General features: G+C 41.8%; 3 protein-coding genes across 5 annotated transcripts in view; all 3 read right to left on the reverse strand.

Annotated features, from left to right (window-relative positions):
• Positions 1-4,038: 4,038 nt before the first annotated feature.
• On the reverse strand, positions 4,039-90,745 carry BCL2 (BCL2 apoptosis regulator). Of its 3 annotated transcripts, none has more exons than XM_062569858.1 (2): positions 88,944-90,745; positions 4,039-4,487 (listed from the first exon to the last, which is right to left on the reverse strand). In XM_062569858.1, exons 1-2 carry the CDS (start codon positions 89,523-89,525, stop codon positions 4,353-4,355), a joined length of 717 nt encoding a protein of 238 aa, XP_062425842.1. In that variant the 5' UTR covers positions 89,526-90,745; the 3' UTR covers positions 4,039-4,352. The 3 variants fall into 3 exon arrangements, with proteins under 3 accessions (XP_062425842.1, XP_062425843.1, XP_062425844.1); XM_062569859.1 differs by lacking the exon at positions 4,039-4,487 and adding an exon at positions 25,043-25,228; XM_062569860.1 differs by lacking the exon at positions 4,039-4,487 and adding an exon at positions 62,062-63,165.
• A 7,428-nt stretch (positions 90,746-98,173) lies between these two features.
• KDSR (3-ketodihydrosphingosine reductase) lies at positions 98,174-121,940 on the reverse strand. Its single transcript, XM_062569861.1, has 10 exons — positions 121,708-121,940; positions 114,981-115,070; positions 113,780-113,836; positions 109,744-109,809; positions 109,490-109,585; positions 108,214-108,405; positions 106,834-106,917; positions 103,938-104,021; positions 101,976-102,077; positions 98,174-101,624 (listed from the first exon to the last, which is right to left on the reverse strand). The coding sequence occupies exons 1-10, from the start codon at positions 121,813-121,815 to the stop codon at positions 101,505-101,507; spliced, it is 999 nt and encodes a 332-aa protein (XP_062425845.1). The 5' UTR covers positions 121,816-121,940; the 3' UTR covers positions 98,174-101,504.
• A 13,573-nt stretch (positions 121,941-135,513) lies between these two features.
• The window catches only part of VPS4B (vacuolar protein sorting 4 homolog B), a 16,473-nt gene continuing 7,807 nt past the window's right edge, over positions 135,514-144,179 (reverse strand). Inside the window, exons 7-11 of the mRNA XM_062568015.1 lie at positions 142,708-142,856; positions 142,468-142,549; positions 140,737-140,956; positions 137,597-137,734; positions 135,514-135,733 (exon numbers count right to left, since the gene is read on the reverse strand). Coding sequence (XP_062423999.1) covers positions 135,632-135,733; positions 137,597-137,734; positions 140,737-140,956; positions 142,468-142,549; positions 142,708-142,856 — 691 coding nt within the window. The 3' untranslated portion in view covers positions 135,514-135,631. The remainder of the gene's footprint in view (positions 135,734-137,596; positions 137,735-140,736; positions 140,957-142,467; positions 142,550-142,707; positions 142,857-144,179) is intronic.

Consider the following 144,179-nt stretch of genomic DNA (forward strand, 5'->3'; position numbering starts at 1 on the left):
AAATTGGCTCCTTTGGCTTTTTTTTTGTTTAGCCTTGTTTGAAAGAGATTGAAGTGAGAAACAAAGCTGAGTTTTTGCAATGAGAAAGAATTTTTATACTCATAAATCAAATGCTGCTTAATTTTTCATATAGTACTGAGCCATTATCTCGTAATACAAATGAAACATTTTGCTAGCTTGTCTAAAGAGAGAGAGAGGAAAAAAAAAGAGTAAAGACAGGCTTTAAACATGCTACTTCATTATATTTTTAATCAGTAAAATTTCAGGTTTGTGAACATGAGTGCAGATGCACAGCTAAGCACGGTGTCATGCTGCAGGGTCAAAGCGTGCAGCCCTCACATATATCTGACTCCCACCAACTCAGCTGGGAGACTGTGTGCAAGGACTGGGCATACTGGGTCTGTATTCTCTGAACGGTAGTACCCCAAGCTTTCTTTTGCTCTTTGGTGTTCAAAGATGCATTTTTTTTCCTAACGGTTCTTTATCAGTGCAACTCACTCTAATGAGGCTGTGAAATCCCAAATCACAACAGGAAACCAATGAACTTTTATGCTGATTGATTGGATAATCTTTTAATACTAAAAAAAAAAAAAAACATAATTGAAATTTTTGAATAATGAGAGCCATCTAGTAATGCACAAATTTGCAGCTGGTTATAGTTAGACGTTGTTTTCAGACCCTCTTGGGTGAACTCCTGCATCTTATGAAGCTTGAGATTTTCCTGCATGCCAGTGTCATTCTCCATATCTTCCAGCTCCTTGCCTTATCCGTATGTTATCTGTGACCCCAACGGCCCCATTACTCCACTGTTGGATCCCATACCTGTTCGATTAAGAATCGTCCTCTGTGTCAGCTCTGATTTCAGAATATTCAACTTGAACAACTGGGTTTTGTGTTTTTTTTTCCTATTTACTCGTAAGTTATTATCTATAGTATATATGAGATGATCTAACAGGTTTTTCTTTCAGAAGCAAAATATGTTCCTTCATTGTTTTCTTAATAAATGAAATGAAAAAGAATTAATGACAAATACACTGAATACAGCTAAATCAAGTATTTTTCTTAAATTCGTAAGAATTTTCTGTTTTGTAAATGAATGCTTTTAGAATTAAGGAAGTTTTATAGTAAAGAATAACTGTGTGTATATGTGTGTGTGTGGGGATATAATATTTTATTCTGTGCTCATTGCATCTTTTTCTGGGGAAAGGATGAGAGATATCCCACGTATCAGTTGCCTCTACCACGGGAGATGTTTCCATGATCTCTTTCTTCCCTCCACTTTTTGACCTCCTCCTCTGTGGTCCTCTGGTCTTCCACACCTAACCAGCTTCAGATATGTCTCTCTCGTGTTAGTTTTTGCTTTTTCAGCTTTGATAGCTGGGAGTGGTCAGTTAGGTGTGTGCAGGTAGTGACAGGGAATGGATTTTTGCTGAAGCGTAGTCTGCAAGGCATTTTTTGGAAAAAAATCTATGTGAAAGTATGATGAAGAATAGGAGAGACAGGAATGCAAAAGAAATGAAGGAGTGAAAGGAAAGGTTTTTATTAAAGAAGTCCAAGATTTTATATACATTCAATGTTTCTAAAATGTTTCTTAATAAATGTATTATCAACTATTGTTATAGCTAATGCAGCCACAATACTGTAACTATTCTGCAGTCAGGATGGGAAAAGTCTGTTAGCTCTTTAATAAAATAAAATCAGCAACAGTCATCATGACTCTTCTTTCTGCCTGGTACTAACTAGTACACTGGGAAGTCCAGTGAGTAGACACAACAGAACACAAATTTGTCAATGTTTATTTAAATGTGTCATGCGTCTTCTTCATATTATTTCTAAAGCAGCTTTAAAAATCTTTTGCCATTGGAACGTATTAAAAATAAACCCCATTCAAATTATCCTGGTAGTATAGCAGCACAGGAATTGATAGTTGCTTTTTTAATATTTTTGATAATGTAAACCTTTAATAAAATAAGCAATATTGAAACAATTTGAGGTCTAATAGTTTGTGAACTTTAATGGGCGCACGGGCACCAATTGAAACAAAGACTAGATTGTGAAATGAAATATTAGCTTGATGCCAGCCAATTCCAGTTTTGAAATTGGCTTCAGACAAATTCAGCTTCATGGCTAAAAAAATAAAGCCCACACTATAACCAATCCACAATATTCAGTTCCTCCCACTTCAAATATTTTTCATAAGTATACTACATGAGCGTGCCCATTTTCGACCAAACGCATTGCAGGTGCTTTTTGTTTTATGTTTTTTTTTTCTTTCTTTTTCTTTTTTTTTCTAGCAAGCAAAGTTGAGATCACATTTTCTTGTTCCTCGAAACATTTCCTTTACATATTTCTTTAAAATTTAAAATAATTTCAATTTTGAAATGTAAAGCTCGCTCCATCTTTGCTCATACAAAGTGTAGGTGCCACAACTAAATAGCAGTAAAAATGCTGAGATGTACAACTCTTAAAACAAACAAACAAACAATAAAAGCAGCTTTGAAGACACAACATCAACTACAGCCTTAACATTGAACATATTACATTCCCAAGTTAATGGAGATATTTTGCATATAATGCCACAAAGTTATCCAACTGAAATCTTGAGGTTGCATCTACAGTTTATTCACTACATATTTTTTCACCTTTCTAGCATTTCGGTACTGTACGGTACGTTTTATTCAGAGCTTTTATAACCTTTTCTTTTTTTTTTTTTTCCCCCTCTGCTTGTCCATTTACCCACAAATCGCAGATTTCAACGGTTTCATACCAAAAAAAAAAAAAAAAATTACAGGAGCTTAGGCGTTTGAAGACGGCAGTTTCCCGCGCCACCTGGAGGGCCTGGCCCCCGGAAAGCCCGGCCGCCGTGAGCCGCAGACCGCGGGGCTGCTCGCAGGGCCCCAGGGCGAGCGTGCTGCGTTCGCTTCCTTCGAGTTGCCTTTACCATACGAGCCGATGACTCCCCCCGCCGCCGCGCTCCCCCTTTTCCTCTGCCCTGTTCTCACTTGATACGACAGCCAGCACCCGCGCGGTCCAGGTGCCGGGGAGTCTCTGTCCAGGCAGAGGGGCCGGAGGGTTTCTTCGTGATCTTTTCTTCCTTAGGAGAGTCTGAGGAAATTATTAGCTGAAACAATTTCGAGGGCCAGAGGCAGGAGGATAAAGCTCGCTTTTTTTTTTTTTTTTTTTTTTTTTTTTTATGAAAATGAGCTTGGTTTTGGTGTCCAGTTTGACAAACAAGCATAGCTGGAGCTGATCCGTAACGCAGGCGAGGTCTGCTTCTTGCCAGATAAAACGAGCATCTTGTTCAGCGTTCAGGGGGTCGAGAGCGCGTGGGCTGGGGCTCAGCCCGCCGGAGGGGCTCAGCATGTCGGCAGCAGGCTTCGCCGCGGGCGGGAGCCCGCCGGAGCCGGGCACGGGTCAGGACGCCAGGCTCCGGCTCCGCTCCGTGGAAGGAGGCGCTCAGGGTCTCCTGATGTTTCTGTGTCGGTAGCTGCAAAAACATTTTACTGCTGAGAAGATCACTGGAAGGGCGATTTCCCGCAAGCCCAACAGATTTAATTTCACACTTCTGTGTATATATATATATATGTATATAAAAAAAGAAAATGTACTTGCGTTGCTATGTATCAGGGTGCTGGACGATGCTATTATGAATATAACGTGATGGCACAGCCGGTAACTTGAAAACGCATGTTTGCAAGGCATAGGCAATCGTATTTCAAGTTGTTGTCCTGTCGGGATAGCCAACTGGCCTTCGAGAAGTTGCCATTTTTGACTCAACATATGTACCATGTTGAATCATTTACTCTAGTCAGTTCTTGCCAGCAGGGTAGGGTTCGAACTTTGTTCATGCTGACTTTTTTTTCTTTTTTTTTCAGATCCCTCCATGCCATCCAAAAAATGCAAAGAAACCCAATACAAACTAGATAGCCTTTAGCAGCTCAAATAACTGCCTTCGTAAGTGTGAGCAGATAGGTCTTTGTCAGTATATTTGCTCTTCAGAGAGAAAACAATCCAGTCAGCTGCGTTAATTAAAAAAAAAAAAAAAAAAAAAAAAAAAAAAAAAAAAAAAAAAACTAAATGACTTTGGGGCTCATTAAAGTTAATAACACCATGATGTGATGACGGATACAAGTTGCAGAGTTTCTGAAAATAGCAGGTTAAACTGTAAATATCTTTTAATAAATAATTTTCCTGCGATGTAAAAATAAATGGTATTTCCTTTGGCAGTAATAGCTGATTTAATCTTTAGCCAGGAAGTTGTTCTGCTCATAAAATATCATTGTGCTACAGAAAAAAAAATATTATTTTGCTGTTTTGAAAGACTTTTGTAATCCGTGATAAACTGGGTGACTCTACTTATGTCCGAGATAAGCGCCAAGAGTGATGCAAGCTCCCACCAGAACCAGACTTAGGATAGTCTTCAGAGAGATCCAGGAGAAATCGAACAAAGGCCGCATACTGTTGCCATACAACTCCACGAAGGCATCCTAGAAAGGGAAATGAGGGAATATCAGAATCGCAACAGTAATAGTATACAGGAGGCCACAGAACAGGGTTTGCACTGTAGTACACGGATAGCGACAGACAGACCTTATTTACAGAACCTAAAAAATCATCAAGTGACTTTTAAGAGATGGACTTGCTTTGTGCACAGCGGTCACCCACCAAGACCCCAGCAGAAAAAAAGAAAAAAAACAAAAAAACAAAAGTAGTCAAACAGTGACTCAGAAGCAATGCTTTTGTGCAGTGCCTAGCACAAAGTTCTGCCTATTTCCTTACAGATATTCCTGTAATTGCTTAAGGGCTGACTTCTGCTTTAGGTATGCCCAGCCCAACAGAAATCACAAGCACAGCATTTTTAAATACAAGTGCCTACATTTTGGTTCCTGCATGTACACATACAAACATAGATAAACGAAAGGAGCTAAGTAGAACTTTGTTCTCCAAGCCCTCGGTTTCTGCTGGACTCAGGAGTCCATATTGCAGATCAATGGTCCTGGAAATAAGACAATATTTATTTGGTTCCCTAGGGATGGATTCAGGCACCTAAATGTGCTGCTGAGATGCTTCTTCCATATCGGTTAAGGCTGGTAGGGTGCAGCTCGAGGCACAGGAGGGAAAACACATGCCAGTGGAGGGCCTGCCGCTCCTGGCAGCTGCCCACAAGTCACCAGGCGTGAGGGATAACGGGACTCCTCACCCGTTTCCTCTCCCGTGGGTGGAGAGCTGCTTCTGAGAGAGAAGGTCTGGAGATGCACGCAGGCACCAAACGGAAAGACTCTTTAAGTAAAGATACAGCTTCGGTGACTCGTAAATCCAACGGCAACTGACGAAGCTCACGATGAGATCGGTAATGCTCTGCGCCTACTGCGTTTCCATCGAGAAGCCTGGATTTCCTTAGGAACACAAAGCCCCAAAGTGGTCCTAAGGGACACGTGCATCGTGCTGCGTGGTGTGAAAGCGATAAAGCGGGAAGTTTCCAAAATGTGACTGAACGGATAGCACAGGACGACGCTTTTCTGTTGCAACCAGTTGAGCTCTGCTCCCAAACTATTGAGATAAATCCATGGAACAGCTCCCACTGAATAAGAGCATTCTCATCAGAATAAGAGCATTTGGGCTTTTACCACGAGAGGGCGCGTAAGGTTTTTTATATTTTGCTGTTCTGACTCCTATTCACTAGACACAGAGCAAGACTCAAATAAATAAAATGTGTTTGCTTCCAAAATACGTCTTTAAAAAACTATTGGTGTATTTGGTAGTTAAGAGTGAGTGTCAATAGCAGAACAGTTGTATTTGGCCAAAAGATTAACCATGAAAATACATCTTCCATCTAATATCTATTACTTCTTAATGCTTGTTCCTCCAGGCAATCTTTTTCAAACTTGGGTTTCAAAGGTGTATTCTTAAGTGAAAGCAGCTTAACTTTTTGGGGAATATCATAATGCAAAGTGTTCATTTCTGAGAAAAATCTGGCAACTTTTGCTTAGCTGCCAGGTTTTTGAAATAGACATTTGTAAACTCTGGCCTTAATATTCTGCTGTGCTGTTAGAGAGCTGAGAAGCATATGCCGTTTGCTGTGCAGTTCTTTGGAAAGCTGCTTTTATTTCTCCTTAAGGCTATGGAGTAACACAATATCCTAAAATGTTACAGACTGGGCTAAAGCCCGTTGTCGCCAGTGCAGACTCACTGACTTCGGTGGGAGTTTTATCCGTATAGGCAGTTCGAGATCAGGCTTTATAAAAATACAATGAGGGTAAAGTTCAATACTTATTGATATTATTAGGGATGGAAAAGGGGAGGAAATGAAAAAAAAAAACCCATGAAAATGCAAGTCATGTGGAAACATTTTAATGTTAGATTTTTAAGGGTTTCTTGCTGCAGGCTGGGTCTCACTTCTGTGTATTCGTGACAGCAGATGCATGCAGAGGGTAGGCAGCACGAGCAACATGCTTTCTGCCTCCCTTCTATCCCAGTTCAGCCCAGTTTGTTAGGAAGACCATTTCTCACAGTTCAGGAGGGCTCCTGGGGTTCAGCATGGGGATGGACTGAGGGCTACAGCGACACTTGAATGCAGGGCAAAAGTACAGCGTAACCTATGGCTCAGAAGAGGAATGCTAGCAGAAAATCTGCAGCACGCAGTACTTTTTTTGCCTGAGATTATTACAACAATAACATGAACCCAACCTAATGGTGTCTGCGCTATATATTACAAGTAGCTCTTTATGGTCCTTTCCCCTCCCCTCTTCAAACATCCTGATTAGGCCTATTTCCGAAGCTTGTTTGAACAGCCTGTCACTATTTGTTTAAGTTTCAAACCTGTTTTAAATAAACACATGTCCATTTTATGTACTAAAACAAGGAGAAGGGGGAGGGAGGTATATGACCCATTACCGAAAACTATTTTAGCACAAAGAGAGCCCCAAACAGAGTCTCGACTACTCCATAAGGTTTGTCTCCTTCTGTGAACCCGTGTATTTGTCACCGGATTTCTGTCACCAGAAGCGGTCTGTTTAAAATAAGAGATTCTGGGCTAAAACAAGTAAGATTAGCAAAATTGCTTGAAACATTTGCTGGCCTCTGAAAAGTATCTTTTATAATGAAAGCAAGGGTCACCCTCGCACTGCCCTGGCATGTAGGTTGAGACTAGGTCTGGCATGGTCACCCCTTCTGGAAGTGCTACACAGCTGGAAAGAAAATGGTGATAGGCTTCTATTTTAAGACTGATCTACTGAAAATTTAACGCAAAGTTATATCCTGAATGTAAAACTGTATCAGGGCAGTTAGAAATTATACGGGAAAGAACCCTTCATTCAACTCTAGGGGCTTGTTTCTAAGTAATTTTTTAATAATATAGTTTTCCCTTTTTTTTTTTTTTTTTACAAAAAACAACTTCTGTAGACACGTATATTAAGTCAAATCAGTCCGTTGTTGGTTTACTATCTAAATTTTAATTGAATGTTTGGGTAAAGCAAGAAAGATGGTAGCAGCGAAGGGAAAGCTGCTGAGCCCAAGCTCCTCTTAGCCCCAAAGTACCAAAGCTGCCTGCACCACCTACGTGGGCTTGCTCGGCAGGCCGGGAAGATCGCCCCAAGGGCATCCCGAGCTGCTCCTCTTGCCGGCTGAACTGTGTGCAGCGAAGGCGTACAGCATCACCGACTGGTGTTACTTGGATTGCCAAGGATCCTAGGACTAGAGGGGAGTTTGTCTCCGTGTGAGGATTAACGAGTTCAATAATGCATCGAGCCAGGGCGTTTCTGAAGACAAAGGATCCAGCTTGCCCTGCCCTGCTCCTCTGCTGGCCCAAATTTGGCAGCTCTGATCTGACCAAAAAAAAAAAAAAAAAAGAAAAAAAGAAAAGCAAAAATAAGCCATCTTTAATTATGTGAACATGTGTTACTTACGGAGCGAGCCAAGCTTATTTAGTCTCGGTACTTTTGCAACTCAGCCTTCATCCCTGCTTGAGGGGCAGGGCATAACTTCCAGGCTGCGGCGAACTAAATGCTTCCCATATGCTGAGCCCAGTGATGCGTTCATGATACGAATGCTCCTTATTGCAAAGGCGAATGGAAAAACCAGCTTCAGTGCTGTATTCTGCATTTATTACTGCGGGGGTGGTGGGCAGAGCAAACATGAGGAAGTGAAGACTTCCTTTTTCTACCTGAATCAAACAGCTGGTGAGGAAGTGACTTTATTTCCCTCGTTATCATTGGTTTGGCAGGATATCCTCTTGAGCCACACTGTATTGAATGAAGAGCCTGCGCGACTTCCATTTTGCCGAATGGGAATCGCCTCGCGGTGATTTTACGCTGCCCTCTCCGTGACTCCAAAGCAAACAAGCAAACACCAGCGCGAGGCTTTTGAAGAAGCTCGCGGCGGTCCCCGCGACACAGCCTCCTCATCTGCTGCAGGGCTGGGGGGGGGGAGGAGGACATCCGCACCGATGCCAAGATTTTGCAGCTGAATGACTTTTCACTCACCCCTGCCTCAATATGAGCGGCATAAATTCTCATAAAAGCTTTCTTTTCTGAATAGTAACTCATTTCAGAGACAGTTTGGGGAGGGAGAGAGCTGGTTAAATCGTCCCATGTTCTCTACACTGTGAAACCTCATTAAAATGTCATCTTGCAGCTAAGGAGAAAAGTTCTTGGAACATAAAAAAAATAGACAAGCCTGTAGCTGTTCTTTTCCTGAAAAGTTTATGGATCCTTTATGCAAAGCTAAGTCTATGCAAATAAGCACAGCTCAGACCTCATCGGCGTTGCGCCGAGGTGTGGTGTTTCACGAGGTCGGCATCTTTAGAGCAGCCGATATCTTTTTACACCTGGGAGCGCCGGCAATGCACTCCCAGGTGCAACTTATCAAATTTTCATGTGAAGGAAGAGGACGTGCCACCGCCACGCAAGCTCTGCTGCCCACTGCCGCGGAGCCCACCTGTTGAGTGGCTTCACCTTGGTGTGCTCCTGGACAAAGCCCCATCCCACATGCTGCAGCACTGAGTCAGAGGGTTTTTTGGGCTCATCTTCGCCTGTGGCAGCGATGGATCTATTCCATGCATTTTCACAATGCACTAATCTCAGGTCTGTAGCTGACACTACTGGCTGCACCCTCATTTGTTTCTGCAGTGAAATCTAAGGTTTCCCACTTCGGACAAAATTGCCTCTCGCCGTAGTGGTCTTACCTAATTTCTTTCTTTTTTTCCCTTGTCCTAGTTCTAAATTTGTTTAAATACTGGCACTTATGAGCCTTGTGATCTTGGGAGCATGTCTTGCAGGTCCCATTCTGGCCAGGCTCTCATTAAAATCTGTGTGAACTGAAATCAATGGAAATGTTGTCTGCCTAAGGCTGACTAACCGTGGCACTCAGATGGAGACGTCTAAGGAGCAGGGACTAATCGTGGTTAGATTTATTCATGAAAACTGATGCACATGCTTAGAAATATATAAATCTCCGTGGCTGTAGTAACAAGCATGATTATTTCTGTTCACCCTCCTGGGGACTGAATCTGTTGGCAGACAGATTTCCAAGGGAGTTCGGAAGGACATGAAGAATAAACCTAGACTGTGAAGAATGATCAAGACGGTCTCTTTAAACACATGATTAGAAAGGTATTGATCATTCAACTTGCTTGGAAATCCATAGAGTGTTCAGTCAGACTAGGCTGCATTCTTGTTAAACCAAGTCAGCATGAGAAATGTTTCAGCAATTTAGTCTTGGCGTCTCTAGTTAATTCAGTTAGATGTGGCTCTGCAATATGCAAAAGCCCAGACCTAGTGGAGGCTGCCTTGTTTTCTTATTCCTGGAAAGGCCCACACTAAAATGAGGTTTTTCTGGCATCAGCATGACAGCTGTAATATCTCTGTGGCAACTCATTGGTGGTATTTAATGGATGCCACTTCTGAGAGAGCAATATTATAATTAATAAGAGAAAGAAGGCAGGAGGCCCTTCTGGACAAAATCCTCAATGTTCAAACAATACAGTCAAAGCTGCTTTATTCAATCCTTCACAATTTTCTTTTCATGGACTTTCAGAGCAGCTTGCTTTCGCAGGTTGATAATCCCGTTCAACTAATTTGCTATTTATTTACATCAATGCTTAGGAATCTCAGTCTGAACTTCCCACATTATCCTACTTGGATAAAATGCTATATAATTCATATATAATTCGTGCATGGAAGCAAACACAGCACAATTGTGTGAGTGTCTGTGTGTGTATTTTCAAGAATCTCAGTTCCACCAAGAACCATTCAGTTTCTGGCCACCTTTTTCTTCTCCTGGTCAAGTTTATCAAATCAATTCTAAAGAACTTGCATTGACATACATGGGTAAACCTAGCAAACAAGTATTGCTAACGGAACTCATATGTTGCAATAAATGAAGTAAAATCTTATACAGCTATGTTGCTCTTATAACTGCATCATTTGAAAAGAAGCTAGATGTGTTAGGACTACTTTCAAATCTTTAGAATGACTTTAAAATGAAAATAATGACAAAAATGGATCTGAAAGATGACACAGGTCTCACTTTTTTTCCCCCCCAGAACCTTGCACCTGAATTTTCAGTCTTGCTAGTAATTTACCTTCAATTTGAATGCCCCTACACTGCAAAAAGGCTACCTAATTTAAAAGCCTACATTTAAAAATTTGGCTGCAGCTGGTATTTTGGTAATACAAGAAAATATGAACACATGCAGCACTGCACTCCCTGCACGTTCCAGCTGACAGTGTCTGCCACTTCTGGGCTGCTGCAAAAGAGTTAAATCATGTAACAGTCTGAGAAATGGGAACTGAAAGTAGCCGCTTGTAGAAATGTTCAAAGCACTTTGGCATCACTTTTGTCATCAACATATCGCTTTTGCTGCGGGGGCTTTTATTTAATAAGTACATTCAAGTGTGCTACAAAAGGGCTTGCGAGGCAGGTTGTTGCCTGAGGTAAGCAGGGACAAGGAAGGCAGAAAGCCTATCAGTTTGCTAAAGAAGAACTTGCTCAGAATGACCTCTGCCAGGCAGGGCAGAGCACATGAATGAGTGGGGTGAAATCGAGCTAGTCTGAGCAGGTTGTACCATCAGCTGAACCACGAGGGACCGGTCACGCTGTTTTGTGTTGTGTGCTTTTTTTTTTTTTTTTTTTTTTTTTTTAAAAAAAACTTCTTCTCGTTTTAACATCTCTCAGGGAAATGCTTGATCCCTCTCTTGTTTGTTGTCTAGACATTAAGTCCTGATCCAAATGCCTTTGGCTTGACTGACCTGCACTCGGCCTTGAGCAATAGCAGCAACAGCAAACTGCAATTGTCGGCTGTGCGTTCTGGACTGGCACAAGCCAATTTTGTGCTTTTGCAGCAAACTCTGTTGAAAGTTCATGCAATGCCACTGGCACCTTCTTCAGAAATGCCACACATTCCTCACATGACTTCTTGAAGCAGGCTTTCAGCTTTTTAAAATCTTGTGACAATCAACTGACTTACAAGAGGAATGAAACAACAACTCTAACCTTATGGTAAAGTATCTGCAATTTAATGAGTAAGTACAAAAAGCACTTGAGCTAAAAAAAAGGAAAAAAGAAAAGAAAAAAGAAAGAAAGAAAAAGCTGTAGCTGTTAATGGACAGTTATACTTCTACCAGAGGCCACCTGGAAAATATGTGCACGTTTGCTCTGGTAGCTTCCATTTCATTAGCAACCCAAGCCATTTTTGCTCACCTGTAAAAGCTTTATTTGAGGAAGAGACGTGGTAGCATTTTTTGGTCATTTGTTTGCTGTTTCCTAAATCAGCCCTTGTGTGCTGTACAGCGCGGAGCACAGTGTGTCACTGTTAGCTAGAGAGGAGGCAAGTATACGCTTGCAGGCAGGTAGCCTGATGGAGGAGCAAGTTCCTGCTCCACCACTCCACATGCAAGAGCAGGAAGTTTGCTGGCGTCAATGTACTCAAATACTCTTCTGAATTGCTTTCAGGGTCTACTCCACTTAGTAATGTTCTTGAAGGCCTCTAGGTGGCTTGCTCCATGGTTTCATCTTCTCACGGTAAAGTGATAATGGGAAATTAAAATAAGGGGAAGTTTCTGGTCTTCATCTGCTCCAAAGAGAGGCTTTTTTTGGTCTGGGTGCCTCTCTTCTTCCACTCCCCCTCCTCCTTGTCCTTTCTGGTCTGTGCACAGCTTTCACAAAATCACAAGATGTGGGAGACAAATGAAAGGTGAAAGAGCTGGGAAACGAATTCGGAGAGTCTGTGTAGACTAAGACACTTGGAAATCTAGATAAAATCAACTGTCAAAATAACACAAGTGAAAACTACCTGCTGCTACAATGAATGGACTCATGCTCTTAATGCAAGATAGCTTTATGAGTAGCCTTGTGCCACTGGGACTCACAGGTTGTGTGTGGCTGGTAAATCTTGAATTTTTGTGTTCATCCAGAAAGTCCTTTGGCAAATGTTACCATTGGCAGTCCTTTGGCAGGTAAGAGCCAAAAGGGACCATATGAAAAAACAAGGAAAAGACAGGGTATAAAAATATGATCCAAAAACAGACTGAAGGGCTTTGGTTTGTTATTCAAATCAGTTCTCAAATTCATTTGCATAGGCAAGTACAATCCATTAAGTCTGACTGTTAGATTTATTCAAATGCTGCCATGCAAAAGCAAAATATGAAGACTTAATAAAATGAAATAATCTCTGGCCTCTCCACCCCAAAAACCAACACTAGAACAACCAACAGGCAACATGCATGAGAAAAGCAAGTACCGCTGGGATGTCTGAAAGAAACACACCTCTACCCATATGTATATTTTAATTCCTCAGCATAAAGAAATAATGTATTGCTGATACAAGAAAGGGCATGAATTCTGTGTGCTTCCTATCAGAGAGAAGCTTTAGACCTGAAATATGTTGGAGACTAGTAGCAGGGGAAAAAGGGTTATTCTATGCCAAAGAGGCATTGCTGGTATCACTGTTCTGGCCAGATCCCCTAATGGAGACATGGCTTATAGCAGCTGACAGACTTCTGCCAGCATGGTTGAAGCACCTCCCAAACAATATGCATTATACTGGCAAAAGGACTTTTCCAGTTGGTGTAAGTCTGTATAGTGGGGAGGAGAATCATGCCAAAATAGTTATCTTTGTAGACTAGGGATGTGATTTTTTTTCCCCATGAGATAGTTATGCTGGCCAGACTTTGTCATGTAGACCCTAGGAACTTTTATTTGCAAAATAAGACTGTAATTTATTTTAACCATATGTTCAGCACTGATCTGTGTCTGTACATTTACAGTGCACTCTGAGTAATTTTTACTCTGAAAGAGATACCTTGGCCACCAGTAAGTTTTTAAAAACATAATGCTAAAACTTTAAGGTAGTGGTGAGTTTTTCTTTCCTGTTTTGGTGATCTGTATTCCCAAGCAGGTGTGCTGGTGTTCTGGGTATGGAGTTTTACTCCTATCAATCAGATCCTGTAGGGCAAAAGTCTCCGCTATCCTGAGTATCAGACACTGGCAGCAACTGCTGCAGCAAGTCTTACAGTTCCTTACAACCCAACAGTTGCTGGGAGTTCAGGAAGAGAGCTCAGGTGACCTAGAATCTCTCTTTTTTGGCAAAAAGCAGGTGTTATGAGTGCCAGTCCTCTGAAACGAAGGCTCCCTCTTTGTTTTGTTTAGTGCCCGCTGCTCCTCAGAGGAGGCAGGGGCTGCTTCTGCTCCCAGATGATGACAGTTCGAGTGCAGCCACACAGCTATCACCAGAGCCTCAAGTACCACCATCAACAAGTTAGGCACACATACCCTTAGGAACAGCTGAAATACAGCACAGCCCGCATTCCTCTGGCCAGTCACTCAAAACAGAAACTAAAGGATTTGGTTAACTGATGCTTTTTTTTCTTTCTTTCTTTTTTTTTTTTTTTTTTTCCTCCATAAGCCTGCATGTCCTTGCAGATCATTCACAAAGGGCTGAGCATTTATATTTCCTGTCGACGTCCTTTGAAAGGGAGAATGTCACTGGAAATTGGATCTTTTAATGAACAGTTTCTGTGGGCAGAAAATGAGATGCAAATTCATGAAGTATTTAAATCCGTCATTGTGACCTTGAACTAAGGTTGCTAGGAAGGAGAAGACCATTAACTACAGCAGGAAAGATTGTTAATTACTTGATGTGTTGGCATTTACAAGTAAGCAGAAACTCACTCATGCAAGATTTCAGATTCCCGAAAGAATAAAAAAATGAAATCAGTAATATGAGCCAAGAGAAAACAAATGCAACACTGACAAAATCAGTGCTTGAAAGCTTTCCTGCAGTCTAAAATAAATAAGACTTTACAGATCTGAAACTGCAGATAAAAACTCATACAAGTTAAACATGTAGCCTAAACTTGGTCATTTACTTTAAAAAATTCTACGTGCAGGTGAATCTATAGGGCAGAATGCAGTGAGATGGAGAGAAAGAGGGCTGAGCTTGCACTGCTGTGAAACTAATGCAATTACTGTCTAGACAAAGCCAGCTGCCTCTGTGCAGCACTGCACTGGCCCATGCAGACATGGCTGAGGTACTACCAGAGCAAAAAATGATGGATTTTATTGCACACGGCGAGTCTGAGGGTGCTGTCTTTGCTGCATAACAACTTGTGCAGTGACTCCTGTACCAGCAGCTGCTATGGAAAGGCCAATCTGCCTTACCCCTTCACTTCAAAGTAACCTCAAGAATTTCATTAAAATATTAATCTGCTCTTACTTAAAAGTCAGAGAAAGTGATTCTCAGAAGGGGTGGATTCATGTGCAGTAGACAGAGAGGGACTTTGCACAAACAAGAGGATTAGAGGTTCAAATTAGTTAAAGATGAAATAAATCTATTGATTCATTAAAGGGACTAGAAGTACAGCAGCAATCCAGAGGGATGACCATAAGTAAATTCTGCCTCTCAGTAGATGATGACTGGTGCCCGCCCCGATCCTCTCTGCACCAGAGTCCTGCTGTTGCTGTCATCCTGCTGCTTCTTCTCCCCCAAATCTTCCATCTCTGGTGTCTGTCACTCCCACCCCTGAGGGGGAAGGCACAAGAACTGCTTCTGTCAGCTTGGCATCCACAGCAGCTTCCTGCCACAGCGGTAACGCTCAGCTGGCAATTCATGGCTGGAACCTAACATCTAAGTGATATACAACCCATCCAGGAGCTGCCTTCAGAACCTTCTATAATTAACTATTGCTGCTATAAGTTGAGACAAACTCAGGAAATCACATGCAAAATTCTGTCTGATTTGCTATCTAATCTTCTTCTATCTAGGTTCTCACACCACACACACATGCTGTGGTGACTGAGCATCGTGGTGCCTGGATGCAGTTCAGTTGAACCCTCTGCAAGCTGGCAGTCTGAGCTGCAGTCCTGACACTTCTCCTGGGCACAAACTACTTTGCTGTGAACAAATTGGTGAAGAAGCATCTTCAAAAGCTCCCTGAACTTACCAGCTCCTCTGGTCTTCCTTTCCCAGATAATGTAAGATTGGGAAACTTGTCAAGCATCATGCTAAACCAAAAGAGACATTCAGATTGCTGCAAGTATGAGAGCCAAGGGAGCCCAGTCTGCCAGAATGTTATTGTAGTATTTGCAAGAAGCTCAGAGCATTAAGACTTCATTTTGAACTTGATTCCTTCTGTGTCTGTCTGTCTAGGAGGTTCACCACTGGAGGCCAGAAAGTCATTACTTCCTCAATATTAAATACAAGCGTCTCAGGCAGCTATAAGCCATTTGCTAGCTTCAAACTTTTGAGTCATTTTTCTTTCTTTTCCTTTTAAAATCGGTAGCATTTGATCCTGTGCCTACTCTCAACTGAAATAAAACTTTTGCTTTAAGAGGATTTTAAATATACCCTTTTCTGATGAGCATACAATCAAACTGAGAATGCCGAAGCAGACCAACAGTCAAAAAGGTGATGACAAAAAGCTGTATTATTTCTAGATGAGCGGTACTAGATACAGGTTTGATTTATTGAAGACTAAGCAAGGGAAGAGAAAAGTTCAGCACTTATCTACATTCTATCAGTAAAGAAGCAAGCCTCCCCCCAGGAGGAACCTTTCATACTGATATCAAAGTGTATTCTGACTCATTAACTGAAATATGTTATGCTGCTGGAAGACATTTATATCAGCAAGATTTTGTCTACACAAGGGTTTGCACCAGTAAAAATTACATTGCTAAAAGAAGTCAGATGCCTGACCAACACAAGTATACAGCAGAATGCAAAGCAGCCATTAAAGATGGGGAAAGAGCTGCTGGCTGACGTCTTGGGGTGTTTGTCTGATTTTTACAAATTCGTGCTTTAAAAGTTCTTGCACGTTTATAACAAGAGCAGTTAAAATAAAAACTGGTCTAAAGCAACACAAGCACCAAGAAGCTAAAAGAAAACCAAACCCCCTTCCTTTTTTTGGCTATTTATTCCCACAGCTTTACTCATAGTGTTGTTGGTTGGGGGCAGGGGAAGAAACTGAACTGAGGCTGTGATCACAACACTAAGTTGATTTGCCTATTAGAAAACTTCAATTTAAATGTTCCCCATGGGGTTTCTGGTATGTTTTCCTCATTTACTTCTTGAGCCTATTTAATACTTTGACCTAGAGGAAGAAGACTTTGCACAAACAAGAGGATTAGACGTTCAAATTAGTTAAAGATGAAATAAATCTATTGATTCATTAAAGCCCAGTGTCTTCAATGTCACCAGTGATATTATCATATAACTGTTAATAAGCTTGAAGAACAGAAGAAAGAGAAAGAAATTCTTAGCATAGGCCACAGACAGCACTTAGCTGGAAGAAAACATATTGCTGCTTCATATCCCTTTTTCCCATCCAAATGGGCATCCTGTATATGGAACAAAACCATGAGGTGTTTAATGGGCCTGTTGTCACACCTGCTGGACTGTACATTTTTTTAATTCCAATTTTGTCATCTTTGTCCACTCCAGAATAGTACCTCTTAACTTACACCCCTTTCTTACATTTATTCCTTTTTTCTTTTGCACTCTCTGTTCGCATACTTGCTTTCCTTTTCTTGTATCTTTTTTCAGCTATTCTTTGTATGATTCTTTCTTTCTATAGTTATAAAACATTTGCTCATTCACTATATCTGTTTTTACTTTTCACTTTCCTGCACCCACAGCTACATTGCATAGTTTCTGCAAACCATGAATGCATACACAAGATATGCCTTTTTTTGCTGGTACACTGCCTGCTCCTGCCTATTGCATTGAAGTTAGCATCCACAAATACATGATTGTCCCTGTGCCAGCTAATCGTGCTTAAGCTGTGGTCCCAGCAGGCTTTAACTGCAGCTGGCTGCCACAACGGTGACTGTAACTTAGGCAAATGTAATTGCAAAGTCACTGCGGGCGTCGTGCCAGTGGGACTCCTCCAGGTTTTGTTGTGATACAGGGGTAACTTGCAGTGAAGACAAGCAGAAAGACGTATTTTGTATGTTTTTCAAACAAGATTTGGTGCAAATACCAGTTGTACCTGGCTTGCTGTGAAGCCAGCACAAAAAACCCCGCTGGGAAGGCAGGAATACCAGGACACCCTATAGCTGCAGTTCAGCCTTGCTCAGTGAATCCTAAATATATGGCTGGTGCACAGTGTCGGTATGTTTTATCGAGAAGTCGATAGCAGCTGAGCCACATGAGAAGTCCTCTGAAGGCTTCCAGGCTTCCAGGAAGAGCAGCAGCTCCTAAAGCTGTGTCTAGTACTCTCCTCCAGGCCAACACCTGGCCAATTCTTAAGGCTAGATTTAGAAGAAGAAAGATTAAATTGCTCCTTGCTGACTTTCTTAGATACTAAAGTACATACTTATGTCATAGTTTTTAAAGAAAATAAAATAGTATCACCTCAAAGAGATGAAATTTATGATTGATGAGCATAGAAGCTAATGTATTGAATTAAACTTGTGGTCCATCTAGATGTTAAGACTAATGAGCCAGCGACTATCACTTTGTCATTAATATCTGAGTTAAGCCTAGTTTCCTCCTTTTGGGTGTCACTTTTCCAAGATGCTGTCACCTAAGGTGTCATAAAACCTCTCTTCTAATCTGTGTCCCTCCTGTTCTGTTTGGCCAAGTATATGGAGTAGCCTAAATCCCTATTACTACCATTTTGTTAGCAGTTCTATTGAGTTCAGCATTTCTTACTCAATTTCCTTTTCTTAGGCTGGATATTAGCAGCCAAGTCCTACTAAATATCTTTATTTTCCAAAAGTTGTTAAAATTCTTTGGAATTTCTAGTTTAGCGTTTACTTGATTGTCTTTGGAGATTCAATTGCATGGCCTCTCCCACTTAAAGTTTATCTAATAGCATTTATGCTGTTCTTCTATAGAGCAGTATCTCCTCTGCCCCTATGGACCAGCCTTTCTTTCCTGAACAGCTTGTAGGTAGATATAATGTTGTTCAACAATGTTTCCCTATTGTCTATTATTATTGAAATCATCCTCCATGGCAAAATATTCTGATTGCTTTTCTAAGCTCGTTTCATTTATCTGAATATTTACTGTTAAACTCCTTTATCTGATACCTTCCGGTTTTACTAAATTCCCTTTTGTGCATTTATCTTTTCTCTCTTATGGTTGCAGCTGGCATTATGTTCTCAATACTTGGCAGATGCTGTCACACACACGAATCTGTTTAATAGATACATCCGACTGATGTGTTCCCCAGGTCCTCATAACTTCTGGCTTATTTGCCAGCATCTACTTTGGTTTTGAGCCTCTCTGTTTTCTAGGCTCTCCTTTTCCCAGAAGGTTTCCTCACTGTCTCCTAAGCTACACCACCTTCTTGCAGAGGCTTCTCTGGCAGTGCTCAGAGCTGCAGAGTTCCCACTGCTCCCTCAGCCTTGCCTAGGAAACTGGGAACAGCTGAGAGAAAGCTATTAGCTTTGTCTTGGATACCAGAGTTTTATATCTAGCCAAATCAAATTAGTTCCCAGAAAGTCTCTTACTTACTGATATGAAAAGCTCATCCAGTCTTATGATTTCCATGGTTTTGGCTGAAATTAAAAAGTCTGCTGAGTCTGTGCTCCTCATGACTGCACTCCCCGTGGCGCTGGGGGCCGGAGGGGGGATTTGTCTCGCCTCCCTCGTCCCGCCCTGTGGAGCGATCGTCTTCGGTGCGGAAGAATAGCAGTTTTTGTCAGCGAAAGCTGGCTCATGGAGGTGATCTGACCCTCAGGTCCGTAGCTTGGCTCCTCTTCTATCAGGGGACTGGCTTCTTCGAACGAAAGATTGGCCAAGTTATATCGAAGAGCTGCCTTCCCCTCCCACGTGACCGCTCAGCTTCTGAGCTTCCTCAATTTCTCGTAGGCATTCATGGGACTTCAGCACATTTGAAAGTTTTAGCATATGAAGTAGGAGCATTATAAAATCAAGGGTTCTTAACAACAGGTAAAATATTTTAACTTGTTCCCTAGTCAAAATAAGAGTTACCATCTTTTTCTCTCTTCTCTTTTGATTTTAATAAAGTGGTGATCTTCAAAAAATAAGCCTTTAAGGTAGATTTCTAGACACATGAGTAGGCACCAAAATAGACACTGGTTTTCACACGAGACCTCTTTTTTTGGACGTCTGAAGACAGATGCCATGCTTTGAGAGTCTTGGGCTAAGTAACATATTGCAAAACGACACTCTGAATGAGGAGAGAGGGAGCTAAATTCATAATCTCATTTCTAAAATGCCAATGTTCCAATTTAATAGTCACTGATAATCAGTTAGTTCAAATTTGTTGGGATATTTTAAATCTTTTCTGAAAATTGTGTTTGAAATTTCTGCACTATTTATTTGAGAAGGTTCAGACAGGAGCAATTAGACTATAAGAAAAAGAAAATCTTTTGGGGGAGAGAGAGAGAGAGAGATCACAGGAGTGATCCACATTAGTAAGGAACCAAATAACTGAACAAAAAGTATTGAGTGACAGGGAGAGACACTGTAGATATGGAGATTCTGCGCTCACGGTCCTCATGCAAGAAGGAGAGGGGAAAGACAGGAAATTCAAAGCTGATAAGAGGAAGTACTTTTGCACGAGATCCACAATTTGACCATCAGGTTCATTGCTACAGGATGCTGAGACAATGCGTTCAGCCAGCTTCAAAGAAGAATTGAACATTTCAATGGAAAACAAAAGCTGTGACAGTTAATCCAAATAATAATAATAATAATAACAACAACAAAAATTGGAAGCCTTCTGCTTGAAAGATTAATTCAATCTCTGACTTCTTGGGATTAGTGTGAGGTCTTCATGGGGAGTATGCAGGGTAGGAGGGAGGGCTGGGGGAGAAGATTATCCTGCATCTGCCTCTTGGGGCATTTCTTCACCTTCATCTGAAGCAGGTGGTGCTGAGCACAGGCACATTCTGGACAGGGTAGACTGCTATTTTAGTGAAGAAGGACAGTTTTTAATAATTTTGTATTAGTTGAGCAGGAGAGTTTTGTGTCTTTCAGGCATTTGAGAAAATTGTTTAAATCTTTTAGTGTACGTTTAACTAAAACGGCTATGATTGAGACAAAAATCGTGGCATCCTAAACTAAGATTTATGCAGAAAATTAAAAAATAAGCAACGTATAGTACCTTTAATTTTAAAAAAATAGTATGTTTTATTTTTAGATAAAAAAAATAATGTTACCTTTTAATATTCAAAAAATTGGTAGAAGATAAACATTAGTCATAACAGAAAATTAAAAAGAGAAGTACAAGAAAGATTTTAAAAAAGATTTCCATGGACAAGTTCTTTAATTTTAAAATGAAACACTTTCAAAAGCTGTCTACTGAAAACCCAAAGTAAACAGAAGAACCTTTTGTTTTTGTCCATGTGCTTTGTCCAAATGGATAGTAATTAAACATGTAATGACAGTAACGTAAAAGAATGAGGGTGAATTAAAAAAAGATAGCCACGTTATTTACTTAATCAAAACCAAGGCCACCCCCACCTCCCTGCTAACAATACCTAATCCAAATCTGTGCCAGAGTGTGAAATACTACTGGTCACATACGGCTGCCTTTGCTCTTTTGTCCAAATATACTTGACTGTGTTTTTTTTAAAAAAAATTGAATTCATTACAGTGGGGCGAGCAGGCTCCCAGGCGCTGGCCTGACAGATGTCCTTCGCCACCAGGAGTGGCCTCCCCGTGCCATGTGGGGCTGGCGGAGGCGGCTGCTGGTGGGGAGACCACAACGGTGAAGACCCCCAGCAGCAGGAGCCCCCAGGGCAGCCCTGGCCATGGCAGCAGCTGGTGGCACTGGGGCAAGTAGGGCTCCACCAAGCTCTTGGCCTGACGTGGGTGTCCTCACGGAGATCCACCCATGGGATCAGCGCCTCAGGCTGTCTCACTGCACCCGCTGCTGCTACGACAGATACCAAAGCCACGCTGAAGTCTGCAAGGCTGCATTAGTCTTGTGCTTGCCTCTCCCACGCGGACTCCTCACAGTTTATTTTCCAACCTTCCTTGAATCTCTCTTTCATTTCATCCCCTCTTGAATTATACATCCCTATATTACGCGTTTACATTTTTAATGACATAAAGTGCTTAAAACGGCACTTGCGGAAGAGAATGCAGCGCGCAGAGCGTACGCCTGTAAGGCACCCTGGGCAGCGTCTTTCTCACGGCCGGCCGGGCCTCCCCAAATCCCCTCCCTGCCCCTTCAAGCACTTTCACTCACCTCTCTCCAGACCACTAACCAACCACCGCCAGTCACCTTTCGCACCCCAGCCCACCACTTTCGCTCAGTCGCTGCAGCCCACTGCCGTGTCTCACCGGAGCCACGCAGACGCCCACCCCTGCTTACTCACCTCGCGCGCTCGCTCATGCGGGCAGGAATATTAAACACTCGCTCAGCTTGAGCTGCTGGTATTGTAGCAAACCCAGAAAATTCAAAGGGACAAGGGGCACCAAGTGGGAAAGTCCTTAGTCAGAAGATACGGCAGCTATTTTTATCTCACAGGGCTTGGGGAGTGCACAAAATTCACCTACTTCCAAGCACTTATTCAGCACCTACAACCAGAGGCTGGTCCTCTTAAGTTCACTATATATAATAATTACTATTTATAATAATAATGGAGAGAGAAAAGCCCTTCCAGAAGGTGATTCAGAGAAGAAGATGCCTAACACAGGTTTCCCAAGTTGCCCTCTGGAGAAACCTCTCTCTCCCTCTATTGACTGTATAGGGAAACTCCTCGCTGACATACCCAAGTGCAAATGTCTCATTTAATCTCCATATCTCAGCTCATCATCTGTTGATGCTGGTGGTGAAATGCGTCGCTGGGGACCTGTGGGGGAGTGTTCCTGGCAGGTGAGTGTTACCACAGCTGCGGAGGATTTCCCACACTAGGAATTACTAATTTCTCTGCCTGCGCCCAAGAGCTGGGAAGTCCCATACAAGGAGGTTGTCCCTGCCTGCTCAGACCAGTGGTATACGCTCCTCTCTCTGCTACGCTAGCGAGAAGGGGCATTCTTTTGCAAATTATGTATCACAGCAAATCATTTTTAGCTCAGTTTATCTCAGTGGGTTGTATTATCCCTGCACTAGGTTACTGTAGTAAAATAAAAGCCTCCATTTGTGTTTGTATATCTCCTCAAATTCGACCGTGAAATAATGAAAAGAAATTTCTCAACTATTCTTCAACCGGAACATTGCTCATCTTTCCTTTCAGCCTACTGCTGAATGAAATATCTTTCCAAGCTAGCGGAGGCATTATTTGGCAGAACAATGGGTATCTATCCGCACAAACAATAGATATCTATCAACATCTGTCAAGTTGCAGAGTAACTGGAAGGTACTATATTCCGATCTATTATATTACATAAGTATTATGCAGAATTCAAGTACACTTTTTCTCTATAAATAAATCTAAGGACTAAGCACTGTTTTTTATATATATATATATGTATATATATGTAGGTATATATATTGCTAACAGAGTGAACTACTAAGTGAAAAATCAAGACCTGTGTAACGGAATTAAGTTGGGTTCCCAGCTGCTGGTCTCCCCGCTAATGACCAGCCTCTGAAACGGCCTGGTTCGTTAGGAGAGTCCACCATCCAGTGGCTACAGATGCGTTACGGATGCTGAGTGTTGGAGTCTGCACTTTTGTGCAAGCACCCATTTCACGCACAGCTTTGAGGTCAGCAGAAGGAGTTTCCCCGTTTTCCTTTGACTTTAGCCAGGTCCTCAGCATGCTAAATTGAATCTTTCCACAGATCAGAGACAAATAAATAAATAAATAAATAAATAACTCTCTCGTCTATGTTCAGCTTGTTTTGTTACTGGGAGCATGAGGGCAGCACCAGCGGAGAGAGGGGGCAGAGCGGGCTCCCTGCGCGGCTCTGGGAGAGCACGGTCTGCAACGTGGGCTTCGGGCCCCGGCCACAGCAGCTGCATAACTAACGAGCCCGTGCAGCCTGCTGCAGAGGGCCACAGCTGCTTCTTTGCTCTTCCTCGAGCCATCCTTTCTTTGCAAACATCACAGCGGCAGCATGCATAATACGGGTTTCTTTGAGCTTTCCGCTCGGGACCGTGACCTGACCCCAGACCACTAAAGAGCCGATCTCATCGCAGCCAGAAGTTGCCTGTGTGAGATCTTACAATTCTCGCCTTTGACCAATAATTCTTAAAACTGTCTATTGTCAATTAAATCTCCCTATTGTGGGGCAAAGAATGATAGCAGCATTTTGTGTGTCCACACATTCTCTAGACTGATAAAATGCTCCGTATATATTAAGAATATAAGTGTGCTCAGTCCATTCACAACACACAATAAGTGCACAATTCAATTAACTAATGCAATTCATATTTCATTAGGACAGAAGCTGTTTGTGACCTTAAACGGACAACAATTTGATGACAGCATTGCAGAATTTTAATTAGATAGGAAAATAACAACGAAAAATGAAACAGAGGGAAAAAGAGCTGCCTGGCAGAATTGTTCCAAGGAACTTAAAACAAAAGATGCAATTGTTCTGCTCAGGCCTTCTCCTCCTTCCCCCTTACCAATGCAGCGGACCAAACATTGTTGCCTTTCCATGCCTCTGATTAACCATTTGCAGAGAAGGCTATCTCAGCATTTCTGGTGCACACCTGGTGGGACAGAAAGGCATGGGAAAGAAAGCTCTGTTGGCCTGGTTTACCTTTTGTTTATGGGCATACAAATGAAGAGCATTTCCCCTAAGATAGAATTATTTTCTATCAGTTTTTAAAATCTGTTCTAATCCCCAGAATATTAGGCTAAAATCCTTTGGGAAGGAAGGTGGTAAACCAGCAACAGCAGCAAAATACTTGATAATGTGATTAGTGAACTGCAAAAGAACAGACCAATACACAAACTGCTGTAGTTGAAATAGAAATGGATTCCCACTTGAAAAATGGAGACTATGCTGCTTGCCTGCCAATATTAAGCTGCAATTGCTGTAATCTTTCTTTATCTGATACTTTTAAGGAAATGAGGAGAAATTAATAAGGTTAGCTATTATGGTCCTGTAGTAATTTCACATTTAATCCAAATGTTACCATCTCTGGTGACCCCTGTGCAAGAAAAATGGCTCTCTACAGGCTGTAATTCAGTTTCATTATTTAATTACACATTGCTAAAACTGCCGTGTATTACAGAAACATAAAAGAAAGAGATTCTTGTTTTTTTAAAAAAAAGTACATCATAAAGCAACAACATAAGAATGAAAATACCAGACCAGAGTTTGTGGTCTGTAAAGCATGTTCCTCCCCCTGCCATCCCTCTCTTGGACTATGACTTCTGTTTTTGAGATAAAATCAGTACATTTTACACAAAACTTTCCAGATTTGGCACTATAGCCAAGATGTTGTGTAGGAAGCAACTGCCTATGTAGGAAGATGCATCTGTTTAATCAGGATATGTGTTGATCTGGGTTAGTAACAGGATGGTTATTTGTCCCTGGCCAGTGGGTGGCAATGGCAGCAAATGGCTTACAATAGACAAGGACTGATTTTGATAAACATGTCCAGATGGGTATGAATGATTTAAACCAGTACATACATTGCTTTATATAAAGAGATATTTTAAAATAAATGTTAAACCATTGTTTACAGCAAGTTGTCTACACCTACCTGTCACTGAATGCCACATATAAGCTCTTAAAATAGTATTTAAACCAGGAATATCCTCAGTGAAGAAAAGGGAAAATAGCTTCGTCTTCTTCAGTCCTAACACATCTGATGCATCTCTTCCTTATGACGTATTAGAGCAAAACTCTGTTTTCTGTAGTGGGTAAGTCACAAATACTAGTATTAGTGGTAACTTTTTCAAGCTTACTGTGAGCTGAAGCTAAGTTTACTGGGATAGATTAAGTTACTTTATTGACACTATTGTCAAAGTACTTTTTAATGCAATGAAAGCATCAAAAAGTACAGCTGCTAAATGAAAGAGATCATAAAAAGGGAGTTTCCAGAACCCACTGGTAGTAGCTGCTCACCCATACATTCCCTTCCTCTCAAGTTTCAAGATGAGATTATTACAAAAAAAGACTGATTTGTCAAAAAAAAAAGAAAAAGAAAAAGAAAAAAAGAAAGAAAGAAAGAAAGAAAAAGAAACTGAGCAAATCTGCAAATAAACCAGCTCGGGGAATTCCCACGCCTGTGTCTGACCCCCACGACCAAAATAAGGCATCTTCCACCCGAGAAAGGATTATTCTCTTCTTTAGCCCTTCGCTCTCCAGCCTCGTGCTCGGCACCGCAGGCACTAGCGCTCCGGGAGCCGGCGGCAGCGGGCTACGCTCGGCTCCGGCCGGGCGCCCGGTCCCGAGGGGCTGGGGCCGCGCCGGCCCCTCTCCTTGCCACGACTGGGGTAACGAGAACATGTTGCGCGGCCGTATTGCTCTGTACGGCTGCCTTTTTAAAACTCCTTTTTTTTTTTTTTTTTCCTGTTTTGCTTTTTGGCTTCGTTCAGGGAGGACGGGGAGGAAACCCATCCCTAGGACACCCGCCTCTGGCGCTTGCGGGGGCCTTGCTCCAGTCACTGGTCTGGCCTTGGGCTGACACACGGCGTGCTGGCCTGAGCTGGAGAGGAGTTACTGCTGCCGTACAGTTAGAGGCACAATAATACGAAGTTGCTCCAGCCTTTCTCCTCACTCTTTGTACACAAATTTAATGCCATTTTTTTCCTCTCTCTTACAGTGCTGCTAAAATAGAGTAACTCCAGTGCAACGTTGGGAGTTACTCTGAATCGGCACCGATGCCACTGACAGCTCTCAGATAGAAGGAAACTGAGGTTAAAGAGCACAGAATATTTCTCTTATTGCATTGTTCTTGGAGACTATTTCTGGCACACAGGAAGACCTCACAAAATCATGATCGTACCTATTTTAGTTAATTCCATACGTGACTTGACTATTCCAGAGGTGTGCACCAAGCCTGGGAGAACTTACACTTAGAAGTATGACACTCGAGGGGCTGACTGGAAATGCTTTATTACAAACAGTGGGGGAAAAAGCCTTCAAACAATACACAAGAATATTAGCAGGATTGGGTCCAAAAATTGTATTCTGAAATGAACACTTTGATAATCACAACAATGTGGTTTGAAAAGCATCACTTTAAAAGGTCAGCTATACCACCCTCCGACTGCACATTGAAAGCATAGCGGATATATTGAGTCATACGTATTGTTCATTGTCATTTGCATTTGGTGAAATCCCTGCATTTTGCCCAATTTAGTAAGCCAGCACCGCCTCGGGCTCCCTTGGCAATACTTAACTTCTAAGCGCCGTTACTGTTTGTTGCTCTAAAACAACATCTTATCCCATCCTGCACCAATAAATCACTCTTCGTCCCTTTGATAAATTTTCGTTGTTTAAGGCTTGTGAGTCATGTTGCATTAATGGAAAGAGAGGGAGCGGCAGACTGAGGCCATGTGGGTATTTTGAGATTCACATCTTGGATACTTGGTGCGTGTGTGCCTATTCTGAACAAAACGATCGTCCGTATCGACTTGCAGATAACCACTAGTGCATGACAAGATGTTAATCTAACGTAATATTTGTGTGGATAAAGAACTACTGTATCCTTGCTGCTCTCTTCTACAAACACCATTTGGCATCATGCTACACATCATGAAAAGGCCTTACCAAATTCCAGCAGACTTTTTGTACTCCAGCATTTTTTTAACCTCCTGTCTTCTTCCCTATTTTTTGCATATTTCCACTAATAGGGACTGCTCGACTTTCCAATTACCATGTGAGCGATATTTCCAACCAGAATATGGCGGAAGCTGCCCTCACCCTTCCGGGGGCTACACCTGAAGAGTAAGCAAATTTTGTGGGTATTTAAGCCTTTTTTTATTTTCTATGAGCAATGTAAAAATGACTCATTCGTGCTTCAGCTGGAATACATAGTTGGTAAACATCGATGGGGTGCAATCACATTTCTACATTTGTAAATAAAAACCAGCCCTTACGGCAGAGACTCTTCAGGGCTGTTGCTAAGTTTTCAGTGCGAAAGGCCGGGAAGGCAGGTTGGCGCACGCTGCTGGTCGGGGCTGACGGCCACCCCAGCCCATGGCGGCGGGAGACCAAGGGCTGTTCAGCCGCAGGGAGACGGAGAGGACATGGAGAGCAGGACCAGATGCACCTTCCTACCTGTACTGCTACGTACCTACACTGGTACAGACTTTGAAAACATTTTGAGTGAAAAAAAAAAAAAAAACTCACACGGATGCACGTACATGCAAAGCAACGCGGCGTCTGCTGCAAAGGCCACTGAAGTGCAAGGAAGCTTGCAGCTGAGCACGTCCTGGATTGAGCCCGGCATCGCGGTTAGTCAAAACAGCACCCCAACGCAGACACACGGTGTTGCTGCCCGATTAAGAATTCAGGCTGAATTGTGTAAAAGCACATGCACCTTGAGGAAGCTGCACAACAGAAAAGTCCAAATGGACCTGTTTCTGTAAAAAAAGAATCGTTTCACAGTACCTTGGAAATAATAATGTTGTTGCTCCGATTAAATACTCTCCATCCAACAAGATAGGCAAGTCCTATTCCTTCTCCTTGATACAGACAGAAAGACTGATGCTCAGAGAATTGCATTTAGGTGCCTCATCCAGGCTGCATGAGCAATTCAGAGAGCAAATCTGAAATTGAAACCTGCTGACCGGCTCCATCTCTCCATTAGCCACCAAAAGGAGTACGCAGGAGTCCCACCGGGGCACAACGCTCAATACCATCTGTGGAGCCTTCCCCCTTTTTCCTAGTTTTGTTGGTTCGTGGCTACCCCAGCATCTTGGTGAGGCATGCTGGCCAAAGTCTGTGAGATCCAGCACGTCCCTCAGGTGACGCCCGCCTGGAGTTACCCGCCGATGAGTGACAGTGTGCAAAACCCAGTGACATTCATATTCGTAGTTGCCTGCTACTTAAATGTTCACTATGGTGAAACTTCCCCTATAGGAATGGGCATGGGGCAAACTTTTATCAGCCCCCTCCATTGACTTTCTCTATTTTAAATGTTACCCTGTCACAGGGGAAGAAGTGCCATTGTTAATAGCATTGGAGGCAGCCAGCTGCACTTAATTTAAATTTAGAAGGGAAAGAAAAAGAAAAGAAAAGAAAAGAAAAGAAAAGAAAAGAAAAGAAAAGAAAAGAAAAGAAAAGAAAAGAAAAGAAAAGAAAAGAAAAGGGGGGGGGGGAAGATCTGCCTGACATACTACACTACAACAGGCTATGCTAACTTGCCCCAGAAATATTTTATTGAATCCAGCCCTTCAGCACAGAAGAGTGCCTTAACCACTTCACCATGTAAAGCCTGCAAAGGGCATTGCATGGCTTGGCCAAAGGTAGGCTGCCGCCACATGCCCTAAGCGCAACGTTCACCTATCGGTGTTTATCCACAGCTGCATTTACAAGCAAGTATTACCAAGTCCTACACAGAAATGATGCATCCCTGACCGAGTCTGGCCCAGCTGTGACACAAGCCCAAGCCATGCCCCTGCCTCAGCTCCCGCCACCACCGTCACGAGCAGCAGTGCTCAGCCGGAGCGCACGCAGGCGCAGGCTGGGAGGGTTTTATGCAAAGGTGGCATGTCAAATCGACTGGTGCTGGAGCCCGGGGTGGGGACTGCACAGAAACCGCGGGGCCAACCGCACGCACCAGGCTGGTGCTGCGGGGCTGGGGACATGCCCGGGGGGCAGCCCTGACCCTCACACGGTGTAGCACCCACACCAATCCAGCGTAAAAGCTAGTGGGACCAGATGGTTTCTGCATGGGAAAAATAATCTGACATGAAATAGTATCTCTGTTATGAGGGGGACTTCACCTTGGAAGGTGTTCTTTACTGGGAGTAAAAAGGTTGGGGGCAAGTGAAGCCAGCCTAATTCTGGAAACTGATAGCACCTTCACATTGATTTAAGATTTCCATTCACCATCATAAATTTTCCAGTTTGCACTTCACTGACGCACGTGGTGATGAAAGAGTTGCAATAGCTGATGTTTATTATATTTGTAGACCAGGTGGCCCTACTGCCTGAATTACACTTTCTGCCTTCCATTCCTAATGCTGCCTTCATGAGTAGCAAGGTTTGCGGAGGTCAAACACCTAGCCTTTCACCCTCTTAAAAAAAAAAAAAAAAAAAGGAAAGAAAGAGAGAAATCGGTCATGGTGTCAGTCAGTTTTAAATAGCCCATTGATACACTTCATACTGCAGTCTCCATTCAGCTCCTGACAATCACGGCGTGAAGGAAAACGAGTCATCGCTGAGCAAACAGATAAGAGTTTGGAGGAACTGATCAATATATTTAGATAAGGTGTAACAAGAATACGCAGCAACCCGTATCTTTGCTGGTGCCTGGCAGAGTAAAGATTACAGGAGAGGAAAACAAAAATCCCTATATTAGACCCTTCAGCCTGAATTCCTCTCTTTCACACTATGGTTAATCAGCGCCACTGCAGCCACGGCGTTAGTCTAAGTTCAGGATAACTCAGTGGCATTTTAAGAACCTCAAACACAGAAATACAGCCGGAAAGTCCTAGGCCTCCTCAGCACATTAATCCTTTGAAGTTAGATCAGCCACCTGCACCTTCGTGTACTGATTTTACACAGAAGATTTTGGAAGTTTAAAAATAATTCAAAATGTGTTAGTCATGCTTGAAATGGCCAAATGACGATTAGAAAAACAGCAGCAAAAAACCCCAACAGCTTAACTGCACATGAGGCGACATTAAAGGGTATGTAAACATTTACACAGAATTTTATAATAGTGCACTATATACTACACTTTTTTTGCCTACACACTGATTCCAAAGCTCATTAAATGGAATTTCTTTAACTCTGCAAAAGATCTTTATAGGACTGAGAAGAGAAAAAACTAGGACAGCATCAAATATGAACTAGCTTTTGAGAGCAGAGCCAGTTGCATGACCAAAGCTGTATTCAATTGCCTTCGCTGTTTTCTTTCAGAGAAGCAGCTGAGCAATTTTAAATAATGGAAAAAAGGAGTCTGTTTATAGACCAAACTGGAAATGGGACCCTACCTGCATATGCAGAATGCGCTGCCAAAGTCGTCTTTGGCTTCACTTAAATTTCAGCTTATTCTGAAGCTAAAAAAGGCGTTTCATCTTTTTCTTCTCTCAGCTATATGTATGAATGCATACGCGGGCACACTCAGGAGAAAAAGAGCAAGCAGCTCTATATAAAATACCCTCTATCTTTAGCTGAAAATTTTTTATGGTGTCAAACTCAGAATACAGTGCAAAAATAAAATCTAGAGAAAAGTATTTTAAGACCTGTTTAGTTTTCGGGGATTTTTTTTCTCACAAATGAACTTACCTGTCAGTGCTGTAAGAATCTGTTACGCGTCCTTTTTTATGCATGTTTGTAAGACGGTATGTTTAGCATAGGAAATTCACAAAATACCCGTTATAGAAGGGCTGCTGCTAATCAAGTTTTACAGAAAATCTTACCAAATTGCTTATGGAGGGGGAAAAAAAACCCATCAGCATCACGTAGCTTCCATGTTTGTCCAAATATATTTGTTGTGAGCACACACTGTATTACCCAGCAGAAAAAAGCCTCCATTATCTGCCTCCAGACCCTGAAGTTTGAGCTATGTTTACAGAGGTGTCTCTGTCTACTCGGTTTCCTTCAAAAGTAATTTCACCTCAGCTTACTTAGGTATTTTATTAGCTAATTTCCTAATAGTCTAGCCCAAATATTCAGCTGTGGTTTTATCTTCAGTTTTCATCTACTGAGTCCAATAGATTGCAAGTGTTGTTTTGACCTGAGACTTGTCAATCATCCATCTCTGAGGAAGGCTTAGTAACTGGCAGCTGAGGGCTTTAAGCAGGTAAGGCTGAACCCTTGAAATTACTGCTGAAGAGCATAATTTAGGCATGCAAACCCATAAACAGAGCCACCCATTTAGCTGTCATTTTAGGCATGTCAGTCTGAATATAGGGACCGCCTCTCAGTCACTGCCTAGCACTGAAGTCCTAGTTTTGTACCTGTAGTATTTTCCTAGGACTCCAGGTGCAGGCTGCTTATCTTGATTTGCTCTGGTTTGACTTGGTATACACTCACATGGATCACCATCAGGATCAGGCCTTGCAACTTTTATTATCCTAGTGCTACTACTCTCCCTCTGCTCGGTTAACCCGAACAACTCAGGGGAACACGGGGCAAGCCCAGGTCCATTCCTCCTTGCCTGCTATCCTACAAGACTGCTCTCACTAGCTCTGCAGGTGGATATATCTTTGTAAGTGGGTCTCTCTCTTATCAAAGCTTTTCCATTTTTGTACAAAATATTTAAATTAGTCACTGGAAGAGGATGAATCCCACATTTTATGCCTATGCCAATATCACGCTACAGATCAGTCTCCAGTCATGTCTAATATGGTTCTTGAAGGCCAAATGAAACAGCCTCAAGAGGCGACAGTGGAGTTGGAGGCTCGCTGCATAACTTGGAGCAATGTGAAGACTCCTTAAAGACTCCATTGCGGCACTAGCACATTGTTTTTGAAGACCAACCCAATGCGTGTTGAGATCAAGCTTCTAGAGATTGCAGGATGCAATATTCACAGTAATTACAACTCTAACATTTGGACTTCATCAAAAAGCAGCAGCTCACGGCCAAGTGCAATTGTAAATACTACTTGTGTTTTAGCAAAGCCTAAGCCAGCAGATAGATCCCTACAATCCAGAAAATGCTGAACTACAGTGTTGCTGATTTGCCTGCCAGAGCCAGGGATACTATAATAACCATGAGCTTAAATTTTAACTATGCACTATTGTTTTTCTGTGGATTGCTTTAAAGAATCCTAAATTAATTCTAGAAACAATAAGGATATGAATTGTCTTGCAATCATCTAGGATAGACACATTATCAACTATCAGAGCATACTAGTGTATGTAGGTTCCCCCCTGCCCAGGTCAAAAGGAGAAACTATTCTCTGGCACAAAGTCCTGTAGATGACCAACAGCTACACCGCACACCCTGTTAGCAGAGACAGTGCTCTCAGTCTTAGAAGCATAATTTTCAGTGAGGATGAGATTTCTGAGGCCATCCCCGTGCTGCTTGAAACACTGACTCGTTAGAAAGCAAAAGCAGCATCGCGTGAGCGTGACATCAGAGGCATGAAAGAGTAGAGCCCTTCGGAGATGGCAAAGTCATCTGCTTGTCCTCCTGCCTCTGAGTCACACGAAATTCTGAGAATACCCCAAACACCTGTTTCTCAGGACAAATATTTGCGAAAAAAAGAACAAGTGCCTGGGAGCATCCTCAACTGCATCTGCAGAGTCAAAGGAGAATTTTCCTATTCAAAAAAAACCTGAAAACAGTTTGCTTTGCCTGGGTTCAGATCTGCCTCGGCAGCCCCTCGCTTCTGCCCATGTTGTGCAGTAACCTTCAGTGAGGTGGCCCAAGTAGTCAAGTGTTAATACTTACAGATGAAAAAACATCACACTAAAGTGTATTTAACCACGTATCCAAAATGCTCCACATTTGTTCAGCATGGATGGGTTCAGTGGTTCAGTTAACATAAGCTCAGGCTAGTCTGAACCTGTTAAGTATTCAATTAAGCCTGATCCATTGCATCTCTTTGCTTTATTTTCTGTGTACCTGGATTTTATTTTCTGGATGTTGTTTTTTCCATGACACAAGCATTTCACCAGCCTTTCGGAAAAGGCATGTAGCTGAAAAGCACATGTAGGAAGAAATAGTTTGCTCTCAGTACACTTTGAAGGAAATAAAGTTAACATGACAGGTTAGTACTGGGTAAGTGGAAGTTATTTTTCCTAAGATGTCACATTGGTGCCTCAGAAATGAGTGACCTAGAGCTTAAAAAAATACTAGCAAAAACACCAAAATATACATCATTTATGGCAAAATAAATGCTACAAAGAAAAGCTTTACAAGCTCATGCTGAGCCATGCAAAGCCCAATAAACACTTGCTTGTCACAGTGCAAAGCAATGGTTACGGCACGTGGAGAAAATCATGCCTATACCCCAAAGAGTGTGCGCCTGGATGTAAAACTAGGTGAATGGATCAGATCTTCATCTGGTGTAAGTCAGAATAGCTACAGAGATTTCAGCCAGGTTTTACATAATTATTCCTAATGAGCTCTTGCTCCATAGATTCTGCAGAGATGCCTGGTTTACAAGGCCACTGCTTTGAAAATTCATAATCTTCCTTTTAGGCTTCTCCATACGGGATTCCTTAAACAGATTTGTTGTTTGATCCTCCACAGGAGGAAAAAAAAGGCCTGAATAACTCCTGCCTCATTTGGCTACAGCTGACAAATTAACATAGGCACCAAAATTAAAATTGTGCTCAATTCGATTTGGAAAGGAAGGAAGAACCTGATCTGTGGCGGGAGGAAAGCCCACATGGCAGATTGCCTCCAGCAACTTGCGTAGGTCCCATGAGCTGTTCTGACACAGACCAACCCTGACTCCCACAGCAGAGATGAAGGAGCAGTCTCCCTTGAGGGGTGGAGCTGTAGTTTATGAACGTGCAACTTCATTAGCAGCCTGTGACCCCATTAGGCAGGGCTCTTCGTTTCTTGGCTTGGACAAAATTCTCCGGAGACTGTCACAGCTGTACGTCACGCACAGAGATTTCTTTGCTGGGGCACAGGATATGGCTTTCAAAGTCACCTTGCAGAAAGGCTAAATGATTCGGAGATTGTTCTTTGGACTTATGGAAAAGGAAGTGTTTTGATTTTTCGCTTAATCTGATGGCTGTAACCTATGGAGATACCTACTCTCTAGTAGGCAAACTCATCCTCCCAGATGAAGAGCCATCATTAGAGATTACACATAGTCTAATAAGGCTCCTCTTTAGATAACTAAGTTAGAAGTATAAGAGTACTTATTTTCTACATGAATTCACATCACTTTCTTTTTTTAGAGAAAAAAAAAGAAGAAAAACAAAAAAGAACCACTCATGAGCAGCTGATGACCTGATCCATGTAGATCAGTTATAGAGGAGTAACTGTGCTCTTCACAAAGGACTTTTGATCTAGGCAGCTGACAAACAGTGATTTAAGATGGGCTGGGGCTGAGTGGTGGTGATGGTAGGGGACTTTTGCGGCACGCCTGCACCATTTGCCGATTAGGTCAAAGACCAAAGATCTCAGAGTCATGCTCCCTCGGGAACGCGGCGCTTCGGAAGCCTGTGAGCGCGTTCGGCTAGCTGGGGGCTGCTGCGGACGCTCAGCGCTGTCTTTCAGTCTGGTTACAAGACAGAGGGGAGACTGTAAATGACTCTAAACTAGCCTGGTGGGATGGCTGCAGCAAATGCAGGGCAACTGGCACTGAGACCTGGGAGACACCAGAGACTCAAAAATCCAGCCACAAGAAAAGAGCTGCGCGAGCAGCGTGGAAGGAAAGGTCATGCTGAACGGCACCTTTTTCACTATTCAAATCTGTCAGATCGCAGATGATTTTGAGCCGCCTGTAAGGGCTTTAAGTTGATTTGTCCTGTTGAGCACTGCTGAAGCTTTGACCAGAGTTTAGATTTGGGCTGGAGATATAAGCAACAGCAGTAACATTCAGCAAAAGCTTGTAGTGATAAAGAGATGTGCAAACACTGTGCTAAGAGTTTCAACAGTATGCCCAGGCTGTTTCCATATGGTTCTTGTATGCATCTTGGAGTGGAAGGGGATATGTATGTTGTCATCTGTATATGCCGTATCAACTGCTGTTCCTAATGCATTAGTCTGGCATGATTTTCTGTTCCTTTCCTTAAAATTTCCTTTTATGGCTGCCATGCAGTAGATCTGTTATTTTTAAACTACTGCATTTTTTTTCTCTTAATACTCATCTGATTGTTCAAAGCCCAACCATGGATTCTCAAAATATACATCTGCATTCTTCCACAGTTACACGCTGAGTTCATTTTTGATTTTTATCGGCAGAAGGATTTCAGTCTGGGAGGTTTTGTATTTTTAAGCCCTGGTGGCTACAGGTGGGAAGTGTTGATTCATTAGCGAGCAAGTTAAAAGGCTGCAAAACAACCTTCTGCCCTGGCACCAAGGCTGAGCAATAAGCTACTTGATGTGCTGGAGTTTCCAGTGAAAGACAGTTTCCAAGAAATACCAGCAAATCTGAACCGAGTGAAGGGTAGTTTTTAAACTGTCCCAAACTCTGCTCTGCTGGCTTTTGCACTGCTGTTCTACTTGGGGAAACTTCTTTTGTTGTCGAACTCTTAATGACGACGTTTTCATTTGAGAGAACTGCTCTTTAAGTTAGAGCCTTAGCTGACGTAAAGTGGTTCAGCTCCACTGATTTTTCACTGGAGTTGTGCCAGTTTGCACCACCTGAGATAGGGCCCGCTGCACATTTTCAGAATCAGATCTGCTGTATTTAGAAGCAAAAATCAATTTCAACAGTTTCTTAATCTTGTTAGCTCTATAAAATCATGCAGCAGGGCAGGGAATGGCAGCTGGCAGGCATCTGTTACAGAACAAATTCTGCTAGTGAATGGAAGGAACATCTCCTTAACCATCTGTTTGTAATGTGTAGAAAGAGGAATTAATAATGCTGGTGACTTCAGCCTCAGAGATATTTGCTGGATAGCTCAAGTGGTCATTCAAAAAAATATCTTACCTAGGAAGTTGTGCACCCAGCATACTTTAGATCAGTACTGCCCTAACTCAGAGGGACAAAAAAAAAAAAAAAAAAAAAAAAAAAAAAGGAAAGGAAAAAAAAAAAGATTTAAGAATTAGCAGGTGGCTGTGCACAAAGATGGCCCTACTGGGATCAAACAGAATAAAACATCACCTAGGGAAATGTAAGACAGAAACTTAAATGTGTCAGTTTCCCAAAACTTACAGCACTAGCATATCTGACTGGCAGCATAAATTAGCAATAGAAAGGATTAACAGATATAGAGTATTATAAAGAGTATAAAAAGAAATTCACAATTCCACCGGTGAGTTCAAGCACCCCTCCCCCCCCCCCCCCCGAAGCCATCAGTCTAGATAAAGGGACATTTCTACTTAAAAAAATAAAAAAAGAGAGAGAGAGAGAGACAGAAACAGTGATAAAACCTACAAGTGTAAACGATGGATATATATATAAAAAAGAGACAAATTTGGTTAGTAAAGAATTTAAAAAATCAACATAGGTGCCTGGTATAAAAAGCCAAAGGCCTGCTTCTGCGGTCCCAGTCCAGTGAAGCGAATTTGAGGTTATCCCAAGGGGAAGTAACACATCTGGGCACCACACATGAGATTGCTCAGGGCAGCGTGGCACGGTGCAGCACAGTGCTGCTGATGGTGCCTTGTTCGGGACCAGGCACAATGAAACTCTTGCTAAACTAGTTTGTTTCTGTCTTAACTTGCTCTCCTTTTTCTGGACCCACAGCTAGCCCGAAGCCTGTGCATTGCTGCCTCATACAGTACCAACAAATCACGTCCTGTGCTTGGAAATGCACCACTGCTCAGTGAGACAGGAGAAAACACCACTAGAGTTCAAGGGAGAACCACCAAAATGATCTGTGGATGGAAAATGAGCCTACCACAGGGCACCTAGCTACTGCAATCATCTGACCTATATTTCTGGGCCCACTGATATTGGTGACACTTGCATCTTCCCTTTTCTTCATGGCCTGAAACACAGCAATATAAAATCTTCTGGGTGCAAAGGAACATGTGGGTGAAACTTGAGCATGACGCACAGACAAGCAAGCTAGATGAGTTCATAGTTGCTGTGACCCTAACCTCTATGAACCTAAGGAGATTCTTATTCTTTCTCAGAGATCAGAAACACTGTTAACTACAGTCCAGCTAACTCTCTCCTGGCCAGTTGGTAGGTGGCAATGCAAGACTTGCTTTTCTTCCAGAGGTAGAAGGCATGGAAAGCCACACTGCGATCAGTCTGCTGGCAGAGGAACTGCACTAGCCTCAGCAAAGCCCTAGCTAATGAAAGTTAGAAGGTATTTAGGGACATCTAAAGGTATCACATCATAAACAGATAAGTTTTACTTGGCTGTTCTGCAAAAAACAAAGTATGGTATTTACAAAGCCCTGTTTGGAAGGTATGTGAGCACTCCAACAGACTCATAAAGCATTCAGCTGACTCATAAAGCCCTCTGCAGGGAAAGGAGACCATCTGCTGTTAAGGAGAAGTGCATGGCAAGGGAGAGGACATGAGAATGTTTATTACTATCAGAGTTTCTACTTGAGGCTCTCTTCATCAATGGGAAAAATATAAAAACCCAGTGAGGCCACCAGTGTTTGGCAACTGACAGGCAAAAGTGGAATTTCTGTGAGTAGGAAGAGCCTGGCAGACATTGTAAGAGGAGGGCTATAGCTGCTGGGCTGATATGTTGGGGTTCAGAGGCAAGTATACATTTTAACATATGACTGAAGGCTGAAGGGTTTTGTAAGGAACCTGAAGTTTCATCAGCTTTAGAAATTGCATGGTTTGCTCTGGGCCTGCCACTAGAAAAATGAAGCACTGTGGCCTGAAGATCCTGAGAAAGATTCCTTATAACTAAGTTAATCTTCTTTCACATACCCAAACCAAAAGTGCCAAAGCCACAGACTCTTTCTCATCAGCCTCGGGCACTGCAGTACTCATGCCTACCCACCTAGCCTGCAAGAGGATTTAGCCATGACAGCCCCTAGCACTTAGGGCACAGCCTGGCCAAGCCACATTTGGCACTTGGGTTTCTTTATTCAGAACAGAGGGAGATTTAAACATCTAAGAAAGTGAAAATCAACTGGCTGAACAAAGAGCTATTTGAGCTAGCCCAGGGAAAATGTAGAAGATGAACAGCGCCCTCACTCCAGGGCCAAAGAGTGTTAACTCAGCATTGCAGAGCAATATCTCCATCCTTGTGGAATTCAGATTCCTACATTTGGAAGCACTTGCTTTCCTTCAAATAATAATAATAATAATAATAGTTAAAAAATAGAGAGGCATGCACATTCATTTTCCTTCCAAAATTACTCCCCTGATTTGATCCAGGTGACCTAGACTTTCCCCATTCTGCAGTGAGATGGGAAGAGCTGGGATCATTCCTCTCTTGAGCTGAGGGGATTGCAGCCCACCACCTCCCTTTGCTCCAAACACAACATTATGGGTTATTCTGAGGTGAAAATGTGGCAAGCCTCTCCTGCTGCAGGGTTTCCACAGATCACGGCTAATTTATTGAGACAGAAAGAGAAACAAGCCCCACGATCTAGCAACAGATGCACTCACCCAGGAAGAATCCCGAGATCCCGCGTGCATAGCATGAAGAAGGGCTGGGTGCCCAAAAGCGCATCTGTTCCCTGCCACCACCCACTAGAACGGGACTGTTAACCACAGATACTACCTCTCCTTGCAAACCCGGCCTCCCTTTAGCATTAACATTCACTGGAGAAGGTAGCAAACTCCACGTCTCTGCACTCCTGCGTAGCCCCTCAGGCTATAGAAATGTTGTGTTACTGCTGGAGCCGTTCCTTGAGAGGGCTGCACACTGGGCTTTCCTTCCTTTCTTTGAAAGAGGCCATGAACATTTAAAGGAAAGTCTTCCTTTCTTTTTTTTTTAATCCTTTGCTTTTACGAATAGGAATTAACTTGTATATCTAAAACTTCCTGTAGAACAAATACAAGCCCCGATTCCTACAGCTGTGAGGTAAGAGAGGAATGTAAAGGAACTGAAGGGTATGAAAACCTGATGTAAAAATTTATGACTTCAGTGGTCTTTGAGACAAATCATTTTACTTGTTTGTTTTTTACGTCCAATCACAAATATGTTATAAGCCAACAGATCGGAGGAAATGTTGTTTTTTGGGTGAAAAAATGGGTTCTGGAGCTTAGATCTCATGAACTATACTTCCTATTGCTGTCCTTGGCTTGAAATTGGAACTATTTGCACTTTGACTTAAGACTGATTAGTTTTTCTTGACTCTTTCTCTAGATGTTCGTAGTACAACAACCCAGGTTATCCAATATCTAATTAAACACAGGTGGAGCTTAAATTTCTTACAAGAAAAGAGCAGAAACCATTTTGAGTAGCCTGAAAGAGAAAAGGATGCATTAGCAAGGGAGTGTAGAGAACACGGGGGAGGCAAGCAGATCACAGATCACTTTTCCATTAAAGTCAGTAACAGTAATACTGGTCTCTTCCAAAGTGACACGTGGTAGATTAACTTTGTCTTCTTCAATCATATGTATGCCTAAATATTAAACTTTGTACTTTTCAGATGCAAAGAGATCTCTGGTCTGTATGTAAAATTTTGATTTTGCTCACATGTATTGGATTGAGAGTTTCCTTATGGGTGAATGGCTTTATCTGTAACCTGGAAGCATCCCTACAGCCTTTTCCTCGAAGAAACTGTTAACTAATCCTTAACAGCATCTGTTTCTTCTGGACCATGACTGTGTTAGGTTACTGCTCCTTGTAAAAATCATTAGGTCTCCCACCTTCTGCTGCCTGTAACTTTCCCATCAACAAAGAAAAATTTTAGGCCTTTAATATAGAAACCGCACAACTAGTGTGTTGAGTTTCACTTAACCGTGCAGCTACTTTGAAATAAGCAGAGTTGTGTTGACCTCAGCTAAATCAGTCCCAAGCGAACAGATTTATATTCTGGCTCCAAATGTATCACAAACGATGTTACTGGATTAGTATCTTGGGCCCCAGTTCTGTTCTCCAACTCTTGTATTTTTTAAATGCCTATAATAATCTTAAAGCTAATTACTGCACACATGCAAGGCGTGGGTGATGCTTTCCTGGTGCTGGAGCATGGAGCTGGAGTCCCCCATAAAATTCTGCGAGCCGCCCTCCGTTTCCCCAGCAAAAATGCACTTAGGCATCAGATTCACACAGAGGGCCCAGTGCTCAGGTAAGCAAGGTGGGTGAGCATCCACGTCTGTTGATTTTCGGAGGCCACCCAGCCTATGCTTTGAGAGAGGTGGTGGCCAGGGGTGGCATCAGCCTTCCTGCAGTAGCAGGGCAGTTGTGGCCCAGGCTCTACATCACCTTCATAAATTCGCTGTTGTGACGAGGACATGGAAGATGGTGATGATGAGAGGTCAGCCCTGCACTGGAGCGGCTGCCCTGCCCTTCGCAGGGGTGCAAGCGTGGTGCAGAGCCGTGGCCACGGCCACCAACAGGGAGAAGGGGAAGAAATGACCATCTGTGAATGAGTCAGGGCTAGGTGGGGGCAGCTGCTCACGTCACCCCTAGCATTGCTGTGGCACAGGGGTGGCGAGCGGTGGCAAGCTGCTGCAAGCTCAACTCAGCACGCTTGCTTTACCGTGCCAACCACCTGCATACGGGTGGGAAATGCCCCTGCGCATCTCCGTCACCTCCCGCACATCGCTTCTGCTTCTGACGGGCATCCGCAGGACAGCGCCGACCCTACGCGCGGTGACGAGAGGGTCCCGGCTCCACGCGGCGGCGACCCACTTGTGCTAGCAGACACACTTGGGCAGCGGTGGTGCTAGTGAAAAGGGTGAGATCATTGCTGCTTCAGGCGTTTTCCTTTTACGCTTTCCTTTTTCTGCAGGAAGCCTCTGAGATGTGACAGGATGATTTAACTCGGTACAAACCTCACCTCCCTGAATTCTGAGAATGTAGATGCACACCACTACCGGTGTTCTTAGAGTCCGGGCTCTGCAGCCTCGCCGAGCAAATATAGCACAATGGAACCCACTTTTTCTTTTTATTGGAATCCCTAACTCTCTGCTACTTACATCCTTTTCTTAGAGAGAGACAGGAAACCGAATGAATCAGATAGACCTATAGTTATCTCCACACCAGGTCGTTATCACAGTCTCAGCAGCCCTTGTGTGTCTCACTGGCAACACTCATGCTCAAACTCTGCCTTCTGCTCAGACAGAGTAAAAGAAGACCAGAAGTGTTTCAGTGGGCTCCGTAAGAAAGTAAGCACCACGCTACCTGGGGCTAGGAGGCAAGAGGGAACAACTAGAAGCTGCAGGTGTCTTGGCAGCTGAGGAGTACAGAGGCCTCCCCGGCTCCTGACCTCGCCGCAGCCACTCGCGGGAGAGAGCGGAGCCAACGGCAATGCCCCAGCAGGCGCTTCCCACGGGACACAAAAGCAGCGATGCCCTGCCAGAGGTCAGCGCCTGCCTCGCGCGCCCGCAGAAAGCCGAGAGAGGAGAAGCCTCAGGGTAAACCTCTGACAGCCTCTCAATTACAGTGAAAGTCCTAATCCTGGAGCGTGCGTGCGTGTACACCCGAGAAAGAAAGGAAGCGAGTAAGCACTTCACGGTAAGAGGGTTCCACTGAAAACGAAAAAGCAAGTTATTCCTCAGACCGAACACATAACATAGAAAAACACTGCGCACCTCATCAGAGGAAGTGTATCCTTTGCTCTTCTTTCACAATGCCTGCACTCACATACAACGTTAAATGCTTCTCAGCTGCCCTGCAAGTCTTCTGCAGAAAGGTTTTCTTCCCTTTGAAACCGTGAAGAATATGTAAAGAACAAGGCAGCAGCTCAAAGCTACTCTTCTCCAGTGAAGAAGCAATCTCCAAGCAAGCGCTGGGCTCTTTCTTTGTGCAAGAGAATCAGAGTCAGAAACCTCTCTTGCCTGTCAGATATAAGAGGCTCCATTTGAACTGAAATAATGTATTTGTGCGCTCACTACTGTCCTGTTTTAAAGGACACCTCTTGTTTCAGTGAGTCACTTCAGCCACACGTTTTAATTTGGGTCACTCCTCCTATCTTAGGTCTCAGAGAACATTTTAGAAAGAAGGACTGTTTCAGTGTCTCCATTTTTCAGATTGGAAAACAGATACGGAAGGGTGAAACGACTTGCCCGAGGAAATAGTGAGTGAGCTGCAGAGATGGGTCTGCAGCAAGCTGAGGGTCAACGTCACCAAGGAGCTCAGACCTCCCCACTCTGAGCATGACCACACTTAGCCACTGGATTTCCAACCCCTGAACAAGCACTGAGGCTGTGGTCCCTGCAGAAGTGCTCCCATGGGCTTTCCCACTGGCTCACTGGGGCAGCTCCGTGCTGCCGATTTCCAGCCTGAGGCTCCAGACTGTCTTGTGAAATGTGTACGGAGCCCAGCACTAAACCAAGGCTCTGCACCTTCCTGGCAGCCTGCGGGCTAGCAAGCAGCGCGGTTAAGGACTTTGGCATGTATCTGTATCTAATGCTGTAAGTACACAGGGCACCACAGGGAAAGTCAGGTGCCTAGGAACAGCATTTACAGAGCCTCAAATATTTACTATGGAGCAGCTCTACTGAATGCCTAATCCACAGCGGTGTTCGGAGAGTGGAGGCCCCATGCCGGGACACGTCCCCGGCCGTGCTGGGGAACGCCCGAACCCGCAGGCTAGCGGCCCCCGCTCGTCCTGCCCTGCGTGGCTGCAAGCGGCGCCCAGACTGCGCTGGCCTGACTTCTTGCTTGGGAAACCAGAAGCACTCAGGACTTCCGGTGTCCAGGTCCCAATTGCCAACAGAAGAAGTTTACCAGGGTGCAGGGAAAACGAGAACAAAGCACCCTTTGTGCCTCATTTGATGCTGCAAAACAAGGCATATGTCTTCTTTTCCTCTTCTTTTCGTAACGGGGAAAAAAGTACCAGCGTGTTTCAGCAATAGGACATCCAAAAAACCTCTCCAATCAAAAGAACACTAAATTTGCGAAGACAAGTACACAAAAGATAGGCGATGCCAGAACCGAGATTGCCTGTTTGACTTTAGGAGAAGTGGGCAATTTAAATGAAGGACAGATGTTCTGCCCGTTTCAAGGAGGATGAGATTCTCTGGTCTATCGCAGCCACTCTGCACTGCCATAAAATACCTGGAGAGAACAAATGGAAATATTTTCTCCAGCGGCAGGGGAGTGACATGGAGAGGCTAAGCCAAACAGCTCTGAGCCAGTGAGCTATAGCCCGGCTGCAGCCCCTCCCGCACCCAAGCTCTGCTTGGTCCCAGAGGAAAAAAAAATCAAGCTCAGAGTCTGATTCAATATCATGTTGTTCCAGTTTTACACCCGTTTAGCTCCATTATTTGAAAACAAGCAAGCACCGAGGTATGAAAGTCAGATTTTTTCTTTTTAAGGAAGGGAAGGAAGAAAGAGAAGGAAATAAAGGACGCACTACTGATACTCCATTATATGGAGGTATTTCACTGGAATCAGACTGCATAAAACACAGCAGAAAAGCAATGTTTGTGTTCCTTGCTGAACAGATACAGCAGAAGATGTTTTTTATTAACATTACATGAATCAAAGTATATTATCTAGAACTTGCACTCATATATATCTCTGCTTTGCGAATGCAGTCATAATAGCTTGGGTTGTCAACTACTCAGCTCCTATACGAATTCTGAAACCAAATACTCATGCTTACAAACAAACCAAAATATTCTGGCAACGCAACCTCACACAGCAATATAGAGTGTGCACCCTTTATTTTCTAAAACTAGCCTGGCTCCTGTTAACTAATTATTTCCTTTAAAATAAGGTACCCTGTCTGGAAATTCAATGTGCCTAAGTGTCTTTCAGGAAAATGGTATGTTCCATACATGGGTCAAAGGAAGGGTTTTGTTCTGAGGTTTCATTTGCTCTGTGGTTTCAGTCATCCAGTTTATCAGAGGGTGTGATTTATTAGAAAAATACAAACAACGAAAGAAATTAAAAATCCTGTGACCTTTCCCTGCAAGGAACAGCAGTTTCACAATGCATTCCTGATTAGAAAAGAACATCAAATGACCCACATACGGGTAGCTGAGCAAGTGAAAAGCTGACTTTTTGCAATCTACAAAATCATGGGACCTTTTCCTTAAAAACCAGAAAAACAGAAACAGGCTGTGTTCATGTTCCCAAGTGGAAACTGTGTCTGAGGACCTTATTTACAGACTTAGAAGCACAGGCTAATCCCTTATCCTTGTAGCCAGTTTTAAGAACTTTCAGGTTTTTCTTGGCAAATACTCAAATGCAATGCTGATGTCTTGCTCAGTGTAGCTTTAGTCAACACGATTTCTGTTAAACTCACCTGCAGCGTGAATTGGGCAATTGTTTAGTCTTATTATTACCAAACAGTTATTTTAAATAGAAATCCTTACAGTTAACCAAGTGACAGCAAAGGCCTTGGCTTAGATATGCACCAGGAAGAGAGCATTTTCTTAGAAAAGTATAGTTCTCAGTAAATGATAAACCACAGAGCTACTGCTGTGCACATTAAACCACAAAGCTACATTCATATAGAATTAAGGGTCTTAAATCCCACCTCCACCACCACCCCCAGCCGCCACCATCCAGAAGGAAGGATTTTCAGATGCGAGTCTAGCATTTTGACTCCCTGCACAATCTCCTGACCCAGCCTATTAGGCCTTTACCTTACAGCCAAGTGGGATACAAAATCTTTTTCCATGTGCCTGTTTAATTTAAGGCATCTGAAATGTCTCCACCACTTATTATTACTGATCTTTTGGGTTACAGTTGTGTCGAGAAGCCCTACCGTACCAACTTCACAGCAACGTAAGAGTCCTTGCCTCAAGGAGCTACCAGCTGAGAGACACTAGGAGTCAGGAGAAGCAAGTGCTATGATCCTAAGCACATACAAAGGGAAATAAATTGGTCTCCAAAACAAGAAAGCCTCCCAATTTTAAAATACACATAAGAAATCCCAACACCTAACCGTCAGCAGGGAAACTGTGGGTCCAGTGGCCTCCCCAAGCACTTGCCTGGGCCAGGTGCTACTGCACCGCCTCTGTCCATGCTGCTGGTGAGGCCACCTCAGGCTCCCTCATTTTTTTCAATGAAGAAACACGAAGAGCCTTTACAGCACACCGGTGTCTGTAGTTGGATCCCCTCAGTGGTTAGATGAAGTATTAGATCAAGCGGCTTTGCCCTGGGAGGAGCAGGGGGCAAGGCGAGTGGAACGGGCCAACAAAAACGCCCCTTGGGGATGTGGTCCTGTGCCTAAGGCAGCAAATTCGCTGTAGTATCACCTTTGTGGGCTCCGTCGGATCTATTTCGGACAGGTGAGAGGACACAGGCGTCCTGCCGTCATCTGCATTAGGCACGGCACAAACCAGGTCCGAGCTCCAGAGACATGGACGGTCCTCAGGGCAGCGAAGCCTGGCGGCACGTCCTGCCTGCCACCCACCTCCCACCCTTACACCCCCTGCCCATCGCAACCATGGGGAAGGACAAGAAGGACACAGGGAGGACCTCGTCCTCCCGTGGGCGCAGGAAAGCATCACACCGAGGTGGGCTGACCCACTGGCTCTGAAGAGCCCTGCTGACATCCGTGGCGCAACCTAAACAAGACTCAGGGCCCCCCTGAATTGCTGCTCTCCTCGACTTCAGCTGGGCACAGCTTTCCCCCTGGGCCGCGTGGGGCTGAGGACGGCGCCGAGGCAGAAGTGGAAGGACAACGCCTCCAGCAGCCTCCACCACGCAACCACAGGCTTTTCCATGCCAAACGTGACCCTTTTGTATCTGAAAAGATACCTAACCTCACAGTGACTCCTGTATCGAGTTCTCTCAGCTCGGGAAACGAACTACGATCTTCCCTCAGCCGATTTGAGGGGGCACCTGTCATCGGGCAAAGCCAAGGCATGTGGGGCTGGGCTGAGGCTGGAAGTGGTTGCGGGGCTGAGGCTGAACAAGACAAAACGCTACGTACTGCAATTTCAGGCTGCTGGGAAAAGAGGAGAGACCGTGGGTTAAAAGTACTCAGATGACCTGGGGTGGAAATCAAAATATCATTCTGGTAGCAATGAGCTCGGTATTAGCAACGTATTAACTGGCGGGAGGAGAGGAACATTTCTGTCACACGTGTATGGAAAATGGGAAAGCAACATTGTGCTGGAAATACAAATACTGCACAAACAACCTTTACTGCATTTAAAGGGGTTTCTGTTTGGGGATAATTAACTTTCTTTTCCCCCAAGCACTGGCTTATGTAAGTGCTTTGAATAACAAGGAAAACAATGACCGAAAACTCCGTTGTGCTCTGTAACCCCATGTGCCCTATAACCTCCTAACACGGGACATTTGGGACAAGTTTTATGGCCCGATTCGTATGCGCAGCTCCCACTGAAGGCACTGAGAGCCCTGTTAATGCTTCCTGGAGAAGACTTTCACCCATGATATTTAACTGTAATCAGCACGAGACAAATCCATACTTTTAGTAGTTTGGTGACTGGAAAATGTGCTACATGTTTTTAAAAGGCAATTTGGAGGACACACTAATCTCTAGGTTTACGGTGGCTCAACTCTAACTGATGAAGCAAGAGTCTGGGGAGAAGGAGAACAAAAGCAAGTGGATTTACCTATTGCACATTTCATGATTAGTTTTTAAACGGAAAAACAGATGAGAGATACCTGAGCCTGGAATAAAACTATTCCAGTTGAGAGCTTACACAGACTGGGTCCTGAAACACATCAAGGCATTACCATGACATGAAGGTACTACTCTAACACTACATCCATATGTATATATTACAAAGTTATTATTATAAGATGGGAAAATGCTTGTCTTTTCTGAGAGTTTACAGAACAAGGGACTCCACGTCCTATTTATTCAAAGCAATTTAGAAGAGAAAAAACAACCCCACCAAACAGACAGACAGTTAAGAAGCGAGGACAGGCAGAACAAAATCTCCCACCCCCGGACACCAGATCGCCTGATGCCGCCAGATCGCCTGCGTGTCCCCGGAGCGGGGCTACCTGCTGGCAAACCAGTTAGTGCTTGCCGCTCTGGTTATCTGGCAAGCAGGATGAAAAATCTGATCGCTGCATGAAATTAGGGGTGGGGGGATCCTAGCTAAAGTCTCTGGAGAAGCTGATGATAAACTCTTGGCAGTACTATACCTCAAAAGCTTCCAGATATAAATTCTAACAGTACCAGCTAAGCTAAATATGTCTACCTTATATAAATAAAAACGGAGGGTGGTTTAAATCTGCAAAAAACTTTAAAATGTGAGTGCCTAGGAAAGTGAGGACTAGCTGAGCTTTAGAAAGAAATAAGAAATCTGAAGAAGTTTAATAGGGAAAATATCAGTGGAATTACAACAAAAATCTTCCTGACGAGATCTGTTTAACTATAGAGGGAGTACAAACATTATCACCAGATGCAGATAGAGACTGGGATAGATGATCTTGCACCCTGCGTCCCTATCATCTTTTCTAGCTGGAGCAGTTTTTTTAATATATTGATAGCAGTAAGGGAGCAGAGAATCGGTTTCAAATACTTCTGCTACCAAAGAAGCCAGGGCATAAGGCAGCAGGAAAAACTTAAATTTTTTTCTTCTCCAAAGAGGCGAGTTTAACAAAATCTGCAATACCATACCACTTTTCATTACTGTTTCTTTTCCCAGAGCGGAGGCTGTAATTCTACCTCTTAGTTCAGGTACCGACGGATGGGAAAACTGTGAGGAGAAAAGCTAGCCAGCCATCACCGGGGACGCTGGTGGCATCAGCACTGGCCAGCTTCGGTTCCACCTCACACCCCCGGCCCCGAATCAGCCTTCCTTGACTGTGTTGCTGGATGTTCAAAGAAAACCGCATCTCCTTGAAAGTGCTGCAAGTACCTCGTTTGGATTCCTCCCCCCAGCTCCACTTTGCACTGAGAATACATGGTTTCAAGAGTGTTCACGAAGGGATTTTTTTTTTCTCCTCTGGCTTAAACAGTGAATGGCAGAGCTCCGAGTCTGAATAAACAGTGTGGGTGGTGACTGCTCTGTGAGGCCCATGTAAAGGATGCAATCATTTTCTTACTCTGTTCAGCATTAAATCATGTGAAACTAGCTTGATTACCACAAGTAACATTGACTCTGTTACAGACTATAACATACCGTGTATCCCTTCCTAACTTTGCAGGGGAAAAAATAATAATTAATTCTCCTAGCTTCAAGTGTTTAATTGTGTATAAAGTTCATTGACCTCACTAGTTGCTGTCAGATGATCTTGCTAAGGCCTGTGAAAAACATCCCAGGAATGCAGTGATGTGGGCAGAAACAAAGTGAGTTCATGCCACAAAATGCTTTAAATGGAACAAAATCAGCAGCCATCCAGAGAGGCTGCACTGAAAACAGAACTTCAGAATAATCACTGGTTTAACCTCACCTAAGCACTGCTAGTCCTTGAAAAATGACTATTATAAATCATATTCTTTAAAAAATAAACCCTTTCGAGATCCTATATGTGACTACATGAAGTAACTTTGTTTACGGGTAAATCTGCGCAGCTGACTGGGAGTCAATGTTTTGGTATGACAGGAGAAACTAGGACATCTAGGAGATAAGCCGGGAATAGGGGAACCTGTTTTTATGCTCCGTCCCGTTCCCATTAAATGTGACCTCAGATAAGTCACTTTGCCACTGTGCGACTCAATTCCTTCCTCTATAAAAATGGAAATAAGACTGCTTATCTACATGCGGACACGTGATGCCTTTTTTCTACACAGGGAAGCCACTGTTAGCAGGACAAATCACCACATATTTGACACAGACCTGGGTTTTTATGCTGCACTGTTTTTAACAGCTCTCTGAAATGTAGTTTCTGAGCCTTATTAAATGAAATCTTTTCCTGAGTGATTCCAAAGAAGTATGTTCTGTTTCCCATTTCATATGCTGTGACCGAATAAATAAAGTCAGTATGAACTCCACTGGTGGCGCCCCGTTAAAATATTAGCTGCTCTGTTACGTGCATTTTACTGTTGGTGTATGCCATTCCCGAGGGATGTCACAGCCTAATTTTCCAAGGGGGAAAAAAAGTGCACGAGCCACTAATTAGACAGTAGCTTCATCAAGCCTTAAGTCTTAGCGAAAGTTGAAAGCGTTTCTGCCAAATCTGTAGTAGAGTGCTAGGTCTTTGGGGTCTTCTTTTTCTGGGTTTGGAGAGCATTTTGGTCATCGCTGCCCTGGCCTCAGGGTGATACAACCAGACGGGTGCTGCAGGCGACCAGGATCACAGCTGGACCACGTGACAGGTAGGCTTCACCCCGCGTCCTTCTTCACAGCCTTTCACTGCCCATATCATAGAATCATAGAATCATAGAATGGTAAGGTTGGAAGGGACCTCTGGAGATCATCTAGTCCAACCCTCAACATAGCTTGTATGCAGACTGAACCCACAACCTTGGCATTATCCCCCCCTTTCCTCCTTCGCCCTCCCCGAAGGCCGGTGCACGCGAGAGGGCGACGCTCGGCTCGCCGAGAATAACAAGGTGGCTCAAAAGCCGGCCCGAAATTACAACGTAGGAGAAGGGCTTTTGTCACAGTGCAGCGTGTTGCCTGCCAGCAGCTCTCCCTAGTTTGCCTGGGAGACTTCCTAGGAGCACCATTGTCCAAAGGCTTTCAAATATACTCTGTTATTTAGCATTTCTCATGACAGCTACGTTAGATAAGCTTCTGAACAAATAATTCTGGTTAGACTATTTTCCATTCAGTTATTTGGTTCATTTTGGTGATCGTAACAGGCTTGGATTATAACTTCTACCATCTGGAATTTAATCTTCTTCACAGACAGATAAAACCAGATAATAGCCATATTAAATTGTGGATTATTATTTCTCTTGGTATTAAGTTCCAACGTCTTACCTCAGAGGAGTACAGGATTAAGACAAACCTATACTATTAAGTGCATTGAAAAAGATGTACATCATAATTTCTCTATTTTATCCACTCATTATCAATGACCATAGTGGCCTTAATCTTTTAAGAAAATATTCCAGTCAAACTCTGTAACCAAAACAAAGTGTATGTATGTACGTGGAGTATGGGGGTTTAATTAATTTTCCTTTCTATTCCCCAGTTACAAATGCTGGGGTGAGAGGGGAGGGGGATGCAGAGGAGGAAAACACAGAAAGTGTGATGCAACTTAATGTTTATGAGAAGAATATCCAGAGGACGAGACCGCTATGAAATCAATGGTTCCGGGCCAGCGCCAGGCATTTCATGCTTTTCACAGATGATGGCATATTGGAATGTTTTTTGCAAATAACAAAAAGTCAAAGTGCTGCTTCTGCAGCTGCAAATACATAAGAAAATTCTAACCCAGCTCCTCGAAAAGCTAAAAACTATCAAGAAAAAATAAAATACATTTTAGAGCACATTTGAAAGAAAACTGTAATATTCAATGGCATATAATCCCTTGGGATTATATTTTTAGTAATAATTGGAGCAAAATTACCCAAGCAATATTAATAAGAAATAGATTTCTCAGCAACACCCACATATTTAAAAGGACCAAGTAGACTTGGGTTTAGTGTAATCATTTCCAAAGTTAATGATAAATATTCTGTAACTGGAGACTTTAAGTAAGTGCAGCCCTATTTTATTTCCCAGAAAGCTATGATCCATCAGAATAAACTGAGAGAGAATTCGTGAATTTTGCAGCGTGTCAAAAACTGAGAAGACCTAAAACTTGTCTCAGTGGAAAAATATATATATACTGCACAGTACCTGGGCATAAAGATTTCCTGCTACTTGAAACTGCCATGCCTTTTTCTTAGCACCTGAAAAATACTACGCTAGAAATCTAAGAACAGCTGTTGAAAACTAAAAAAACTTAGAAAAAGTTCTGTATATTGATTCAGAATTTCCCTTTCTTTATTTCAGGAAATGTAATTGGTTTTGGAAGTGTGAGTTTCATCTGAAAAAAAATAGTGTATTTTAGTCATGTAAGCTATTAAACATCACCTTGAATCCTATCCTTCCATCTCCCATCCGCTATTTAAATCCAAAATGATTTTAGCAGTCCACTAGCGAAATGTTCACTGGACTAAGCAATCATTGCTCTGTGCCATGTGAATACTAGGTTTTTGGACTGTGTGAAGAATGGGTTGTTATATCTAATAGTTCTTGACACAATAGACAGAAAAAAATGTTGAGATTTGAATTAAAATGACAAATATTATCTATATAAACATAAATAAAGACTTTTATTTATTTAAGTTTAGTATCCTAAGATACTATAGAACTGGAACATTGTTTGGATCCTGTTGCAACCGTATAATCTCAGCGTTCCCATGGGATATGGCATGTGTTTCTATCCCTGGTGATTTATGAGCTATTGGACCTTAAAACTCTCACTGCTTCTTTCCTCTAGCAATGTTTTTCTGGCACAGGCCCAGCTCTGAATATAGCAAGTCCAAAGTCTTTGACTATCGAAAATATTCCGTGCCTGCTGATTCGGAGTTAAGGCACTAGAAAAGTCAGCACAAGCGACTCTGCAAGGCCAGATTCTGGACTTGTGCGTGCTCATGTAACTCCACCAGCCTCAGCATTATATTGATTTACACCCAATGAGTAGCCAGGCCACAGTCCCGTATTAGTATATTAAAGAAACGCCAAAATTTACAAGCAAACAAACAAACTCGAATTCCCATTACGACCAAAAAAATGTGAAAGCACCACAAAATGAAGGGAGATACTGCTGTCGCTTCAAGAAGCGAGGATTAAAGGACTCCTGTCTCATCAGATAAGACGCTGGATTTTCTTGTCTAGCACTCTTGTTTTAATCCGTTTTCCAGTTCTATATGAAATGAATTATAGCTAAATCTGCATAGTATTTAAGGACATAAATCTATCCTACAGTGTATTTGAATTTAAAATATACGCAGCCTAATATCTTTCATGCCTGAAAAAAAATGGAAGCAAAATCTCAGGGGGGACAGAGCAATTACCTATTTCAGTCAACGTGTGAAGATTAGTCAAATAAATGGGCTAACAGGCCCACCAGCTGGAAAAATTAAACTGAAAGCTTACTTCTGAATATATGCATTATATCACCCTTAGCCAGAATGCCTTTAATTATTCCTAAGTATAGCAATGGAATGAGAAATAGGAAAATCTTACTGCCTTTTTCTCCCACAATGGAGAAGGAGATGAAAAATGCCTTCATTATAATTTTTATTGCCTTTAGACAGATGGGTAGTCTTCTGGGTCATGGTAATCTTTTGTGGCTTTTTATATCATCTATTTTGCCCGAGGATCTATAGGTATTTTTTCAAATGCATGTGAATTCTGTCACTCATCATCTGCCGGGTCTGTAAATAGCATTAGGTCCATTTTGCAGGTGGGAATAAGCACCTCAGTGTCAATCATAAAGCATAATCACTGGTGCGGTTGTCACGAAATGTAGGGTGCGATTTATTTTACCTAACTTCAGTTGTCTTAAAATTACGAGTCTAGACTAAACTAATCATCTAGGTTTCTTCCCTGGATGAATCATCTGGCTTCACCCCACCTATTTTAGGATGAGATGAATCACCTTCTGAAAGTGTCTGTCTGCTAGATACCTAATTTTTAGATAACACAAATCCATCCTGTGCAGAGAAGCATAATTATGTCTAGCTTCCAAATAGGTAAAAAAAGGCCATAGTACATCTAGCTAAAGCTAATATTGTAGTGTCTGCTCTACTATTCTTTGACTGTGATTACAAAAATACAGAGGTTTTAATTTTAATAATCTCAACTATATTTCATGATAGAAAACAAACCAAAAAGTCACTGCATTTCAACAGAAAATGCTTTGAGAAAAAATTACTACGTCAGGCACGCTACACAATTAAAATGAAATCTCTCAATCAAGGTGGCAAGGAAGGGAATACAAACACAAAATCAAAATTTACATCCATGTTTTCTCTGCAGTCACCTGTTAGATGGGTTCTTTCTTAAACAGGTGCTGTCATGAGACCATATTCTTCCTGAAACTATACAGTTCCTGGTCAACTACACCTTGAAGCTGCAGCTGGATATTTATCTTTTTATTTATTTGGTCCATATAAATCACATTGTCCCTATAAACCTGTACATGTTTCTCACTTATCTTTGGTGTCCAGTCCCCGAGAAGACAGTAGAGCCCAACACAGATCCACATCAGTAGTAGGAATTAACTGCTCTAGGATGACCAAGATGACAGAAAGTTTTCCCTCTCTAGACAGCTCCCTAGTGAATTCCCATGTGAGAGCCAAATCAATTCCAAGCCATCAGCTTAAAAATAACAAGTTTGCCTCTGGAAAAAATATAATTCTGGGAGGTTCATGTAGTATCTGTTTTTGACCCTTTACAGTTGCACTTGGGTTGAGTTTTCAGAGACCTTCTTTGTAACCAAGTTATGGAGGTTGGGTTTTTTTAAGGTGAGGTTCTCTCACTGCCCCATAAATCCAGGAGAAAAAAGGGAAAAAAAAGGGGGGAAAGCAGAGTGAGAATCAGTGCTGTAAGACTTGGCCATACTGCTGGAGCCAACGGCAGCCCGAAACGGCTCTGAAACCCAAGAGGCCATCTGAGCACAACTAGGGACAGACATGTCTCAGATCCCCCAGTGACAGGTGCCTTAGCTGTACCAAAGACACTTTCAACAGTAAGTCAACAGATAGATAGATTGTATCAAATTCAGACTGGTAAGTCTCTATTTAATGACTGATTTTACTCTTTTGGGTAACCCCAAGGGTAAAATGTTCTCCCTGTTTAATGCCAAACTGCTACCAACAGGTTTTAGGGAGGCTCTGCATAGCTTGGGGGGTTTTCTTCGGGCATTTTATAACCTATATGTGATGAAAATCACACTGACTAAAAGTGAAAGCATGGACATCTAGGCCGTATGTTATTGCGTTGCCATAGAAAACTGCAGGATTTTAGGGTTAACAGCTGGTAAATGGTAAGCCCCTTGCCAGAAGTTGCAGGCATTTAAAATTGTCCCACTGCTGTACCATTAGTTCTTTGATTTCATAAGCAGAAGGAATCAAAAGCCTTTTTTCCCCCTTAAATCTGTTTCTCTTAAAAGAAATCTTTTATAACCTCTCAGCAGAAATTAACTTAGTGCATGTGCTGAGACCACAGAAGGACTTCTCTCCTAGTCCCAAAGTGTAGTTTCTCTGCTTTAGTCAGTCAGCTCTTAAATTCTTTAATTACAAGGAAAAGCTTCTGAATGTGACCTGATGTGACACTAATATTCCCGTGTCTATCAGTATACAGGCTGAGAAAGACCGAAGTGTTGAGAACTGCTCTTGTTCATCTCCACAGATGTTATAAGCTGTTACCATTAGAGCACAACTTAAAGTAATACAGCATCAAATTCTTTCATTGCTGATAATATAAATGGCACGACCAATTCCCCAGGTGCAAGGGCAGATCCAGTGATTATGGGTGAGCTAGTTTTTCAGCCAACCTCTAACCTTATCCTCTATCTTCTCTACAGAAATAACTGACCAAAATCTGAGGGTCTTGAATCCTTCTCTATTTAAATACTGAAATTTAGGAAACAGATACATAGAAAGAAACTGTTTTACTTTCTGATGAACTAATTCTTTTTTAGCTTGTCCGTTTCAGTGCCAGGTTTGAAAACTATACTGCAATACTTGGAGAAAAGAATAGGGATACAAAACATAAATTACTGCTAAAGAAGAGACTTTATATAAAAAAACAGCAAGGAGTGGGTCCTAAACTCCAGAATACTATAATGCAAATTCTATTAAAATGTGTATGGAAGTGCACAGTGAATAAAGAATGGCAAAACTGAAGGCACTTTCTCTATTCTGGGCGACAAGATTATTTGGGATTAACTTCTGTACTGGATGGATGATTCTCAGTACACTGTGGGTAAGAAGGAAATAATACACATTTTTGTGGCTACAAACAGTAAACCAAAAAACTAAGCTGTCTGGCTTTATACTGCTGAAAGACAGAGTTGCTGAAACCCTGCTCAGCTCTGGTTGGTACAGACCATGGTACTAATCTTGTCTCCTTCTCAGTTTCTTTATCTCATTCTTAGTCTTCCATTTACTTTTGACTTTTTTCCTCTTTTTGCTCTTCTCTATTCCTTGGTCTCTCCTCCTCACCATTTCATTCCTCTCTGTCAGGTAGAGAAAGGTCAGCAACGAGGAAATCCTGCTGCAATGGTGATGCTTTCCTGCCTTACTTCATTACGGATTATGGCTATAAAAACATATTGAATGGTATCATTATTGCTAAATAATTTTCAGTTATTTATTTAGCAAAATTAGATTTCAGTAGCGGAGCCTTCCTCTTTTGTCCCATTTTAAAAGACACTTCCCTTTTCTGCACGGCGTACGGACAGCACGAGGACCTCAGCAGCTCCTCTCCGGGCACCCTCATTTCTCCTGCACCTCCAGACCACGCGGGCTCCACGGTGGCACTGATCGGTGCTGAGACGCCCCAGGGTCTCCGAAGTGGCCGGCTCCGAAAGCAGCGTGCCCCGGCGCGACGCGGCCGCCCTCCTGCAGAGCCCGGCGGCGGCGTCTCGGGCAACCCGGCCTTCACTGGGAGCTGGCGGTGGAGAGGACCTTGCAAGTCAGCCCCGTGCTTTGAAAGCAGGGCTTTAACATCCCCATTCCCCTTGCCCACCATGTAGAGCCGCAGCTCTGCTAGCGTCTGTACGACAAAATTAAAAGAAGAAGGACATCCCTAGCTCACGCGTCGATTCCTCCCTGGCGCTCCCTCGCCCCTTGAACGGCGAGCGCCCGGGCTGAGACCCCGGCTGCGAGGCGCCGCGGCACGGCAGGGCATTGCCGCGGCCGGGTGCGACGGAGAGGCGCCAGGCAAACGGGCGCTTCCGAAAGAACCCGCTCGACCGAAAACGGCCCGCGCCCCCTCTCATTTCCACCAGGAAGACGTGGTTTCCCAGCTTTGCTCCCAGCTTTTTCCCAGCTACGGCGAGACACTTACAGCTGCGTATTTACAATGACGAGGCCGGGAAAATAACCTAGATACATCTACTTCTGAACCACCTTTGGACAAGAACTGGAATTTTCCTCCGCAAGTAGCGTAGCGATGAAACATTGAAACAATGTTCAAAGACCAAACAGCGACAAACAAGTTAACAGCAACCACGGTTCTCCCGGTCCCTCACATCCCCCACCGAGGACGCGAAGGGCAGCTCAGCTGCTGCACGGCAGATGGGAGGCACCGCTGGCTGCCCCGAAACATCCCACGCTGCCTGCGCCGTCGCGAGGCGTCCACGGGGCAAGAACGACACGTACCACTGTACAGCTGCAACTGCCTGCTAGGAAATTAATCTAGTACGGAGCTATCTGACCTGCAGCAAACTAAAGAGAAGCGGATTGTCCAGCCTTTGGCTCTATTCGTTTCTCTCTCCCTGAAGAGAACTACCCAAATTTTTGGTCACGAACCCAGACAGCTGAAAGGAAGACGAAGGGACAGAAAGTGTCTGAAGGCAGCAAAAAACCTCTTTCCCCCGCTCCCATCCCCAACCCCGAGCAGCAGCAGCAGCGAGCAAATAGCCAGGAGCCACGAACAGGGAGCATTCACCTTCGGCAGGGCACGGGGCACCAGCCCCACCGGCGGGCAGCAGCTCCAGGAACCCCTGCTGGCAGCAGGCACCGCTCGTCCCCACTCGCCGCTCCTCCGGGAAGCGAGCCGGCGCGGGCTTGAGGGGCGGCGCAGCAGCAGGTGAGCCGAAAGGGGGGGTCCACTACTTTCAGGAAGCCTGAGAAACGCTTGACTGGACCTACTGGTTTGTACTGCTGGGGTGACCGCATCACTCAAATACGTGGTTTGGGAAAGTCTTAATTGGGCAAGCGTTCGTCTGTTTAAGTTTGCGGGTCTCCGTAGACCGTTTACCTTCCCGCACCCCGAGCCTCTTAAAACTCTTTCTCCCAGTCCAGCTTTGCCGGGTTCTAATGTCGATCCACATCAAAGTCTGCAGGAATTCTACACATGCGAATCCAAGTTTAACCAAGAAAAAAATAAAAAAGAAAGGGCTCAGATTTTTATTACGTGAATTTTATTGGAACATTCCCTTCATGTCCCTACGTACAGAAGAGCGTCTGGATTCAGTTACAGCTGCATTTACTCCCACACATCTGCTCTCTTATTGCTGTAGTTACCTTTTCTTGGGGATTTAATAAAATACAAAAAAAAAAAAAAAAAAAAAAAAAAGAAAACACGCAGCCCTTCACCTTTGGAGAGACGATGATGAAGATCAAAAGCCTTCGGCATTCCAGCACCGTGACATTCGGCAGGAACCAGGCTTTGAAGCTGCTGAAAGAGGAACACTCTTCCCTGACGTGGACACTGCCACTCACTTGCCGCCTTCCCGGCATCCGGGGCGCGCGGGGCTTGGCGGGCAAAAGCCCTGCCGCCTTGGCCCCGGCGGGGTACCGCCACGGCGCCCGAGCAGGCGTAGCGCGAGGTACAGCGGAGTTCCCTTAGCAACAAACGCGGGAACAGAAAAACAAGCGCCGGACCCGCCGGCGCAGCGCGTTACATAAGCTGTTTAGCAGGCGGCGTGATTGAAAGCAGTCGGGGGACAGCGCCGAACGGGGCTGAGCCCGCCGACGCATGTCAGCGGGATTAAAGGTACCCGGCACATGGAAACATAAGGTCCCAATTGTGTCACAAGCTTGTTTTAATAGAATAAGCTTTACCAGTTGCTACAATATGATGCGAGATACTCCCTTCCTTCCAAACTGCTCCTATGCGCAGACGGTCTGCGATGCCTTCAAGAACAGATCTTATCACGGCCGCGCTGCAGAGACTAATCCTGCTCCAGCTGAAGGCAATGCTGAAGGTCTGCTTTATTTCAGCGCTAACAACCGGGGTCACTAAACGTATACGTGGACCAACCTCAGCACAGGAAGGCTGACGATGATGCCAAGGGCCATCACAGATGAAGCACTGCAGCTACGCACCTAAGTGTACATCCTGGAAGATGAGCCCGGGGGAAGAGGGGAGATGTCCTAAAGCAGCCTAGCATGAAAGCCTGGAAATAGAAGAAGGAATCACTGGGATAGGTAAGTAGCTACAAGTGCCATGGCTCTTACTGAGACAGACATAAAAACAGGGTCTACGCTTGATTTCTCAGACTGGCTGATGTCAGCTAGGACACATTCGAGGTTGGCATTTGAACTGATTCAGAGAGAGACGCACGTCACGTTTCCAGCCCAGGAAAACATTGCAAGGTCTCACTAACAGTAGGTTTCAGGGGAGACAACTTTAAATAATTTTTTTCCTTTTTGAGTATGGATCAGCACAACCTAGAAGGACCAAACTGGTACATCAAGAAACATGTACATGGCAGAGATAAAGATTAAGTCAAGAGGAGGCATAATTGTCTGAATTATCTCCTAATACTATTGACTACCAAACTACTGACCTCTGAAATGACGTGGGGCAGCCTGGTGGAAGTGGAGGAGGAAGATGAAGGCGCAGGCAGCAATGCTGCCTTTGCCCAGGCCATCGTGCTGACGACTGCCCTGCAAAGAAGCTCATTACTCTTGATGAGAGGACACACCTACTCATCCTGTTGGTCTGGCTATACAGTAGCAGTCCTATCTGAGACCTGTAAGTAAGGAGAAATGGCATATCCCTCAGCTTGTAAATTAATTTGATTCCTGGAGCGCATTTACAGAGTAATGCCTGAGGCTTACAAATGCAAAATGGAGCTAGAGCCGGTACATGATTCTCTGGAGAGACACACCAGCTGTTTCACGTCCTGGCTCCTCTGATGGGGGTAGGGTGCAAAAGAGAGTTGTAGATGGTCTGCACCATCCATTTGTAATGAGAGTATTTTCCCCTGATTTTCCCATTCTATTTAATAGTCATACACCAAGAATAAATAAAGGAAATGAGCAACTTAAAAAGATGTATAAAGCCAAATCTTGCAGTAAAACAATAAGGTGAAACACTGAAATACAAACTGCAGTCTGTTCCTCTTACAGAACATTATCAAGAAATAATTATTTTCTCTGATGGAGAAACAGATTAAAAGAGCAATTAAACTGCAGATGTACTTACAATAGTAGTGCACCCGAGTTAGCCTGTAAATAAGCCAATTTGACCATCTAAATTAGGCATCAGTAGAGAATTAAAGTTGACCTCTAGGGAAATTTAATTCCTTTAAAAAAGAAAGGGCTAGATGAGTGTTCCTCTTTCAAACATGAACATATAGTCAGCCCTCTCAAAAATGAGAGAGGTTAGCAGTGGAGGGCAGATAAATTTAATTCAATAAATATGTAAATAGTCTTCAAGACAATGAAGCGGCAAAGGTAGGACCAAACCTGAGATCCAAATGCTCCTAAACATTGTGGAGGTCTACATTTAGGTCCAGATATTGTGACAAATCCATATTTTTATAAAAAGCCACATCGAGAGCCTACATCTGGATACCCTACTGCTTTGAGACACTTCAGATACAAAGCTCGTCTCTAGATCCCAGGTGTCCAAAAGGAATCCCCTTCCAAAAGCTGACAGTAACTGCTGGGGGTTCTCTTTCGGCCTCCCCATTTCTGCCTCCCAAAGAGCGGTGGCTGCACAACACTGAACCAGAACATCCCAACTCCCACTCAGCTTGAGGCTGTCAGGTAAGCCAGGCCGTAGCTGATAGGTTACAGCATGCAATTACAGCACCCCTGAGCTGCTCAGAGGATGCTGGCATTGACAAAGCGGGAAAGGCTAAAAGCATCATATTAAAATGTCATAAAACATTCATTTTGCACGACTAGAGAAACCAGTAATTAGCATTTTTCTTTTAGTGCCTGACTTTTTATTCCAGCTGCTCTAATCCAGGTTCTTTCCACTGCAATTATTGCCAGGAAAGCTAAATCTGGCATTCTTTTCATGTCCACTTTAAAATTTGCTCTGTAATCTGTCAGCTAGGCAGGCCTTGTACAAAATATTTAAAGATAAGTGAGTTTTTTCCCCCTGTCATCAAATTACGTTCATAGGAAGCTTCAATTGCTAAACACCGAATTGTAGGAATACGTCCATACTATATTAAACAAATCATATAAATACGTTTCTTTGCTGTTTGACTAGATTCATCTTCCAAGGCTGAAGTTTTTTGTAAAAGGGCTGACCCCAGGAGTGCGTATGTCAAGCTGAATTAAGGAAGAAAAAATCTCTATATAAACTTCCTAAGAATAATAGGATGTTGATTAAATTGTTAGAAAGTTAAATAAACAAGGAATTTTTTTTAACTGTCCTTGTGATACCTCAGACTTTCACTCACCCTAAATGTCACTGAAAGTAAAGAGGAAAAATAGCCCATTGCTGGAGGGCGTGTAGAAGATTTCAGGAGTGAATACTCTGCCAATGCTTTCTGAGTGACGCTGGGCAAGTCACTGGAGCCTGGGGCATTTTGACATCTAATTTCCATCAGACTAATTGAGCTGTTGTAGGAGTAAATACGCAACAGAGCAGGAGGCTCTTACAGCAGAAGGGCAACATAGCTTCTGCCTGGATAGGTGAGCCCAGCAGCCACAACGCTGCCTGGGGAGGGTTCCCCATGACCACGAGCACTGGCCAGGTGCTGCCCCCTTGGAAAGCAAATGCCACGACCATCCTACTGGGACCACAGCTAGGAAAAGAGGATCAGAAACCACTGATAAACAAGCCATTGCAGGTATCATTGCTGGTACGGGTATCAGTGCTGGTACGGGTATCAAGAGAAAAAGGCAGTAAACAGCAGGTATCACCATTTCTGGTGGCTGCTTCTGACTATTCATGGGCCATACACTCTTTTGAACAGCCCTTCTTATGTATGTGCCACGTGCTGGAAACTATTGATCGAAGGTGTGGAGAGAGGAGATGTTTCAGAGGTCAGAGCAGCCATCTATCCCTCTCCTGCCTCTGAAGGTTTCCGACTTCTGTATTATCTTTATCTGCTTTCAGAAGTGCAATCTGGCTTTAGAAGTGCAATGCAGTTTCATGTTCTGCAAACACAGTGGCATCTTCCTCTTCACTCAGGAGACAACTGTGCACCCTGGAAGCCCTTAACCTATAGGATAAGGACTTCCTTGGACTGTAGGCTAAATCTTGGCTTTTCCAATGGCATTGTACGCCTGCACGAGCAGTCCTCATTACACAGGTCATGCCTGCCGAAACTCAGCAGTGGGGCTCATGCCACCCATGAGCTGAGCTGCCTGGATGCTGCTGGGAAGTTGTGTATCCATTTTATCACCATACTCAGTATCTCCAGGCTCTTAGCAAGTATATTATCTTGGGAACAACCTCACACTCATACATTTACATAACTTTTGGACTGGAATTTGCTTAGCCCCCAGGCTGCCTTGGCTGTTAAGCGGGATGAATGCAGAACTGCCTGCAACCATCCACTATGACCTGCAGCCACACGGAAAAACAAAATACATATTTTTTTTTCCCTAAATGTCTTTTTAGTAATTCCTCTACTTACTTCCACTGATATTTTTTCATTCTTTCCCCTTTTCAGGTTTATCAAGCTCTTCCTGACAAAGATGTCCCCATTTTTCCAGTTATAGCAAAGACATACAGAAAGGGAATACGGTTTCTTGGCTCATTAATAATTTCAAAGAGGTAACCCCATTTTCTCCCCATCATATGATTTAGAAACTGGTTTGTCATTTCATACTAAATATTGTAGGTAGAAATTAACTAGCTAAGCAGTCCCTAAAATGATGCACTAGATCTTTCAAATCCCTCTCACCTCTCTGGTGCCACCCAAATTCATAATAACAACAGTACTAATAAAAGCTCTTCTTAAATACGTTAATAAGACACCTCACATGTTCACACGTTGTGATAGAGCTCTTTAATACCAGAGAAACTTAAAAAGGTGCTTGTACTAGTTTTATTTACTTACAAAAGTCTCTCACCAACATTTGAGGAAGAAAAATATGAAAATCAATAACAAGAAATATAAACACAAACAAGGAAGATATTAAACTGAGGCACATTTGAAAAGTTCCTACTCCAATAAGTACATGATGTGCAGCCAAAAACCTATTTTTATACCGCAAAAAGCATTAAGTAAGCGAGCATATGAGCAATAAGCTTCTGTGGGAATATATACTGGGGATCTTGTTTACCAAATATACACAGGTAAATTCACGTTTAGACAGCAGGCTCCGAGGCATTAAGAGACACCCATGCATTCTGTCCTGCTTCCCTGTTACACACAGCTTTGAAAACTCAGTTCAATCCGTCTTGCTCGCATTTTCAAAATCCCCGTTCACACAGCTGTGGATCTCTCTGATTCCTCTCTGTTGAGTGGAACTGTGATTTCCAACATGCCGATTTTTCCCCACTATTTCCCTGCAGCATGCAGGCAAGAGGATTTCTTCTTAGCTAACTGAATCTTGTTTCTGGCAAACGTATCGGAGGAAACTGCCGTCCTTGCTCTCCTTTGCCATCACCTTTCCTTTCAGGAGCCCCTTTCCCTCCCGTAGGCGTTGTGGCATGCTGGATCGATGCGAAGGGCCCTCAGGTTGCAAGCAGCTTCCCAGCAACTGAAGCGGTTCCAGCTCGGGCGACTGCAAAGCAGCACCCGGGGGTGAGGGAATGGCAAGTCTTGACAGATACTATCTCCTGCCTTCAGATATAAAGGCAGTAGTGCTCTTAGTTTATCTAGTAAGCGATAAGATGAAGTGGAAAGGTAATACTGGACCTCACAGAAGAAACCGTAACAGCAAAACTTCCACTGGGCTTATGTTTGAGCAAAACCAGCCCTTTTCTTGGTCATACTTCTCCTTAGCTCACAGGAATGGTGAGCTCTGTAAATGTTTTCAATAGGCTGCAACTCCTTTTGTGCAATTATAAATATTTTAGCATATGACATCAGTACAATATGTTTTCATTGTGTTTAGATCTCTTTAATTAGGATGGGGCCTGAGTTCTCCTTGCTGCCTTTGGTACTTAGACTTGGCAACCAAATTTGTTTTGTCTCAACTTACTGTTCTTCCTTCCAGTGCAGAAGAAGCAATGTGCGCTTCTTTTTTATTTATTGTTCTTGATAATTGGCTTCATTTTCAGTCAGAACTGATCTGATCATCATGGAAAAAGAAATAAAACACATAAAAAAACCATTAAGGAATATTTATCTTCAAGTTAGAAGGGTAGTGAAAATAACCAGAAGGATGAGATAAGTGGTATTTCTAATCTAAAGGATAAAATCCCCACTTAAACAACTACAGACGATCATACTGCTCTCAAATGAAAGTATTTATGTCCTTTTATTTCTGGACTTTGTGCTTAATATGGTGGTTAATTTATGGCGAGCAAAGGCAGCATTCACCGCACTGCAATAAGCCAGGAGCGCGGTCCCGGCAGGAGAGAGGCCAACGCCACGCCGCGCGTCCCAGCCGGCAACAGCCCCGCGCACGCTCACACCTGGCCAACGCCACGAGCCGCACCAGCCCGCCCCTTCCCGCAGGGCGCAAGCAAGGGGCACCTATTCCCGGCAAACTGCAGCCCCCTTCCCCTTTCCCAGGGGCACCGGGCAAGGCTCCCACGGCGCGTCGGCAGGTCCGGGTCGGGCCGGTCCCTCCCGTCCCACCCTGCCGTGGCGAAAAGCCCCAGATGTGCTCCCAGCGCCAAGTCCTCCCGCCCCGGCGCAGCGCTGGGAAACTTCTGGATTATTCACCGGGAGCTGGAACAGTTGCGTGCTGCTTAGTAATGTGAGAAGTACCAGCAATGGGTACTTTCCATAACTTATTTAATGTTTACTGGTAATCGCTTCTGATACGCGTGTTACAGACGGGTCCAGAGACTCTGCAGGGTTTGCTGATTATTTGCAGGTTGGGTGAAAACGACGTCTCGCAGACTGGAAATTTCTCTTTGGGTACATCCAACTACCCAGATTAGTCTGCAACTTTTGCTTGCTCATTTGCGGTCATCGAAATTGCACTGCTACACCGCATTATTAGTCAAAGCAGATACTAAAATGACCAAATCACAAGAACATGGAAACAGGCTAGTTGAGAGTGAAAGATTACAAATTCGTAAAGTACATGGAGTAAGAATGCAACTCCCTTTGTAAGCCAGTATGTCAAGGACAACCGTTTTTTTCCCCCTAAGCAAGCTAATAAGGAATGTTAAGCAGGACTCCATTCGCTCTCAGGAGACAGAGTCTTTTTAAGTAGATTTAAATGTATTAACTAACATACCAAGATGCTATATGAGAAATCTTAGCAATAGAATTACCAAGGTTGACAGTAAATTCAAAGTGAAAAATTAAATCATAATTGGTATGCCCTGTTTAATCCTATTCACTTTAATCAGTACGGGGGCAAAATTTGTCATAGAAAGAACAAGAACTAAATGAACACAATGCTTTGAGACTTTCTGGGCTTTTTTCTTGGTGTCTGCAGGGGGAATGTGAAGGTAGATTTCAACCCACGGTTCAGCCAACTGGCCACGACTGCATGCATCTGGGTTTGATTCTCAGCTCTGCTACCTACTCCCGCATGACTCTGAGTAAATCATCTGACGGCCAGATCCAAACAAGCTCTTGCAGGCATTTAAGCAGGACGCCAGCACGACAGGTCTCCAGAAGGCCTGCAGTGGTACCTAGAGGATCCAGCGCAGCTCTTGCTAGGCTTGACTTGCTAGGTCACCCCATTTCTACTTTTCAAAGCTGCCTCAACGCAAGCAGGGAGGCACCTACTACCCATGGAGACAACCAGCCCAGCGTGCCCGGCCCATCCACAGGCAGCACCAGCTTCTCCCACGTAATACAGACACCTTCTTTTCCTAAATGCATAGCAGTGGCGGTCTCCAGGCTAGCAGCTACCACTTATCAAGGAGCAGCTTTCTGAATCTTTGGTCTGAAGGGTTTCAAGGCTCCCGACGCCAAGGAAAGTGGCCTAACTGCCTGCCCGTGGGCCGCTCTCCTTAGCGGTGGGGACAGCTCACCGTCCTTCATGCCTGAGTTGCTCTGGGATGCACGAAGCATCACACTGGTAGGTTAGTAGTTAGGCAGGACACTGAGCTCAGGCCTCCCTTCCAGCATTACCCCACGTTGGTTTTTAATCCAAGATCAGCTGGAGGTACAAAAGCATGCCCAGTGCTCATGGCCAACATCGGGTCCCAGAAAAACGAGTTAGCTGCAAAGTTCGACGGAGGGCACCCTAATCAATAGGTAATTTTATAAAAATTCCTCTTCCTAAGCCCAGTGTCTCCCTCCATCTCTATCTGCTTCCAAGTGTGGGCTCAACTGTGGGCACAAGGCAGCCAAACTGCAGACCCCCTTGCAACCTGCATTTTTTTCCTTTAAGGATAAAAATCTTTATACAAAGAGGGAAAAAAAAAGGCTGTGAGGTAAAAAATAAGGAGGGGCAAGACGATACTGCACTCAGTTCTTCACCAGAGGTTTGAAAGAAACCAGGAAGGCTGGCAAAAGCAAAGCTTCCAATGACACTGCAAGTTACACAGCAAAACTCTTGAGGAGCGCATGTCTTCAAAGTACCACGGGGAATGATCAGCCCCGGCAGAGCACTCCTGAGCAAGCGCTCATCTTCTACGCCAAGAGACTAAGGCTCCCTTTTTATGAACTGGCACGTGATTTCGGTTGCTTCTGGCTCAGTTTGTTCGTTTCTTTAAGCCGCATCGAACTTGATTTTTTTTTCGGAGGAGCGAGATCCACAGTTAAGTCAAAGGCAAATCGGAAGCTGTTGTGAAGCGCCAGGCCGTTTCTTTACAAAGGTGAATTTACGGGCCGAAGTGTAAGTCTTACGGATGAAATGCTGGCACTGGGGAAATCCATCAACTATCCCACTAACTGCAAGGGCACTCAGATTTTATTCTTAATTTAGAAATTGCTGGCTGTATTAAGAAAAAAGAAAAAGGAAGAAAAAGGATGTTTTGAAGGTTCAAAAAATGATGCAAGAAAAAAGGCAGAGTGCTAGGAGATAAGCTATACTGATAAAATGTAATCCCTTTATGTTGGAATTAAAAAGGATTCAAGGGTTATATAGCTGGTACTTTAGACTACATTTGTCACAAATAAGCCTAAGTTTGTATAACGTCGTGGCGCAGTCTGTTGGGAAAAAATTATAAATCAGTCCCTTTATTAGGATTACTGTTATTACTTTAAGGGAGGGCACTCAAATCCAAACTCAGGGCTTTTTCTAATCTTCCAGAGACAGATGAGCAGCTTTTGGTTGGGGATTTTTTTTTTTAAGTATAAAAACCAATTACCGGTCTGAATTCAATTCCCTTTTTGATGTTCTGCAGTGCATTTCTGAGTAGCTTTTGCATGCTATGACTGGTGTACAGCATTTGCAGTCCCTCCAACAAAACAGAAAATATATTCGTAAGCTCATTACTACCGGAATAATGACATGGATGCCACTCGTGCAATTCATTTTTGCAGTGATGATCAAGAAAATTCCCAGTATGAGCAAAGGGAAAATCACAGTGATCAATTTCTGATTTACTTAACCAGAGGTTTGCTGCAACTTAGGCTTGGATTCACCACGTTGGATGTTCTGCATCACCTCCATCTCCTTGCAAAAAGGCTGGCACTTCACAGAGGTGGAAAGCACCTGCTGTCACCGCGGGCTGCGCTCGGTGTGGATGCAGGACAGCTTCTTACGCAAACCCATACTGTGCCCACCGGGCGAGAAGTCTCATCTCACCTCTGTGCCACCTCCTGCCCCAAATCCCCCAAATTTCCACCAGCCAGGCTGCTGCAAACAGCCAGAAAGAGGCCTTCAACCTGGATTTAAAGGATTTAAGGTCATTCCATGTTTCTTTATCCCCTGTACGAATCAGTGACACATCACTCGCCACACCTGCCCTTGCTTTTGCTGGCCGGGGAAGGGCTGCCCGTGGCTACCCGGCTACTTCCTCCCGGAGCCCAGCCGTGCTCCCTGGCCACGACGTAGCCCTCCCGCCCGCCATCAGAAGTGCCTGGTCAGCACGAGGAGAGGCAGCAAGGTCTGCAAATGCCACGCAGGCTCTACCTGCTACCCGAGGCCGGGATCCAGACTTGAAATGAAGCAAATGAGTTTGTTGTGGCCATATGCTGCCCTGCTAATGCTCTGCAAACTGCTCAAGTTGGGTATTAAGTGAGGGAAAAATGCACCGTGGAATCTAATTATTACATTAATTTTCTGTTTTGTTAAACAGAAAAGGGGAGTAAAAAGGATATACTTGAGCAGCTTCAGACATAAACAAGGAGCGGATCCGATTCCAGACAGCCTCATGCGCTACGTATGGCACAACATGCAGTTTTCTTCTTCTTGTTTGTTGTTTTCAGTTTAGGTTTTATCCAATTATATATCTATTGTGTGACAGGCCTGGCATGAGAGATTCCATTTACAGGAAATATTTCTGAGATCACAGGCCCTGCAGGCTAAATGCAAACACTGGAGCAGATGGTAACTGATCCAGTAGAGCTGTACCTAGGGGTGCTGGAAGGGGAAGAGACTTGGAAAGTGAAGCTGCTAACAAAATAACCTCCTATTATTAAAAACTACAACCAAATCGGTCCAGCAAGTGGCTAGGGACCTAATTAGAGGAGACTTGCCACTTCTGGTGACCTGCCTACGGTGAGGGGCTGGGGGTGGGCAAGAGGACGGGCAGAAGAAGGTGGCTGCGTTACAAAACCATTCCCTACCTGCCCGAGTGCAGGGGGGGTGAAGGGGGCGTTTTTGCACGTGGATTAATTCCCGTAGGGCAGTAAGGGCCGCTCGACGAGAAAGCCGAGAGCCAAATGTCAGCTCGCCCTTTAACGCAGTCACTCCCAGACTCTGCTTCTGGCAGCGCCGGAGGATGCGGGGACGAGTGCCGTGCACTGCCCTGCTCAGCGAGCGCCCGGGCCGGTGCCGCCACAGCCGCTTCCCAGCCTTGCTGTTATCACAGTACCTCAGTATAATGATGGTAAAGTAGGTTTTAAACAAGCGAGGGAAACTTCAGGGAGACTGGCTGGTAAAAGTGAGATTCCAGACCAGTAAACTGGAACAGCTGACCAAAGCCCTTGAGAAACACTGACTCATTCACGATCAGTATTTTAAAGGTTGGTAAAAGTTACATCACTTCACAAGGCAGAGTACAAAATATTAGCTTCAGTTAGTTTACCTACTTCATTTGCTAGAAAGGAGGGACACGTTATGTCCACTTAGGTACATTAGTTCTACTGTCTCATCACAGATGACACTTCTGCTCCTGGCCCGTTCCTTTTCCGCTCTGCGGCTGCTTCTTGCCTATCTGCAGACTCACCCTGTTGTCCTTCAGCCTTCTGTACGCTCTTATAGACAAAACAACCAGGGTTTGCTCTGATTTTCTTTGCATGTTATGTTCTCCAGGCCTCAGACCATTCTCACGGCTGTCTCTTGGACTGGTCAGGCTGGTCAACTTCTTCTTTTGTTCAAAACTGGACATCGTTTTCCAGCTCAGACTTTACCGCTGTGGAGTCTCAGTATAATGGCTGCTTGTCCCATCTTACATCTCATTTCTGTTTATATATATGTCATATGACCTTTCTTACCCGTTGGAATGCAAAAATAAGTCTTGATTTACACTAGCAGCCCAGTTCTACCAAGATGCTCTAATATAAACCCCTGTGCTCCTGCAGGGTCCTGTTTAAATCAAGAGGCCTTCCCATGGGTGAAGACGTCTTAAAGAAAGATTGGGATGTAACTCTGTCATAGTTATTATTATTTGGTAACATTTAGCAGCTGTGTTTTTTTGCTGCGGACATCAGTTTTATAGCTGAAACTGTTCCTTTAATTTTTGCAAGAATGTTTAGCTTTTTTTTTTTTTTTTTTTTTTTTTTTTGTCATTGTTGTTTCCTGGCCTCCTAAATATAGCCAAGTGGAATAACTAGCACCTCTGTAAACTGTTGGTTAAATGCCACGCTGAGTTTCATTTTGCACTCTGGAAAGCAATTTAGAACACATCAGGCTTTTAGAGCTCAAAATTTAGGAAATTATTTACATTTGGGGAATAACTTCTAACTATTTCCTCAGGCTTTTCTGCCTTTAATACATGTTAATGCTATTCCCACCAAATAAAAAGGTGGCTTGAAAAATACCAGGTGTCAATATGCAAAAAAAATAAATGGCACTTCAAAGTTTAAAAAACACAACTGAAAAATGAAAAACCCCAAAGGTTGCTCTGCTGTCACCAGGTGTTTTGTCTCTGCGATGTTAAACAGCAGGTTGATCACTTCTGACTCCGCTGGAAGTTTCGGGCAAAGCCGAAGAGGCAAATTCACCAGCAGCAAATGAAGCAACTGCTGCACTTAGCCCTAAGGAGTTGATTTCATTAATACCACTACTTAGTATAAAGATGTAATATTTCTAAACTTAAAACACTGATGTAATTAAGTACCTCGTTTCTCTCTGAAGGCGAAATGAGGTTTCCATCAATCTCGTGTCTACACCCCGCAAGGCCTAACATGGCAAACGGCACGGCCATTGAAGGCAAGCAACGAACCCCTTACCCCAGCCCAAAAAAATCCTCACACGTAACAGAAAGCAGAGATGAGGCTCTGTTTTCAAAAGCACATAAACTCCTCAGCGATCCAGAAGCCTCTACTACATCCCATGACTCCTAAGTCACTTGACTGAATGGAAGCTCCAAAGTTCCTTTTAAAATTAAAACGCCTGATCCACAGGGAGTAAAACTTGCTTATTTATTCACTTTACTGTCAACATTTCAAAGAAATTATTATCCCCAATCTGCAGAAACTAAGCAGCTTGCCTAAGGTCAAAGAGTGAATTAACGTTAAACGAGATTACAGAATATCATGGTTCCAATTCCTGTGGTCAACCAGCTAGTATCTGACTAGGTCACCCCAGCACATTTAATTTAAAAAGAATGTTGAATCTAACACTCTGCTTAAGAAGTGCCCAGGCCTTCAATAAAAAGTCATGTGAAAGTGAGAGAGGGAACAATAAACAAGAAGGCTTCTGAAGCCTCCATAACTTGCAAACCCAAAGAGTCAAAAAGCAATGAGGCCACAGCAAGGCAACCATACTAAAACACCCGCATTCACAGCAAAAAGCTGTATAAATACTATAGCTCTTTTGGGCATAGATGGCCCGCACAGTCCCGTGAAACTACCGGCTCCTCTGCACATGCAAAGGTATCACAGGCTGGCCAGGAGGAAGGTACAACGAATGCTAGGTTTAATGAATATTACTCAGGATGACTTCTTGTTTTTTTCAATGTAGCAGAAGATATGCTATGGGAACTTTCCAGAAACACGCAGAAAGAGTGTATTTCAGAAACACCAAATGGCCTGTGCTGGAAGAGGGACTGGAGAGCTTTTAAATTAACTGCTTTTCTAAGTGCCGATGAAATCCATCACACCACAACACAGCAGATACTTGCTTGTTTCTTGTATGCATTGAAAGGGTTGGAGCTATCAGCAGCTCAGAAGAAGAGAGGTTTTCTGCAAGACCAAACTACTGGTCCTGTAGCCATTGGCAAGCCAGCTAGTGCCTGCCCAAAGCAAACTGCAGCACTCTCATATGAGCCTTCATATGAGCCCTGGGACATTTAATACTTCCAGACCAACTCTGATTTCCAAATTTGTACTTTCAAGTAGTAAAGAACTTCCAAAGATTTTGTTAAAAATATGTAAGTAACATCATTTATTGACAATTTAAAACATCAAATAGCCTTCTGTACCTGTTTGGTTATTTAAACAAAGGTTGTTCTATTTGCCTGCCAAACTAAATGTTTCTGAAGTCACCATTCATACAACCACTAAGTAACATTAACTGTGAAGAAAGGTCTTCAGAAAAAATAATCCAAGCATCAGCTGACTATCAATCTAAATAAAACACCATTTAGCCCCAAACCAAGACCTGTAGCACATCCACTGTGTTGACTGGAAGAACAGGGCTTGTCCTTATGCTGAGTTACTGAAGAGCACCTATTTCTGAACACCTCTGGTTTTTTCCTGTTTAGCTGAAGCAAACTCTGCAATACACTAAAGCTCACGAGCAGCACGGCCTCATTCCTGAAGAAGAGCTCCAGGTCATGGATTATTCAGGATGCTGGGTAAGCTGAATAGCTGCTCCTCCATACCTGGTTCTGAATACGGCACAAGCAGACAAAGCCTGGGAAATCTTTGTCACCAAGAATGTGAAATTGTGCGCTAGTGAGATAAGTTAGCCACCTCACTGCAAGTTGTTGAGTACCAAATATGGACAGCAGATAGTAACTGACTGGCTTGCATCAGCTGTACAAAAAAAAGCGCTAGTAAATCCTAAGAACGAAAACCCTACACAACCTTAAGGATCAAAAAGCAGAGTCTCTGCTGGCAGAACCATTGCGGATTTCCCAAAACACTCCCATGGAGTTCTGCTGCATGGCGCAGTTTGGCCCGGGGTTTTCAAGAGAACCACATTCTAGCTTGGAATCCAAACCAAATCGCTTGTGATTTTCATGTCCTATCACTCCACACACACCCATGATCAATCATGAACATGCCTATTCACACATAAAACGGTATTTGCACTCACCAAATAAGCCAGTTCCTTTTGCATATAAATTCTATCTTCATGTACAAAAGTTATCATGCAAACAAGTATATGAAAATTACCATCATGTTTTCTAAATTCAGCTGTAAAAGTACATTGCATAAGGCATAGCAAGAAGACACACTGAAAAGTTAAGCACACTTCATACATTTTAACATAAAACTTTCTTTTCCTACTCCTGTCTCTTCAAAGATCTTTCCTAATTCAGTGGCATTAACCACGTTTTTGCCTTCAAAACATCCCACAAAGGTTTATCAGTGTGTAGTAAATGTGCACCTCTAGAATTACCAACACAGTTCTAGAGCTGCTCATTGCCTCCAAACTCCCACACAACAGAATTATCCAACGTGCACCCAAATGTTGTGTGCTGGTATGGAAGAAAGTTCGATAGCTACTTCTACACCCACAACTGTTTTCCACGAATCTGAAGAACAAAATCAGACTAATTGTTTCTTTGAAGATAGATCATCTTTTTCCTGTGGCCCAATTTAGACTGAACATTAAAAGCATATAAAGCTAAAAATGGAAAATCACTCATAGTTGAACTTATAAAATACAAAATCTGTTTTTAAAAAAAGCAATTTCAAATTACATTATTTTTTCTAGTATAGATGCTTTCCTACCTCAACTGGAAAACACTATAGTAATGACCTACTCAGTTATGAACTCTAGAACTTCTGATCTGTAGCAACCAGCACTTGGCTTAGGACAAAATGTAATTTGTACCAAAGTGAAGTGAGAGTCTTCTGGAACTGAGCTCAAGCCCACAAGATCTGTGAACCTTCTGAGACAAAGGCAGAAGAGCACAACAGCAATAGCACAAGGCAATAAATACTGGCCTTTCTCTGAAAATGAGCAGCTGTTGGGTGTTATCATAAGCCATTAAAATAATACATTCTTGTCAGTGAGCAAGCGGTTTTAGAGCATGCTTAGTACATGAATGTTACATTTGTAACACTAATAATTTTGAGACACAAAACATCTTCAATTTAACAGGAGACACTGAAATTGAGATTTACTCAAAAGTATGTCTAGCCTAGACCTTAGAGCCCAGACTGCTCTCAGCTGTGGTTATGACCTCCATACAAAGAGCAGCATGCAAGGAGCTGTTAAAATGCCCCCAAACAAGAAGTTTTAATGGATCCTCACAAAACCTAGGAACTACGCTCTCCATTCTTCAGCACCATCTACTGGCATCGCACCTAGCATCAAACAGTGTCTCTTGCAGACCATGGCCAGCTGCCACTTACCCATCGCACTGAGAAAACCAGGGATCCCATCACGTCCATGTTCCTTCTGTCACTATCAACTACCTTTCCTTCACAGTGGATACACCCCAATGACACTTTTGGGACTTGCCAAACTCCCTCCCATCCTGATATGTCTACAGCTTATACTTGAACAAGCTCATACGACATCAGGGGCTTGCATTAAGGCTGTTCCAGCTCAAGAAATGAAATTAGCTCTTCCCATAACCAAGGTGTTTTTGACCACATCTGCAAGTATTGACCTTTCAATATCCTTGGATCTGCTGCCCAAAGTCCTATTTGATGAGTGCTACCTTTCTTGCTCTTCATGTCTCCATCACCTTTTGGGTTTCAATCCCCTATTAGCATCATCCTCATGCTCTAGCGAGTTTGACAAAGACACTCCATTCTTTCAAGAGTGGCTTTGGGAGAACAAGTCGCAAACCACAAGGCACAGCAATGTCCCTAAGGATAGTCATCATGCTAAGCATATGCAAATATGCTTTAACAAATATGAGCATACTCACTTTGCACAGGGGAAGTGAAGATTGTCCCAGCCAAGCCTCACTGAAATGTGAAAGGTGTTTCTTACCAAACAAGCTCTATGAGTAGCTCTTGCAAAGCCAGAAACCAGAAAATACTGGAAAATCAATTTGTAGCTTGTTACATTGCTTCTGGAAAGCAAAGGAGGTGAAGAAAAAGTTCTCATTAACAGTAAGGTTTTCTGGGGCAGGTGGCCAGTTCTGGAGACCAGATTTAGCACAGTACATAGGCTCCAAACTCTGCTTCAGAATTCTCAAGTCCTATTGATTTCACTGTTTCAGTTGAATGTGAGGAAAATGTTGACAAGGATTTCAAAGGGAAGTTTCAAGTCTGAACACACTGTTGAATCCAAGCCCTTGGTAGTTGTTCTGATGCACAAGAGAATGGAGGGAAAACATGAAATAAGGAAGCCACTGCAAGCACTGTCTCAGGACCCAGGTGCAACCATACCACCGGGTGCAAAGCCCCCCTCATGCTGTCCACTGGGAGCTGCCACTGGTACCACACCGTGCCCAACCATCAGCTCCCTCACAGAGTTCCTCACTCAGCCTCAAAATGCCACGTCACCAAAGCAGTCAGCACCATTTCATTTGTTTTAATTACAATTACATGCGTCCTGGTTAGCATCTTTGCTGCCTCAGACCACTGACCAAACACCCTTCAGCACCAGGTATCACCTCTTTGAGCAGAGCCCAGCCCAGCCCGACAACGGAGTTGAAAAATAAAGACGACTTCTCAGGGATGCTGCCGGGATATTAAGTAGAGAGTAGCCTGGATAGAAACTTAAAGTGACCGGTGGCAGAAAAAACATTAATGAGTCACAAATATAACTTTTCAACCCTGCTTCGGGAAGACACAGTGTATGTAAGGGCAAAATCATACTTCTTATCAAAGTACTTTTATTTTTCATAAATACATGTATAAAGTTAAGAAGGGGGGAGGATCTGTCTTTATGAACTTCCCTGAAAACAGAAAAAATAACATTATTGCATAAGAAAGGATTTTTTGAGATTCAGAACAAACAAAATTTACCAGTGGGATGAGTAGCCAAATAAAGATGGTAACTACTGACATTTCATTTTAAGCATAATTTTTCGGTCCTGATGGGGAATTTAAATATACAATACAAAATGTAGGCATTATGCTTGCTCTCTGCAGAAGTGGCTTTCATTCTCTGGTACATGTGTATTTTTCCCATTTGGCTCAGACATTTAAAGGAACAGCTTTCCCCTTGAACTCTAATCATTTTTGAATGAATTATTAAAAAGCTTGACTTTACAAGCAGTTTTCCTTTTATATAAAACAGCACACAAATAAAGGAGAAAAATGATTAAATGGGGGACCTGACAGTATACTTTGTAAAAAATCAAATTATGCATGTGTGGTTCATGTGCACACATCTGTCTATGAGAGGCAGGGTGTTTTTTTTTTCTTCAGTCTTCTTTCTCATTTAGAATAATCATGTGCTGTTCTGGCACTTGTAATTCAAACATGCCAAGCTAATTGTGTGGGTTTTTTTCCAAGTTGATTGTGCCTCTTTAAAGAGCTAAAATATATTTATTTTAGCTTATATTTTTATTTATTTTTATAATTTCATATAAAAGCAATGCAGCTTAAGTTACATGCTTGAAAGGTTTGCATTTCATCTCTAAAAAATCCTAACAATTCTGGAATAATATCTGCTACTTCTTCTTGTTGTAAACAGAATCTAGATTATATTCATAATAAAAACAAGGGACGCTGTCTGCTCTTTTGAAAAGTCATGGAAATGAGATATCTAATTTTGCTATTTCATGTACTTACTCAAGACAAATAAAAGACTTCTTTTGAAGCAAATTATAAATATTCAGGACCTTAAAGTGATTAAAAAGGAATAAAATATTCAAATATGCCTATTTTTTGTGGAAACATCATGTGTATAACAGCAAGGATCTAATGTGACTGGAAATAGTTTTCATGTTATTTGACATGTTAAAACAAAACCTTTCTTGAGGCAGATGGGGAGATGTAGTCTTTAGGCAGGTTCAAGCCCCCATGCTGGTCTTCTCCATGACGAAGCCTGCCAAGTGACGACGCAGACCCCGGAGAACGGCTCTTTGTTCTCACCAGGAGGAGACTTTCCTCTCCTTTTTAGGTCAGTCACAGGCAGAAACACATGGGAAATCCAGGCACGCAATCCCACACATTACCACTTGTGACTTGCAAAGCCACTAAAATATCCGAAGTGAGAAGAGAGGAGGGAAGGACCTAAGTCTGGCTGGCATCATGTGCCTGTGTGATCATGCTAGAGGAGAAGACAGAAGGAGTCTTCTTTCCCACACTGCTGAGCAAAATCTGGGACCCAACCACAGTCTTTATGTTCAGCCACAATATACATGGAACATGTATACCTATATCATGTTCCATGAGACACATCGAGGCCCCTGCCAGCAACAGGAGAACCAGCTCTACCCATCTTGCCCAATCATTCACTAAGGTATTTCTCATAGATGTTATCTTTGTGCCAAAGGCTTCACCTTCAAAGCAGAATTTAATCCAAAACATAGCTCTTGAGCCAGGCAGAGTTAAGGTGGCTCTGTGTTTCCTCTGCAATGTGGTTTTTTTCATATCCTTCCTGTCCATTTCTGTGGAGGGCATATACATTCGGTAACTTACACATTGATCTGTGTAAGATAATATCAACCTCCCACATGAATCTCATTAAAAAAAAATAATAATAATGAGGAACACGGACATACCAGCCCAGCTTACTTTCAGAAAATTACAAATCCAAGCAAGAACATGATGACAAGATGATTTTGAATGAAAATAAAACCAGCATAATTGGAGCATAAGAAATGACTCCTCTGACATTCATGTCACAGAAACGCGAAAATCTACATTTTGGGTATGAATCAGTCCATGAATTTCATTTTAAGTGGCTACCCAGAACTTTACCAGTTCTCACTGTAAAACAGTCCTCAGCAGAGGACCAGCACAAGCTAATGCATCACTTAAATGCTACCTGAGATTTATTCTGAGAACCACAATGATGCTGATGCTTTGCACTTAATTTCAGCACGGGAATGAGTTCTGCTCATGATGAGTTACTGGAAGGGACATGTTTCCAAGCGCTATACCAGAAATGAACCAACCAGATCACGTACCCAATTGCTTGCTAATGGCATAGAGGATACAGCATATATCTTCTCCACTGTGTGATCCTGCAACCTCTAGTGACTCTGAAGTCCAAAGACTGCCAAAAAACCGACTGCTGCGCCGGGCCCTAGGGTCATACATCAAATGTTCACATGCACTGACAGATGTTTATGTTGGTCATCCTGATTTAACTCCCATTACATCATTTACCAAGCTACTGATGTTATCATAAACGTTTAAACAAGCTGGCAAAGGAGACTCAAACACGAATTTGATTCCCTTGTGGTATGCGAGCATTACACCCTAGACTGCCTTTCGCTCTTTAATCAAGCTGAACAACTGTACAGATTCTTTTATTTATTTAAATTACAAATTAAAAAGACCCTTTTTTTCCAGACCATCGATTTCACTCATCATTTGATCACCACAGGCTGAATGACAGGTACTAAAAAGTAACAGAGAGTCAGACTTTGGATCACAAACGAGGGGTATAAAATTAAAAGCTGTTTCGTACTGTAATTAAGGTGCCAATCAGGCTGCGACTCATTTCGGCTATGTTAACTCCTGAGGGTCTACCGCATGATTTAGTGCTTCCAGTCACTTCTGTTTTGCATATGACTGCACTGCTCTAATACACTGCAAATCGACTGAAAGTTTTGAGGGAACAAAATTAATAAGCGCAGGAAGTCCTCTCACTACGGTGCATGTACACATAATGCGTTTGGCACCTGCCGCTGAAGCACGATCTCAGTAACAAATACAGGGTTTTACATTTAAACTCCGTGACAGCCTGTTTGCTTGGTTGTCGTAAGTGTGGAGAGGGAATAGGAAACACTTCACACATCTTGTTTTCCGCTTCTAATATATTTTTGAGTTTTCTAGTGCAGTCTTTTGCTTGGATGTGTAATCACTGTGGAATGGCTACTATATCCTTGCTACACTGCATAATACTTTCCCATCCTCCTTCTGTAGGATTCCTCATGAAAATAGGCAGTTTGTGTTTTTGGCCCCGAGGACAGAACATAACGTACTGTCTCTAGGAAAAAAAAATCATTAAAACATTTTCCACTACTTTAAAAAAAAACACTACCACATTAAGTACTACTGTATTCTTTCATACACATGACCTCATAGATGCATGTGTGCATCACATCCACATTCACACAAATGCATTCAATTTAGCTATTTATAGAGCTCTATAATTTTTCCTGGCTCAGGCTTTAGTGAGCTTCCCTTGGTGGGGTTCAGTTCACACGGTTTCATAATCCTTCATTTTGCCTTGAGTTCATACTCGTGGAACAACCCCCTCCTACCTCCACTCCCTCTTAGAGTCCCATTTAATGTTTTACTGATTAAATTGGCTGAATTCATCACAAAAAACAGTGGGGTTTTTCTTTCCGGAGGAGCTGGATGAGTTCTGTCAGCTCTCCTTACGATATCCTAGCGACGAAACTCACGGATGCAGTTGCAGGCTTGTACTGCTAACTGCCCTTTTCTGACTGACGTAACATCCGACGCACTTGGCCAAGGGTCGCTCTTCCAGTTATGCTGACGGTCCCTTAACCAGCAGCAAGGCAGGTTTCAAAAAAGTCTGCACTCATACCAATCACCCAGCCTTCCCGCTAAACAAGCAGTCTTTTTGGAAGCCACGCATCCACAAGCTGCTGGATGTTTTCTCACTCCGCTTCCAGTGACATGAGCAGCAAGAAGAAAGCACTCAGAGACCTCAAGAAAAGAGAAAGTATGGCCCACCTTGGAGCAAGTCCACTCTTCTGGTCCCTCTCTGCTTCAGCAAGCTGGCATGTCCCAGGGCACAGCACACTCGTAGCTGACCTGAGACAGTCAGGTCCAGTGGTACCTCACCTCTTCTGTCCCCCGTCTGGACCTCCAGGCTGGGGAGGCAAGGCTGGATCACTCTGAAATCCAGCAACCTCCTGTTGTACGAATGCTCACCCAGAGCTAAATACCAGTCTGCACAACTTCAAACTCGCCTCTACTTTATTCTGTGAAGAAACCACTCCCCAAGTGTTTCAAGGTGCAGTGCTGGAGCACTCAAGGGTAACAACAACAACAACAGCAACAGAAAAATAACCACTAATTGTCCCTTCCCTCCACCTTACAGAGCGCAGCTCAGCTGGACCACAGAGGTCCAGCCCATGCAACAGACAGAAAGGTAAAGAGCTAAAAAAGCAAAAAGCTATAAAAGCCAAAACCCATGAGGCAGATAACAGCTTGCTGCCAGACTTTTCAAAATTTAAGTGTTGATTGTTCAAAATTTATGTCTAGATTTTTCTTAAGAATGCAATTTCCTGGCACATGGTACAACTCACTCTAGACCTGCATGTCAGCACAGCAGGCATCCTGTTGCAAAGGTTATTATGGAACTATTGAATGTTTTCATGCCAAATTTGTCCAAATTAAACCGAGGGGAATGGAAATACTTTCCCTGGATAGGTGGTGGTTGTATTAGGTGGATTTGTTTATAAAGAGAATAAAAGTTGAAGCTAAATATAAAAGCAGATACAGCATAATATTGTCTGAGAACTTGAATAACATGTCATTCAGCCTGCATACTGTGGAAAGAACACTAAGGTCATGTCTAAAATAAGATCAGTGACTGTTTGACAATAGAAACATGTAGGAGGTAGAACAGGAGAATTTTCCACATTTTTTTAAATGACATTTTTCTTAAAAAAATACTCCTGCCTATCTTGCTACAGGTCTGAGGTAAACCCCATCAAACTTGGTGCAAAAAAACACTGTTGAATTCAACATGTTTTGGATCAACACCCTGGCAAACCTGCATTAGTCATTTGTGCCAACTGTTTATTTTTTGTATCATGCTCAGCTTGGAAAATGAAAGAAGGCTTCTTCTGGGTTGCATTTTTGTTTTCAGGCAGTTTCACTTTCTGCTTCAGTCCTCTGATCCTGCTCCCCTGGAAGTCAATGACTTCAGTGGGACTGCTGGTATGTTTTAAAGGTAATCACATCCATGTTTGCAACGCTGGGGATCTAAGAGAGTTCCTGGCAAGGTCGAAAAGGAAAAAAAAAAGAAAAAAAAGACACCAAACATCACTTCAAATACAAAGAACGAGACATAGCCTGGCAGCCCGAGGCCAGGGCCAGCAGGCAGCCATCCGTCCTTCATGCAGGCACTCAACACACCTGATGGAAACATCCTCACAGCTGATGGCTCCGGTGACGGGACCCATGGGACCCTGCGTTCCCGGTCCCCCGCTCGCTGTGGCCCGGCCCAAAACGTGGGAGGCTCACAGCCGATGCCCCTCGGGAGCGCTGTCCCGCTCCTGGGCCCTGGTAGAAGCAGTTTGCCGTCTGGTCACATGGAGGAGCTCCGGTCAGGCCCATCCACTAGGGAACGTCACTGTCAGCGTCACCGTCACCGCAAGGAGCTCCGCGTGTAACATTTCTCCATGGTGCTCTGAGCCTTTTTAAAACAGTGGCCAGTAGCACCATGCGGCCGCAGCTTCAGACGTTTCACATCGTGTTGCAGGGTGTTTCTGCAGGGGTCCGAATGCCCGTAGAAACACAGTGGCACAGGAGGCTTTAATGTACCCCGATGTCCTCCTTTCCTGGTTGGAAAAGCAAGCAAAAAATCCCCCACTGCTTGCAAATTAAACAGGCTGTTCTCCAGCGGCAGAGTCGCCTTCAGCGGACGAGAAGGCAGGCAGAAGGAGGTGTCTTGACAGGTCTCCCCGCCACCAGCGCAGCCCTGGCAGGGTGCAGAGCAAAAGCTCTCGCACGCCTGGCACGAAGCCCCAGGGAGCCTGGTCAGCTCAGCCCTGTGCCCCAAAAATGGCGTTACCAGCACAGACTAAACAGGTCCAATCTCTAGCAAACTGCTGTGGAGGACCTCGACCATCTCTGGTTGACTCCAAGCGGGCAAGGACTTCATACTTGTGTCTGGCGCCAAAGACACAAGCTTCCTACCAAAGGATTTTTCTGAAGGCAGCCGGGAGCTGCTGCAGAAGCCCAACCGAACGCCGGGGTGGGTTGTGCGTCTGCAGCCTGCTTGCCACCTGACATTTCCAATGACAGATTTTCTTTCCTCCCTTTGCTGGGTACCCTGCTATTGCCTTCCAGCCCAGCAACTGGGAAACTATTTCCCTCTTTCAGACCTCAGAACAGAAGAGTTACTATTTACTGCTGCACATCAGTATATCAGGGCAATGCAGAAAAGGAACAGGTCAAGCTAGAACTTGAAAATAATATACTCATTAGGCCTCATTCTGACTTACATTCAGGACCTTCTGCATCCCTTGGCCAACAGGGGATTAGATATTTAGACAGTATGATTTATTGTGGCTTGCCAGATGATTTCAGTAAAGGATCTTTGCTTACCTCTAACTGAACTAAAATTTGCAGACACTTGGACCACAATATAAGATTTATTTTTATTATGAATGAGGGAGTTTTTTCTTCAGCGTTTTCAGTGTTACTTTTTTGACCAGTTATGCATACATTCTCGAGAAGTTTAACAAATTTTACAAACCTAAAACACTCATCATCTGACTCTGCTATTTGAAATGCCAACTCATTTACTACTGTATGTGAACTCTTTGAATTACTTTTACTCATTTTTATTTAGAAAAAAAAGTATTAGAAATAAAGCCCTCTCCTACATTTTATACTCTAAGTTCTGAATATTTGATGAGTTCTCCTAAGAAAAGGAGTTCTTTATTCTTTAAAGACAAAGTTGACAAATGACACGATACAGGACTTCTACATACAGCAGAAGGAGACACTTCGTTGGACAACAGTGCTAGGACCTATCCTGACTTTTCAATGACGCAAGCAAGTCTCCCCAAAGCCTTGAACAGGAATTTTGTCCTTTTTTTTTTTCTTTTTAATGAAGTGTTTTTAGATTACTTTTGTCTGCCTGTATCTGAGCCCTCAATAAAGCTTGTGAATGGAGGCAAAAGCATACGTGTGTGCGAAGACACTCCACATATGTGCACGGAATGTGGCTTAGTGTTCATTTCACTAAAATGCTGCAGTCAGCTTTTATATGCACATACAGTGGGAATGGAAAAGGAAGGAAAATTTCCTTCATTAAATGCCTAACTGTGCTGATACACAAAGGAAAAAAATGAAGCTGTGAGCTGCAATTCTTTACGCTCTTCACCATTTTCCTAAACAAAACCAACAAACCAACACCTAAAACTGATCTTTTTAATCTTTTCCTTCACTAGTGTTGCTAAACACATCAAAACAGCAGAGCTGAAAAAGTTTAAGGCTAACTTACATTTAAACAGTTTGCTTTCTTCTACCTCATTTCTCCAGTCAAATCTTACCACCAGCTCATTTCACAATCTGAGTCACTTTACGGTCTTTCCTAGGCCAACCAGCTCCAGCATTGCCAAAACTTAATGCTACAGATTTGAATATTATTCTAAGTCTAAAATTACTGTGACACACATTTCATTTAATATTGTACTTTGAATAACTTTTTTTCTAATTAAAAAACATCAGCCTAACTTACATGATAGCATGTTGAGAAACATAATATACATACCCCTGCCCTGGTGTTAATGTGCAGCTAGCAATCATATCCATTTCATATCTGGGTTAACTAAAAAAGAGAGATATAAATGATTTGCCCCAAATCATTCAGCATATCCAGTAGCAGAATGAAGAAGCGGAAGTTAAGCTTTGACTCTCAGTTGCCTTCTCTAATGACTAAGCAACAGCCTCTTAGCATCACTATGTAGGAAAACTTTTCTTCCTGATTATATCTGGTACCTGGAGATAAATTACTCACTGAAGTACCCCAAAACCTGCTGAGCTGGCTTTTCAGTTAGCCAGTTAGAGATCATTCTTTTTCTTATTCCAATAAAATAGCAATAAAATGATGGACACACTGGGAGATGCTCACTAGATCTTTTCATTAGGCTTAAATATGAGAATTGCATAGCAGGTCTTCAGTAAGTAGAAATTTATTCGCTACAGGAATACATTTAGTAGTGCACGTACTCTTAGAGACATAACAAGTGCATTTACAGCTACCTTTTAATAAAATCATCTTCCAATAGTAAGTAAAAAATAAATCTCCCTGCTGCCCAGAAACATAGCCCTCCTCCTCAGAACTGGATGAGCCATCTGTACATCTCCATATAGATGCAACAGTCCCATCCTGCAGCGAGGACTTAAAACCACTATTACTTTAATAAAATATGTTCCGAAAGAGTACGTTTTCCCAGGCTGGACGAGTCCGGCAATACATCTATCCAAGCACCCTCCAGCAGTGGCCAGCACCAGGTGCTCTGGGGGAGAAGCATCGTAAGAGCGAGTTATGAAATAACACACTCCAGAGAAAGGTCTCGCCGCAGCACTTGGTGATCTAATTTCAGAAGCTAATGTTAAATTTATCCCCTGCTTCATCAAGATGTATGACTGCCCTAGCAATTTTATTCTAACGTAAGTACGGAGGTTCTCATTACCCTTATAAACACTCAGCCCCTTCCTGACTTACTAACTCAAAGCTCTCCCATGACAACAGCTACCAAAGGTGAATTAAATGTTGCGGAAGAGACTGTTTTCTTCTGCTAGTTTGAAACCTGTGGATTTTTCATATGATCTTATTTTTCTTGCAGCACACGCAGAGTAAACCAGAGTATAACCGTCCAGATAGGTGCCTCTTGCTGTTCCTACTGAAGTCTATGGCAACACTTTCTAAAATCAGATTTGTTTCCTTGCTCATTAATTGTAAAATCCAGAAACCTGCAAGGAACTTTACAGTGAGAATTTACTAAAGCCAATATATAACAATTATAATAGCAAATGAAGATTAGTATAAACTAACAGAAAATAAATTCCAGACTTTTAGATGCCTTTGGAAAAGTTATCAAGTTTCATGCTCTTTCAGGAGCCAGAAAAAGAAAAGAAAAAAAAATCAGATTGTTAATGAAACTGAAAGCCAGAGTAAAATAAAAATCCCTCAAATCTGTCATCGGTATTTGTGTTTGCCAAGAAGGCCTGGATGTTATCCTGCTGTGGAACAGAAGATTTATGGCTCCACACACCTTCATCCGTCCTATTATTATACATGAAATGGGGGGGGGGGAACCAGCCTGGTACGGCCCTCAAAAATAATCTGTATTTTGCTGCCACTGAGTAACAAGCACTATTATTATTATTATTATTACTATAACTAAACCACTGGGCGCTAGCAGCCAGGAGGTGCTAACTCGGAAGGCCCCGGGGCTGTGCTCCACCTGCCCAAGGGGGCAAAGGGAAGCGGTGGTGCGGCGGACTGTTGAATTACTGAGGGGAGAGGAAAACACAGGCTGGGAAAAAGCTCCCTTTGCAATAGGAAGTTTGTTATTTACCCAGATTCAATCACGCGCTCTCTTTCCCCGGCTTTGCTCCTGCGCCGCCGGCGCCGCCGGGAGAGCTCAGCTTCGGAGCGGCGCTAACGCCCTGCCTCGGGAGCGGCCGGCGGTAACGCAGCCCCAGACCTGAGCTTCTTGCTCGGTATTGAAAGTAAAGTAAAAGTTTCTCATAGGATTGCTGGTTTTTGAACTTTACGGTTCTTCGCAAGATCAAGGCCAATGACATCACCTCCATAAGCGAGGCCAGTGGGTCTGAGATTTTAAAGGTCACGGTCGAGGCCTATTTAAAAAACAAAAAACACACGACTTCTGAGAAAATACACTACCTAACGTAACTGCAAGCTGCATGTAAAGCTAGAATAAATGAAAGGGACTAGAAAACAGTACTTATTTTCTCTTTTTATCCCAGCTCTTTTGCTCTCTGCTACCGCACGGATTCTCCACAGAATGAATTTTTCTCTCGTCAGTAACAGCAAAAAGAAAAATATTTTGATAATATTTTGAGAATTTGATTATAAACCCACAAAGCCACAAAAACTGGCGAAGGACCTAGGAGGTGCAACACTTGAAACTGCCAATTCATTTACTCCACTGAGTGCATTTCAGACGGTTTCCTTTTCAACAGTCAAACAGCGACTTGGGGTTAGCCCCGCGGGGGATTCGGCGGCCGGCGCAAGGCGGCGCGTCGCCGGCGCGGCTTCGGCAGGCCGCCCCGGGGCGCGCGGCTCCGAGCACGCGGCCCGACGACCGGCGCCGGCGGGCGAGAAACCCGCGCGGCCGCCCTCCGCGCCTCCCTCGTACGGGCGTGCCACCGCGCAAAGCAGAATTAATGATTTACCAGGCAAAACAGAGCCGGGGGAAGCTCTCGGGAGAGGGCTTTAACCACGGAGCAGCGAAGCAAGATAGGGGATGGCTCCCGGCCGAGCGCGGCGCTGAGGCTGGCCCAGCCCCGAGGCGGCCCCGTGGGGCTCCGGGCACGAAGGGACGGTGCCGCGGCGGCCCCGTGCCGGGCACGGCTCCCACCTCGCCGAGGCGGAGAACTGCGGGGGCCTGGGCGCTTGGGCCGCCCCACGGGAGCGGCGGGCGCCGAGGAGGCGCAGGGCTCACGTTCCGCCGAAGCACCGCTTCGGGCACCGAAGTCCTTCGGTTGGGTTGGCCTTAGCTGTTGAGCGGAATAAACAACCACAACAAACGAACCGAAGCGGATAAAAATGCACACCTACCACGCTCGTGGCCCTAACTGAACTATCATCGTTTAAAATGGTGGGTTTTAGCTAAATTTTCAACGCAAACACCTTTTCTCTCACCTGAGCTTCTTCACATCGACATCAAAAATGTATTTGTCTACATGTATATGATGGTGCCCATGCCTCCCGCTACAGTCCTTGTGTTTTTAAGTCCAGTTTTCCCTGAAAAGCCCAAGGAGAAAGCCACGTGCCGGACTGCAAGACCCCGGAGCTGAGCATGGCTAACCTGTACCTTAGGTTGTGTGCCCAAGGAGGGAACCAGTTATTACCAAATAGGGTTATTTCTCCCCCAGATCCACCACATTTAATGCTCCCTACGTCAAATCCAAAAGTCACAAGGCATGCTAGTCCACTGCCAAGCCACTCCGTTGTTCTGCAGCTAAAGCAGCAGGCACTAGAAAACAAAATGAAGCCATAAAATTGTCAGTCAGAAAGCATATATTATACTAAGTACCACAAAATTGCAGAGATGAGCCGGTTCTCCTCCTATTCCTTTTGTAATGCAATTAAGATGTTATCAGGCCAAAGTACAATATTGCGGTATCCTGACCTATGCGAAAATCTTTGAAAGCTGCATTTATTTGCCACCAGAACCACAAGCTAATAATACAGCCTTCATGCAGGCAGTTTCATTCTGTTGCTTTTTCTAAGTTCTGAACACGAACAAAACCATTAGGCTGTGCTTTGCTAGGGTATTAACGAGCTCCAGACACCGTTAACAGTGGACGTCTAGCAATTGCTCAAACGTGAACTCCACCAATTGTATCCCCTTCCAACTTGCACTTTGCTATGCTTCTTCCTTGTCTTCCTTACAGAATAAAGAATTTATGTGCTTCTGAAAAAAGCATTACCAATATGTAGAGCTGATTCAAAACACATAAATGACATTTCAACCAAATGTCAGACCTGATGATAAGACCCAGGTCTGTACGACAGTCTGAAAGCGCACACTGTCCAACTTACTTGCTATGTAACATATGCATGGGACCAACTGTGATGCTACCCTCAGAAACCATATACTTTTACTACACATCCTCTAATAACCTAGCATTCTGCAACATACTGGGGAGTTACAGTGTGAAGGAGAAGAAGGCTACAAAGACCGGTGATGCTGGTTGCTCGGGGAACCCGTGCGATGCAGAGATCCTGCCACAGTTACACACAGGTCATACAAAGTGTGACTAAATGGCAGCTGACCTAGGAAGAGCCATTTATGATGCTGTAGTAAGGTTTGTGTGCTGGTGATGGTGAAAGTGCCAAGCTGCAGACTGAGTGCTTCACTAAACAATATTAAAAGTGTGCTTTTCCACTGACATCCTGAAAATTAGGAAAGAAAAAAAAAATCCAGTGCCCTGTGCCATTCTGGATTTCTTCCACCTGAAGAGAGGATCCCTAAAGCTCCATTTGAAACTTCAATTTAGTTTTTAAGTTTTTGAAACAGTCTAGAAGCTTTTGCCTGTGTACTTCATAATCATATGCCTCAAAAAGTACAACCGCTTCACTAGACAGACACGTAAAACCCCCTGCCAGGTAATATCTTGCACATCTTCTTCCATATGAACATTACAAGTAACATACAGCAGTAAATAGCATCACATGCATCCAAAATCAGGAGCTTGTGTTTATAGGAAACCTCAATAAACAACCAAATGACTGTCAATAAGCAGCATCTTTCCCTTTTAAAGGCAGTCTGTGTTTATAGTCTAAGTTACTTTTACTTCTAACTGTGGAGAAACCGCTCCAGCATTTGCCTCATCTGGCCAATCATTTCTGGTAACACCTGTCTTTTCACATTCTCGTTTTTATTCATTATTTACGTTTTTCTTTATATAATACACCCACAGGACAATACATCTCCAGCATGCTTACAGATTGGATCCAAAGTGCACAGGAGGCTACAGAATGACTTCACTGGCTCTGGAGCAAACCGTGGGCCCCCGCTCCGCAAGCAGGCTTCGAGCCTGAAGTGGGACTTACGCACGAGTCAGGCATCCCAGTCCAGAAGTGCAATCTTAAAATCCCTAACCCTTTAGTTCCTCACGTTTTAACCAGTGAAGCTCTCCAGAAGCCTGAATTGTTTACAGATTTTTTTTCCTAGTATCCTCTTCATGAAAAAAAAAAAAAGAACAAACCTTCAGCAGTACAGTAAAGATCCGAATGTAGGTCTCCCTCTCCCAACTGTGGTCCCAACCAGTAGCTCCAGAGCCATGATTTTTTTTATATATATATAAACACACACACACACACACACACACACACACACATATATATATATATATATATATATATATATATGTATATATAATACACACACAAACACATTTTTTGCTCCCCCTTCTGGCCCCAGGAATCTCAAATTTTTTTCTTCTTCGTGGAAGCAGAAGAGAAAAGGAGAATGATCCTGCCTCTAAAGCAGCTTGTGGTCAGAGACCTGGAGCACTCTTCTGGGAGATGTGCAATGTGGATTTCTGCTGAGAGGAAGGCCCCAAAATCTTACTCTCTCCATGATGGCAGCACACAGATGGTCTCTAGATCCCGGGATGCTCATTCCCTTTAGTCCGCTGGGTTCAGCAGAGGGAAGGAAATGCCCTCACATTTTAACAGAGATGGCCAATGAAGGTGGCACATTACTGAATATAACATCAACTTAGGAAGACACTAAATGCTGAAAATGTAATGTAATGACTCTTCCCAGACATAGGGCTTACCACTCATGTTAACTGGGAAACATGTACAGTATTTTACATTCCTTTACAAGCATCTCTTAAAGGTGTGCTGTTTAACTGACTGAACTCACTGATTGTATTTCACAGGAGACGGAACTTGAAGTTCTGTCCATCTCTGACCTACCATATCCCCATTTTTAAGTAACTTGCAATAGGTCTCAGCCCATAGATAAAGTTTCTTCTTCAGGACAACTTTTGCTGTTTCTTCCTTCTAGCACAGTAATATCATAAGCCTTATGCATTTGGTTTGCAGGACCACATTTTGTTACAATGCATCAATAAATACAGGAAAAAGAAAAAGAAAACCCCTTCCAAAGAAATGTGGTTATTTATCTTGGAGAGAGGGCGACAGACAGGCAGACAAAGACTCTGATTGACCTAAAGTACAAAAGCCGTCTATTTTACGCAAGTGGAAATCCTCCCTTTCTGGATAATGCTACAGCTAGCCCCGGCCAGAAACGATTTCTACTCTGGAAATACAAGATCATTTGACTTTGAAATGTGCCAGATTGCTACAAGTAGTAATTTCTCCTGAACAACGCCCCAGACCATCCCCGTCCCCCTACCCATCTCCGGGCACCTTTGTCTGGCGGCGAGACAAAGACGGGGCTTTCACCCCAGGCACACGCTGCAAAATCCCCTGCCGACCGCCGCCGCAGCTACGGACACTGGGACTGAGGCTCACCCAGCCGCCTCGAGGCTCATCCTATTGACCACCTTTAATGCCACGTCCTCCCAACCCACCCCTGGCTGCTCTAGACCCCTGCCCGAGCCCAAAGCACAGGCCGGCAGGCGGTGAGCACCCGGAGAGGGAAGGAGAGCGGAGGAGCCAGCCGGAGCAGGCAGCTCGCTCATCCTCGCGGCAACGCAGGAGGGAGCCGTAGCTGATCCCACCCCAAAACCCCGTGGCGAGACGATGCTCGACGGCAGGGCAGCCGGTGACAGCCCTACGCTGCTCCTGTGGGCACCTGCCCTTGGCGCTGCCCCAGCTCCAGCTCCTCCGTCCTCCTCCGCATGGGCAGCCCCACCGCGCGCCCAGCCCTCCGCGAGGGGAGGAAATCGCGGGGCACATACCCAGCCGCCGTTGTCCTGGATCCAGTTATGCAGGTGCCGGTTCAGGTACTCGGTCATCCAGGTGGCAATGCTGTCCACCAGGGGGAACATCTCCCGGTTGACGCTCTCCACGCACATGACGCCACCGAACTCGAAGAAGGCCACGATCCTCCCCCAGTTGACCCCGTCTCGGAAGAGCTCCTCCACCACCGCCACGAAGCGGCCTCTGGCCGTGAAGGGCGTCAGGTGCAGCTGGCCGGACATTTGGGCAAAGTCCCTCTGGTAGCGGCGGGAGAACTCGTCCCCGGCTCGGCGCAGGGCGAGGTGGACCACCAGTGGCGCCGGGCGCAGCCCATCACCAGGGGCCGCGTTACTAGCAGCAGCCGAGCCGGGGGGCTCGGGGTGCGGAGACACCAGCCCAGTGTGATCAGAGGAAGTCCCAGCAGCAGCAAGAGCAGCAGCAGCAGGAGGAGAGAGCCCCGGAGAGGCTGGCGCCCGGTCGCCGCTGGCAGCCCAGGCGTATCCCCTCTGCGAGAGTTTATAATGGATGTACTTCAGCACTATCTCCCGGTTATCGTAGCCTCTTCTCCCCGGATGAGCCATAATTTCCAGGAGGAAGCAGCAAGAGGAAGGGAGAGAGGAAGAAGAGGAGCAGGATGAACCCAAAAAAGTAAAGCAGCCAACGATAATAAAATTAATAACACCAAAAATTATAATCCAGTTACTGTATCAGACACGGTTTCATTCATGGTGATGTGGGGGAGTTCTCGGGGTCTTGGAGGTACTTTGGTCTTCTCAGTGTTTCCTCCTCGGTTTGAGATGCACAGTATAAATAGGGATTAAAACGTTGAAATATCTTACTTCCAGATGCACACTTATTACTTACTATATATTTACTTTAGAAACATTTCCTCCTTGGTGTTGAAATACATGTAAAAAAATATCTTACTTAGGCAAAATCAGGTGCATTTTCCCCTAGGTGCTGAACTACCATGAACATGAAGGAGCAGACGAACACACACCATAAAAACTGCAATTCAATATGATTTGCTAAACAGCCTTGGATGAGCGTTAATCCAATGTGCTTTAAGCTAGAAATCTCAACACTGCTTTTTTAAGTTACACAAAGTAAATTTCCTCTGTAAAGTACTTACTTGGACTATAAATATGTTCCTCTGTCAAGTTTCCTCTAAAAAAAAATAGCAACAGCAAAACCCAAACATCACAAGTCTTCAGAAACGTTAAGTTCTGGCCGCTCTGATGCTTCAAGTCACCAAGGGGATGGGAAAGGGACAAAAAAAAATATCGCTATATTTTCAAATATCTTTTCCCAGACTCCTGTTTAACAGCCATCTCCAAAGATATCTCAAAGCTCAGAAAATCCCGCCTGGGAGCCCAGGAAGGCGAACAACCCCAAAGAGACCAAAAATCCTCAAGAGCAGATGAAACAGACATTTGAATCCAAGCTCTCGCAGAAGCGCTCCGTTTTTCCCTCCAGTGCAACGTACAGACATATGCGTTTACGTCGTAGTTTCATTCAGACGCGGATCGCCCGAGCCCAGTGCTTCCACACACACGAGCGCGCACGGAAAGGGGGATGGGGGGGGAAGAAGGGAAAAAAATTATGCAATTAATTTTTTTTTGACAAAAAAGAGCGCAAGAAAAAGGTCGCAAGAAAAAGGGGGGAAAAAGAAAAAAGAAAATTGCGTCTGCGTGCGGCTCCGCGGAGAAATGCCATTTCCCAAGCAGCTTTTGTGTCAAAGGAGGAAGAGCCGCTGGCGGTGCCGCGGCGCGTGTGCGCAGCGCTCCGCCGCGCTGCGCCCGGTGCCGATGGGGCTCCCGCGGCCGCGGCGCCGCTGCCCGCCCGCCCCCCCGCCCGCCCGCGCCGCGCAGCCCCGCCGGCTCCGGGCGGCTCCTCCGGGCGCTCCGCGCTGCTGCCGGCGGCTCCGGGCGGCGGCTCCGGGCGGCGGCGGCGGCTCCGAGCGGCGGCGGCGGGCGCGGGCGGGGAGCGCTGCCGGCGGCGGCGGCGGCGGCGGCGGGGGGGGGGGAGCGGGCCGGGGCCGGGCCGGGGCCGGGCCGGGGCCGGGCCGGGGCGGGGCGGGGGCGGCGGGGCGGAGCCCGGGGGAGGCCCCGGCCCCGGCGCGGCGGCGGCAGTGGCGGCTGTAGCCCCGCCTCGCACTTCATTCACGGAAAGGGGGAAACTGGGGCGGGAGGGGGCGGCGGGGGAGCGCTGACAGCGCCGCCGCGTCCCTCCGGGAGGGACGGACGGACGGACGGACGGACGGAGGCAGCGCAGCGGGTGGTTCCCGGGGCCGCTGCTGCAGCTGCACGGATTTATTAAAAAAAAAATAATAATAAAGGGGGGGTGGAAAAACAGAAAATAAAACCTTTACAAAAAAAAAAAAAAAAAAAATCACCGACGGCCCGGGGGCGCCGGCGCAGCGCAGCGCCGCGGCTGGGGCGGCCCGGCCCGGCCCTCCGAGCCTGGCGGCGGGGGAGCCGCGCACCTGCCCCCGGCGCGGGGCTGCGCGGAGCCGCTGCGCGGGGCTGCCGGCTGCGGAAGGGCTTCCGCGTGTGCCTCGGCCCAGGTTTTCAGCTGGAGGAGGAGGGTAAGGAGCTGCTGGGAGAGGAGGTCGGTCTGGAGCTGGAGCAGGGAAGCAGCGTCCGGCTTCGGCGTGCGCTAAGCCACCGCGGTGCGAAGCCGCGCCGCTCCCGCCGCTGCCCCGGCAGCCTTGCAGCCGGGCGGGGGACAGTGATGCTGCGGCCGCACTGGCGGCAAATGGGAGACATCCCAGGCTAAAGGCAAGTGAAACGGCAGCTGGAGGTATTAGTACTGTGCTGTGCTGAACGTTAGCAAAAGTCGGAGAAGTTTGGTAGATTCCGCCGATTTGTGTCTCAACATCTGCATGAGGGCGACTTGAGATGATAACCTGGTACGTGAGCCACGCCGTACCGCACAGGAAACCCGTGCAGAAATTAAGCAGTGAATGGGAGATCGTTCCTGTCCCGGGGGCAGGGAACGCGTGCTCCCTTCAAAATCCCCATTTTCGGGGTCAGACGGCGCCGGCTCCGCACGCTGCCCAAGCCGTGCCGCAGCGGGGCCGCTCCGCGGTGCGGCTGGGCCTGCGGGCACTTCACACCGCCCTGGGGGGATGCGTTTTCCTCCCCCAGAGGCGCTCCCGCACGCCGCGGGGCCCGGGGAGGCGCTCGGCAGCCGCCCGCCGCGGCAGGCTGCGGGGAGAGCGGCCGCGGCCGGGGCCCGGCGGCGCGGGGCCGCCCCCCAGCGGCCGCTGCGCGCTCCCGGCGGCGCCTGCTCCGCTGCCTGCTTCCCTCCCTGCCTGCCGGCCTGCTCTCCTCCCCGCTTCCCCGCCGGCTTCCCTGCCTGCCCACTTCCCCGCCTGCTTGCTTCTCTCCCTCCCTGCCTTCCTAACTCTTCCTTCCTTCACCCAGGAAGGGGTGAAGGACTCGCCGTTTTGCACACGCAGGAAGCCTGCTGGGAAAATTAGGAATGTAAGGCAGTGTCCCGCTTCCGTCTCCTTTTGTTTCTGCTGATGTATAAACGAGGCTGGCTGTGGTCGGTTTTGTTTTAAGGGATCAAGAGGACAGAGACTGCAGGATGGCATGGGAAATGAAGTCAAAAGAAGATGGATGGTCTTCTACACAGCCACTGACTTACAATTATACCCTACCCGTGTATGTCCACATGTACTGCATGTAACTCCCAGCCCAGTTAAATGCTGGAGCGCAAATGCACCTGCTGTCTGTCTGTACAAAATCCTCCAGAGAGCAAGGCTTTTGTGAGGAGCTGAGATACTGCATCTGACAGCAGACCCGCAGCTTCGTTAGCACAGCCGAGGAGACCAGCCAACCAAGAAAAGTTACCGGCTTTACCTCCTTGCTCCAAGAGAAAATTCTGCTCTGCATACAGAAAGTACCCTTGTAATATGCTGAGGTTTTAAAGAAACCAGTGATACAGAAAATCAGAACAGCCATATCCAACTGGGCTGCTGATTAAGTCTCTCACCATACCCGTGACTCAATCTAATGCAGTTGCAGGAGCAACTGAAAATACAGCAGACAATACCATGCTCACAGATGTTAAATAACAGAAAAAGCTGTCTGGGCAGGCTGCACAGCAGTGTCATAGCAGGCTCAGTTTTATAGCCCAGAGGACAAATCACTGCGGGACTGCTGCAGAAAAGAAAGATGCATGTAAAATTGATGTGCTTTTGTAAAGGGAAATTTAAAACATCAGTGAATTTGCTTAGGGTATTTCAGTCTATCTTGAGTGAGTAAATGGGAGTAAGGCCATCTAAGAACACAGAATGTACTGAGGGCATATAAACAGTACAGAAAAATAATATTAAGAGTGCCTAACTGATTTATGATAGAAATAGATACAGCAAAATTTTATGAGATATTCTTTTGGAATGTGTTTATTAATGAAGCTTTTTTTCTCACTGGCTCTATTTTCACTATCTTGTTTATAATATAGCATTGAAAGATCCCAGTCAATACATTGTTTTTTGAGGTTTAATAGAAAAATAGCATTCATGCTTCACAAGAAAGCATGTTAATACCAAACACAGCTGAGACTGTACGGAAATAAAGATGAAGAATACAGAAGAAAATCCTAGCAACTGTACCTTAGCTTTGAGCAAGGGTATTAAGGATGAGTCATAGGGATCAAAAACTATGCCTTGAAGAATGACGAACTGGACTATCTAAAAAAACAAAACAAAATTATGTGTATTTATAAAATCTTTTTTGTTCTTAACGTAATGTCAGTTGCATTGCATCTGACCTGCATTTATGACTGTAATTTAAGGGAGCAACGTCTTAAAACTAATTATAATGCTACCTGAATGGATGATAAACATGTATTAAAGCTTCACACGTTTGCATTACAGTGCTGTTTTCTACCTTGTTTGTTTGTTTAAGCTCAGCAAGATAAAACAGAGGTTAAAAAGATATCCAAAACAAAGGCAATACGCTTTTGGGGAAGACAAAACAAACCAGCAAGAGAGGCTCAGGATTTATCAAGGAACATAGGCTGAATGCATAAAGTCAGTTAAGAAATTGCTGCAGTGCTTTTAGGTAGCAGTATAGTAAGTCTACTACAAAGATCTGATCTTGCAAATCCTTCTGCACACATTTATGTGAGTTGTCCCACTAAAGTTTAGACTGGTAAAATAGGAACTAGCTGTATAAAGGATTGGAATGAAATTAGGAATATCTGAAAAGCTCACAGGACAAAAGCTTACGTGACAATTACAGCAGAAGGAGCGTTGAGAACAGATACTAGCCAGGTCTGGCAGCGTAAAGGACACAGACTATTTGAGTGAGATGGCTTTTTGATGTGTGTGTGGGCAACTGGCAGAACATGTAGGGATTCTCAATGCCTGCTGTTTCTGTGGTAGCTTCTCAGATGCACAATGCATTATTAACAAATGCTCTAGAAAGGTTCTTAATCCCTGGCAACACTGAACTTAACGACAATCTGAAAGTTGACACTTTTTCCTTGTATCTTTATACTAACACCAAGAGGATTTCAGCAACCATGCTGGTTCCTGGTGACCTGCCCATCCTTTATTTCCATGGGTCATGGGTAGGAAAGCAGGATGGAGGCAAGCAATTGTTTAAAGTGCTGCCTGAACAGGCATAAAACAGTGAGGAGCACGTTTGGATTATGTGATAGGGCTCAAAGTGAACAAGGACTTGGCAGCATTTTTTGCTATAAAACTGTAGAGCTGAGAGTGAGACTTTCTATTCTGGGACAAATCCCTACCCCACCCCACTAGACAGCAGGAGGGAGAAGAAAAAAAGAAAAGGAACCCCCTCAAAAGCTAAATCTGAGTAATCCAAACAAAGTAGTAAGAGTGGTATAGGTAAATATATTTGTGCCAACCAAAGCAGTACTTTGCATTATAGTGTTCTAACACAGTTTAAATACTATTTTTCTTGAAAGAACCCATTAAGATTGTGCTCACAGACAGGGAACTTATGCATACGAAGATGGCCAGGCTGCTCCTCATACAGCCATTGGCACTATAAATGTCTGTTGGCGATAAGCCCAGTGATGCAAATTTATGTTCCATCCACAGCCGTGCTTCATCTGCTTTTTTTCTGCTAAACGCATTCAGTGCCTCTCCTTCCTATGCCAGCTGTATTCATGTATTTGCTATGCATGCCTTTGTGCCCACAAGAGCTTTCTGTTCTGTTGTTCTAACATTGCCCTGATTTAAAAGTAGCCATTGACTGCACGATCTTGCACATTTCTGTCTCTCGATGGCACCACGACACCCATGGACCTATGGTATATTTGCTATGCTGCAAGACGTGCACTGAAAGCAACGCTATTCTACAAACTTGCATGTAAGCACACAGCACGCTCCATACAACGTGCTGCTGTCAACTACACAAACCCATTTATTGTTAAGTCTCATCAGTTTTGCTGAAAGTGTTGCCTAAGCCTGCTCTCTAAGCAGCAGGTGAGGTCTGTGGTATGAAGTGCTTTAAGGAAGGTTTTCTACATGTAAAACATGAAGAAAACAGGCATCCATGACATCTGGATGCCTATTTTCTCTTGCTTTTGAGCACAATGGTGGCAGGTTAACCGGAACTTATGAACAGCTCTTCAGAGTACACTCCTGAATATCCTGACCGTGTTGCAGATGCTACAGGTGTAGAAAAGATACACCTGTCTTGAAGTGCTTGTCTTGAAGCACTTCTATGACACAGAATGCTCCTGTATAAAGCTTAAGGCACACTTAACCTGTAATTATGGTTTATTCCACAGGGCCTTAATGGTGCTTGTCAGTAAAGGCAGGAACACGAGACACTTGGATCATATCCTTAGGGTCCAACATAGCAAATAATTCCTGACTTCCAGACCCCTTTTATTGCCCTCATCCCTTAAACATGACTACCTCTTGTTAAGATACAAAGGCTCCACAGTTCTTACTGGAGGGTAGGTGAAATGACTGCACCAGCTAGAGCTAACAGGCACTACAGACACCTCTGTAAGGCTTTCTCCTTGCTACCTCTACTTCACTACATGGGCCTCCTCTTTATGATACCTCAGCTGTTTTACCACCTTTCTCAAGCTATCGTATTATACGTACTCCTGTGGTTTGCGCAATACTGCATATGCTCTTCTTTCTGCTATAAAAAAAAAAAAAAAAAAAAAAAAGAATCAAACATCCAATGCCCAGTCAAAGCAGAGTAAGAACAACGGACATTTTCAGCAAAAATGAGATATGGATGAACAGGAAAGGGGCAGAGTATGGGCAAATATGAACTTTCATCTCTGATCCACTTAATTCTTCATTTAAATTTTCTCAAGGTAAAAGGAAGGAAAGCATTTCAAGCCTTGCACTGAACACCAACATATTTGATTTAATTACTTTTTGAATCACCTGTTAGCTTTGAATAGGATATTTCCTTAAGTTATCCGGAGCATTCTTGTTAGCCTTTTTTTTAAAAAAAAAAAAATATACACACACATTTTATTTACAGCTGTTATCTTTACAGAGTTAACATTTCGACCAGTGGAATTTATCCTCAACACTGTAGCATGATTTAGTGCTGGTCTTAAGTTTTGCTTTATCTCCTTGTGTTTATTTATATTGCTCTAACAACACTTCTACATAATGAACTTCATAGTTAGAATTCGAAAGTTTTAAAATTAACATGGGGATTTCCCTCCAAGTTGAAAACAAACTTGTTTTCAACCTAGAAAAAAATGTAACTTCAGACCGCCTTGGTGGCACTCTACCATAGTGGAGGCTTGGTATTATGGTCCTTCATTCAAGATTTCACCAAGCCTTCCCGATCATTAACTTTCTGGAATGCACTACTTTCAAATGTAATATGTATTTCTGGAAAAAGCATTTGCACTTTCCACTTCCTTCAGGTTAAGTTTCTGTTTACAAGCCTAACAGCAGCCCCCTCGCCTCCCCCCAATTAAAAAGCAACAGAAGAAGAATAACATGGCCTTTGTTTTTTCCAGTTCAGTGTATCTGAAGTAAAAGCAAAGAAAAAAACCTCAGCCTCTCAGTCTCTGTTCCTTTCCCTTCCCTCCAAGGAAGAGGAGAAGGATCAGAGGTGTGGCAAAGAGACACAGCATTTAAAGTTCTCTGGCTCTTGTAAGAGTCTCCACACAGTAGCAGAGGAAAGCAAGTTACTTCATAAGGTTTTATTACCACCTTTGAAAGACAGTCAAACATGCACCTGCTCCTGTGTGTGCTTGGTACCTACTGGACAGTGAAATAATCAGACTATTTAGCTTTGCAGTTTAAATCTGATTACAAAAAAAAGAGTAATCTATTGATTTTCTATCAATAATCTGATGATTTTACTCTTCAATAGAAGTAGCAAACCACAGCTGTGATGTGGCCTTCTTCCAGGAAGCAAAACTTCTAATTAGCCAACATCCTAAGATTAACCCTGCCTCTCTTAACTTCAAAAAACATTTTAGATAGCATATACCACATTTGATTTGTTTGTTTGATAGCAATCCATGTTTGATTTTGGGTTGCAGATGGTTTAATAAGAATGGCTTTCTAAAGAATGAACTTTTTGATTCTGGATTTACTATCTAGGTAACCATTTTAGGGTTACTTCTCCCTTGCTTTTACCTTGGAGCTATCCACTCAGGCAATCCTGCCACAGAGCTGTTACCCACACACTAATTTTTTTATATATATATATATATATATATGTATGTAAAAATATATAAAAAAATGTATTATATTTATATATTATATATATTTATATATATTTTTTTTTATATATATATATATATATATATATAGCTGCAAGTTTAGTGATGGTACCAAAAAAAAAAAAAACAAAAAAAAAAAAAAAACACCACACAGCTATCATACCTATTATTTCTACTGCTTTCAACCCAGAAGAATAAGCATCTCTTTCCTCATCAGGGTTCACCAGCACTCAGACACAAATGCTAGTTACATACTGGCATCTCCTCTACAATAAAGGCAGATTTTGCCAATTTAATACTACCTTAACTATGGTTTGATAATACTGAGTTTGGGGGACAATAATCTCTGAAGTTCTTTACATCCTTCATCATCTGCTATATAACTCTAGGTTGCCAAAATGCTCCCTCCCCCCCCCCCCCGCCTAAGAAATTAAGAGGATCATGCTGAACTTTTCGATTTAAAAACACCCAAGACATGCAAATTAAGTTATGCTTTGCTCTAAAACAGTCACCAAGAACTTAAAAGTTAAGCTTTGTTGATTCTCCATTTATTTTGAGAAATAGAAAATATGAAAACTAGTTTACAGTTCTGGCACAAAAATGATGAAGCAATAAGCACAACATTTCTTTTTTTTAAACAAATACTGCTATACATTTTTATGATTTAAAAGTGCCTGAAGTATTTCACAGCAAATAACTTTATTCACCTATATCCTTTCTTAGTAAAATATTTCATTTATTCAAATTGCACATGAACACCTTGGTGAAGTAAACTATATGTAAAGTTATAGTAAATCTGTATTTAAAGCAAACAGTCATTAGACACTATATTGAAAAGATTTGGTTCAACTATCAAAGCCTAAATTGAATCTTAAAAAACTGATGGGAAGAAAGGGGAGGGGGGAGAGACAAGACATTGACATGTATGGCACAGGTATGGATTAAATTACTGACAATTTGACAAAAAGTAATAAAGCCTATTTGAAGTTCTTCACAGATCTAATATGCTGCTAAAACCTTTAGACGAAGGGATTTAGACTGGTAAAATTTAGGCTGTTAATCATTTTTCCACAAGACTACAAGGCATCTCCTTCACTTAATATTGGACCTTAAAATGAGCATGTTGGTAGATCGAGAACAGGCGTAAGAAAACAAAATGCCAAAATTGTATTAGGTTGCTGTAGCTACAAATTACTGTTTTCACAACAAGACAGATGCAAAGCTTATCAGTTAAAGTGTACTGCAGTAATTTGCAACAATAAAAACGAGAACACTTAAGGATTATTTTTACTCTTAGGAAAAAAAAAAATCACAAAAACCTCACAAAACCAAAAAACACCCACTGGCCTGGTTCAAATTTCCAGTTTTAATCTACAGTTTTACAGTCAATGCAGCTACTTGCACTGTGCAAAATGGTAAGCCTCTACCAGACCAGGGCCACAACTTTCACCCAGTACTATTCCTCCTTCTTTAAAAATACTTGTACTGAATTATAATCAATCACTATTTGGAGAAATGTTCAGTCAAGACTTTCAGAAAAAGTAACTGGTGATTTAAGATGACCCATCTGAAATATCTTAAAGAGGCCTAGTTTTCACAGTGTGTGCGCTCTGACTTTCTGGATTATTATAACTATTTCTTAAATGCAAACTTTTTAAGAGCTTAAGTTGAAGATTCAAAAATTCAAGCATCTACCGAAGTCCTACTGGTTTTAAGTCCTGACCTTCATGCTTGGGCTGCTGTACAGTCATTTTCATTAGCATTTCTCTCAAACTATAAAACAGTTGATTCACCCAATTTGGTATCCTTTTGCAGATGTTCAAAGTAGTATTTGATTTATATCAACATCTGATAAAAGATTAAAAACAGATAATAGAGTCCCCAAAGCACTGCTATGTCTCTTTAAGAAACACAGCAACATTGACAATGGATGTATGACAAATGCTCTATTATGTCATTCACATTAAGCAGCACAGAAAATGTGTGTGCAGACTAGATTTCTTTGCACTAGCACTCAGCTTAAAAATACAGGAATACACATTATTCTCAAAATTAATATTACAGACATGCACAACTTCATATATCTTAAAAGAAAAAAAAGTCAGGGAGCAGGTCATAAAGTGGAGGCTTTGTGAAGAATTCTACAATATCTCAATATTTGCAATCTAATGCAAGTCTAACCAAATAAAATGAGATTGCCAATGTGACAGCCACCAAATATCTGGTTTACAAGCCAGATACTGAAGCAAGTTTAGCCCATGTGAACAAAAACAACTGATCAGCTGAACTGAGAAAGGGAATATAAACAGCCTCTCTAAGTTGCATTTTAAAGTTCTTCCCACTAACAACCTGTGATCTTTCATGTTAGTTTAACTGAATACTCCTCCTTAAATAGGCATAGAGAACATCTTCATAAAAATAATAATTTTGACTATTTGTTTGTAAATTCTACTTTTGAGGAAGTGAAAGTGCCAACTATTACCAGCACTTACAAATTCAGATTACAGACTGAAAAATATGACATTAGAAGCACAGCAGTGTTAAATACAACGTTTGCAGCTTTGGGGAAAAAAGGCTCACAAGGCACTTGCTATTGTGGTCCATTAAATGAATAGTATATACAGTGCACTCTTATAACATCAGTGGTATGCATCAAGCTTTTTCAGTGTTAGAGACTTAGATTTAGTAGAACCAATCATTGGGTTCTGTGTATTCTGGCACAGTTATGCAGCAGCCTTAATTCATACAAAGTAAGTGAAAAATGAGAGATGAGTAATTTAAACCAATTCTTGCCCCATGAAAGTTTTGTGAAGTAATAAAATTAAGTATGAAATGCCATTCTGACATCCCCCTCCCTCTCTATCCCAAAAGCTACATTTCTACTATTGGAAAAGCCTGGAATTTTAATTACAATCGACTCCATCATCAACTAGTTTGGCTCCTCATCTGCAGTTTTTAAAAAACAGTATCTGTAACAGCAACACAATGCTACTTTCCTTTCCAGAGCAAAAATTGGCAGGTAAGAAAACAGTAAGTATCTGAAGTTACACACTAATTTCAATGGCTTAAAACAATGAAAGTGTCACAGAACACTCGTGATACTGTTTTGATTTTTTTGTTCACAATATACTTAAAGGCCAGAAGAGCTACAGACCCAGTCACATCTCCTAGCATTTCTCTGTGGGAATGGGTTCTTCATCTCCCTTTAGAAAGTATGTACACATTAATGCACACTTTTTTATTACTCCCAGACTGAGAAGGCTTGGATCATACAAATATATCTACCATCTTAAGGTTTCCATACTTGCATGTTGAAGAGAATGAGGAAAGCTGGTATGAACAGAAGAATCTGTAGATTTGCCAAATGAAAAGTTAACATTCTAAATTAAAAACCACCCCAAGATGTTAGCAACAAGCACCAACTTGTTGAAGGGACTTCAGTCTATCTCAGCCCAGAACATCATGGTACTTTCGTTTGTAAGCACCAAGGTAAAAAAAAAAAAAAAACTTAAGCATTTGTCCAGAATTACCCCACACAGTCCCTTCTGAAAATTCTCCTCTGCAGATCATTTAAAAGAAGTTTCCAAAATTTTCTCCAACTCATTCACAAAAAAAAAAAAAAAAAAAAAAAAAAAAACAAAAAAAAACCCAACATCCACTAATCCTCACTCACTTTTGCATAGTTTGGCATTTTCTGGAGTTGTACTTTCATTTTCATTCATTGCTTTTGAAGGGACTCACCTGTCACATATCCAAATACTTTCAATCTAAAGCCTTCAGGAGAGAAACTGAGTCCCACTTAAGCAGCAAGCTGTTCAGGACTGTTTAACATTCTTCTTTCCATTTAACAATAAAGTTTATTCAGTTTTATCTGCACTTTCAGATTTTTCCCTTTGCATCATGCAGCGACGAACTATGCTGTCAAAGCTTCCTAGGTAAAACAGGCCAATGATGCGAAAAATGCCCATGCAAACGACCTATAAACAGAGAAATGGCTTTCAATTCATTTAACATCCCGTGACCGTAGCATATTATTTACCCACGAAATAAATAAGTTTCAAGTAGGTATGCAATATAACCTCAAAAAAAAAACTCACAAAACCCATCAAACCACTGTTTTAACAGTACAGGACTGAGCAGCAGGTACTAGTATTAGCTTTCCTGCCTATTTGCTGCTTCAGCTTCAAAATATTAGTTTAGTCTCCTAAACCCATCTCCACCATATCATGAACCATTCAATGGATAAAATGGTCAATGTTTGCTTAACATTTTACATTTTAAGTATTTTAGATTATAAAATTGTGATTATATGGCCTTCCCAAAATTACCTGCTGAAGACCTTCAGTAATAGAAGTGACTGGTGACATTCCACTGGTCAATATTGATAGCATGTAACCATCTGAGCCAACTGAGCTGTTAAAGTTCCCTTGCTGGATAAGAGGAAAACAGGAATTAAGAAAATAGTTATCTATTCAGTTGCGGCAAATCACAGTGTGGCTTATTTTAACATTACTCTCACTGATCTTAGTTGACTTAAGTCAGTAACAAATATTTATACATAAAAATATCAAACACAATTAAAAAATCAGAAAGAATTGTGCTATGCAGCAACATTAATACCAAAAGAAATTCAATTAAAAATAGACTTTTCTCTTTATAGAAATGTGCTAGACTACTGCAGATTTGAGACAGAAAAAAAATAAATTCCTTCTTGAAACATGCTTACAGGTAAAGAAAATTAAATATATTTACAAACAGAGAGAACAAAGTACAGAGATGGATTATACCCAAACTCTGTCAGATCACCAATTACTACTGTAACTGAAGAATAAAATGTTGCTTGCCTTTTGTTTATGATTAGTTTGCTAACATAGGAGGGTTTTCTCCCCCCTCCTTTAGTTATTTGAAATGCTAGATATGCTTTCATCTATGCCAATGGTTTTAATTTGCTTTCCTCAAAACTGCAAAACACACGTAACTTGCTAAGCAATTCAGCTGGTAGAAGAGAAGGAAAGGACACCAAAAGAATAAAAAGCAATTTTGAGTGATCATAAGAAAATGGCTGCTCTACAGCTCCAACTCTCAGGCTTCTTCCATTTGTTTCTAGTAGACTTCATGCAAGGAGAAGACTTTCTGCAACATGTGGGACTATATCCATGGAATAGAGAAGTGAAAAGAGAAGATGATGTTCCTGAATTAGGGTTTGGAATGAATCTAAGAGGATATGAGATTTTGTTATTTCTCCGTGCACACCTGGAAGGACTGCAGGTTCCTACAGTACAGAGCTACATTTAACCTGTCTTTTTCTGTCTCAGTTGATGTCTTAAGTGCAAGGAGACGGCATCTGAATTAATACACAGCCCCAAGTGCTGGAGGGATGAGATTGGTTTCCTGTAAGCACAGACACAGAATGCTGTATGAGGCTGTACTGGATATTAAAACTCACCACCTTAAGAGAGACATTGTGTGCTGTATTTGTAAAAAATATTACAACAATTTCAGAATTAAACACCTGCCGCAGAAGTAGGTCATGTTGAAGATCAAGAGTATTTGGAAGTGTAAAGTAATTACAGTTTTTAGGATTCAATTGCCAGATTTTAAGAACATGAGCTTTCACAGGTTTCAATTCTGAGTTGCCTATAATGAAATAAAACAGTGCCTTTGGTATCAATTTCAGCTCATTTTCTTAATAAATGTAAGCATTCCATAGCACAAATAAGGAAAAACTCAAAAGGCAACATTCCCTTAACTATTAAGGGTAGGATTTTATGCATTTTAATCATGAAAAAAAAAAAACCAAAAAAAACAAAAAAAAAAAAAAAAAAACCCACAGATGCTTAAGATGCTAAAGGCCAAAAAAAGGTTATATTGTCTTCACTTATTGTAAAATTATTTCAAAGTTAATTCAGGTTCAAGATAAATAAGAGTCAGCGAAGCTTTCAGGTTAGACGAATGGCATAAAAAGTCAATACAATTTAATGCTTTAAAGAAAGTCATAACTTGTTTTTGAGACATGACATCATACTGCTGCATCTTCTTGTTTTGTCTAATGCACAATTTCAGACACCTTTTAGTTCCAAGAAATTGTATAAAATCATTTGTGAGCATGGTGATAAGAAGCGAACAAAGATAATACCTCCCTTCAAAACTAACCAAATACCATTTCAGGTAAAATAAGTGATTATGTATTTCACTTAGTCATTCTCTTATTTTTTTTTTAAACAGGCATTACATGTAATCCTAGTCTCTCCTACAAAGGTCTTACTTTAGAAAAAAAATAAATTACTTACTATGGCATCTTTGACTATAACTCTGGCCACTTGCTCTGCTTGGCAAACAGATGAGGTTTCAGAAATTAGCTTCGTCTCTAAAGGCTTTAGCAGGAAAAAGAGTGTAAGTCTGACAAACAACATACAGGAAATAATATCAAAATCAAATTTTGTTTTGTGTCTTTTGCCATGGACAACACTATTGCTGTTAGCAAGTGGTATCATACTGCCAGCTTAAAAAAAAAAATCTACTTTAAAGAAGGTGAAAGCATTTTCATAAATAGTTTAATTTCATGAAGGGAACAGCCAACTTTTCTGTGAGTAGTATTTTTACCTTGTTTATTACTAATAAAAAGTGCTATTTTTCCCCTTAAGTATTTTATTTTCAACATAAGCTATCAAAACTTTTAAACTATGTTTTCAACATGAGATGTGTTCACCTGTGGTTTGTGCCAGAAATGAAGAACAAGATAGGCCTAAAATATTTTAAGCTCCTACAAGACAAAGTCATACTTTATTTTTAATATCCCAAATTCCACATGCCAGCATTCACCACAATCCCTCTTTGCATTTTACTAGTTTGTGTTTTAGAGTATTTATGTCATTTTACCTCACTAGTGAGAAACAATTACAGCAATTATTTTAGCAACCATAACTCCTTCTACAGGAACAAAAGTCTGGTCTGATACAAGAACAAATATCAAAAATATGTTTTAAAGTATTTAGAAGCAAGTTTGTCATTAATTATCTTTTTAAGAAATTAAATAATGATGGAACCAAATGCATGGCAATCTGTTTAACTGCTTAATATAATAAGGTAGATGGTTCTGTTGATAAAACAAAAATAGTAAATTAAAAAAGAGCAGATCAATTTGTTGTAATGGCTAATTCAGTTAAATTTAGTAAAAGTTTAACATTTGAGCCTAGTCAAATACTGGGAGGAGTTTAACATTTGAAGATACCTCTGAGGAGATCAATCCTTTTCTTAAAAACTGACACTGACAGGGCTAACAAAAATTTCTTTAGTATTTGTTTTAAGCAAAATAAAAAAAAGTGACTTTGTAGAAGGAAGTCAAACACCATTTACATGCCTTCCTCCAGAGACGAGGCTTAAGAGATCAGAACTGCATCTTGTTACCCCTAAGTAATGTTGATCCCACCTGTCAATATCAACCAAATCTGAAAGACACAGATTTCAAAGGTAATTATAATACTACAAAGTCTATGAAAGTCAGCAAGTGTTCAGGAAAGAGAGACTAAAGTTAATAACATGTTGAGGATGAAGCAAGCAAGACTAATCCATTAAACACTTGATCGGGTCAGTCAGCTAGCCAAACTACTGTTGTTTGTCTAGTAATTATCTTGGTGAAAGTTGTAGCAAACATGAGATGTACCCTGGTACCTGACATTTTCCCCCCCACCCCAGCACATACACACAAACACTCCGATTTTAGTATTAAGGAAAGATCTATCTGATTAAGACCAAGGAGAAGGGGGGGAACTAACCCACCAGAAGCCCCCAGTCTCTTCTAGGTCTTAAATTGAATGTAAGCAATGAGTACAGAGAAAACAGCCAATCCTGAAGAGATGCAAATCACAGTAACACATTCTGAACTAAGTAGTATTGAGTATGTGTAACAGTAATGTTAGAGCAACACAATAATGCAGAGATCTAAGGTGCGCCAACCAACAACTATCAAGCTAGGAGTAAGTTATCTGACTTCAGGTTGTCTTCACTTAGACTTCACATGTGCTAAAACAAAGCCTAAAGCGATGTTTAAAAACAAAGCCTTTTTTAAAAAATAAAAAAAAGGTTAAGCCAAATCTCATTGGATCTCTTCTTAAAAGAGTAAGCTTAGGTTAATAATGTATTTTGTTAGTGAACTATTTCCATAAAATAGACTATTGGGAATAGAACAAATTTTGATGAAGGTAAACTATATAAATATCTGCAGATACCTAATTCTATCATTTTATGTGTATAAATAGGATGATATTTAATATAGAATATTTATCTGAAGGAAATGGAAGAGAGAATTGTGTTATACAGTCTCTGCTGGTCCTACACAAAGGGTGAAGGAAATGGAACTGGACCCCAAACTGAACTTCCTATAACATACAATGTTAGAGGGGTCACCTATAATAGGCTGACCTACTTACAGATGAGATTTATAGCTCACAGTATGCATAAAGTAGATACCCTTTCTCTGGTTAAATGAGATTTAATTTTGAACAGGAAGCCTGAGTATGCATGTCCCCTGCTCCTTTTTGATTTACACTTTGTGTTTGGACATGTCACATGATGAGAAGCAAATAAATTAAACATGAATGTTTTGACCTTTAAAACTCAAAAGAAAAAGGCCTACTGTCAACACAACTTTCTGAAAAGCTATACTGTCACCTGTATTACAAACAAAAAGCAAAAGAGTTTCCATCCTACTTTAATACAAGATACAATTTAACAGTCATCATTGTCATTTGTATATTTACACAGAAGGGTTGGTTTGCTGGAGAACCGAGGTTCATCTTGATCCATCACAACTATCAAAACAACAGCACTTCATTAAGAGGCAAGACAAGGATAATTTTGGTTTATTAAACTCTTCTGTCAAAACAAATTGTAGTGTTTTTAAAGTTTACCATTCCACAGCAATATTTAGTGTACAGAGATTTCACAACACATTTCAGATAAAGCTAAGCAAATACTTCTTTTAAAGCCGGAACAATAAACTACACAAGATTATCTCACAAGCTATTTAAGTCTGAATAGTCAAGCTGATAAAATTCAAGTATTTCTTAAAATCTTAATGTTTACTAATTTCAAAAGTACTACAGAAATGAATGAAATCTGAAATGCATTGCTTACTATGAAGCAAAACTCTAGAAACATTACAGTATCATTGAAGAATTAACTTACCTTTGTTTTACTTTCTTCTGCAAAACCAGGTGTGTCAGTATCCGGAGGATAGGCCACTGTTATGTAGATATTATACGGTTTTACCTGTATTTTTACAGAAGTAAATGTCATCTTAATAAGAGACCTGTAAGTGCTGTCAAAATAAGTTTGTTAATTTCTCTTGTATGGGTGATATAGAGCAAGCATGAGTTTGATAGTTTGTAGCTTTAAGTTACCCTTAAATCCAGCACTTGCAAGACTGGAGCTACGTCTAATGAAGAACCAAAACAGTAAAGCATTTACAAAGCCAGTTGTGTTCTTTTTATTTAAATATAATCTCTCTAAAAGCCTTGCATTTGACATAAATTATTTGATAATTCCAAGTGCTTTTTAAGACATTTAGGAGGAATGTGAAAAGAATTTAGCTCTCTAATTTTAGAGATTTCAGTTTTAAACAGAAACCAAACCACTGCGGAACACCAGAACCCAACTTTCATAAGTCAAGGCCAACCAAGATTTCACTGAGGCTGATTAGCATGCATTTTTGTTGTTGCTTGTGGCAATATATTTTCACCACTGGACAAATACAAAAATAAAACTCAAGTCCTGTATCTTCAGGTGACTGAAGTCAGGTATACTGAAGTCACTAAACTTTTGAACCCGTGAAATAAACTTGGAAGTGGTCAAAATCCGAGTAAAGATACAAGAAAAAATAAGTATAAAACATAAGTAAAGGGAAAGTCTCAAGGTAAGGATTGCATTTAGTTACGTATTTGTACGTGTTTGTCATAGAAGTGCTTCACTCGTGAAACTGCTACAGAAAAACTAAAATACCAATTTGTGCTGCAATACAAATAAGAGTTTTTAATGGAGGTATTAAAAGATTTAAATCAAAGTGTTGTAAAGCCCTAAGCATTTTTTTAATTTATATTACAAAATATTGTATATGAAAATAGTTAAGGAAATACTACACCACAGGCCCGTAAGTTCCCTCTTTTTAGTTCTGAGGAATTCAATCTTCACAAAAAATATCCGTCACCAGCTTTATATTCAAGGTGTCTGAAAAAAGAACCTTCAGTCACATTGTTCTATTTAGCAGCCCAGAAGCAGCTCAGGGGCAGCTTTACCCTCCATTCTTATACTGATCAAGGCATAAAATTACATTCCACAGAAAGCAGTAAAAGTAACAACTAGGTAAGCATGTAGAATCAAACACGAACACTTAATATATACACTCTGGCCAACTGAAATAAATGCACTTAACAGAAGAACAATAGCTGAAGTCATTTTCATATCAACTTCACTACAATGATGTACTTACCACTCTTGCTCCATTGAATAATGAAAAAAAATGGCTGTTTTTGTTTAAAAGCAAAAGAATTTGTATCATTGCACACATACCTCCATTTGCAGGGCTTCAGCCAGTCCTCGAAGAGCAAATTTTGTTGGAGAATAAGCTGTATAACCAAATAGGCCTAACTGGCCAGCCTGAGATGACACAAACACAATCCTTCCCATCCGTCGCTCCTTCATGGTAGCGATTACTGCACGACTTGGGTAAACACTACCCAGATAATTGACTCCCATTAATCTCTGCATAAATGATATTAATAGGGTATTTGAGCTATATAGATTCAGATACCTTCAGATGTTTGGTATCATTTCTCATTTCAGGTTGCTTTAATAATAAACTTCACCAGGTTTCTCATCCTATCAGTTAGCAAAGGACAAACAATTGCTTTCTAATCTACGACTTCACAAACTGTTAATAGCTAAGAATCTCACTTCAAGTCAAAAAAATCCACTCAATAAACAAACTTTAATAGCATTTAGGATACTGATAATACTGTGAAACAATGGCCTTCACAGAAAAAAACCAAATTTTAGGAAGAATCTGACTTAAATGGTGTCCAGGAAGCAATCTGTTTATGTATGACTTATGAAAACATACAGAAATGAAAGTTTAAAGAGCTTTCTAGAACAGGAAAAAAAATATATGTATTTACGCATCTCAGATTTCAATCTTTGACTGGATAAGGGTAAGTCTTTAATTTCATTCTCTAGAGGGTCTAAAACCCAACTAGTAGGCTGTACCATTCACATGAGGGGGGCCTCAATAACATAACCAAATGTTTTTTTGTCTGTCGCTCCACCACAGCAACAGCTTCTCAAGCTGCACCAAACAATTTGAGCACTTCAGAGTTGAACACTGACAACAGTCAGATTTTCTGAAACAGGTAAAAAAGCATGAAAAAAAAACACGTGCAGAGATAAACAAGACTATGTGACATTCAGTGCTTTCTACAGTGCACTGGGTTACAAAAATCTTTTGTCATCTTGGGGACTCACCCCATTCAAAATGGGAATTCATTATTCTAACCTATCAGTGGATCAATAGTTAGGTGAAAGATATATTGCAATATATCTTTGTTGGAGAATAAGCCGTATAACCAAATAGGCCTAACTGGCCAGCCTGAGATGACACAAACACAATCCTTCCCATCCGTCGCTCCTTATTATAACCCTTGCAAATTTAAAGATCAGTTCTAGTGCAGAAAGCTATCACAAATTAAGCGTTTAACTATTCATACAAAGTCTGCAAAGGCATATCAATAAGGTCTAATTGTTGGAACAATTAGGTAACAAATCATTTGTACAATACTGTATGCTCACTTACTTCAAAAGAATTCACTTCAATGTCCTCAAATTTTCCTGTAACTGATGTTCCTGCACAGTTTACAAGCAGGTCAACTGGCCCCAATTTCTCTTGAGCCTGAAACGGGGAAGGAGTTAAGATGTTCATTAGCAGGAAGTCTTCCTATAGCACGAAAACCATAGCTACCAGTATCACTATAAGAAACTATTTCTATCAGAAACAGATTGGACACAGATAAGCTTCTTAAGAAACCCAGATAAATCAGTTACTTCTACCTGTTTTAGAACATTCTCCACCAGTTCATAGTCTTTAGATACATCAACAGAAATACACAGCACAACCTGAAAAATGAAGATGAAAATATTTTAAAACATAATTCACAGTTAAAAAAAATGGAACAGAACCCAACAATATATCTTTTCCAGCAAACCAAGAAGTAATTTGGACAGAACAGTTAGTATTTCTTCCACACCTAAGAAAGGAATATTCCCACCCCCTTTATTCTAGTATGAAAAGATTATGTTAATGTATGAATAAGCACTTCATAATCCTCAAAGCAGCTAGGCATGTGTAAAATATAATTTCTAGTTTACTGTATTAAAACACACTAGGCTTAAGTTACTTACCTAAAGTTCAGTAATAAACTTTCTAAGTAGGGCAGTCAAAACTCCCCAATTTAACTTTCATTAGTAGTAAACACAAGTTAAACCACTAGCGTGGGTAGCCTTATTTAAAGGAGGGAAAAAAAAAAAAAAAAAAACACACTAACTCTTTTGTTGCAAATCATAGATGACCATGATCGCAAAATCTTGTTCTGAAACTGCAGAATCAACACTGCAAAAGACATTTCCTAAAACTTATAAAGTACAAATGTCAAAAAAGAAAAGAGCTGATAACTTTCAATACTAATGATGCACACTACCTACCTTTTTCATGATTTTTTTTCCCCAAGAAAAAATTAACTTTAGCTGCATACTATTTAATTGGGACATGTCAGGGAAAGAGTTAAAAAAGAAATCTATGAGAAACAGATTGGTGGCCTAAAGTCACAAATATCTAAAGAGTAAAGCCACATGTATATGAGAATCAAAGACTGTATGTTTTAGTTTGGAAGATACAGACACATGAAAATGAACATTGGCCCAGGGAAGAGGGGAAAAAAAAAAGGCCAAGAATAGTATCTAAGTTCTGTTGGAGGTGGAAGTTAGGCACTGGTTTTCTTGAAAGTTACAGATCACTTTTAGTAAGAGTCTCAGATCTCATTTTTGGAGCTCCTTCAAATTGACTTATGGCCAAAGGAAGTACTGCCTTTGGGGTATCACTCAAACTGTAAGACTGCTGCAAACTCCAGCTTGGCCAGATATTTACAGACAAACTACCTCCTCTGCTGAACAATCAGCAGAGCTTTAGGGTGGTTCATCAACTTGAAAGGAGCAGCAATCTCATATCACGTTAAGAGCAGGGCCTCCTATATTCTTGTTCTGATTTCAATCCCTTCCTTTATGTCGGTCAATTCACTTAGAAGCAGTCAGGGGTGAAATAACAAACTGGTGACAGCTTTATCAGTATCTTCATGACTACCCATCATGAAATACGTGGACACAGAGAGACACACACACACAAAACCCCCTACCACAGCTAACTAAATGCTTTGACAGCTAGTCATTTGTCAGTTCTGCCTCTGGTCAGGCTGCAACACTTCTTAGCTGCATAAACAGAATCTGCTTGCCATTCCTGTGCAGCAGGTTGGCTATTCCCTGCCTCCCGGTATTGTATGAATTTGGACATCGAAGTAAATTTGTGGCACAAGTTACTGGTGGGTCTTCATGCATCTCCCCTTGGGGCATTTGTTACATATTGGAAGTATTTCTGTTTTACAGAAACTTGAGAACAGAATAATTGTTAAGTGAGAAGGCATTGATATATCATCTCCTCACTGATTTGCAAGATCAGTGAGGAGGTTTCGACTGTTAAAATTACATTCTGTATCAGAATTACAGCAACTGGTTAATGTACCAGACTGCATAGATCTGTCATTCATACTGTGAACACCATACTCAAGAACTAGCACAGCTTTTATTGCCTACCGTCACATTTTATAATGCACCTCTTTGCTTCTATTATTATAATTTATCTTCTGTTAAAATATACTCGTTATTCTCACTTTCCAGAGCATGCATTGTGGCTCCTCTCCTGGGAAATAGAATATGCTGCCAGAAACAGTTTAATGTCCCCATCCATCCCTGTTCCTCACCTTTTGTTCCAAATGATGCATTGTGTTTGATATTAATGGAGCTCTTTCACAATAAAAGCTAAATTCAACTCCCAGTGAAGCACACTGGGAAGATTCCGTATCAGGAAGTGGATTAAAAAAAATGCAAAAATCTAATGGCAAATATTTTGTCCCATTGCAGCTTTAAGCACAAAGACTGCACTGTCATCATTCTAAATAAATCACATGCAAATGTTTTTTAAAAAACATTTTCCAAGTCAAACACTAAAACATACATAGGTGCCAGAATCCATGTTAACCACGCAATCTGGTCCCATGCATGTACTGAGAGATGAATTTTGACACTATATAATAATCTAAAAAAGTAATTTTTCTTGAAGGTCTTTGCCTCCTAGTTTCTCATCTAGTAAATGGAGTAACCAGTCTGTGAAGCAGATCCTTGGTAGGCATCATCTTTTCCTACATCTATTTAGCAATCTTTTTGTACAGCTTCTCTCAATCCAGCTGTCCTCGCCTCCCAATTTCTTATCGGATGTTCCAGCACAAGCTCTGCTCCAGACTCCCTGACTTTTCCAGTTCTGCTTTTTGCATTTAGGTCAGGCAGGCTCTCCTGTGACATTGCCTACAACCCAGCAATGAGTACAGAAGACCCAGGCTACCTCTATCAGCCCTAGTGGCTACGCAAGCCTAAAGATGCTACTGCAGAAGGAGTCCTGCTTAGTCCACACTGGAGCTTGCTCAGAGTTGAAGGTACTTTCTGAGATTTTTAACTGATACTCACTGAGACTACATCAAGTACTACTCTTAGACACACACAAACACACCCCACACCCCAAACAAACACACCACAGCACACCAAGTCTGTCAAGCTCAGATAGATTTTAACAAGACCATCCTGACGCAGTGTTTGACAAGGGACTATCTCCCTTGGAAAACCTGGGAAACTACTAGGGCAGCCAAAAGAAAATGATTCCTCTGTATTTTTCCCCCTCTAAATGGAGAAGATATAGCCTCTCCTCACCTCAAATGGCTTAAATTTTCAAAATAAAGTTGATCTGAGTAAGGCAGCATGGACAGGGGAAAAACAAAAAAAAAAAAATTTTAGCCAATTCGACAGTTATTAGCAAGTGAAGATAGGATCTTATAAATTGAGGTACTGAAAAAGTTTACTGTCAGTGAGTACTAACATTCTTGCCTCCAAACATTGGACTTTTTTCAGCGCTTCTTTTCAATGGACTATCAAATTTATCAATTTAAACTGAAGTTATGTATTCACTAAAGCCAACAGACACAGATCCCCTTATCACATGCAAAATAATGGCATGGATTTGTAATCATGGGAATAAAGTTCTGAAACACAATGATCTCACCGTTTCCCCTCCCTCCTTGATTAGTAATATTGTGGAAAAAAAATAGCAATTCATCTTGAGGTTGTATTTTTTTTTAACATAATAAACTCACCCCCTTTAAGGTAGTACTTTGAAGAGCTCTAAAACAGTGCTTTTAAGCCTGAGCAAACTATTTATTCACCAAAGCTCCAAATTCAATGTGGGCTTAACCTTTAGCACTTACAAGTCTCAGAACTTCACAGATTAAATTTGTTTATCTGCTGGAGTGCTTTGTGAGTGAAAAGAATAAGTAGAGTGTAGTGAATTAACCCTTGAAAAGAAGTAAAGCTTCTTTAACAATCCAACAACTGTATTTGTGACTTGTAAAGGTGAGAGATGGGGGGGGGAGGAGAAGGTGGAGGCGTCTTCCACTTGATGTTGAAAAACTACAAATGCTTATCTACTAATAGAAAATGGCAGCTACCCAAGAACATCTATTACACCTACAGTTGAATACATCAAACTTTTCCTCTGAGAAAAGCAGACTGCTGTACATGCTGAGTGACATCAAATGTAGCAGAGTTCAGAATACTGAATTTAGGCTGACAGATATTATTAAAATTCAAATACAGTATACTGAGTCCTCACTTTTATCAAGCTCTTATGTTTTATAAACAGGATTACTGAACATATTGCAGTGACTATCTTACAAATAAAAACCAAAATAGCTATTTGTAGCAGTGATCTTACCTGTTTATCATTTACAGAATACTTTTCTATTTCCTTCTTTGTCTGCAACAGCTTGTTCTGAAATAGATATAAGAACAGCTAAAGCACTGCAGTTATGACAGCATTAATCCTCAGTATTTCAGTAATAGGTTGTAATATTCTCTAAAAAAATTAAAAAGTTATCCTCAAATATATACAATACTACTGACATCTTACAGATTTACAAATGTGATCAAAACATCAGATTCTTTAAGCTGTTGGAACTCATTTATCTTTTTTTTTTTTACTTTATGTACTAAAATAGGAACTGATTTCTGTAATAGACTTAATGCTTCTGCTTCATATAACTGCACAGAAACACCTAAAATTATGTATACTTTTGTGTATTTCAGTTTTATGTTATATATATGTAATATTATCCAAACTATTCTGAAGAATAACTGTCAGAACTACCACAGAAGTTAAATGAAAATTCAGTTAAGCTCCAACCGTCACGCTTTTTTCCAGAAAAATTAACTGTATCCAGTATTCAAGGCTATGCAAAGTAAGTTCTCAATTTTAAGTAAATTACCAAACACAGCTGAGACTGAGGGCAGGGGTATGCGTGTGCAATTTAAATGCTTTTATTTCCTGAAAAATTCTTTTTTTCTCCCCAATCAAATCTCTCATTGTTAAAACTTGGTAGTGCCAATTAAGTTTTACTGAGTACCTCTTAGCTTTAAACAAGCAAGCAAATAAACAAAAAACCCCACATGAAGCAATCTGTCTCCAAAGCTTTCTTGATGAGTAGCTTTTGACTAGTACTAGGTATGATTAAATGATTATCTGGTCCCAGAATATTCTGTGAATTTTAAGTATTTGTTCTCAATTCCCTAGCTGTAATTTACAGTAGAGAAATTTTACAGTTTTAAAGAATATAGAACTCTTTCTGCTGTTGTCCTCTGCCACAGATCTGATAGTAAAATAATGAATGCCATTAACTGAAGTGATAGCACTGCCATAGTTTTAAGGTAAGCTTATCACAAATTCCATGTTGGACTATACTGTGTAACATAAATGTAGTCTTCCCTCCTGCCACCCCTCCCAAGTATTAATTTGAAATAATTAGAATCATCTTAAAGTATACTAAAAAAAGTATGAATAGTTATCAATTCAAAAATTATTCTTCAATAATAGAGATATATTAACATACTTTAGCCCATAACAATACACATAAATTTACCTCATCTCTTGCAATCAGTGTTATGAAAGCACCTTGCTTAAAACATTCAATAGCAATACACTTTCCAATTCCACTGGAGCCTCCAGTTACCTAAAAGTTATATAAAAATGGCAGCATTAGTCTAGTATTCTCATCCCTTCTACCATTTCTTAAAAGTCAAATGAAATGGAAATTCCAAAACTGCATTGAGATTAAAGTTTCATCCAATGAACTTTGAATACACAGAGCTAGTTTACATATTACAAACTAAAAACAAAATCTGAGTATCTTGATGAACCTCTGTTTCCCCCAAACCAAAGTTATGCCTCAGTGGTATTTTTTTTGCTCATTTCTTATCCCAAGCACACTTACACCCACTCCCCTGCAGACCCTCACATACACTTTCGATCGAGTTCCGTATGTTTTTATATAAAGACAGAAGTAGTCATAAGATTGAAATCATTAAAATTAGCCATAAGAACCCAATTACATACTGTCTGTCCACAACCGGTCACCATAGAAATTAATTGTAAAAAGAAAAACTATAGATCATGTAAGCATGAACAGGATTTCTAAAAAGTATCTTCATATTTTTAAAATATCATTAATTCAGTCAGTCTTCTCTACCATATGTCTCTGATCAGTCCCTCAGTCTGGTCCTTGGGTTGTCTTTGCCATTACTCAATTCCAGTTGCATGGAGACCCCAATACCCAAGCCTCTATTACATTTTCTTATTCATAATTATGATTCAGAGGAAGAGTCTAATATGCAAACTGGAAATAACAGTTTGTCTAGAGAAAAACGCAGAATGATGGCTACAGCAGAGTATATATTGCAGGAGCACATGCTGTGCCAAAGTACACTAATATATAGGTTAAAGCCATCTTGACACTTTTCTTGTTTCCCTCAACAAATCCGCACTTGAATTCCCTGCAGACCAAGTAGATGACAATCACGACCTCTCTCTCTTCTAAGAGAAAAAAAAAATCTGTCTGATACTACCTTTCAGATGACATGTTGCAAATTCCCTTAAATGCAGTCCCAATCAGGCATGCCTTCAGCCCTTAAACAAAACACGGAAATACCTTCTTTATATACCCAAATGGCTTGCCTTGTCCCCTATTAGCATATTAGGTTTAAGTGAGATAATATTGAAATAAAATGGCTAGAACTAATCATTGTAAAGAAAATCAGTTACTGAAGTGAATTCTGGAACATGTATTTCCTAATAACCGGAAAAAGTAATTCAGATTCCTCTGCAAGTCATTTGTTCTTCAAAACCTTTCAAAAGGCTTCAGAAAAAGCTAACTATGATCTTCATTAAGTAAAAGAAAACAGAGGCTCTAAGCTAATCAGTGAAGAAAACAAGACCCCTTTTCTTTAAGCACATGCCTATCAAAAGCCCTGTGCTAACTCTTCACCTGCAGATACCAAACAGTTCTGTTTTCACAGACACATTATCCTTAAAACATTCTTTCCATTCCTGAAGGCAGGAAAGAATATTTAGAGTCAGAATCCCAGAAGTACACTCCCATGAGTCACCAAATTCTTTTCTTTCACATGAGTATTTTATCACCAACTTTCAAAAATGGCTCAGTATAATAATCCCAGCAAACATATTTACAACATGGACTACAGCTTCTGACTCGTTTGTCTGTACTCACAAACAGGGTGAGAAGAATAGGAGTAACACTCACAAGCTCAGCCTAATCTCTCCAGGCTTCCTGTATTAGTAGGGATTGTTGCTTCATATTACCTTCCAGCTGACTCTCTCTTTAAGATTAATTTCACTGCATAAACCTTTAAGGATGACTCTTAGACACATGGCCACTTCTGGAAATGCGAGAATACTTGGTTTAGTATTCTGAACCAAGAACAAGTGCTCTCAGAATAAGAAAGATCTTCAATTTTGGGTCTGCATGCAAACATGAGTGGATGGGTGCATGTATAGGTGGGTGAGCATTAATGATTTAGGACTTCAGCATAACCCCAGTATTAAATGCTTCATGATGAAGTTAAGACTCTCAGTATACTACCAAAATAGCTTACAAGATTTCAGTATATTGTTGAAAGAATTAAGAGACTCAATTTGAAATATTCAGGTAGACCTCAGTTCCACAGCATTTATGAGCTGTTTCTACAGCTTTTCAATGGCAGCAGGTACAACATCACAGCGACTAATGAATGCACACAGGAGACTGTTCCTGATACCATTTTTTGCCATAGTATTAAGTTGAGAGACATCCGACTGTTGCCTGCACCAAGTGCTGAGTATCACAAACTCAAGCATACCAGGGCTTGAGGAATTATTTGAAGGTGAAGCTACTGGCATTATCGCTTTGACTTATCAGACACTGCTAACATTCACTTCAAAAAGACAAGCTCTTAAGTCATGTAGAAAGGGAAAATGAATTTTTCTATTCAGTCACATTCAAGCACACTGAACAGGCCTCATGTCAGATGTGTCAGTGACAAAAGGCAGTATCAATTAGCTGGGAGCTATGCTGGTTAGATGGGAGGTTGCTACTAACATGCACTTTTTTTTTTTTAAGCAACATTCACCATGAATGCTAATGTAACAATTAAGAAAGCGCTTCTAACACTAGTAAAATCTTAGCTTTGTGCCATAATGAAATTAGGCTAACTGAAGCTGTGAAATCTGTTAGGTAAGTTACACAGTTTTACCTTCTGCTTAGCACTGAATGCAAACTGGTTCCATGCTTTTTAGACAGTGATTTAACAGAAGGTATTTAGCTTCCCTGCAACAGAATCTCCCTGAAATCTGCTCCGTGTGGTTAGTATGCTCAAGTAGATCCAAAATGACCTCTTGCTGAACCACTCAAGTACATCCAAACCACAGATCACACCATTCCCAATGCCAGCAGTACAATGCTGAGACACCAAGATTGGCTCTCCTTAGAGCTGATCCAAGTCTACAGCAGTTATCAAGTCTGGCTCTGCACAGAAACAGCCAAACTATTTCCAGACCAGAGATGACCCTTCTGCATGCATTTAGGCATGTCCAATCTGAATGGAAGATAGTTAAAAACAAAGGACATCTTTATATTCCTGTCATAGCTAGTCCTCAAACTTTGATAAAGGGTATTCAGACCACTACAAACTGTTTATTTTGCAGAAATTGCAACATGGTTTCAGAAAGGTTAATGTTGAAAAGAAAAACAGGTGGGCACAGTGGGAGGCCAATGGCCAATTTTAGCAAGGACAGTTTCTAAACATTTTTCATGAAATTCAAGGAAGACTGCTTTTGCTGAAAGTCCTTAAGTTTATGTCGCATTCCACTTAGTCAAGCAAAGTACCTCTGCAGAAGAACAGAAATAAAAAGGAGAGGTGTATAAGGAAGGTGTAACATCCCTGACAAAAGCAGTTAGGGATTGATGCAAACGAGCATGATGCATGTGGAGTAGGATGCTGCCGTACCATATCTGTCCTCAATTTCCTGTTGACTACTATAGCCAGCTATCCAAATAATTGTTTGTTCTCACAGGTGATGTATGTTAGCATGCATCCTGTGACCTGAGGAGAAATTAAAGCCAATGGTAAAATAAAAGATATATAGTCTTCCAGGTTTTGGAGAAGGAGTTGGAGGGGGGGGGGGGGAAGCAAACCCAAGAAAATAAAGCAAGAAGTTCAACACGAGAAGAATCAGCTACAGTGCACAGAAATATCTTTTACACACACTTATTTTAGAAAACTCTTCATTTCATGCTGGAAATAAAGCAAAGAATATTATATATATATAAAATAATTTTCTTTTAGATAAGCTAAACCTGATGCTTGAGCCAATTTGATAACAGAGAAGTAATTTTTATTTAATGGTATCCACTGGGATATCATTACACAGCTGATAAGAGAAAAAAACCAAAAGCTTAGACCATTAATAATTTAGAGGTCTGCAGACTTTCACTATGAATAGCAGTCCTATTCTCTTCAAAGCAAAAGAGATTCCTACAACCACGATTCCTCCGGAAAGCATGTCTGGCATAATGCAGTCAGCATCTCCATCACACAACTAACTCTGGCAGAGGACAGAGGAATAAAACACACACGTTCTGTTTCAACCTTCTCTCCTGAAAAGGCTGTCAGAGCCAGTTACTTAGCTTCAAATCAAACATATAAATATAGTAACATAGCAATTGGGAGTATAGAGGGGTAATATTTATGAATGATTAGGTAGACAGTAAAGAAATTCTGATTTAAAATGAAAATCAAAGAACGAACCAGTACGTAATAACATCTGAAATGGTATCTAAAGTTATACAATGCCTTTCATTCAGAAACATAGTTACATACAGGCCACTAGAAAGAAGAATTTCTAAATAAGACACAAGCCTAAAAAGTATTTACTGAAGTGAGTCTTGAAAAAACATATTTATTGTGAAAGAGTGATCAAGAGGGATTATCCAGCTGAATATGCAAATTACAGTCCTTTATTCCTTTTACTCTTTTCTTGTATTGAAAAGGAAAAAAGGTAAGCATGTATAAATGTTAACACATAACTGATATTAAAGATGTATTGAAATATCATAGCATTTTCCAGAGCAGTAAATTTGTAGAGTGGGTTAGTAAGCTTTGTCAGGCCTCAGTCAAAATGTTGAGCTACAGTCTTACCAGAATCCAGTCATATACTGAAAAGAAACTATATATGAAGATTACATAAAGATACTGGATCTCATAAGACTTCAAAAGCAGTCCTTAAATAACATTATGATCTTAAATAATTTTAGAAAGTCTTTTTGTCATGTTAGTAGCAGAAAAAAAAACTCTCAGTATATGAAGTAGGAACTCACTTAGGATGCACAGCATGGAAATTCTCCCTAAGAAAAATTTCTAGTTTACAGTACCACGATCCAATATTTTTGCTCACACGTTACACTAGAAAATTTGAAACCCAAATTAGCCAAATGTACAGAGTTATTACTAACAGAATCTACAAATGTAAGATTTAATGAACTTGGGAAGAATTGCTCTGTATTGCATTAGCTTTCCAAAATATTTTAGGAATATAATCAAAACCAAAGTAAAACAAGTAGTTCTGCCAGCAATGGCACTAATAAAATTAGTTTCCTGTAGACTTGAGTCATGAAACTGAAATACATCTACAGCCTTTTCCAGCATCAGTATTTTAATAGTTACTTCTCTAGCTTGATTCTCAGTTTGATAAAAATTACACAAATACTTCTTTTCCTCTGAAACCTCCACTTGTGCCAAACTCACCTTAAAGAGCTAATACAATCAGCAGTAGTGGTTAGATGGTAGGGAAGGGGGGGGTATTCTTTAACAAGAGTATTTTCATCATTTTCAATGTGATTTTTTTTAAAAGGAGTCATTTCATTTTAAAAAAAATCCAGAACAGTAGCTTCTAGACAAGAAGTTTAGCCACATAAAGGAAAGGTAAAACTTGGGATAAAAACTAGAGTATATGAAGTAAAACATCAACATTTTGAAAAGTCTATTAAACTTTTTATTGCTGCCATTTCTGCATAAAAACCCACAGAAGACCATCATAAGTCTGCTTCACCTTTTCCAGTACTGAAGGATTTCTAAAAGCTCCTCCTTAACTAGAATTACTACTGTGGAAAGAGCCATCCACAACTGGAGATCCTTAATACAAGTTCTAACATATGTCACACTGTATATGATGCTGTAAAGCCAGTTACAGTACCCAAGCAATACAGTATTGCATAAAGCAAGTTAGGAATACTGCTGCGACTCGAACAAGTGTAAATTACTCTGGGACAGCTCCATCCTCCAAAAAGGAGCTCTAACAATAAATTGAAGGATCATTCAGAACTCAAAGTTTAATTTATAGTAGCTATAAGTTCACTTTTATCTGAAAGGCTTAACTTATCAGGGATTATCCACAACTCGTACTGAAATACAGGGCATGTGCAAATGCTACTCATTCCTTGAGAGCAAATTTTAACAAACTAAACTACATCTCTGTATATCTTAGAGATCTAAAGCTAAATGAAAAGAGCTGATTTTAGGGCCCCCAACTGCTTAACTCACTTGCATGACTTAACTCACAACTTTTTGCTCTATCTGCCAGCACCTGGGTATCACTCTCCTTCCTTCCTCTCCCCAAACTACATACTGATAATAACCTTTAGTGGTGTACTACTCATAAATTGTTTCAACAGAATATTCTTCTGAAATTTACTTCTAAAGGCTTACTCCTACCATCCTGACTATATAGTCAAAACACTGCCTACAGACATGGATATCCGTGTAAAGATGAAAAGGTGCATGAGTGTCATCTGACCACTTCCTTTGTGTTAGTCTTCCTATTTCCTCGGTCTGACTCGTCTTTTAGAGCAAGAAAACCGGAGGCATTGCCTGTTGTTTATACGCGTGCACACTGCTTAAATAGCTCGGGAGATGCCAAAATCCCTCGCACGCCACCAGGCACCCCCGCTCTCCCTCCAGCGCTGAACTTCCTCAGCGCGGCGCCTGCCCCACACCCCCGCGGCGGGTGGCTTCTCGCAAGGCGGCGGGAACGCGCTGCCTCAGCGGGAGCCAGCAGCGGCAGGACGCCCCTTCCCTCGCGGCACGCGTACTGCCCGTCCTCCCCCTCCCTTCCCCCCCTCCCCTCCCCCGCCGCGCGCGAGGGCCTCAACGGACACAACGGCCGCCGCGCGGCGCCGCCCACCGGCGTCCCCCCTCCTCGCGCCCCCCTCCCAAGCGGCGGCGCTGCGCCCCCCGCGGCCCGGCGCGCGCCCCACTCACCACGACGTGAGCGCCGGGCAGCTTGAGCGGCTTGGGGCTGATGAGCGGCGACACCATGTAGAGCAGGAGGACGAAGGCCACGATGAAGGCGACCGCCAGGAGCAGCATGGCTCGGGCCGGGCTCGCGGGAGGCTGGCGGCGGGCAGGGGCGAAGCCCGTCGGGCCGCCGCAGGAAGCGGGCCCGGCGGAGGGAGTGCCGAGCGCAGCGCTGCCCGCCGCGAGTGCAGCCTGCGCCGCCGCAGCGGGCGGGCGGGCGGGAAGAGACAGGCGCCGCCGCGGGGCTCGCGGAGGGGAAGGCGGGAGAGCGCGGCTGCCACTCCGCGCCCTCATTGGCTGCCGAGGCGGGCGCGGGCCGCGGCGCAAGGATTGGCCAGTGAAGGGGGAAAGGCGCTCTCGGATTGGCCGAGGGGCGGGACGGGGCTCGCAGATTGGAGCCCGAGGGTGTTTTCGGGGTCATCGTCGGAGGCAAGGGGCGGAGGGGGAGAGAGAGCCCCTCCCGCAGAGGCGGCCGGCGCGCGGGCGCCCCCTACGGCAAGGGCGGGAGCGCTGCGCCTGCCGCCCTCCGCGGCGAGGCGGGGCGGGGCCGTCACGTGCCGGCGGGCGGCCGCTTCCCCGCCGAAAGCAGGGGCGGCGCCCTGAGGGGACGGAGTGGGTGGGGGGAGTGTGCAGTAAACGCTAGCTTGGGATTAAAAAAAAGTAACGTGACGTCCACGGAGCGCGCCGGCACCGATCATTTATCGTTATTCGTTTTTATAAAGAGACGAGTCAAGTCAAGATACCGTGAACACCAGGTGCCTGTTTGTGCGCCAACGGTTTTAACGGTCAGCCGCGGTAGCTCCGAGGGCGGGAGCGGCGCCAGGCTGCGCCCGGTTAAAGCAGATGTGAACCGGGCGAGAACCACTTCTCAGAGCACTTCAGCGCCGCTGGCTCCTGCGGCTGGAGTTAGCGCCGCTCTGATGGTCTGAAAACCTAACTCTTTTCAGCATGCTGTTCCCTCCCGGGTGAATCTACATGTTTTCTGTGTTATTCATATGAAAAAAAGATAGAAGCGTGGTTTTTTAGGTTTAGAGGATAATAGCAGAACAAAGGTTAAAACAAACAACCCTACAAGGGCAGTCCAAAAAACGTAATTCCATATATTTGACTTAGATATTTAGTTGTCTACATTCCTGACTGTTTTGGACTTAAGATGTAATTATTAATTTCTAACAGAAAAGAAACTCTCCTCAAATTATTTTGCTATTAATTATGCAGTGTCTTTAACTTGTGTAAAATAGCTGTTGAAGTACACAGACCAAAGTTGCAGCCCCAGAGAGATTGCGATCAGATCAAAAAAAAAAAAAAAATCAGTAGGCAAGAGCAAGGGTGTGAAAATAATATTGGAGAGGAGATTAGAAGTAGTGAGTAGGCGGAAATGGGAACAGAGGTGCAGGCAGGGATTGAGATGTTTTCAAGGGAACCTGAATTTGACACAGTAAAGAAAAGGGAAATCAGAAATCAGTTCTGAGATGAGATTGACTTGGAATGTCTTTGATGTCATTTCGAGTACAATGCCGCAGAGGTGGAGGTATGAGGAAATGCAGGCAAGAAACAAGATTATAGCTGCCACAGTGACAACAATGGAAGGAAAAGAGTTGATTAGCGAGCCATCTAAGAAAGACAATATTTTAATTCCATTGTTAGCGTAAGTCAAAATAAGACGTGGGCTTGAAAAAGCAGTGATGAAATATGTTTGGGTCCTTCATCGTATATAGGATAGTCTACGTGTATTATCTTGCTAACAACAGATTAATTTAAGATAGATCAGGAGATTGTTAATGTAACAAGTGTAGGCTCTTTATAGACTTCCGCTACAGAAGATGGTGAGACTTTAAAAGCTCAAATGTTGGCGGTATGGAAATAAAGCACTAATCCATCTTTCACAATATAATATCACTTTCAGCATCAAGGTGATGTGAGGACATGGGTGAGACAAATCATCTGCAATAAATTTCTAGTAAAATGCAAGTTAAACACATTGGTAGGGGGGCTTTAAAAGTCTTGAACAAATGACATGATCCTGAGAAGCTCCAGTTATGTTCTTATCTTGCTAACCACATTTTAGAAGCTTTTCTTGATTAATGTGGCCTTTCCTCACAGTAGATTTTGTAGAGAAATCTCTACTGTCTACTCCTTTAGGTTTAGAGGCCAGCTTGGACAATGTCTACTGTCACATTTTTTCCCTCCTCTGGATTATTGAAGTGCCATGTATTTTTGTTTGAAAAATATCTTCATAGGTGAAGGCATTACGAACCACATATAATTCACCAAATTATCTGCCATCAATACGTATGACCTTCCCAATTTTTATGGTAAGCCGGGAGAAGCTGAAGGTTACCCTCTCTGAGCTATCTGTCTTAGATTCATCTCATGCAACGTCATTAACCAAGGCCAATCTTTTTGGCACACCAGTCTTTCTGGCACAAGGAAATTGTTTACTACAGAACAATTTTCTCAGTGACTGTGGAACTGGAAATTGAGCACTAACATAAACATCAATGATCTCCAGTCCAAACTTCACTTGTGCATAAAGAACTATTTCATTAACCTGGCCTTCATAAGTAGCACCACAAAGTGTATAATTTTAAAAAGAAAACTGTCAAATGTATGTATATACCCCAGGGATGGGGAAGAAAAAAGAATGGATACAGCATACTAATTGCCTTGCTAATTAATCTTTAGAAGAAACTCCAATACAACAGTAACATGTTTAAAGAAAGAAAATGAATGCAATACAAGTAGGTGAAAGCAACCAAACTACAGGAGCTGTTGCAGCTGTGGTTTTATACTACTTTAGTTTTGTTAATTTAAATCTTTGAATAGACTTTTGCAATAACAATGTTACGGGTATTTGGTATGAGCAAAAGATGTGGCAACTGAAGAATCAAAACAGTGATTTAAACATAGAAACAAAGTTATTAATTGGTAACACTACAACCCAAATGGCTGACCTCAGAAGTACCCTTTGGATCTTCTCCTCGGAAGAAGAAGGCTCTCAAAACCTACCAGATGCATGTACAATAAATATGGTGTGCTTTAGGTGCCATCAAGAAAAGGAGAAAAGTTTTATGAAAGCAGGTAGCAACACTGCAGCCTCTAGATGCCCTAGTGTTGCGGCCTTCCTATTCTCCTGCTGAATTTACTGGATGTCATCTGAACAGAGGTGGGGCCTATAGGCTACATTGTGATAAACCTTGAAGTCTTCATGATGTGATTTCCATGCAGTCAATCCTACTGCACTTAGCTACTGCTATTTATACAAATAGCAAAACTGCAACTTGCATGAACACCTTTTCCCTTCTATTCTTCCAGATTAGCTCTTTCCAACCATCTCCCCCCCTTTTTTTGTAGCAGATACAGGTATAGTATACAATAGATCTAGTAAGAAATGAGTATTAATGGTCACAAGAGATTAGAGCCATGTCACAAGCTTCCTGTGAAGCTCCGGACTTTAGAAGAAATGCAGCGTGGATGAGTGGCTCCTGTCCACCAACTTTCTTGACCCTTATCTCCTGGGGAAGAATGACTGATCATAAGAACATACAAACTGCCATACTTTATCAGAAAAGGGTCTATCTAACATTTGTTTGTCCCTAAGCATTGTTAGTAGAGCATACACAGGAGAGAGGATAGAAATGATGGCCTGAATGCAGTGGTGACTAAAGTAGTGACTGAAATATATTTCACACTATTATCTGTCTTACTTTGCTTCCCCAAACAGGAAAACCCTTTGCAGGTTATGGTCTTTGCCACTACAGCTGGCCATGCATTGCAGTGTGAAATGGCTCCCAGGGCACTACAAAGGACGAGATACCATTGAGACCACAACATCTTGTCTCCATACTGAGTTGGAGAGCTGTCAGAGGTGATCATGCAGGCAGTCCTAGAAGGAGGTTTCCAGAGCTCCCATACTCAGCATAATGTCCAGGAAACGCTTGCAGCAGGGACTGATCCAGCGCTCCCTCAGGCTATTCCAGATGCCTGTGCCACGATGCCCTTGGGCAGGGCTGATGGCCCAGGGGCCTCCCTAGAATCACTCCAAGGTCTGCAGCACAAGGGTAGGTGATGGTTACAAGCAGCCTGAGCTGGGCTCGAACCGAGGCTGCCTGCTTGGAAGGTAGTAGCTGGCTGATGTAAAAAAGCAGCTGGTATGTGCATATAGACCAGCCACTGGACTGGTTTCCAAGGGCTGCTGCAAACGTATTGGGAAGAATAAGTTAGAAAGGAGAAGTCTGCTGAAAGCACTGTAATTAATCAGATTTTTGCTTCGTCTTCACATTGGGGAAGAGCAGTGGACGTTATGTACCTTGACTTCAGCAAGGCTTTTGACACTGTCTCCCATAATATCCTCCTAGAGAAGCTCAGGAAGAGTGGGTTAGACAAGTGGACAGTGAGGTGGATTTAGAACTGGCTGAAAGGCAGAGCTCAGAGGGTTGTCATCAGTGGTGTGGAGTCCGGTTGGAGGCCTGTAGCTAGTAGCGTCCCCCAGGGCTCAGTACTAGGTCCCATCCTGTTCAACTTTTTCATCAGTGACCTGGATGAGGGGACAGAGTGCCTCCTCAGCAAGTTTGCTGATGATACCAAGCTAGGAGGAGTGGCTGATACACCTGAGGGCTGTGCTGCCATTCAGAGAGACCTGGACAGGCTGGAGAGCTGGGCAGAGAGGAACCTCATGAGGTTCAACAAGGGCAAGTGCAAGGTCCTGCACCTAGGGAGAAATAACCCTAGGCACCAGTACAAGCTGGGGGCTGACCTGGAGAGCAGCTTTGCAGAGAAAGACCTGGGAGTGCTGGTGGATGACAGATTGACCATGAGCCAGCAATGTGCCCTTGTGGCGAAGAAGGCCAATGGTATCGTGGGGTGCATTGGGAAGACTGTTGCCAGCAGGTGGAGGGAGGTGATCCTGCCCCTCTACTCAGCCCTGGCGAGGCTTCATCTCGAGTAGTATGTCCAGTTCTGGGCTCCCCAGGACGAGAGAGACATGGAGCTACTGGAGAGAGTCCAGCGTAGGGCTACGAAGATGATCAGAGGGCTGGAGCACCTGCCCTGTGAGGAATGGCTGCAAGAGCTGGGCCTCTTCAGCGTGGGGGAGAGAAGACTGAGGGGGATCTCATCAATATGTATAAGTACCTGAAGGGAGGATGTCAGGGGGACAGGGCCAAACTCTTTTCAGTTGTCCCGTGTGGCAGGACAAGAGACAATGGGCAGAAATTGAAGCACAGGAAGTTCCACCTGAACGTGAGGGGGAATTTCTTCCCTGTGAGAGTGACAGAGCCCTGGCACAGGTTGCCCAGAGAGGTTGTGGAGTCTCCTTCTCTGGAGATCTTCAAGGCCTACCTGGATGCAACTCTGTCTAACATGCTCTAGGTGACCCTGCTGAGCAGGGAGGTTGGACTAGATGATCTCCAGAGGTCCTTTCCAACCTTATTGATTCTATGATTCTATGATTATTCTTCAAGATTATTTAACTTTACTTTTGCTAAAGTTGTCAGAAAACAAATTTAAAACAACAACTAAAATAAACCACTCATAAGTGGTGAACTGCTACCTGTGATAGTTTATTTATATTAATTTTATAGTGCAAAGATAACTGTACTGGTATTTCACATAAACAGCCACATAGATCTATTGAAATAAAAGGAATGACAACTCAGTAAGCAAGAGGAAATCTTTACCACCTAATTTAAATAGCATACATTATGATTGGGACAAAGATGATCTGGAATTTCATTTAGTATCTGTGTTTATTTTCATTTGGTACACCTACTTATTTTAGACCTCACACTGGAACAGTTTGCTCTTCACACCTTGGCAAAATAAGACAATTTCCTAAATATTTCCAGGCATACTGTGGATCGTGGGTTGCCTCCCTCCCATCAGGTAGCATGGAAAATGCACAGAATCAAGTACTGCTGAGAACAAGCAGAAATGAGGAAGAGGGAACAAGCTATTTGTTTCCCTTACATTGAAGGGATCAATGCCCAAACTACTAGACGTCTGTATTAAATTAATGCAGTGTTTTTGCACAGTTACACCCTTTTTTGTCTCTTGACATAAGATCAGCAGTACTAAATCTTTCTTATCTCCTCAAGCATATGTATATATAAGCAGAGCATTACAATGGAAGCTTGTATTACGGGGCGCTATCCTTAACAACATTTCTCTTGTTTTGAGCAGATGCAGACCACAGAGACATGAAGGGTTCATTTGCCTAACCCCAAAGCCATGACATCCTGTATACCACATTCATTGCCCTGCTACCTAACTAACTATATTGTTCCCAGCCTCTGGGAACCAGCTACAGTGGCAAAGTAATTGAACATGTATAGGAAAATGCATTAGAAAAACAAAAATGACACACTTGAGTTTGGAAAAGTAGTTCCACCAAAATCTGAATCTCCCTACTTCTCAAGCGTAGTAAGTATGATTTTCTCCACTGCTTATCCTGCCTTGAATGCTGGTTAAAAGTATGCTTTAATTCCTAATAAAAATGATGTTTTTAAATAGTGGACATGCTCTTTAATACAGAAAGCTTATTCTTTTTATTTTGAAGGTCTTCGTCCTAAAATTGGGCTGTAGAGCCTTTCTTATAATAGCAATACTTCAACATGTCACACCCTTCTTTTTTTTTTCTGGCTTGCCATACCTTCCTCCTACAGTTCTCCACTTCTCAGAGCTGCAGCAGAGCCTTTTCTCCTTTGCCAGTAAAATCGGATGACGCAAGTCCTATCTTACCTCCTAAGCTGTCTGACTGGTGGCAGCTGCCCCCTTTCCCTAGCGTCGTGGGGGTCAAGTGGAACTGCTGAGTATACCAGGGATCTGCTGTCCTCGGAGGGAAGAAGCTGTGCTTCAGCAGGGAATGACATGCTTTGGGGGACGGAAGAGGAAATGCCAGTGCTATGTTACTGTGGGATGGCATCCTGTTTGGATGAAATCAGATTAGCTAGAAATACCATTTCACCTGTCGTTGCTCCCTGCTTATCTAGAAAATCTGCAGCTGCTGTGGCTTGTGTTTACCACCTCTAAGCTCATGTTTGATACTGTGATAAGAGAGCCTTAATACAGAATTTCATCTCTGGAAAAATTAGATCCTTAGAGTCACTATATGCTTTTAGGTTTTCAGAGAGTAATTCTAGGTCTGCAGCCAGGGAGGAGAACCTTTCCTATTTGTTTTCAACTAAGACATTCAGGAATTCCCATTGAGGTTACTATATGGCTTCAGAAATAATTGATATTTGTATCATAGTTCGCCTTTACTTAGAGAAGGTGTTTCACCTATTTCTGTCATTATTAACTTACTGGATATGTATTTCATGAATACTTTCACTTTTTAGCCAGATAGGGAATGCTTTTGTAATTTTACTTCCAGCAACTTACGGTCTATTTCTTTCACTTTACTTGACTTCCACTCAGCAATTCTGTTGTGAAGCTGCTCCCATCAAAACTGCCACTATTTTTCCAAAGTGGGCAAAATGCTGTGCTTTCTATCATGGCTTTGGAAACATGTGCCTCAAGGTAATCTTATTTAAAGATTGACAGGTCCTGAACTTTCCTGAGTTTGCTTCAGGATTAAGCTACCAGTTACACTACCCTAAGTCATTCAGTTTCTATCATGTGCATATTCATATGACTTAATCTTATTACAAAAGATCAAGTTTATGATTTGTAGTCTCAGCAGCCTTCTAGTTTCTCATAAATTTATCTTTCTTAGCTGATGATCTTAAGTAGTTTCTGTGCTTGTAAAACTATCATATTGCTCCTGAGATTTTCTTTGCATCTGTTGCACATTTCTAGTGCTGCTTGGTCTGCCCCATATCACTGTGTGGTAAAACTTCTCACTCTCCCATTTTTCCTTGCAGCTGCACTGTTAAAAACATTAAGAACTGAAATTACTTCCTTCAGGTTCATGTCAGGTTCTCTTTCAAAGCAATTCAAAGAACTTTGTTTGCTCAATCTTTTAAAATGAATTAAGTCTATTTCCAGTTCTAGATAATACATGCAATATATAGAGTGCTCGCAAGAGACTGGTGTTTATTTCTTGGGTACCATTACACAACATATGCCTTCATTATCAGTCCCTGACACGTTACTTTTGGCATGCACTTCCATTGCCTAACAGCAGCTTCTGTGCAATTTAGGTCTCTTGTACTTGGTTCTCCTCCTCCAACCCAAGAAATCAGTACAAAATAGCTAGCTGAAAATAAAGGAACCTCCACTTTCAGCTCTTCTTCCCCACTGCATTTCCATCAAGTACACAGGAGCTGCTGCAGTTCTCCAAGTCTCTTTCCCCCTCCTTTAAAAGCAGAGATTATTGCTGCCCTATTGTAAACCCATGAAGAGACAGCATGTACAGATATGCCTTGCAGCTCTGAAAGGAGAAAAGAGAAATCAGACTGCCAGCTTTTGCTCTTCTGCATAGAAGCTTGCTTTGATAGAAAAGTTGGGGAAAATACAGAAACATAAACCCCCCTTGATGCATTGAAATAGGATTTATAAAGGAATCAGCTTCTTTTCTTCACTTTGAGAGGGAAATGCCAGAAAGGACAAAGAGTAAATCAGACAAAAAAGGAATCAAATGAGGAGAGAATTATCAGGGTTTGCGTGAACACATACACACACAAAAAGAAAGATGGGGGAAGGGAAAAGAATAATCAAAAGCAGTAAGAAAGAGGCAGGCATAGATTGCCCATTAACTGTCAGATTAAGGGAAAGTTCTGACCAATTTTTTTTCCCCTCTTTAAGAGGCATCATCCATTTCTAATACCTACCTTGTGATGGAGTGAGCATGCCTTAAAGAAGGGTAGAAGAGGATAAGCCTGGTAACTGCAAAACTTCTTAGCTTCAGTGAGTGCTGTCAGTGGGCTGTGTGGCTCCAGGACTCTTCTGCAATTATGCGAGTTTTACTGCCAGGCAGGTAAACTGCCTGCTTGTTTCTATACTGACAGTAGCATATCATAGACACGTGATGTTAAGGCAGATAAAGACAACAAATTGTTTCTGAATTAGAGAGACAGAGACCAAGAACACAAATGTCCACACCAAAACAATAGTAGCTGTAAAGGGGGGAAAAGAAACGCTAATTGTTTATCTGTTGTGCATGGAGCAATTTATGGCTTTAATTCATTAGAATATCACAACTTCAAGCAACCTCAGCCTTGGCTGGGTATGGGGAACTTCTGGTATTTTAAAAGCCACATTGGAAAACTGTGGTCAGCCAGTTTTGCAGATTTTGTAATGTTCATGATCTCACCTGAAAAAAGGTTTGGAGAGGTAGGAATCCCCAGACTACAGCCTGTGCTCCAGCCTCTGAGTGGATAGGGAGGAAAAATGATATGAATTTGTATAGTCTGAATTTTCATATTTTGCTAGCATTCTGTTAGGCAAACTATTCATTCTTCTGGAGTCCAAGTTGCAGTCCTAAATAACAGTCTTCATTTGTCATTTACGTTTCCTGTACAAGATGATGACATTTACAACAACTTTCTCAGTCTCTTGCTTAGCGGACTATTACCACTGTTCTTGCAGACACACTGACAGAATAGTAGTAGAAGGCTACTACTCCAGCCTAGATTTTTGTAAAAATTACCTGTTGGCAGTCATCTGCCTACAACAATATGAGTCAGAGGAAATTACTGTTTATAGTTTACAAAATACATGTGACGCTGAACTGGTAAGGTCTGTGCCTTCAATAGCTGAAGATTTAAATTCGCTGAGGCAGCAGAGGAGGAGGAAAGGCGAGCAAAAGCAAGTCTTGCCAATTCATGGCATGGTACCTGGTAATAGGTCACCAAGCAGGAAAGAAAACCCTGACTTCATTATCAACATTGGGCCTACGTTCAAGTGTCAGCAGCTTATTTCCTGGAGACTTCTTTTAACACAACCAAAGCCTTTTTGGAATCTTAGAAATTAACCCCTGCTATGATGCAGGTAGGATATCACATTTTGTTTTCATGACTAATGGTTGAGAAGGCTGCAGAAATTAGCCTAAAAATGCCAGGTATTTCTGCACAAGAATGTAGCAGCTTGTACATGGAGCAGGCACCGGGCACAGGTGGTGCTGCCAGATGGACTCCAACCTTCCTCAACATTGAACTGATGTGGGGGGTTGCTCTGAGGAAGGCAGGAAGTGTCCTGGCACATTCATTCATGAGCTCACAGCCTTTTAGATGGGTTAAAGAACCCGTAGATGAGTAAACAAAGCACTACAAAACAGTGACCTAATCAAAAAGCTGCTATCAGAAGGCTGTGTGTGTATGTACAGGTAGGGAGGGAAAGGATGAATTGTAATTGGGTCACAGGGACCAAGAGACAAATAACAGGACAAAATTATCTAATACCTCGGCTGTCAGTACACAAGTGCCAGGAGACAGGAGGCACTGGAACAGTTACAGCTTTTACACAGCTAATTACGATGACAGGGGATTGTGGAATAATAATTAAAAAAAAATCACTGAATAAAATATTGTTAAAGAAAGGATGCAAGAGAAACAGAAGGAGAAAACACGGGAGCTATGCCACAAAAGCTACAGTATAGATCAAAAATAAAAAGAACAACATTCTGATAATATGAATCAAGTATCTGTTGGAAAAGCATTATGTCAAGAAATAAACAGTCTGTCAAGTTCTTAAAATAGTTCATGTAAATTAGGACAATGGCTTTAGGTCAACTGTAGTTACTAGGATGAATGTGGTTAAGTCAAAAAAACATGCAGAGTCAATCGTGAAACGAGCTTATCATTCTGGACGAAAGAGAGAGCAAGCAGCAGAATAAAGATGTTCTTGCATTTGTCAACAGATTCAGGATTATTAGCAAGTTTCCTGTCAAGATAATGCATAGCAATAACATGGGGGAGAGTGGAGAGGACTATATTCTAATTAGGTGAAAGACTAAATAAACAAAAACTAGATCAAACTATGGCTGAACACAGAATATTCTGCTGCTTTGGTTCAGTTGAGAAAAAGGGCTGGACCAGTCACCTAACAGATAGGAGCATGAACACAATTAGATTCAAGAATATTTGCATAAACTGCAAGTATTATACTCCACCAATTAAAAGAAAAGCAACCAAAGCAACTAAGACCAATAGTGATATGTGAGATTTTTATATATATTATATATATACACACACATGCACATATATACATTTTAAACTTAAAAAACATTGGTAAGACTTCAGTGTGCTAGAGAAAGAAAAAACTGATAGTTAAGTAAGAAAAAACAAGACTAATGTAAGGTCTGTCAGACAATATGGGGAAAAATAAGTTAATTTACTGTGTTTTTCTAACCCTCAGTTCATGTATTGAAATGTATACCACGAGTGGCAGGAAATACAAAATTTAATGTCGATATGACATTTATGAAGAACAAAACAAGCACATAAATTACTTAACTACTCCACCCCACAGAAAGAAAATGATGATTTTTCATGTTACTGTCAGAGCTATCAGAAACACCAGTAGTTAGTAAGAAATAGTTTTGTAAGCTAAATAGCCAAAGACAAGTTATACATCAGATTTTATGAAAAAACATACAGCTAATTTCTCCAGTACTTACAAAAATGATTATGTAAAGCAAATATAACCTTTCACCAACTAAAAATTGGGCCATTTTTTAGAGTATTTGATTAACACTGAAAACTAGAAACTGATTTTTTCCCCCCATTTAGCTATCACCTCTTCCAGTATAACCTAGTTAGCAAGCTCTATGATATATGTAATTTTCTTCCCAACTTACAAAAATAACAAAACAAAATGGTTCTTGTAGCTGCAATTTCAGGCAGCGATGTTTTTTGGTATTTCTAAAAGCAACTTTAAATATTGAACATTAGTTTTGGAACAGCATCTGTAACAGAAGCATTAAGCAAGCAAGATGTAAATTTTAAATCACACAATATACTTTTCTTCCACATTAAAGACTAATGGATTACACAGTTAAGTTTATGGAAACCTATAAGCCAAATAAGCCTGTTGGGGGTGGGGGGAGAAATTCTGACAATTATAGTCAAGAAACTTGTTTTAAAAAAAATCAAGTTCTTTGGACACCAGCTTCAAATCTCTAAATGAGAACCCTGCCAGACTGTGGTTAACTTGCGAAAGGGTGAACCTTTCACAAAAGGCCAACTAAGAAGCAGCAATTCTGATGTAACTAAGGCTACTTTTACCATTACAGTTGCCTGCACCTCTACTTGAATCCCCCCTGGAAGTCCACAAAAAACTTGCAATCTCCTGATTCAGATTCATGCACATTTCAACATACAAAGGTGAAGATGTGCATTATGGAATGATTTTGGAAAGGATGTTTCATTGTGTTAGTAAGAGAAAGTTCAGCACATTACACATTTAAGAATTTTTAACCAGATATTCTGTGCAGCTGCTAAATATAGAAATCCAAAATCTAAAAATCAAGTGGTAAATTCTTGAAAAGAACATTGAAGAAATACCCAAAGAACATTGCTGAGGTTGTACTATAATATTTTACTTCATTTAAGTACAGCAAATTTCACCAGTCCTATGATTTATAAAGTACACAAAATTTGTACATAAAGGAAACCAAAACCCATCAAAACATGATCATAAATGTGTGTATGTACACGTAACATACACACAAAATGTGCAAATTTTTTTAATGCAAGTTAAACAAAGCATATGCAGAACAGAGTTGTACAATGCTAAGGGAACATACAGTATTCTAGGTATCCTTACGGTGTTTCGTATCTACAGCCAGTGCAAACTTAAAAGGCACAAACTCAATGCTGACACCGTAGTGTTCTAAGTTACATTCAGGCACATCTCAGTCTACAAACTTCTCCAAAAAAGATCAATGGAAGTGCTGCTTTTGTACTAAAGTGCCAGCCTTTTATCAAAATTTAAGTAAGTTGATGTAGTCTATCTTTAATAGGTATCAGCAGGATTCTGAGTTAATCCATCACTGGAAAGTATGCTACTAGATCATCTGTTATCCTTTTCTCAGGTCTGAAAGAATGTGGTTTCCCCAAATACCTCCCTTAGTCCAAAAAACTATCTATTCCTTGCAGGCTTTGACACACACAATCTTACAGGATACTATTCATATTTTTTTCTAACTTTAGTTAATGCCTGCAGAAAGTATATCCAGATTTAAAAAACAACAACAAAAAACAAAAAACCACCAACCTTCCAAGACACTTGCATTTAACAAATCTTTGCTAAATTGCATAGTGACGTGTGTATCAGCTGGTAAAGAGTTAAAAACAAAAGCTTGCTGTTTAAGGCAAAATTTCAACACAGCATAGCAGGAAAAGCCAAGTACCAGGTCCATCAGTATTTACACAAAGTACTGGCCCATATAGTCTTACCCTCACAGTGTTTTCTATCTTATTTTAATAGCGACCCCACACTTGCAGTATGCTTTATTAGCAAATTTGCTGCATTTTTCTAAATGAAATGAGAACAATTAATATGCAGGCTGATTGACTGATATTGAAAACACCTGACAGACAGGTTCTCTTCCACCCCCCAAAAAGGGGTTTTTGAGCTTACTGGGAGTTCAAAACTCACTTGTAGCCAGGTCTAATATAATATCTAAAATTGATCATTTAGTAAAATTGAACTAATCATTTAAAGTTTGCTAATATTTAATACAAGTTACCACATCACTACATCACTTTGCTGTCTCGCTCTAAAATTATACTTTTAGTATTATTTTTCAATAGAAGACATTTAATAGACATCTGAGGAAAACAATACAATACAAAAGCTCAAGAGTCTTTGCAAAGAGATCTGCTACTCTTTCTGCAAAGAAAGAAAAGAGTGATTTTATTGGCATTTATTTGAAGTGCCGTCAGTAAAGACACAAGAATACTTAAGAAAGCAAAAAAAGTTCTAATGCTCCACATTTCTCTTTGGTTTAACCTTCTTGACCAAAGTCTTCTGTAAACTTCTTTAACTTCTCCAAGTCTTGTTCATTAACTGTTGGTTTTGTGCTAGCTAGTGATCTGAGCATATCAGTCTGTCAGAGAAAAAGAAAACAACTTTTTTCAGAAATAATAGTAGTACCACATTTAACAATCTCATTGCCAATATAAAGCCACATTAAAAAGCCTACTAAAGCAAGACGACCATGAGAACTACTGCTCACACAAAACTAAGCAAGCCAAAATATTTCTGCACTTGGGCCCCATTTTAAACCTGTGAAGACAGATGGTAACAGTGTGTTTTCTAATAATGAAACCACAAGTCACAGGTTTAGGTTTCAGCCACTCATCTATTCTAGAAGTTTTATTCATCACTGCTTACTGGAAAGAACTCAACTTCCTTTTTTCTCTCCCCCCGTCCCCCCCTTCTTCTTGTGAGTTACTGTTTTCATCCCAACTTCAGTTATGGTAGTTTAAAGGGGGAAAAATAATCAGATGTTCCTCTGTATATATCATAGTCCAACAATATAGACCACTATTTTATATTTATCTCTTAACAAAAGTTTTGCTATTCATAACCAGTAGCTTCTGCATCTTCATTTCAGCCAATTTCCACTATAAATTCTTTGGATCCCAGAAAATGTAGTTGAGAAAAATTCCAGGTCTATGAAGTCAAAAACAGTAGTTATAAAATCATACTAATACAAAGGGGTAAGAAAAATGTAATCAAGTCCTAGCCAAGGGTTAACTGAAAAGAGTAGATGTTTTACATCTCATTTTTATAAAAGTGTGGACAAGGACAAAAATTAACATTACAGTTCTGTACACCTGAGATTCTTATGGGCTTAAAAAGAATTAAAGTCTGATCTGACCTGACAAGAACTGATTTTAGATGCTGAAACAACCCCCTATGTAGCTATAGCACATCAGAGCCTAAGTATCATTAGTCTTCCTCCATAAATTGTTATATTTAATTCCAAAAAAGACAGGTTAAAAATCCACTTAGACCATGCAGGCAGAAATATTAGCATAGGCCTGCACTTGAATACATTCCTTTGTGTTTTCTTAGTGTGCAAATAACTGCAGATAGTTCTTTTCTTAAGCACAACACTAATTGTTTTACAAAGCAGAGCCTAGTGTTTTAGAGGTTTGTGATCTTCATGAAATACGCTGCTTTTATTCATTATAGGAACATTTCCACACAAGAACTAGCAGCAGCACAAATTTGATATCAGTTCCTTTCATCAAACAGCAAACTTACTTTTGTTGCTCTTGGGAAAAAATACAGCACAAATATCTAGTCATGTTTTTCATACTAAACTAAAATTTCAGTTTGTCTTAAATGATACAGAGCATATTTTATCCCTTTAAGTATTTTAGCACTCACAAAGAAAATAGGTAACAGAGATGAGAAAGCTAGCTCTATCATCTATGATAAAATTTAACAGAAACTATCATTACAGCCACCAGCTTTTTAAACATTACTGATTATACCTGCATTCACTTCATGGGCAATATTCACCCACAATATTGTATTCTCAATTTACACTGTAGTTTTCCATTTTCCAATATCTCTGCTCAGGCTATAGTGTGTTGGGAAGATAGCATAGCATGGCACAGGGATTCTAAAGTTTCTAAGTGAATGAAGACAACTGAAAGAATAGTGGAGAAGTCAGATGCCATCTATGCATGAGAGAATGGCAGCTGCACACTAGCAGATAACAACAACAGAAATGCTTATCAGGGTATGAGATGGAGACCTGGCTTTTTAATAGGCATGCTGTACTGCCATGCCATATGTTGGGATTCAAATCTTATCTGGTATGTTCAGCATTTCTGAAACCAAACAGCTCATCCAAATGTCTAGTGCATTTGTTCAGGAGAGGAAAAAAAATGTCACCTTGCAGTCTTTTTAGAGTTCTGCAAAAGAAGAACAAAACTTCACAAAAAATACCTACCATGGAAACCTGAGGCTCCAGTAACTTATCACCTGGGACCTCCATCCATGTCATTTCTATGGCTTCAGGATCCCCTGGAGAACAAGGGGTGAACAGATCTACCATGGTATTTGGATTAGACAATGATGGTCCCTTTACCTAGAAATAAGGGAAAAAATTCACAGGAGTTAAAATTTTCCAAACACAACAAGAAGCTGGGTATCTTTAGAGCAAAAATAGTCTTTCACTATATATAGATGCCACACCCACCAAAAAAATCTTGTCCTCTGAAAGAGAAATTGTATGGCTGTATTGGCATCAGTCACTTGGAAGACATACTTGGAAGTGGTAGCTAGATACTTAGGTCAACATCAGGTTAAAACCAATGAGTTGCTTCCTCTTAAGGTATGAGTTTCTGTAGAAAGCTAATGTGCCACAAAATGTTGTTGGAGGAGATCATCCTACCTAGTCCTTGCTCACTTTGGAAGTGCATTCCACACTGGCTAGCAGCTTCTAAAAATTTCTCAATAATTATCCTACAGTGCCCCTCTAGTCATAAAGCCAAAGATGGCTTTTAAAACTCACTGCACTGCAAAGTTTTGAATGTCTTTTCTGACACCATCTTAGCAACACTTAATAGAAAATAGTGCCATCTAGTGGAAGAAGAGAAACCATCCTTTTACCCCTCTGCTGCCACGGACAGACTGAAAGGAGATGGACTAGGCCCCTTTGTGGGAACTAATTTGCTACTTTAAACAGTTTTTAAAGTACAATACTGAAGCATATAATTATAACATTCAAAATATACTTCGACAAACCTGTATCATCATATTTACAGCAAGGAATCAAATTCATAATTATACAAACCTTTGTTCAGTTAAGGCACATTGTCTGTCATGACACAATCCATTAATAAAACTAAGATTTTTATATATAAAATTAGAAAATGAACACACTAACACCACAAGTGGAATAAACTTGGCTTTTGGCAGCGCCCTCCAAGTACTATATATTTTTTTCTGTTTTATTTTTATTTATTTGTTTGCTTATTTTGGCAAAAGGGGACAAGATGCAAGTGTTGTCTTTAGGCTGCCACACAAATTGTGACAACTAAAGCTATTTCATTGTTCTGGGGTAGTCCGAGACATGCGTTAAATTCTTGCAACTTTGAATGAAAGGCTAAAATATAATAACTCTTAGTGCAAAAATGTCATTTAAAGTCAACCATGGATAACTACTTCACACATCACTGCATAAAGGACGGTAGCATTTAGAAAACCCCAGCTATACCAAAATAAACACTTATTTAAGAAATTTCTATTGCAACGTTTCTGCTGATTGGCCCCACAAGGAGACTTGTCAAACTTGTCTTTTAAAATATTCTTTTGTTTTTAAACAGGGAAAAGCTCCTCAAAAACTCATTATAATATTTTTTCCACCATAATTACAGGCTGCAAGTTTATTTTAACAAGTACGAAGTTGATAAAGCTTCCTCAAAGCAAACTCTGGAAACATATGTAGTCCTCTCATAGTCAGGACCATGCTGGATTTAAGTGTTCCTTTACCTTGCAACGTTAAGCAAAACATGTTCCTTGGATGAAATTTTATATATTTCTCTCTCTCTCTCTCTCTCTCTCTGTATATATATATATGGATGGAGATATATATTTTTATATATATAATATAAAAAGTCTTACACACACACACACATATATATATAGCCTAGCTATAATTCAAAGTAAAGTCATAGTTTAGTAAATAGTCACTAAGGCCTAACAACAAATAAAAAGTAATTAATTTTCATCTGTTAAGTTATTTTATGATTTGATTTAGAATATTATTTTTAAAACTGGCAGGTGGACAATCTTTATACCTTTTTACATCAGACAGTTACTGGTAGAAAACTTACAACTCAGAGAGCCAAGACCAGCTGCCAACACAAGTTATATAGTACTCATCTCTTCACAGCTCACGATCTGAAATTCTTCCCCCTTGAAAAAGAAATACTGAAACCCACTCTTTAAGGCCCAACATCAAATGAAAGCTTCCTGTACTTCCTGTATAGAAGCAAAAAACTCTGTGCACAGTATCTTGACCTATCTTCACCTGAAATATATAAATGTCTATAAAATCAAAATTTGCAGTAAAAATGAAAACAATTCTTTTTATCTTTTCAGAGTAGACCCAAATTAAGTGATACTGTTTTCCTGTATAGTATTTAACTGATACACATCTTGTAGGTATTTTGAGCTGTGTTTACAACCACTGATACATTAAGATAACACTCTTGCACTCAAGAACAAAACAGTTTAGGGAGTAATTTTCTGCATAAAGATATTTCATATTAATTTGATTGAACACCAGAACATGTGAAAATTCTCTGGGGGGGGGGGAAAGCATTTGACAGATGTAATGGATTTAAATTTGTTTGTCTTAAGGAACTCTAGCTGCATTAGTTAAAGCTTTGGAGATCCAAACAATTAGAAGAAAAATTTCTTAAGTCAGTACATTGTATACAGCACTGACTGCAAGATATACACACAATATAGTTTCAATCTCTTAAGCGCAGCTAGATAAGTGCAAAGTAGTCTTCACATTACAGCAGCATCAGCGAGATGCTGCACATTGCCAACGAAACAGTCTTTGCAAAGACTATCTTGCAGCTTAACTATCGTCACAAGTAACATTAAGTGATCCAGTGTTTTTACCAGAATGAGAACTTTTATTTTTGTTTGAAAAAAATATGCTACATACACAGAATGTGCATAATCATAATCCATTTGTTCTCATATGGATGAGGAATAAGTTTAAATAATATTAAAAAAAGGACCACCACCTAACCTGGTACAGATGAGAGTACAACTTTAATACAACATTTTAAAGTCAGATTTTATATGCTTTTAACACTAGCTAAAGACATGAAGAAAGTCAAAGCTCAGATTACACAGCATGAATACCAAGGAACTAGCTGCATCAGACCTACGACAAGACCTACGAAAGAAGTAGTGAAGGATATGCAAATACTCCCTTGGTAGATAAACAGAACAGTGGCTACACATTTAAGAACATACAACTACCTCAAAACAAGTTTATTTGCAGAAATTTTCAATTTAAGTTTCTAGAACTGAAGTAACTAGAAAAAAGTTTTAATCCTTACTTACTTTTTTAAAATGAGTAGCTGATTGCACTTTTCTAACAGGCTGCATCAGTGCGTCACGTACAATAATGCTTATATCTGCACCAGAATAGCCATCAGTTCTTTTTCCAAGTTCCTGATAATCTGATTCGGTTAAGAGATTTGGTGTTGATCCAAGATGAAGTTTAAACATTGCAGCCCTTGCATGGTCTTCAGGTAAAGGAATATAGATACGTTTCTCAAACCTGTTAAAAAAAAATCCCACAGACACAGGGACACAAAAAAAAAAAAGTTTATGCGAATCAGAACATAGTTTGTTCCTAACAATATTAGGAACAAGCAGTTCCAGTATTATAAATATTTAAAGATCTAATTATAAATGTTTAAAGATCTAAGGCAAATATTCAGCTACCTTTTCTCATAAGTAATTCTGTAGCTAGCATAAGTTAACATCCAAAATGTAATGACTTCCTTTTCATGGCAAAGATTTTCCCTTCAGACTGAGGTTTTTCTGGATCCTCTCCAGCAGAGTCTTTTGTTTTAATAGAAAAATTTGAGGGGAAAAAAATCCTCTTTAGTGTTTAAGTATACTGAAACAGTTTTCATACTTGAGGAGAGAATTGCCTGATAACCAGCTGACATAACCACTCTGTATAGTTTCCAACTAAATTAAAGAGAACTGCTAGAGTGAAGCAAATCTGAAGTCATCCTCTTAACGTGGCTGTCAGTAGAAAATTTTGATAACTGCAGTTCTTCTGAAGCAGCATCTGTTCTCATAGTGAAGATTATCTCCTACCAACAAAATAAGAGCAACTCAAAATACTATGGAACACAATTAACTTGATATACATGACAATAAGGGCCAAAAACACATGGAAATTAATTCCATTACTGCATTACTAGAAACTACCCCTTGAAGTTTCAGGAACAAGCGCTAGAAAGCTACTTAATTTTAAGTGACACACAAATTCGCTACCAAATTTACCTCACGCAGAACTACAAAGTGATACGAGTTGGAAGGGTCCCTTGCAGGTCATCTGGTCACTTAAAGTGACCCCAAAAGTACAGCTAGCTAGAATCAGTTATATAAGCAAAACAGTTAATCACGTCCATACAAAAAAAAAGTTTCTTTAGCAACTGATATGCCTATATAAGCGACCATCATCCAAGTTGCATCCTCATCACAATACAGTCATATTTGCCATGTAGCTGTATTTGTGCTCTGCTGCTCGCCAGCTGGAAGGAGGGTCCAACTCATCAAACAAAGGTACAGAAGTCCTTTACAGAACAGCAGTCAAAATACACACTGACAGATCACATCTAAATGTGGTTTGACCACATGATTCTTCTGTGGAACTTAAACGTGCAGTTTCATGAAATACCTCAAGCTATTCAGTTTGCTGCTGCTGAGGACAACTCTGCCTCCTCTTGCTCTCTCCCAGTTGCATACTTTGTGTATTGCCTGCCCATGCCCCCCACCCCGCATTAGAAAGCAAGGAAATGATAGCTTTCTGCTTGCTCAACCAGCAACCGCTAAGAGATCAACTAAATTACAGAACCAACATGAGAAGGAAAAACTCACCTCTCTCAAGTGGAAAGGGATTATTACGTTGGCTCAATCCATCTCATAGAACTGAGCCTGAGAACATTAACCATGCCTGCATATACAACCTGCAAAACTACTTCAAATAGTCTTGGACTGAATCCTCACCACAACTATGTAGCTCATACCAAAATAAAATAAAATGCATCATACCTCCTCCTGATAGCAGAATCTAAAACCCAGGGAATGTTTGTCGCTCCTAAGACCAAGATTCCTTCATTGTCAACACCAACCCCTATATCCAGGAAGAAAATATTTAATTGTTTTGAAGATAAGCAGACAGCATTTTAAAACACCTTCAAAATTTAATGTGGTTAAATGGCAGATCTCATGCAAGCTATGCTTAAAATACATATCATTCTTTTGATTGATCCTGATAACCAGTCAGTTTACCTTGCATCTGGACTAGGAACTCAGTTTTAATCCGTCTAGCAGCCTCACTTTCATTTTCCCTTCTTGACCCGCACAGGGAATCTATCTCATCAATGAAGATAATAGAAGGTTTGTTTTCTCTGGCAAGCTGGAACAAGTTTTTCACTAACCTTTAAAACAAACAAACAAAAACCCAGCCTCATTTATCTTAATGAAAATACAAGCAAAGATTAGGATTATGATACAGTCACTTCCCTTAGAGAAAATAATAAAAATAAAAATAAGAATTATTTTGAACAAATCTTCCCAAAGATACAATATTCTTCCAGCTCCAAGAACTCTTCATCATTACAGGCAAGATCCCACAGTATAAAGAGGGGTGAGGCATCTTAAATGGAGTGCTCTAAGCATTGCAAAAGCACTGTTTACTTTTCTACAAAGGCAGGCTGGATTATGCAAAACCACGACTCTAAACACAACCAAGAAAAACAGTTTTCTCATATTTAAGATTTGTAGCAGCTTAATTCCAAGAGTTTTTCAGAAGAAATAATATGAAAACTTAATTCTTATACACCTTAAGTACTTTTTATACAGTAAGAAAATACTTACAGTTGGTTTATCTAAAAAAGCCTAGCTGAATCTTACGAATATTTTTAATGGGTTTAATAGGAAAATAAATTGGAACACACTGGAAAATTCTTCACATCAGCAGCACTAATAACATCAGGTAATATTCAGCCTGCTGTTGAAGTTAAATAGCAAAAATTTCTCTTTATACTGTAGTTCTGTACTCTCTTTGCAACAAAGGAAGAGTAACTTAAGCTCTCCAGCTTTATAGAAACAAACAAAAAATCCAATTAATACTCTTTGATCAAATAGCCTATTTTCCTCATCCTATTAACACAAAATAGCATTACTCAGCTGGAACACACTTGGATCTAATAGAACATGGTTTTGAGGAGCATTTTAGTCATCAGACAAATGTCTTTTTTGTGCAACAAGCTTCTTAATTCATAAAGTCTTCATGGGAAGACTAGACAGGCAAAGACCTGCACTTCCAGACTGCAACAGATCTGTCACTTCAGACTTTGTCCTTGGTCATATACCATGTACTAACAAATAAACAATTAATATTTTCTTTCATAGCCACCCCTCCAACAAAACTGTTTGCATTTTTTTTTTTTAGGTCTTCCATATTTTGTTTCAAGACAGGGTAAGGAATAAAACATCTCACAAACAGAGGACAGATAAAGAATGTCTCATTTTAATGTACAGCTGCTAGGGCAGCGCTAGGTTTAAAATGATGGGGGGGGGGAATAGAAAAACACAGCATGGCAACACTTCAGAGTGACATAGTGGGAATTACAGCTTGGCTTAGAAGAAGGAAGAGCCTCATGCTGCTTCTGATATCTTTCTGAGCTAGCTGTAAAAACCTTCCAGAGCACTGAAGGGCATTCCAGCTACAGTAGCACAAAATGCAGTGCAAAGCGCAG

Source organism: Rhea pennata, chromosome 2 (assembly GCF_028389875.1).
Source record: "Rhea pennata isolate bPtePen1 chromosome 2, bPtePen1.pri, whole genome shotgun sequence".
Classification (NCBI taxonomy): Eukaryota; Metazoa; Chordata; class Aves; order Rheiformes; family Rheidae; genus Rhea; species Rhea pennata.

Bases quoted from the DNA above. Each gene is read 5' to 3' on its own strand.
- KDSR (XM_062569861.1), bottom strand. From the start codon at position 121,815: ATGCTGCTCCTGGCGGTCGCCTTCATCGTGGCCTTCGTCCTCCTGCTC. The intron at 109,586-109,743 runs GTAGAAGTAACT...TCCCCGTTTCAG, and splicing joins TGGAGAATGTTCTAAAACAG to GCTCAAGAGAAATTGGGGCC. The intron at 101,625-101,975 runs GTAATTTTGGGA...CTCTGTTTATAG, and splicing joins TTACTGAAGGTCTTCAGCAG to GTCGTTTGCATGGGCATTTT.
- BCL2 (XM_062569858.1), bottom strand. From the start codon at position 89,525: ATGGCTCATCCGGGGAGAAGAGGCTACGATAACCGGGAGATAGTGCTG. The intron at 4,488-88,943 runs GTATGTGCCCCG...TTCCCTTTCTAG, and splicing joins TCCAGGACAACGGCGGCTGG to GATGCCTTCGTGGAGTTGTA.